Source organism: Enhydra lutris, unplaced genomic scaffold (assembly GCF_002288905.1).
Source record: "Enhydra lutris kenyoni isolate GAN:26980312 unplaced genomic scaffold, ASM228890v2 scaffoldscaffold3, whole genome shotgun sequence".
NCBI classification, from domain to species: domain Eukaryota; kingdom Metazoa; phylum Chordata; class Mammalia; order Carnivora; family Mustelidae; genus Enhydra; species Enhydra lutris.
Window position 1 is genome coordinate 8,182,885 of NW_019154087.1, and position 144,179 is coordinate 8,327,063.

The window sequence follows — 144,179 nt, forward strand, 5'->3', positions numbered from 1 at the left end:
TGAAAGTTCTTCACCCACTCGGGTTGAAACATGGTTCACGGAAAGGGCAAAACTCAGCCAAGACAAGATCAAGTATTTGTTCAGTTTAAACTCCCAAAATAATCTTTTGAAGTTCATTTTAAGTACAAAAATTGTGAAAGATATGCCTTTCATCTGTAAGAGTCAGATTGTGTTGAGAGGAAAAAATGATATACTGATTTATAGTGCTTTGAAATGTGGGTCCTTGCTGATCCCAATGAGATTGCATCTCCCCAGTGTTAGCTAATTCCTAGAGATAGCAAGTGACAACCCTGAGATGTGTCTTTTATGTCCAAACTGACCAATCCAGAGTTTTGATCCAGCTACACCTTCTTTATCAAACTCTCACGGTTGAGTCACTTTCCCTCTGCCCTAACATCACCTCCGGGCCAGGTACCAGGCAACTACAGCAATCCCTACACCTCAGAGCCTGTTGAAATTATTCAAGAAAGCCAATCCTAAACCTGTTTATCCTGCTTACCCTGCCTTGCCAGTCACCTCCCATGAAAACCACAATTAGCTAGTGCTTTCCCCTTGCTCCTCTGCCTCCTGACATTCCCCATGTGGCATGCCACATACCTCCTGTTTCTAAGGACCTATGGGTATAAAATTTTCCTTCATAGCAATCCTTTCCATGTCTCTGTGTCTCACCATTCCTGATTGAAATAAATCCTGGGTATATTTGAGAACAAGATTCCAGAGGTCAAACTTTGGGGACCTGAGCATAGAGTTTTTATTCTGTCTTACAAGGTAACAGGTTCCTTCCTCAAGTCCTACCTGAGCCTTTCCAGGCAGTTCTAACATCTCTCAAAACTACTTCCCAAGCAATAGGGAAGGAATAATAAGTACAGTTAATTGGGGAACCCTGCCTGCTTGGATGCTGCTTTGAGTGATTTGGAGCAATCAACTTTAACAAAAACAACAACAACAAAAACACTTGTTCTGTGGTTTTTTCAAGGTAAAGTAGATTTTCTCTTTCCCATACATATACATGTGGATTGCAGTGCCTTATTTTTCTTGGGGGCTTGTTCTGGCTCAGGAATCCCTCTCATAATTCTCTTTTGTTCATTTGATTAGTCTGCCTTCACACACACACACACACACACATACACACATACACACATGATTTATGGACATCAAGACAAAAACAAAACAAAATAACCTTGTGTTTGAGTTGTGGATCTTCTGAAGCATAGAACTTGGAGCTGAGTCCCTTTTATCTGGGACTCAGGCAGGTATTGAATCTATAAGATATTGAATCTTAAGACAAATCTATACCATTTAAGACAATACAGTGTTGCTAAAATAATTGACTGAAAAATAAGCAAAAATGGGTAAAAAATGTTTCAATAAATGGTCCTGGGACAATTGCTTTTTCTCACAGAAGAAACCACACAGTCCTAGACCTAACTTTTACAACTTGGTCAATGTTGAATTTGAATTTCAGAAGGAATGATTTCCATTTAGTATAAGTAGGTCCCAAATATTGTATAAGATATACATACACGAAAAAAAAATTCTTTGTTAATCTGTTCCGAATTTAACTGAGTGTCCTGTATTTTATCTTGTATCACTAATTACAGTCATTATTAAAATGTTTACCACAAACATGGGCTTTTAATTCATATAAAACAGTTATAGCTTAATTTAGGAAATCTCAGTCAGTAAATGTTGCTAAAAATATATGCACAAGGAAACATTTTAAAGTGTAGGAGTTTCAAGCTCTTTATAAATACTAACAGCTCACCAGTAAAGAAAGTGGCAAGGCCAGAAAGAGATTTCTATTAAGCTGTTTCATTATCTTTAGATGCATGATTCCTCCATTCATCAGTTGACTTCCTGTACAAGTCAGATTTACCAACTTATTCACCTTCATTTTCCTTCTCACATCTGGCCCCTATGCACTGAGAGAATGAAGAACTATCCATCCAGTCGTAAAGGTGATGATCCAGTTTTGCAATGATGAGTAGATAGTTCCCAGCACTCTCCCTGTTTATATCCAAAGACATCACCCCTCAGCTCTCCCCATCCAGGACCTGTTCTGATCTCCTGGCCCCGTGGAAGACTGCAGTGGTCTGACCAGAAGAGAGCTCCTCTGTGATTCATGCAGGAGAGGTTCAGAGGAGCACAACAGCTATCCAGGAATACATGATAGGTTTTATATTTTTTTAAAAAACCTTCATCTGGCAAGAATAGTACTACCTAATGTTTATTTTTATCTCTAATTTCTGTGCCTCTGACCTCTAGTCATGGTTTAATTGAATTCCTTCAGGGTGCATAACTGTGCACTGGGCTTGGGATACATGAGACCCTCGTTCTTAAGGAATAGTACTTAGTAGATGAGAAAGACATCATGAACAGGAATATAAATATATAAAAACAAAAGCTTAGAGGTCATTTTTCTAACAGCTGAAGAAAAGGGATGGCTAATATCCAAAAAGCTTTAGTGAAGTAGGAGTTTAATAAAGGGAGGGGATCTGTGACAGACTGAGCAGAAAGAAGAAAGCTGTGGCAGGTTGTTTGGCAGGATCCAGTGCCCCTTTTTTGCCCTTGGTTTGGAACCCTCAGAGTTGGACTGGGTTATGTGGGCGCCTGGAATAAAGACTACATTTCCCAGACTCCACTGCAGCCAGGTGTGGGTTTGTGATTAAGTTTTTAGGCAATAGAATGCAAATGAATACCTGTGTGTCATTTCCTGAAAACGTCCTGGGGGAGGGGGCCAGCGTGGCCCTGGGCGTGGGGTTGCTTTTCTACAGCCTCTTCTTGCTGGTTGAAAAGCTGACAAGGGCTGCCCCAAGACTAGACCTCTGGAAACAATACCAAAGGAGGTGGAGCAGGAAGACCCGCTGAAGAAGCCTTGGCCTCCAACTCCACATGGTGCCATACTACTCAAAGAGCTTACCCGCAGATTTCATTTCCATAATTGAGAAATGAACATTTCTCCTGTTGAAGTAAGTCCCACGTTGGTGATCTTCTACAAAATAAAAGAGTAACTACTCATAACAAACACCTAACTTAATGGCAAAATCAACTGCTTCATAAGAAATCAAAACTACGGATTCCAGAACATATTTCTAAAAAGAGTGATCTTGTAACACTTTTAGACGCTTGCTATCCCCTAGGGCCATTCAGGCAAGTTTCCAATTGAAGACCAAGGCAATGGGGAAAATATTTGAGACCAACTCAAAATGGGCCTGTCATTGAATAGATTTATTTTCAAGAAGAGATCACAGGGTCAAAAAAGAAAAATAAGGATCATTTGCATTGAAATAGCTCTAGCCAATTCCTACCAAATCAGGCTGAAAATAAGTGCAAGTTGACTTCCAGTGAAATTGAATATAACTTCTGGCCAATCTCTCTTAACCCTTAAAGATGGCTACAGTTGATTTGTAGAGGAGCCAGCAAAACATCTCACATCAGTACACTATTTTCTGGAAAATCAGTCTGCACAATAAAATGATAACTAGCTGAAGGTACTTTAAAAAAAAACAACCCTAATTTCCTAGAAATTTACTTGGCTTCCCACCCCAATTAACAAAGCACAAAATAAACACTGAAGATTGAGCATTACTTAACAATTTGAAAAAAAAATCGGTATTTATTTCAAGCACAATTAATCTAAAGAAATTTCTATTACCATTATCAAGCCATTAATAGAATTGCCCAAGTAATTCAATAAGGCACAGACTAAATATTCTTTACTTAATCTTTTTATTCTTTTTGATTTCTTGCTTTTGAAGTTGCATAATTTTACTAGACTGGTATTTAAAATTTCTTAGATGGTATTTTTTTTTTTAAGTTCTACCTATATCTTTTCACAAAGAATTTTACAGGCAGTTAGAAACTTTATGTTATAATTTCTATATTCAGGAAAAGTAGGTATTTCTATGGTTCACCTTTTGGAGACCTTCCAGGTGAGAGGCCAATGAGGGCTGTTGGGCACCACTGGAGTTGTGGGCAGACTGGGGTTGATAACGGCCTTCCCATTTTCCATGCTCGGTGAGCAATGTGGGCCACACCGACTCCATTTTGATCAGGACAGTGGCCACTCACACTTCTTTCCACAGAAGCAATAAAAGAAGAAGTTGAAAACAGATCCACAAAATAAACTCTGTTGTAGGTATACGATTCAAATATCCCCATCTTCGTATGAAGTCTTGTATTAAAATCTGTTCAGCCTAACATTTGTTTCAAAAGGCAATGAGACAGAGTAATAGACTAGATAGACAAACAGTGGACCCTGAAGAAGTTTAAATATTTATATATTGCTTATATATCCACTTATATAACAGCCAATACACATCCCTTCTGTTTTATAATTCAACTCACTCAGATCACTCTTGAATAAAGGTCATCAGTGATGGCTTAATCATGAAATCCACCAGAAGTTTATCAGCCTTTGTTTAATGTGACCTTTCTGTAACCTCTGTCAATGATGAATACTTCCCACTTCCAGAAAAATCTCTGCTGTTTTGGCTTCTATAGTACTATGTGCTCTTGGTTTCCTCTCACCTCTCTGAGCAAAGTCTACTTTGCCGGCAATACCTGAAGTGTTAACATTCCCTAGGATCTTGATCCTGGGTTTCCTTGCAGAGCACGTTCCCATGGTTCATGTACTAGTCATCTGTTCAAGGAGCCTGATCCTACAACATTATCAATGTCAGAACACTCCCAAGATTCATTGCTATAATATAGGCTATATTCTGGATTTGTTTTCACTTGAATACCCCCAAAGAAACCAAATCTGTACCAAGGTAGACTTATTTTCTAAATATTTTTCCTCTCTCACCCCATCTTCATCCAGCCACAAAATCTTATTTATTCTACAGTCTAAATATCCTTCATATTCATAGTTTTCTCTTAATCTCCATTCCCACTGACTCTTACTCAGTAGTCAGCTGGACCACTGCGAAAGTCAAAAGAGAAACAAGCAGAAACTACCTAAATAGCTTTCTTGCTTTTAATATCATCCCCTTTTCATTATATAATAATGAAAAGGGGATGATATTTTCATAATAATGATATTTTCATTATATAATAATTCATGAGATTCTACTAAAATAGCCACTTTCCTATTCAAACTCCTACAGTGGCCTTTCTTCATCTATTAGGTCAACTCCCATATCTTTAGCAGAGTAGAGAAGCCATTCATACCTGCGTACACCTTCACTTCTGGGTTCATGGATCACTCTCCACACATTCACCCATGCCTGTGTCTCTTTGAACACTTATGTTCATTACATGTGCTATGATTTTTCTTACCTCTGTGGCTTTGCTCATGCTGATGTTGTTAACTGAAAAATTCTCCCCTTCTTTTCATACTTGGAAAATTATCTTTTAAGTTTCACACAAAAATCCTTTCTCCTGTGGCCTTCTCCTGTGCAGTCTCCTGTATCCTCTTTCTTGAGTTCCTCTGTATTTTATACATGTTTTCATCACATAAATTTACACAATGGCCTGTAAGCATTTCTTTACACGTACACTTTTCCTTCACAGGGGAAAGGAACCATATCTTATTCATTTGTCCATGTCCAACACCAGGCACACTGCCTGGTGCTCAAAAGATGTTTGTTTTATTAATATTAAGCAGAAAGGAAGTATACGGATAAAAGACATATGGTCTTTGATTTCAGGGAAATACATTAAAAATCTAAAGATCTATCATGAAAAAAAAATATGGATTTGCTTTTATTCCACCAGAGGGTAGAACTAATAAAATTTACTAAGAAGAAAATTTTTGTTTAATAAAATAATGTACTCTCTAATTCTTGGAATTATTCAACAAACAAATAGGGACTCCCAAAAGTTGATGAGCTTCCCATTACTAGATTCAGGCTGAAACAGTATGGCCTACTCAAACAGAACGTGGGCTATATTCAGTACTTGTACTGGATGAGGGTTTAGACCTCCACAAGTCTGATGTTCCTCTGTGAGAAAAAGACAGGTTTTGAGTGATTTTAAAATAATCTTTTGAGGAAATAAGATGATTTGCTATCTCTGCCTTATTTTTGTATTTAAAATGCTAATTTTAAAATACAGTCAGCGATGATAAAGGAGTTCACAGAAATATTATAACTCCACAATATTCTGGGAATGCATAACTAGAGACACTGTAGTGGAGTTATTTGGGAGGAAAGTGATAAATATTTAACTGACGTGAGTACTTAGGAAAGATGGACATATGAGTCAGATAAATGGAAGGTCAAATAGCGCCTTTGTTACCAATAAAGATAAACTCTGTTGACTGATAAGCCACGTTCTTCTACAGGCGTAATAAATAACCCCTGCATTAAAAATACCCTCACCTGCCAGCAAGGATGCAAGCTTCCCGTGCTGCCAGAGAGTGGACAGCAGAGCAGCAGAAGTTTTGGGAGGACCCAGACAACAAGGAGCCGACTTTGTTTTGTTTCTTCTCTATTTGCAATAATCAATGAAGGGCAGTGAGCAAGCAGGTAGAAAGAAGCTAGAAGTACTTCTTTTACAAATTCTTCTGGAAAGCTAAGAGGAAGTTTCCTCTTCTTTATGAAGAGGAAATGAAGAATAGAACAGGTTTTTTAAAAATATTTTGTTTATTTATTTTGACAGAGAGTTCACAAGTAGGCAGAGGCAGGCTGAGAAAGAGGGGAAAGCAGGTTCCCTGCTGAGCAAAGAGCCCATGCGGGGCTCCATCCCAGGACCCTGAGCTCATGACCTGAGCTGAAGGCAGAGGCTTAACCCACTGAGCCACCCAGGTGCCCTGGAACAGAGCAGTTCTAATATACTTGTAAGAACAATGTCTTTCAATTGCCTCTTAATCTACAATTGGCTTTACTTGTTAGAAAACACAATCTTGTTCAATCCTAAAGACTAACCTCTTTCTTTAGAATGACTTGTTTTCCTTTTTACTCACGTGCCCATGCATTCAACGAACATTTATTAAATGCCTACTATGCTCCTGGTTCTTTTGTGCTAGTGATCAAAGACGAATAAGCGTCTAGGTCACAAAAGAGCTCTAGCTGGAGAAATGGCCTTTTAACTGATGATGATGATGATGATTGATGATAAGTGATGCACCAGAAAATAGAGGCAGGAATATTACACTGTGAACTCAAAAGTGAAAGAGAAATTAATTACTGGAAGAAAGGAAAAGGGACATGGTAATGAAAATGCCAAGAATGAAGTGAAGTCCTGATGCAGGCTTTGAAAGATGAAGAGATGCTCACTAACAGGAAGTAGGTAAGAACACAGGAACAAAGATATCCCTGGAAAAACAATGTCCATGGGCAAAGGTACAGATATTTGCATATGCAGAGCTCTGTAAAGCATTAAACTAAAAGGAAAGTATGGCACCACATTTGATATATAAAATAAATATATTTGATATATATATAAAATATATAAATATATATAATATAAATAAATAATATAATATAATATATAAATAATATAATATATAATGATATAATATATTATCATATATAATATAATAATAAATATATAAATAAATATATATATAAAAATCATATATATAAAATACATAAAAATACATATTTCCACAGTAAACTTAAGTTTATTGAAGCAAGGAACTTTTGTATAGTTTAATATGGTCACAAGGACCTAGAGGTGAGACATTTTGAACTAGTTAATAATAGCCAAATGATTTAGGGATTTATTCATTAACCATTATTAAATAAGCTCTGGAGCCCTCATCTTTGGTTGATTTCCAACAGTCATATCTCAGAGGTCTTGGCACTTGATGTCTGAATTTAAGAATTTATGTCTATAATATAAAGATTAAAAATATTTTGCTTCTGGGTCATTAAAATTTTTAGAATAATAAGCCATTCCCTTGCAGTCCGTCTACTTGGTAGAATGCCATTCAGGAATGTGTTCCCTATCTGAATTCATAGGGGAAATAAAGCAGTGCTCTTATTAAGGAAATCCATTTCCTCCAAAAGGATAAAGTATGACAAGGACTGTTTTTCCAACTTAACATAAATTTCATAACATCAGCAGGGTGCCACGCAAACTACTCGATGGTGGGACTCTCACATGCCACAGCCACAGAATATATGGGCTCAGAAGAAACAGAGATTCTATTCCTCTCAGCACAGGCATGTCCTCCACACAGCTCTTCAAGATCTCCCATGATGAATCTACTTCTAACTATAAGTCTTATTTAGGAGATAGCTTCTTTCAGAACAGCTAAAATGATGAGTTTTCTTCTTTCTTTCCTTCTCTCTCTTTCTCCCTCTCTCTCTGTGTCTCTATTTCTCTTCTCTTCTCTTCTCTTTTTTTTGTCTCTTTCTCTTCACAGATACAGCACCAGTGATTGAAAAGCCTGACTTGCAAATCTGACAATTCGACTTATCTAGGACTATCTCTAAGTACAAGGTCGACATTATCTCAGCCTGCATCCTGTGTAATTATAGTATTTGGCTGGCATTGCTGAACAGGGGCTGAAATCCATCAGGTTCTAGTTAATCTGCCTTGAGTAACCGCAGCTGGTTGGCCGGAAGAAAATGATTATGAAATAAAGTTGTTGTGTCTTAATAATAAAGATAACTGATATGCAGGGCAGGATGGCTCTAGGGTTAACCTTTTCCTATATATGAAGATTGTATAATGTGAGGAAAGAGGAGTTATTTCTGTAAAGTCTTTTTTATTTTGTATTTTGTGTCTTCTTTCTTTTCACCTTATCTAATTTCCCACCAGTCCTGAATTTTCATTACTCTTCAGTGAACCACATATATTAACCCTTTGGATGTTTTCCAAACAGACCAAACTAGAAATTTAATGGGCATGAGATCAGCTTCCTTCTTTTTAATTAGTCTTCAAACTTAATCTTGTCTTGTTTTATTAAGAATCAGTTTATCTTGCTAATGCTAAGGTTATGAGTTATTCACACTGCAGACAGGATGACGATGAATTTACATGGTGATATTAGATTAGATTAGTATGTCTAATGATATGTGACATGGTACAAGCTGTATATTCAACACTTAAAACAGGCTTATAGAGTTGGGGAAAACACCCCATCACCATTTATACAACATGAACAATTCAGCACACTTCCAATTCGAAATTCTGACTCCTTCCAACAAGAAAAGATTGTCATAAAATTATTTACCCAGTAATTGTGGAAAGGCACAGATGATGGGACGGTACTTAAGAGCACAGATTCCACAGTCATACCCAGCTCTGCCATCATTAGCCGTGTGACCCCAGGCAAATTACTTAACCTCTCTGTGCCTAAGTTTTCTCAAATTTAAAATGGATATGATAATAAATAAGTAGCTGCCTTATGTGATTATCATGAAGATTAAATGTGTTAACGTATCTAAAGCACTTAGAACCGTGCCTGGCATTTAATAAGCATGGTAAGTGTTCACGGTCGATAATATTCAAACAGCTGAAGAAACAGGTCTGGCTGGATTGAGATCCTGTTGTATAGTCAGTAACTACAACTTGCAACTATAGCAACTACAGCTCTTCAGCTCTAAATTCTTGTGTTTGATACTTGACTTCAGGCTATTAACATTTAACCAGAGGCTCATAAATAAGATGAACTATGGTTAAACCCATCATGTTAATGCGTTTACTTATAAGAAAATAAAATTGCACATAAAAATGGTATGCCATGGATTTCTTTTGGCAGGGTAGGATGAGAACAAGAGAGGACAAGGGAAGATAATTTGCTAGAGGCCAGTGCGTCTGGACATGGTTCTCATCTCTTCCTTATCCCACCACTGTCATGCCCTTACAGCACAGGACCAACATGACTGTGGACATTCCCCCCTGCAAAGGAACTCATTTCAGTTTCTGGGTTTCAAGTTCACTTTGGCATTCCTGCCTTGGCTACCGCACTGACTCTTCTTTTTTCATAATTACATCTCTAATGTAAACGCATCCAGCAATGATCCTTAATTACATCCTCTTAATTACATGCCTACTACAGATGCATGCCAACTCCTCTTTGTCAGTGTTTAGTCAACTGGTTAATACTCAACTAAACAAATACATAGACACATAAGAAAATCATCAGTGGGGGCTTTGGGATCAAAAGATAGGCTGAGGACTATGTATTTTAAATAACTTCTGATGATTTTTTTGTGGTCTTATAAATTTGGGGAATTGCTTTGAATCATGATAAAACACCTCTTCCATTTCTACAAATCTTATCTGAATTTCTAAAAGATAACAAAGGAAAAAGCTTGAGGACAGACTTGGGATGTTCATTATGTGTATGTTTGTAAGATTTCAAGACACCATACATACATTTATGTATTTTTGTCGATCTTGCAAATCCCCTTTTATTTTAGCTGAATAGAACATATAAAAGTCAAAACATGTCAAAACACATAGGTCCTCTTTAAATTTTTTAATTTTTTTTAAGATTTTATTTAGTTATTTGACAGAGAGAGATCACAAGTAGGCAGAGAGGCAGGCAGAGAGAGAGGAGGAAGCAGGCTCCCTGCTGAGCAGAGAGCCCGATGCGGGGCTCGATCCCAGGACCCTGAGATCATGACCTGAGCTGAAGGCAGAGGCTTTAACTCACTGAGCCACCCAGGCGCCCACATAGGTCCTCTTTAAATTAAAAAAAAATGTAAACCGGGGCGCCTGGGTGGCTCAGTGGATTAAGCTGCTGCCTTCAGCTCAGGTCATGATCCCAGAGTCCTGGGATCAAGTCCCACATCGGGCTCTCTCCTCTGTGAGGAGCCTGCTTCCTCCTCTCTCTCTGCCTGCCTCTCGCCGACTTGTGATCTCTGTCTGTCAAATAAATAAATAAAATAAATCTTAAAAAAAAAATGTAAACCATACATTCGAGAGTCATTTTGGCGTATTTTATAAACTAAACTAAATTTCTGCCCAGGTGCTTATTTCTTACCATATTAAATCTGCACAACTCTTATTAACACCAAGGAAACTTATTCAAGTTTCTTAATGGAAAGATAATTTAAGAACAAATGTATTTTGAAAAAGAACTACCATGGTTAATTAGAAGAAAAGAAAAACTTTCTTTGTTAAAGTCTGATGTTGGGCGGTGGGGAATGCCTGTATTTTGGGTTGTAAAGAAGAAACTGTGTCCCAGGCATCATCTTTTTAGATGTGGTTTATAATAGGGAATTTTAAGATCTTCTTTTGCTCCCAAATGTCTGCATATAGGGAGACTATACGGAATTAAATCACTTCAGTAAAGTATTAAGAAGTCTATCTCTTTTAAACATATTATTATGAAAATAGAATTTTCCTAAGATCTCACTTTCTGGTGTTTTTATTTTTTTAAAGCAGTGGTCTTTTTTTTTTTTTCTTTAATAATATTCAGTGCTGCTTGTGTTTCCATTCCTATAGTGAGCTTCCTAACATCTGTTTTTCATTTTTCTTTAATTTCCACTCATGACCTTTGGCCTATTCGCTGTGTTTAGAGAAAAACAGGAATTAAAGTTGACATTATCTCTATGCCTTCTCCAAACTGCATAAATTCACATTCTCAGCCTGCCTTCTGTTTACATACAGGCTTTCTGACCACAAAAGCAATTTGTCTACCTATTGTTTCAGAGGACGTTTCATAATGTTCAAAATAGAAATCAGCAACCCCAGAATCGTGTTCTGGGGTGCGGCCAAGGGCTTCAGAGCACCAGAATATTTGTTCTAGATCTGTCACCACTGGGGAACATTGCTCTGGCCCAGTCCACTGTTCTAGAAAATCCCCAAAGCATGATACAATGTGAACATTATTTATGATTCTAACAGTCTCTTGCATGAGACTAAAGAATGTAATACTAATACAGCTTGAAAATTATGTTTACACATTTAAAAACATTAGGCAGATGAGCGGGTACTGAATGGTAATGCTTAAGAAGCTAAACCATTCACCAAAAGCAATAATGAATTAAGCAAAGAATATTATACTAATGCAGACTATTCATTGGAGCGTAAAAAGCATGAGCGATAGAGAACCCACAGATAACAAATATTCCGAATAGGTGACTGAGTGGGTACGAGATCACCCAGGGAATCCTACATGTGTTAATGATGCTGAATGTAGTGCAATACACATTTTGATGCTTCTTTCTTTTAATTGAATTAAAATTTACATACAAAAAAGTATATAGATCTTCCATATACAATTTGGTGGAGTTTTCCATATGTATATACCTGTATTCCATGCCCTCCTAAGCAGAATATGCCTAAAGAAGATTAAGTTTTCTTGCTGTCCCAGCTCAGAAATGATTGTATTAAAATATTGTAATGCTCTCAAGATCTAATGATGTGACTAGACCTCTTTGCCCTTACATTAAAAGACGGTTGTGCTAATGGGCACCTGGGTGGCTCAGTCAGTTAAGCTTCTGACTCTTGATTTTAGCTCAGGTCATGATCTCAGGGTCATGAAATAGAGCCCTGCATTGGGCGCCACGTTTGGTGGGGAGTCTGCTTGAGATTCTCTCCCTCTCCCTCTGCCCCTTCCTCTACTTGTACTCTGTGTGTGTGTGTGTCTCTCAAATAAATAAATAAAACTTAAAAAAAAAAAAAGATGGCTGTGCTTTATCTTATTTTGGTCCTTTTTGTTTCCTCTGTATTTTCTTTTTTGTTTTAACTTAGTTATCTTTAAATGTCTGGGTCTAACACAAGGTCAAATAAAGATGTTCAACAAATGTTTATAGTAATGAATTGGATATCTGATGTCCATGCTTGTGGAACTACATGTGTAGTGAAAGTGAATAATATTGAGTTTTTGTCCTGACAAACAAATACTAGTAATGCTAATGAGTTTTTTGAAATTGCAAAGTACCTTACTTGTCCAAACTAGGCCAAAGCTTGCCATGTTAATACTTTATGAGTTCTATTGACTGTAGAAATACTTGGGCTACTGACTGACAACTTGAGCTGCAACAGTGCTAGAAGATCCTCACCGAGGCAGCAAGATGATCGGTTGAGAATACCTACAGTCACATTACAAAATGAGGCAAATCCTATGAAAGACTATTCAACAAGGCATCTGCCTCTGCAGTCCAGAGGTTACACACAGACTTCACTCTAGGTGTTTGAAAGCTTCAAAGTTATTTAACTTTACTATGTTCAGAACTAGCAAAGATTATGCCACTCAATCTGGAAGAGTTTCTTTGATTTTTACAACCCATATGCTCCATTAGAAAGGGTTGGAAGGAAAGCACCACAATTGTAAGGAAGGTTTGTTGCATAGGGCATGAAGTCCCAAGACTCTTAAGTTGCCCACATCACCCTCCCCTTCCCCCTAGTGTGTGTGGCTCACATGATTGTTATGGAGACAGAAAGGTGGTGAAGAACCCCCTGACTTCTGGTTTCCAGTTTGGTAAAGGTAATCCTACAGAGGATTTATAAGAAGTACAAGAAAAGCAACATTCCCTAAGAAGCTGAAAACACAAATAATTAGATCAATAATTGTTACCCAAAACTCACTACAGAGACAATCATGCCATAAACCAAGACAGAGGACTTTAGGCCACCACACATGCTCCACACTCACCCCAACCCTGCCTCAACCCGCAAGTCCATTTCACTAGAAACAGAACTAGCAAATATCTCAGCTTCTCTACTCCTTTTGGCATTAGCAACTAATGTTTTACAAGTTTTCTTTAAGAGTGAATTTTCTATTTATCGACATAAAATGCTTTTTATACAGATTGTGCTGCATATTTTATCATCAAGCAGCACACTACCCTTAGAGAAGCACTGTCTCTTAGACAGTAAAATACAAAATTTTCTGAGAAGAAAAAAGTGAGCTTAAAACAAAGACAAACCTTATGGTTTCTCTTACTTTTATTATTTAGGATCATTTATTTACTTATACTGTTGCCTGGGTCTCTGGATCTTTTTCTCCAGATGCCCTCTTATGCAGTTCTTTGAACTCACAATTAAAAAAAGAAAAAAGCTATTAATGCTTTTCTATCATTTTAGAACAATAAGAAAGAAACCAAAATGTTTTCCATGGGGTAGAGAAGTATATAAATAAATCAAAAATCTTTACAAAGGCTAGCTATTTCTGTCCACCATCATGCTTGAAAACTAGGAATTTATTTTTGGTTGATTTTATATTTTTCTCTGGTGTGTCATAAGAGTGATCATCAAAGTAATAAAAGAGGATTTTTTTCTTGATACCAGAACCACGAAATATAAGACATAAATCTGGTTAATCATTCCTACAAGTTTTTATTTAAATGTGATTGAATCCATTTTAGTATTCTGAATGTATGACCCTTTGCTCTTCCAAGTTTCTTAGTTGTTGCTTTTTTTTAAAATATGTCTTATTCTCCACTACGAAGTTTGTATATCCAGTGTTTATTCCCACTTTCTTAAAAAAAAAAAAAAATGGTCTTGGCATAGTACAGGCATACTTTTGATATTTGCTTCCTCCTCTTTCTTAAAATAAAGGTCCAAAAACAATTCCAAAAAGAGCCAGTGATCTCTTGATTCTTCAGCGGATCATCCAATCATAACTACTATTTGATTCAGGCCCAGTTTGTGCTCCTCCCCAGTTGGACCATTCTCATCAGCACTCCTCTTGCCTCCAACACTTGCTCTGCTTCCCCATAGTGGAAATCCCGGACCCATGTCTCACCATCACCCCATCTTCCAGCAGCATGGTCTTCTGTGCATCTGGGCAGCTGAGGTCACACAATCCCCAGCACCTAAGTCCTACCCAGAGGGGCTCATGGAGACCCAGCTGCTCTGGGAGCTACGCAGACAGGCACAAGAAGAGAACATAGAAATGCAAGGAATTCAAGAGAAAGAATGAGATGGAGAGGGGAGAGGAAAGGAGAAGAGCTAGCAAATAAATTCTTTCAGTTCTACCTTCCTTCACAACAATTCTAGTGCACAATGTTCCATATTGCTTCTCGAAGGCCACCCCGTCGATGCAGTCTTTTCTTGTGAAGCTCTGACCAGCACAGTAATGTAACATTTGTATTTATTTTCCCTCCTTCTCTGACTCACATCCGCTTTTCTCTCTTTCTTGCTTCCCTCAGAATTCTGTTCCTCCAAGAAAACATTAGCATGTTAGCTTCACCACAGGCTTTGTTTTCTGGGAAACTAGGGTTTAGACACATTTTTACTATATCTGATTATCCTTCACAGAACCTGACATAATACAAAATACCCAACAGATGCTAAATAAATACTTACATTCCTTCTGGAAGATCAACTAATTTTTAAAAAATTAGACAGTAATATATCTAAATACCTAATGGATACGTCAAAACAGAGGCTTGTCCTTTATCATTTATTTTTATAAAAGTCTAAATATTCGCATTAAAGCATTATTTAACAGGCAATCCCCATAAGATAGATTATATTTAAAAGCTATGTTTGGCCTATTTTCAGAGTGAAAGAAATAATATTTGCAGTTTCAAAGCAGAAATATCTATTTTTATCTTCTCCATTCTTAACCCTTGGCTGTTTCTAAATTTTTCATAGCACTTCCCCCCAACTAGGAAAATGTTGAACTAGAATTAAATGATTACAAGGCATTTGTGAATCTACATAAGTATCTTTTTATAGAGATTTTTTTTTCCAGTGGAGGCTGAATCGTCAACATCTGTCCTCATAGATGCCAAAATACAAATTCCTTCACCACATGTTAACTTCTCATTCCACCCATGTGACTTATGCTAGTTCTCAAAAAAATAGATATTGACAAAGTTCTTTTTTTATCCAAATATTTTCACTTAAACATTGCTTTAATCGTGGTTTTTATTTTACTCTTTCAAAGATGGAAACCGAAATTCAGAGATTGCTCAAGTTCACACAGCATAGTGTGGCAATATTAAAACACAAAGATTTTAAATTCTGAAAGTTGCCTTTTTATCAGGCCAGATAAGAACCCACTTAGATACTTGATAGCTCTTTCAGAAGTAACTGTTGCAGGTGTAATTCTGCCCAACCACCTCTTCTCTCAGCAGATAGTAGATTCCAGCTGTCTCTACAGAGTCCAAACACAAGTCAGACCCTTGGATATTAAAGATACCCTAAGACCATTCAACGCATGAGAAAGAAACAGGAGTCCAAGAGTTATCTGCTCTGCAATTAAACTGAATCTCCCAGGAGCTTTCACATAATGCTAACCAATCACAGCAGACAGTTAAAATAGAGGATCCTGCATTGTATGTGTAATGCCAACACAACTGGTACATGGAGATAGCACATGATAGAATCAATACTAATAATGCCATGCAGAACTTCACTAAAACCTTGAATGGAAATTCATTTTCACATAACCCCACACTTGTGTTACATCAATGGTAATTCCAATCATTATGTTAGTTAAGAATTTCTCTATCAACTCACTCTCTCCATGTGCCTAAAACACTGGCGAATACACAGCAAGGGCATGATAACTGGAAGAAGGAGAAAAAAATCTTATTACAGAAGCCTTAAATGTCAGGTCAATTTAATCATTTAAGTTAATTCCGTAAAACGTCAAGAGTCACTGAAGATCATTTTGGAACAGGAGAAAAATAATCTTGGAACTTCACTCAGGAAGAGTTTGGTGTTGTGTGTATTAGGAAGAGTAGGAGTCAGGAGATGATCTGAGATACTACTGAATTGGTCCGAACAACATAGACTAGACGCATGAGACAGACGCAAGGGACAGCAGAGTAAAGAAGCTCTGGGATTTGGTTCTTCCCTTTTTCCTCTCTCTACCTAAAGCTCAAGAGCTACAACTGGCTCCCACCTGGCCCCACATTGTTCTAAATTAAAGTGAGAGGAGGGAGCCACATGCAAACTGCTGGTGATGGTCCTCAGTCTTCCCAAGGTAAGAACCACATCCGCAGCCCCTTACGTGGAGTTCTCCTCAATCAGGTTTGACCAACAGTTGCTCTAGGCGAGTTTAAACATTCTGATTTTTTTTTTTTATTGGAAGAGCTAGTTGTAAATTCTAGATTTCAGAATTCTAAATGTGAGCCTTAATGCTAGGATTTTCTATAACGTAATAGTCATGTAGAGATATTTGCACTGAATTGGTTAGGGGTGTTGTTTCCTTGGAATGGGGGTATGCACATATGCACACTGCATCTGGGTGTACATGGGCTAAAATTCAATCTGCTCCTTCTTCTTTCCCATACTATTTCTTAATCAAAAGTGCTTCAATGGCATTTTTAAATACTTTTCAGATTTTACATTATTACCATTATTAACTAAGCTTACTAGGACTTTCTGTCGTCTTTTGTAATTCTCAGTAGCAATGAAGTCTCCATTACAATAATCTTTCCCCTCTGCTGCTTAAATCTTTATGTATTTAACAGATGCTGGCAACATCAAAGTGTAACTAATGGGCCATAAGACAATTTTAACACCTTCATGGGCTAATTACTAAAATGGCCTTTATTTAATTCTCTTAGAACTGATCTCTGAGAAAATAACAACCTGGTGACAGCATGAACTGAAAATTCAATGTTAAGTCTCATTGTAACAGACTAGCAAGTAGTGGTCGCTTGGCTGATCCTAGCAAATCTGAATCAAATTAATACTTATCCAGTTCAATTATTATAACATTTGTTTAAAAACTCCTTTCTTTCTATGAAATTGAATAGTTTAACTGAATTTTTCCAAACCAAAGAAAAGAATTTTATTATATTGGCCACTGATCAATTCCTTAAGAAAACCAGTTGGTACAGACTGACTTTTAGGGAAGAAAAAGACAAAACAAAAGTGATATGTTTAACAGTTCCTATATAATTGAAGAGAGCCTAATACGCCACTGAATTTTGTATCAAGATATAAAACCTCATTGAGATAACTAAATAGTAATAACACCTTCTCATCCTTCACATACAAATTGGGAAGAAAAAGGACTTCTAAGTGAAAATATGAACTTAAACTAAACTCAGCTAACACAGTATGATTACTACCCTTCAGAATTGAGTTGTATTTCTACTAATCAACTATTACTGAAACAAGAAACCTGGTTTCAGCTATATTACCACAAATATTTTGATTCGAAAGAATATTAATTTTCTCTTTTTAATTGAAGTCTAGCTGACATACAATGTTATATCAGTTTTCAAGTGTACAACAAGTATAACTACCCTTTGTCCCCATAGGGACAATGTAATACCATTGACTGTATTTTCTATTCTGTACCTTTCATTCCCATGACTGATTCACTTAGCAACTGCAACTCTATGTCACCCACTCCCTTTTCACCCATTTTGCCCTGTCCACTCCCCCAACCCCTCTGGCAGTCACCACTTTGTTCTCTGCATTCACAGATCTGTTTCTGCTTTTTTGTTTGTTCATTTGTTTTGTTTTCTTAGAGTCCACATATAAGTAAAATCCTATGGTATTTGCTTTTCTTTGTCTGAGTTATTTCACTTAGCGTAATATCCTTTGGATCCACCCATATTGTTGCAAATGGCAAGATCTCATTCTTGCTGAGTAATATTTATATAATATATATATAATACAAATATTATATGTAAATATATAAATATATATACATATGTATAAATATATAAATATTATATATATGTGTGTGTATACATATATTTTTTTTTTCTTTATCCACCATCCATTTATCAATGAACACTTAGGTTCTTTCCATAACTGATTTTCCATATCAGGAAAAACATCATCTTTCAGATCATCTACAACCACCATAAATAACTTTAAAATGAAGAAAAGTTGGGGCACTTGGGTGGCTCAGTTGGTTGAGTGACTGCCTTCGGCTCAAGTCGTGATCAGAGTACTGGAGTCAAGTCCTGCATAGGGTTCCTTGCTCGGCAGAGAATCTGCTTCTCCCTCTGACCCTCTGCCTTCTCATGCTCTCTCTCTCTCTCTCATTCTTTCTCTCAAATAAATAAATATAAATCTTCAAAAAAATTTTAAAAATTCATAAAATAAAGAAAAGTGAAGAGAAACCAAGTCACTTATTAGCGATGTTTGTGAAAACACAGTCAAAGTAGTCTGGTCTCTAATTTTGAATCCAAAATGTTATCAAAAGCCACATTTTTCTAAACTAGTTAAGTAGACAATGACCTCCTTGATCTGCAATTACTTTGAAAACATAACAATCTGTTGTTTATTTTTTAATATTTAAAACTTGAAACAAAGCCAAATATAGTTTTTAAATTGCTTTTACTTCTCTTACAATTACCATAGTATGCAATCCCTCAAGTGTACTTTAGATATATAACAAATATTTTTAGATATAGTTTTTCCTTGTACACAAAGCCCTCACCAATGTATTGGCATAACTAAACAGTTTACTTCACTTTCAGACTATAAACCAAGAATTTACAGATTCTCAACTGGAAAAACCAGCACATCTATTTGAAGTCTGTTTAGTCTGAGGTGCTAGAAAATTCTTTAAGACAATCACCTTAGGTCCACTGGAAATGTGAGGCAAAGGTGAGGTTCATCAAAGTAGCAAGTCATTCCTGACTATATTCAACAGTAGGAACACAAGTAAAGACATTCAACTCCTTCACACCTGTGGAGGACTGCATTTTGTGGGATTCTTAATATGGGTTTGCTGCATCATTTGGGAGTATTCAATTCAGCTATGGAAGTCAGGAAAAAAATGGAATGGACAAAACTGAGAATAAATGGCAAAGAATAAGTCAGTAAAGCATATTAAAGGTAGATTGAATAAATGGAATATATGGTGTCTGATATAGGTAAAAACAATGAGACAAGTAAGTTTTATGTTTAGATAGGAAGGGACGGACAAACTAAGAGACCCTTATATATTCATACGCTATGGCTTACCCCACCTTGAACTGACAACTGGTGGTATCTTGGGCACAGCTACTGATTCGTTCCCCAATTGTGCTCTGCTTGCAGAGCACAAAAAAAAAGCTAGAGCTGCACAATGAGGCCAGATGCTAGCCAGCATCCTTGGTCTTGCATGTCTCTGAGAGAAAAGTGTGCACTGGCTTAAGGCAACTTTCACCTGCCCAGCCCCTTTGTTTTACTTCCTATATTAGTTTCCGGTGGCCATAACAAATTGCTACAAATGTAGTGGCTCAAAACAGCACACACTTATTACCTTACAGTACTGTAGGCTAGAAATCTGGCATGAACTTCACTGGGGAAAAATCAAGACGTCAGCTGGGCTGCATTCCTTTCGAAGGCTGCAGAGGAAAATCCATCTCCATGCCTGTTCTAGCTTCTCAAGTCCACTTGCATTCCCTAACTAGTGGTTCCTTTCTTCATTTCTTCAAAGTCAGCCACAGATATCACATCTTTCTGACCCTAAATTCATCCTCACATGTGTCCCTGACTATAGCCAGGAAATGTCCTCCAATATTTAAGTGTACATGAGATTGGGTTAGTTTCATCTAGATAATCCAGAATGATCTCCCCACCTCAAGGCCCTTAACACAATCACATCTGCAAAATCTCTTTGGCCAAGTAAGGCAACATACTGGCAGGTCCCAGGGATCAGAGCATGAACATCTTTGGGGGGGTGTTCTGGCTGCCACACCTGGTTCTCATAACCGCACTATGAGCAGGGAAAACCAGAGCACGTGAAGATGGCATCACCCAGGACTTGGGTAGGATGGGCCTTCCATCTGCTTGCTCCCTGTCATAGCATGCCCATCTCTTCCATCCCCTTTCCTTTACTATTCCTATATATTTGAAATTTACTTAATGAAATTTGTGATTCCAACATCTTCATTTAGTCTGTTTCATGAGCTCTGCAATGATCTGTTTGAGAGTCTACTTAGAACCTACCCCTGAATCAAGGTAATTCCCCAAACAACAGGATTTTAGTCTCAGCTGGTCCCCAGAGGAAGCTTCCTAAACCCCACAACCTCATATATGTAGTATAACCAGGATTAACTGCAAATGAGAAAATAAATTATTGGTCATTTATCTCTCCTGGAATAAAACAAGTCTATTTCTGAAAGAATAAAAGACCAAAGTCTTTTAAAAGTCAAAAATAAACTTAGAGAGTTGAGGAAGAAGTAGTTATAAAAAGGGAAATGCTTTAATTCAGTAGAAACTGGAAACCAGAAGCAGAATGCTTCTTGGATTGCCAGGAATGATAACTTTAATTTACGCCCGGAGAAGAAACTGAAGTTCAAAGAGGGAGGTAGTTTGTGGTAGACAAGAAAGGCCAGGCTCAAAGCAGGAATAGTTTAGAATTAGAAAAATAATTCTGACTTTTTAGTAGTGCAGGCCAAAAAAAAAACCTGATTTAAGGCATATTCTGGGCCTGAATGATGAGATAAAGTTCTTTGTGTTCCAGGTTTTTCATCTTATTTTTTTTTAAGCTGGACCCTGTCTCTATTTTTGGCACCAATTCCTTGTCTATCTACATTAGTTCGACAAACATTTCCTTGGCACCTGTTACACGTAAGGCATTGTGTGCTAGGTTGCTTCAGCCAGGCTTTAAACCAACAACGGCAGCATTTAAAGTCTCACATGATAGGGCCCCTGCCAACCCCTCCACTTTTCACATCAGCCTCCCCCTTCCTCAACCATGGTGTCTCCTTCCTTCTATTCAAACACCCCAAGTTATTTCCACTCATCAAGTCTTTACTGTTGCTTCTTCCAGAATGTTCTTTTCAGATTATTTTCCAGTTAGCTATTCCCCAGGTTAGGTATCTACTCGTATATCACCTCAGAGATGTCCTTTCTGGTCACCTCATCTGGAGGACCATCCCCCCCTCTCAGCGAAACAATGCTCTGCGACATTACTTCTTCCTTAGTGCCTATCATGATTTGCAATTACCATGTTTGTTTACTTGGAATTTGAAATCTGTTTCTTTGTTTCTATTTTTTAGAGTGCAAACTCCACAAGACAGGGATTGTGCCTGTGTAGCCCTCTGTGTTTAGGACATTTTAGGTCAAATTTGAATGACTAAATGAATGGATAGATGAATGAGCATATAGGTGAATTATATATGCATTCTGATACCATGGTAGAATTTATAATTTGACTTATTTATGATATATGTACAAAACAAAAACTTGTCATTTCTAATAATCTACATTCGTGGTTCCCAAACTGTGTGCCAAAGCATACCGGGTAACCTCACTTAACACATAGAGGTGCTACTGGATATTTTAAATGTTTGAGGAAATTCTAGCACTACTCGACATGTAATAGACACCATGAGAACTGTTAGATCAAGGTGTTTCACAGTTTCAGTGTTAGATCACACTATATTTTAAGATGATGGCCTATCTTCTTGCAACTGGATTATCTACGGTTGCTGTGATGAAAAGCAAGTAGCATGCAAAAATTAGCATGGAATAGGAAATGAAATTGGCAGTATCCAATCTGATTCCAAGATCTGAGAAGTGGTGCAGTGCTCACCAGGAAAGTAATTCGGATTACTAAAATTTAATTCTCTAGTAGCTGCAGGTAAAAAGAAGCAGGTGAAATTCACTTTAATGATATATTTTATTTAACCCAGTATGTCTAAATTATTACTATTTTCACATGCAATCAATATAAAAGGTAATATCTTAAATTCTTTGCGACATCCCAAGTCTTTGATTTAGACCAGCCACACTTCAGGAGCCCCACATTCATCTCTGGCCAGCACTGGTCCACAGCCATAAAATATTCAAGCATGAGACTGTTCCATCACAAAATTCATATCAGTTATTTTTTTAATCTAAGGAAGAAGAAATTTAGTCAGCTCCTATGTCAAGTAACCAGTCACTGAACACAACTTATAAGGGAAGTTAAGAAGATAAAATACTGTTTGTATTTGTAACAAAATTATAGTCTGTCAGTGTTTTATATTTATTCATCTGATGTAATGGCATTCTTTTAATGAAATAATTTGTTTAGAGCATTTGCACAGTACCTGGCATGAAGTAAATTCTGGAAAAGTATTCTGGATAAATAATCAGTAACATTATTAATATCGAAGAGGACATACGAGCTTATCAATATCCATGACTGTGATGAAGAAAGGAAATGGAAGAATACAAAGTATCCATCAATTGCTTTTTAGACTCTTTCTGGTAGACACTGGCCAAACAATTACATCAGAATCAATTTGTAAATTCAATATAGAAGGTGAGTGGTAAATTAAGCATTTCTTAAGCATTTAAAAACCTTTCAAATTTCTGAGCCTTATTACATTATTCAGTTCTGAGCATCTCAAATACAAGTCTAAAATATATCTTTACTGTTATGGTCAAGACTAATTAGCATTTCAACCAGGCATTTTTAGGAGTTTGCAATTATCCATACGTCTCTCATTTCTGTTCACTTTAGGGAGAAAAAAAAAATCTGTGCTAATGTTTTATTTCTACATTCTCTCTTAGGAAATCCTTCTGCTCCCCTGTCCATGTTCCTTCCCACTTAAGGCAGGAATGTGGCAAATGTGACCATCCTTAGCCTGGTTTAAAGCAGAGTTAAGCATTCCCTTCAAGCATGAATTAAAGCTAACCTTTGTAAGGATGTATTTAACCTCTTAAAAATCCTGCTAGTTTCTGAAATATTCATTGTACTGAAATCAATAAATCACTGAAATCCCCACTGGGAGGGAAACTTCCTGAGGTCTCAAAGGCCAAGCCAGAGTGGAACCAGTAAACAGCAGTTTCTCACAGACATGCAATTAGAACATCTGTTTGTGTCTTCTATGCCTATTAAGATGTTTACTCTGTTAATTGTAGGCATAACATGGGTATCCATCCCTATTTTTGTTTTCACTCCCACTGTAGGAATTCAATAACAGAGTTTCAACCAGGGCCAGCTACCTTGCTGGTCAATTAGCAACTTGTCTTTTTAAAGAGAATAAAGAAATGAGCACTGTCAGAAGCAAATAATGAGTGATGAAAGACAATCATGAGAAAAAATTGTGAAAGTTGTAGTACAGACAAATGTATTTCACCAGTGAATATTTAAATGGTTCTGAAGTTTCACGTTGGGGTTGATTATATCAAAAAGAGCTACCTCTGGGACCCAGGGATAGACTTTGAACCTCTACAAGCATTTTTAAATGTTAAATTCGTTAGCCTTTCCACCTGTGCTATTAACTTTCCAGCTCAGTTTTTCTGCATGAATGGATAGAACCTTCTGCTTTCTTCAATCTCAGACTATTGGGAGAAATAGAAAAAATACATACCAAAAGAAGTTATTAAAATTATTAATTATTAGTAGAGTATCAAGATTTTAAAATTATACTAAATATAGCAATCATGAACTTGTAAAATAAAACCATCTGAAAATTTTGAAGTATTGGTGAAATTTAGTTATATAGTTCACAGACTATGTTCTAATGGTGTTGTAACCCTTAAGGTATATTTAGCACACCAAAATTTGGGTTTCAGTTGTCCATAATATTGCCTTAGACCCAGATGGATAAAATAGTTTAGCAGCATTTAATATAATTTTTATTTTGTATTTACCCAGTAATCTTAACTTCTTCCTATTCACAAAAATGCTTATATGATAGTAAATAAACATCTTTATAAAATCTTAAAAACATATTTGACATTTAATTTACACAATGTCTCTCTGTCAAATAATCATTCTAATACTCTAACAAGGAATAAAAATATAACATCAATTTCATCACCTCCATTAATTATTTCTGATGATTCTGAAGAATGACAATCACCACGAATAATAACAATAAAGTAGCAAGCAAGAAGTTGGGGATATTTAGCAACTAATTTGCTCACCGTGTCCAACCCTGTCCCTGACATGTATCAGGTGGTTAAGGAGTGTATTTCTATGCCACTCACAAAAGAGGAAATTAAAAAGAACCTAATACTCACCTAAAATTGAATTCAAGATGGACTTCATACTTCAACTTAAATAGTTGAAATCTCTGAACTCCCTCAAAGGTAAGCACGGCCAAAGTAAAAACTCATTTGCTGAGCATTCTGCCTACAAAGATGTTTTTCAAACATCTGGAAACACTCTATTGCCTCTCCTCTAAAGCCTTAAGAACTCCACATTGCTGAAGCTCGAGGAAGAAATTTTACTTCAGTGACTGTGGAACAGATATTTTCCCCATTGTAACTATATCTAGGCAGGGCTTTTCCAGCTCATAGAATGCCCTAGGATGTTCATGGCTAGGAGGTGTATTTTCAACAAGGTTTGTGGAAACCCCCCTTAGCATACCTACCTTAGCTCTCACCATCCATTGTCAGTAGCTTCTACACAGCTTCATAGTCCCTTTTTCTACCCATTGTCACTGAACTCAGGGGGCCTCGGTACCTTCAAGACTCACGTTAATCTTTTGTCCTTATTGATAGACATGTATTCTGGGTCTAAGTTAAACCAGGACGGTAACTCCAGTGGGGATTGGACCTATACTAGAGTGATTTCTACACTCCCTTGTTGTCCTCATCTCAAACACAGATGGGGATGAAAGAAAACCATTTGTATATATGGGTTTTGTTCATGTTATGGCATTTAACAATTAAGAAAACAGAAAAGGAGTACACACAGCCTATGATTCCAATACTCATAGTCTCAGCCACGATACCATCCAGCCTCTTCACCATAAAAAACTCAACACCTGATCTAAATACCCACGAAGGAGTGTTTTTTTGGAACTCTGAGTAGAAAAAAAGTGAGGTTTTTCTAAACAACGGATTCATCCCAAGAATGTTGTGAAAAAACTTCCACAACAATTCCTGTGGTTTTTCAAAACCTGGCATGTGGACTTTAGGAAAAATATATGCAGTGTTTTAGTGAAGTCTATAATTTGGTTTTATGTTAAAAACGAATATGCACACATTTATATGCTTCTGAGATATGAATCAGACTTAGTGAAGCAGATTTTTCTTGATGCGAATCTATGGGTAAAGCTGCATGCCTCAGAGAACACACCACGCTATATAGCTGTGCCACTGAGTTGTACGTTATATAACCAAGTCAGTTTATCATGACAATTGACCAGATTTCCTGCAGGCTAATCCAGTATGGTCTTGATAACTTAAGTAAAGATAAAACGTGTTATAATTCATGTTACTGTAACCTAGATTTAACCAAAACTCAGAAATCTTGAAAGCATTCATTTCTGCAATGATCATTACATCAGAGTTGAGTACCAAGGTAATCATTTATTAAATGAGTCACAAAATCTCTCTGTGTCTGACACGTGTGGGGCTAAGGTCTAAGAAATTCTAAGAAACAACAACAATAAAAAATGGGAGTGGGGAGGACAGTGTTATTCTCTAAACTTTATGCTTCTTACAAAACAAACAGCTAGACTGAATTTCTTTCATCACAGAATAACAAAATGTCAGGATTGAAAAAAAAATTGCATCTAGTCAGGGACATAACTTAAAACAACAACAATGTGGGCTTTGAAGGATTTTGTATAAATCTGATGATCATACACAAGAAGAAGCTGAAGTCAGAATGCAAACTTGTAGGTCGGATTTTCTCTCAAGTATTCTCTGCACATTTTTACACCCTCGAGAGCATTGTGTACACCTGTAGCGCACAGTGGCCTGGATATAGCTTTTCTGCTGCCTACCTGGTCACAAAATTATATTTTGTGACTGTTTATTTTCCAGTCTTCTAAATTACACCATAAGAACCTTAAGGACCAAATCTGTATATCTTATTTCCTCTCTGTTGCTAACATCTAGTACACAGCTGTTGTTCTATAAATAGTTCTTTTTAAGATTTTATTTATTTATTTGGGAGAGAGAGAGTGAGCAGGAGGAAGGGGCAGAGGGAGAGGGAGAAGCAGGCTCTCTGCTGAGCAGGAAGCCCGCCATGGAGCTCAATCCTGGGACTCCAGGATCATGACCTGAGCCAAAGGCAGACCTAAACCAACCGATCACCCACATGTCCCTAAACTGTTTTTGAATTATATGAAATCCAGCAAGGTATTTTTAAGCACATGGGAAATCTGTTTCACTTTGTTTCTTGTATTATACATTTATACACACGTGTGTGTGTGTGTGTAACATACCTATATACTTTGGTATACTGTATTCATTATATATAATAATATATAACTATATATATCATTATATATAAATTGTATATGTGTATATTAAACTGCTCTGTCATTAAACTCTCAAGTTTTCATTCTTAAATAGTGTGGTTTGGAGTGAAGACACTGTTCCAAATTATTGACAAACATTTTAGTATTGAATATGGCCAGACATAAAAGTTCATGATTTACATTCCAGAGCCAAAATCAAAAATTATTTCCCAGGACTCCTCTGCCTTCTCAGCTACCCTCCCGCCATATATGGGGAGGCCCCCAAGGCACTCAAGAACTGCCTGGGAAGGAGCTCTCGCTATATTTTTGCAGTGATGGAAGGTCAAGGAACAATTAAAAAAAAAAAAAGTAAACAGAATAGAAAGGCAAGCATGTAAGTTCTCCTTAAAAATAAAAACTGAATTATAGGGCCAAATGAACCATAGTTTGAATAGAATGTGAGATGGACAGTCAGCTCTTGTATTGACCCTCATTCAATTTTGAAGGACATGGAATAGTTATCATTTAAGATTACAAACTGGCTAAAGGGAAATCACTGCCTCCTTGTCCTGACTGAGCTGTATTTGCTAGAATTCAGGAGAGCAATCTGTGTTCTCACAACTTGATGACACAATGTAAAATGCTGTTTGATATAACTGATAATGAGTGTCTGCACTCAAAGTCTTCCAGAGTCACTTCCTTTTTGCAGTCTAAACAGAACTCAGCATAAATAGTTAACTAAAAATAATTAATTACATAGGTGATTTCATATTTTTTTCTCAGTGATGTCTTTATCTTTATCCTGTTTCTTTTGTTGATACACTGTACTAGCACATAACCAAGATGAGGCATACTACTTTACAACCAAAAGGCCTTACCCTCAGGGCTTCAAAGTACAGCACACCATCCACCGCCCATAACGATGAGCTCTCCGAAGTCGTCGAACATAAAGGAAGGCCAGGGCCATTTTCCTTTAGTCAAAAGTACCAGTTCCCCTTCTATATGTAATAGTGTCCTGTGGGAAAATAGAAAACAAGAACAAACACCGGCTATTTCAGTAAATATGTTAGAAAGAATATAAGAGATAGGGTTTTGTGCTATGCTAATTTAGAGCAGGAATAAAATTTAGTTGAAAATTACTCTTTTCCCCCCTGAAATACATATCTTCTTTGGTAGCATATATAGCCACTTACCACCATCCCCAAACATTTTTAATGGATTCAAGTCTTCTGATGGAATACTTATGACAAGGCCACACGCGTGTGTGCGCACACACACACACACACACACACACACAAAACATGATTTCATGCATACAAAAACTTGTTTTTTAACAATTTTAAACAATGATTTTTTTTTTAACTTAAATTCAAGTTAGGTAACAAATAGGGTAGCATTGGTTTCAGGAGCAGATTTTAGCAATTCATCACTTAATTTTACTCAAATAAAAATAGCCACGAGAGGTTTGGTTTTATAGTTAAAGAGGTATGCTTATGTAAAAGATAAAACCAATAAAGAAAACCCCCAAGTCTTTAATTACAGCCTTTTCATAACATTGCTGATCATTCTCAAGCATAGTTTCTACACTAGAAAGCCACTCTAAATGGCTAACTTTTGGCAGGATGAAGAAAGTAGCAGTTTTATTGCTCTTTCTCTGTCTAAATTCTCCTCTGACTACTGAGAGATTTCCTTGATGGATTCAAGTAGAAACATTTTTACTGATTCATTTTTATCTTATTTTGTTAGGGAAAGATTAAAACAAAATATGACTAGAGGCATCAAAATATTAATTATTTAAGCTATTGCTGTACCAATCACTTGTTCCAATTTTCTGGAGCATTCTTGATTTTAAACAGTCCGTTCTATAGTTCCCACAAAGATAGTCCTGATGTTTTACAATGTATATCCCAATTTTGGATTCTGAACAAATGGTCACACAATCGGTCGCTTCCTGATAGTGTTAAAAGCTTCTCTATCACATTTCCAAAACGATAAAGGTAACTTTTTCAATGGTTAAGTAGTTTGTGTACCTAGGTCCTAAAATCTCTAAAAAGAGATTTTAAATAGTTTTTAAAAGATCACTGTCAGGAGAAAAAAAATTCCCCACAGTAGTTTTGCGACCTATCAGAATTTCATTCTGAGAAGATTTGTGTTATCAAGTAGTATTTGCATGGCATCCCATCCAAGGAAATGCAGTTGTTGCAGAAAGCAGTATGGGTAATTCACTTGGCCACCCTCAACTCCACAGGAAGGACTGAATCCTCTGAGCACCAAACGCACAACAATACCTGAGCAAAAGGAAAAGCCAGTGGATGTCAGGAAAGCTCTGTCCCTGTTATACCATAGTTATCCAACAGAGACTGGATGTCTGGTTAAGGTAACCACGTGCTTCATTTCCTTAAGGGCCTCCAAGTTTGCTGTGTTAGAGGAACTCATGTGTCACTGAGGTACCTCTGATTAGGAACAGTCAATGATGCAGACCCTGAGAACTTCAGGGCAAACAAGGGGTTGTCACCTAAATGCTTATGATGTAAGGATTACCACAAATACCATCTCAACACCTACTCTGGTAGTCCTTCTTGTGACCTCCAGCAGGCAGAGAGGACCCACCTGGAAAATCTCTAGGTAACTAACACCTCAATCCTCAGGTTTAATCCATGCTAAACTAATCACACTTTTTTCCTTTAAAAAAAAAAGTGTGTGTGTGTGTGTGTGTGTGTGTGTATGTGAATTTATGTCTGTTTCACTCAATGTCTTTCCCCCAGATTTTATTTCATCATAAAATGGCCAAGTCTTTCTATGGGTACTATTTTAATACCTTTTTCTATAACTGGACAATAATTCTGACTATTCAATAGAATCAGATACTATATATAACTAAATAATGATGCATAGGAAATCATGGGAAATGCTCTATCTGGTTACACACTTTAAACTGGCTTATTTAATTTTATTTTGCTTATTTTATTTATATTCATCTACATGAATCAATGGAATTGTTGTCCACTACCCTTCAACACAAAAGCAGGAAGAGTGAAAAGAGAGTCTCTCGGCTCGCCGTCACATAGATTAGTACATGAAAACCGGATAGAATAAAACAAGGGTATGGTAAAAGCCAGTTAACTCAGAGGTTCATATCTGATCAAACCTTTAACCTCACTGTTTCCTTTCCTCCACTGAGTATTTATTTTAACTCTGAATTTTAGTCTTTGGCCTTCAGTGCCAGAAATATTCTTACAAGTTCAGATAAGGCACTTTCATCCAGTTCCAAAAATGCTGAGGGTGAGGGTCAGATCTGAATTCCTGCTTATCCTGAGTCAAACATCTGCAACTGGACAAGCAGGGAATGGACGTCTTGACTGACATCCCTGCCGCTGACAGGGGGCTGCTAGCTGTCTTGTTTTTTATCTTCACCATCCCCTTTTTCGGAATTTACATAGCAACAGAGATAATAAATGGCTTCTTGATTCTTCCCATTCCCTCCAAAACTAAGCTGAGGACAGAAGGCCCCCAGTGAATTTCTTCAGCTTGACCCTACCTGTGTTTGGTTTTTGCCACCGGACCATGTCAGCATTCCAGGACCATGAGAGAATGCCATGTTTGCAACCCAACAGGAAGAGGAGTAAGCCAGGCGTTGACATCACCTGACAGATGTGTTTCTCAAGTGGGAAATTTTATTCAAGCCTTTTTCATGGAAATCATTGACACAGAAAAGGAATAAAGAAAAGAGAGGGAGAAAGAAAGTCAGTGCCATGATGGGCATGTTTTGCACCCCATAAAAAAGGAATTAAAATGACGCAAGCTCACCTCCCTCTCTTTACACCCCCCCTCCCCTTCCTCACTCATCCTTTATGTCTGGAAGTAAATGTTTCTGAAATACTATAGCTACCGGCAGAGCAGCAACACATAATAACATGGTAGCAACACATAAAACTGTCAGTCTTCGGGGAAAATAGATGGTTAGGCTGAGGGGGTAAATGGACTAAATCAATTTGAACACGCATGTTAAGGACTGTGAAAGGGCAGAGTTTAGTGCTGCGAGGCTGGAAAACATTTGTCTCTGTCTTCTTGTATTTCCACAGCACTGGGCAGAATCCACCCACAGGCTTCTCACTTGGCTCCAGTCTGACTCTGTGGCTGATTAATGGCAGCTGGAGGTGTCCAGTAATTTCCTCACCTAATAATAAGCTACAAACCAAAATGGAGGTTCCCCTCGGGCCCACAGTTAACATACCTATACTTACGACCAGGAGGTAGCCAATTACCCTGCCTCTGTGCCCACTACTTAGGAAATACATGCTTGAGCAAGGCTAGGACCATTCTGTTTACCAGGGACCCAGCTTCTGCCGATAACCATACGGACTGCTCTTGTTACATTATAAATACATACTCCTTTCATTTAGAGAGGGATACGCTTAGGAAAATCTTCTAGCATTTCCACAAGATACATTTTAAAATAATTTTTCCTCCAAAAAATGTGGCAGAAAAAATTCAGATGGTGCACTTGGACTAGAGCCTTTTGGGACCTAAAATATCAAATGGCCGTTACCAAAATGCCGGGTTGTAATTGCAAAGCCTGAAGCCTAAGCAATCAGTCTAATTCCCTGCTTCCTGAGGCAACCAATAAAGCTGTTTGTGTTCGGACAGCTCTTCCCCTCAGAGGCAATGAGAATCAGTCCATGCCACATACTATACAGTGATTATGTGGATTAACTTTGTGATGTTAATTGAGTGGTTAGCCTCAACATTTACACTTATAGTAACACAATTAATTTAAGCTAAGGAATAATATATATTATATACCAAGATGAAAACATACAAGTGTGTGTGTGCATGTGTGTGTATCTGTGTGTGTATCTACACAAGCTCGTTAGTTCCATGTTGCAGTGAGCAAAAGTATGGTGTAATGGAGACATTACACAGAATGGATTCAGATTTCATTTCTGCTGCTTAATGGCATAACCTTATGAAATTATTTTAACTCTTGTGAGCTTCTGTTTTCCTACTTATAAAATGAGAATAATAATATTTATGAGGAATAATGTATGTGAAGTCAACATAAGGCACATAGTAGCAATCTATAATTACTTTCACATGTTAGAGGTGAAATCTAATTTGTTTAAATAGTGGTGAATACACATAAGGTAAAACTCACCACCTTAACCACATCTATGTGTGCAGTTAGGTGGCATTAAGCACATTTACATCATTGAGCTTTCATCTGCACCATGGATCCCAGAATTCTTCTCATCTTCCAAAACTGAAACTCTGTACCCATTAAACAGTAACTCCTCATTCCCCAGCTCTGCTCCTCCTGGAAACCAGAATTCTACTTTCTACTGCAAGGTTTTCTGACTACGTTAAGTACCTCATATAAGTGGACTCATAGTATTTTCCCTCTTGTGACTGGCTTATTTCAATCAGCATAATGTCCTCAAGGTTCATCCTTATGTTAGCATGTGTCAGGCTTTTCTTCCTTTACAATGCTGAGTGATATTCCATTGAATGTATATACCAGATTTGGGTTATCTATCTATCTGTCAGGAAACTGACAGAGAAGATAGGTAGATTATATGTGGATGGACGAGGACACTGAAGGAGAAAAGTATAAAGGAATCATGAAAAGACCACACAAGCAGAAACAGTAGCAGAATGAACTAAAGATACCAGAACAAAAATTTAAAGTTTTAGAATATATGTCTCAGACCTTCATCAGGAGGCCCTAGGATTGCACGGCCAGGTAAAGGAAGGGCAGATGAAGACATCTCCAAGTTGGTGACACAATGTGTCAGAGAGTCTCATATTGTTCATGTCTGGGTTCAAACTTAGAACAAGAATTTCCATAATGAATCAATGGTGTGTGATAACAAACACTAGCTAATATTACTGTTTCATGTGACTTAATATGTGTCATCACCCACTATGACAGTGGCAGGATTGTTTCTAAACCATATTCAGTTAACTAGATGTAATCCTTTGTAGACATCATGGAAGAGGAGAACATACGTGTGTCAGTTTTAATAGAAAACTCCTGGGTGCCTTGGTGGCTCAGTTGGTTAAACATCTGACTTTGGCTCAGGTCATGATCCCAGGCTCCTGGGTTCAAGTCTTGCATTGCGTTCCCTGATCAACAGGGAGTCTTCTCTTCCCTCTCCCTCTGCCCCTCCCCTGGCTTGTGTTTTCTCTCACTCACTCTCTTTCTCTCAAATAAATAAATAAATAAAATCTTTAAAAGAGAAGAAGAATGAGGAGGAGGAGGGGGAGGAGAAGAAGAGGAAGAGGAAAAATCCTAAGTCTTCTCAAGCAGTCCCTAAGCTCCCAAGAGTAGAAGAGCCTTTTGTCTAATTGAGAACCTTACTCTGAGCTGGGCCATGCACTGGGGATGACTTGAATGTACTCTCGAGTGAAACACAAGAACTGGGTTGGGAGATTTAAACATGTATACTGGGATTCAAGGGTCTGCCAATGCAGCTTTAAAATGAGGTCTTAGCTTTCCCCGTATCTCCCATTCCCTGACTGGCCTCATCGGATCATCTTGCCCATGGTCAGTTGCTCTCTACCCACGCCAATACTCATGCTTCCCTCACCCTTCTCAAACTGATTTCTTTTACCTAAACTGAGTCTTTGGGCAACCTATTGCTCCTTTTTTCTATTCACATCCCACCTCTCCCTTTTTATCATTATAAACCAACATATTATTCTTAAAGGTATAAGTCCGACACCACCCTACACGCACACCTATCTTTATCAGAAAACCTGAAAGAAGTTTTTGGGTTTTTTTTTTTTTTAATTTGATTGTTTTTAGTGTTAAGTGGAAATTTTATATAGAAATAAGATTAGGAAGTAGCTCCTATGAAAGAGAGTGAAAATCCTTACTAGAACTGTGTTAAAAATAAAAAGATATGGGGCACCTGGGTGGCTCAGTGGGTTAAAGCCTCTGCCTTCGGCTCAGGTCATGATCCCAGGGTCCTGGGATCGAGCCCCGAATCAGGCTCTCTGCTCGGCAGGGAGCCTGATTCCCCCTCTCTTTCTGCCTACCTCTCTGCCTACTTGTGATCTCTGTCTGTCAAATAAATAAATAAAATCTTTAAAAAAAATAAAAATTAAAAATAAAAAGACAGAGAAGGAAAATGTGCATGAATATATGTGCATGACTAAGCTACCTTGCCCTCCTGAGTACCAGTGATATCAAAAGGGCGTGTGTGCTGTAAAATGAGGCCTGCTTTTGTGCCATTCATGGATTGACAGGATATACTTTGTCCTCTGTTCTATTTTGCTTAAAAACATGCTGTTTATTCAAGCAAAGGAAAAATAGAATGAAACCTACAAAGAAAGACAGCCTCGGGAAATAAAGGCCTACTAAAATGATAGGGTTTGCAAAACACATGCAAACCCCGAAGCTTCACTGACAGTCAAGTCTGGAAACACCTTTGTGAAAACTGGAAAGAAAGTCTGACGAATTGAGGCACTAAAGAGGAGTAAGTTAGGTCTTGGTATACACAACCTCAAGGCAGAGAACCTCGTATAGACACATCCGGTGGGAATGTTTTCTGTTATCTCTCTGATTATTACCTGGTGATGTTACCATGGCCACAAATGGCCTGCCAGCTTCTTCCTCCCCAATTTTTCTCTCATCACTATCTTCAAGCCCGTGCAACAGATCCCTGCCTTTATCAAGGACTAAGACACTTCTATCCCATTTCTGTCAGCTCATTTACATCGGCTGCTGCCAGGTTCAGGTTTAGGGTTGTACCTGCATAGTCAGTGACTTCAGGTCTGCTTGCTGATTCTGTTGTGTGTACCAGATAATGTGCTAAGTGCTGTGGTGAGTAACATAAATAAACACTTCTAAAATAATAATAAATGTAAAAGAATAGAACTTAGTGACATTATACAAATTGAGCCACATTGATCACAACCAGAAGCGGAGGTCAATGTCCTTTCAGAGTGTGCAGGTCAAAGAAAGTCTGAGGGGTTTTCCTTGCCACTGACTGCAGAACACAGAGCTAAAGAAAGAATAGGAGTGATCCAGATTGTGAAGGGAAAGGAGATGTGTACATGCTGGGATTTTAGGGTGAGGAGGTGGCATTTTCCCAGAAAAGAATAACACGCATAGTACTGCACGGTTGAAGGAAGCACACCTTCTCTCTGGACATTGAAATAAAACCAGTATGGCCGAAGGCCAGGGAGCAATCAAGGAAGTGACTAAGTAAGAATTTGAGGTGAGAAAGATGTGCAGCACGAAGGCCACTCCAAATTGTGTGGAAAATATTAAGGATTTTGATCTTTCCCCTGAGCAGGGTGGGAAGTCTCTAAAACATCAGGTAAAGTATTAGTATATTTAAAGTACCTGTGCAGATGGGGTCACCATGAACCAGAGTGCTGGACGATTGGGATGGTGTGCAACCCTCAAGAAGTTTGCAAAGTAGGTTAGAGATTAAACTAAGGTCCAGAAAAATGACAACTTTAAATAAGAAGACTTGAGTTCAAATCCTATCCTCCCACTTATTATTACTTTTTTAAAATTGTTTTTATTTTAGAGACAGAGAGTGCAAGTGGGGGTGAGGAGGAGAGAGAGAGAAGGGGGAGGGACCAACTCCGTTCTGAATGTGGAGTCTGATTCAGGACTCCATCTTAGGACACTCAGATCACAACCTGAGCTGAAATCAAGAATCGGTCAATTAACCGACTGAGCCATGTAGGTGCCCCTTAGCACTTTGACCTTGGAGGAATTCATGCACATTTCTTAGTTTCAACTTACTCACTTACTCTTAATGAAGTTGTGAGTCACAAAGGAGGTTGTCTCTTTGATAGCAGTTTATAAACTCCAGTGTTGTAAAACTGTAGGTAACAATGACTGCTGTGAACGTTGGAAAAATAGTTATGGCAATAATATTAAAAACATGTATTAGACAGTTTTTGCTGTGATAACAACTACCCCCCAAATCACAGAGCTAACAATGACAAGCAGCAATTTCTTACTCACCTCGAAGGAGGAATATTGGCTGGCTGTGGCTCCCCAGCAGGCTGTGGGTCAGTGGGGTCTCTGCTTCTTTTGTCTTCTCAATCTGGAAGCCAGACTAAAGGAGCAGAGCCCAACTTGTATATGCATTTCTCACAGGAAGGACCAAAGTGAAAGAACCTCTCAAAGTTGGCCTCTTAAGCAAGTCACGTGGCCAAGCCTCAAATCAATGGGACAAAAATGCATTATCCTCTTAGGGGTAAGAAGTAAATGAATAGGGGCATCTGCGTTGCTCAATCATTAGGGGTCCACCTTCAGCTCAGGTTGTGATCCCAGGGTCCTGGGATGGAGCCCCACATCGGGCTCCCTGCTCAGTGGAAAGCCTGCTTTTCCCTCACACTCTCTCCCTACTTGTGTTCCCTCTCTACCTGTCTCTCTTTCTCTCTCTGTCAAATAAAGAAAATCTTAAAAAAAAAAAAAAAAAAAGTAGTAAATGAGTAATTGGGAGCAATAGAAAAATTTTCCATAAATATTTGTGTGTATGTGTGTCCAAAGCTCTCTAAATCCAAGGGGAAAAAAAAACAGTAGACATTGCATATTGCAGCCATCCTGGGAAGGGGAGATAGTGATGTGGCAAAGACAGATCATCTACATTGCCTTTTGTGGGACTTAGCACCAAAACCTTTTTTAAAATAAAATATATTTTAACTATTACATGCATTCTTAAACTTTTTTGTAAACTAAATAATGGGGGGATTATTTAAATAAGTAATTTTATGCCCTACTGTAAAGCAGGGCAAAATGAAATAACTATCCCTTATTTATTGTTTTAGTAAGTTGAATGCAAATCCAAAAGACACATACAGTGTGCCTCGAAAAAAAAAATGTGAGTAAAACCAGGTAGAATGTCACCAGACCTGTCAACTGCTAGGAAACTTGGTGCCATCAGGGCTGCTGGTGTGGTTGCACTAGCTGTTCACTGAGCAAGGGCACCAATCAAGGAGAAAGTAGGAAACAAGATCGGATCCATCCTATGCTCACCAAGTCATCTTCCCTCATGCAAGGCCATATCTAGTCAGAGAAAAGGGCAATATTTGTCACCTGGCACAAATGTGTCATTTAGCCCTAGAAGAGGCTTCGGAGGGTAATCATCACAATCCTGGGTCTAGCTCATCCTGTCACATCTAGTGATCATTCCACGGTCAAAGTTTATCTGACCAATGGATTAAACCCCAGAACAATATAATTCAAGAAACTGTATAATCTATACTCCTTAGTGTCATAACATACAGTAAAAAATAAACCTACAAAAAGACGATCTACTCATGTCTTCTGCAGTTTTTCTTTTTTAATTAACAAGTGCATGGATGTCAAATTACAATCTGAAGATGATTGGAGAACCCAAATAAGTAAAGTTAGTTATATGATTTTAATGTTAGTGGGAACAAGTATCTCTTTCCAGAACTATGGTATTCCCTGAGTGGACAAATCCCCTCATGCTCTGCCCACTCTTGGTAGATACTGCCAACCTATAACTCCCTCGAGTCCACCAATCCCACATGAGGGGCATACCCTCTCTTCAGGTAGATTAACATCTCAGAGCCTTTCCCTAAGTCATAAAGCAACTAAATGTTTAACTAGCAAACAAGGATCACTGCATTCTGAAGTTCTTGACACAATCCATCCCAGATGTAGGGTTTCTTCCCTGGGTCAACCGAGATGATTTCTAGTATCTGAGTTTTCCTGTAGGCTTCTACTTTTCACATTTGTAAGATTTCTCTCATATATGAATTCTCTGGTGTCTGTGGATCCCTAATATCTAGGAATTTTATACATTGAATATTTACAGCAGTGGTAAGCATGGGATATTTCTAATGACATCCTGTGCTTTACAATTACAAAATCTCTACATCCGAAAGATTTCCGTTTCTTAGTATCTCTCACATAGCTATTTCAAAGGAAATTCTCAGATACCAGAGCTTCTTTGTACCTTTGTTTCCCTTGGAAAATTCTGTGTACATATTCTTCCCTCAAGATTGAGATTCATTTGAGATTTTTTTGGTTTGCTATATTTTTTTTAAAGGTTCTGATTACTTGCTAACACTATGATGGACTTTTTCCTTAGAGAACTGTCTGAATGCCTACCACTCCTAGGGACTGCACTGGTAAATCTTGGTGTTTTAAGTCTTAGAACATTCCCCTCAATGTCATATGGGATCTCGAAGTATACATGAAGTTTTCCTGTCCTTGATAGTATTTCAAGTCCTGGTGGTCTAGAGCTCTGAGATGGTCTTCATATATGGTCCTAAACACCTGAGAGTTCATGAGAGTTCTTCATCTTCTAGAGATGAAATCACCTTCTTATAGTGTCTCCCATAAATTTTTTAGTGCTTCTTATTAGAAGTATTTCACTTTCTCTGCACTTCTCCATTCCCCAAAAATGTGGTGTGCTAAAATCTGAGAATTCAAATGCCATTAAGATAGAGAATATCCTAAAATCAGAGAAAATCTAAGAGACAAGATGATTAAAGCAAAAGAAATCTTCTTAGATTATTCTTCTAAAACTATGGGGTCCAATACAGCAGCCAGTTTTAGGATTCCTTCTGTCTTTTTGTAGGAGACTTAATTCTTTAACATAACCTGCTTTAATACATGGATATTCTGTAGTCCTGATAATTAATATCTTCCTCTCTCTCTTCCTTGGGAAGATACCACTTAAGATATTGTGAATTACTGACACTTCTATATAATAGACTTCTTTGGAATAAATTTCCCTTCATGGATGAACAATTCAAAGAGGTAATAAGCTATTCCATTAAATAAAGTTAGTTATACATATATATGACACCTACTAAGCTTTAAAATAAGCAGTACACACACACACACACACACACACACACATATATTTAAAATATTTTCTTTATTTGCCAGAGAGAGAAAGAGAGCACACAGGCAGGGGGAGCTATAGGCAGAGGGAGAAGCAGTCTTCCCATTCAGCAGGGAGCCCCATGTGGGGCTTGATTCCAGGACCCTGGGATCATGACCTGGGCCAAAAGACAGACACTTAACCAACTGAGCCACCCAGGCATCCCAGCAATAAATGTATTTTTAAAGCAAGAGAGAACAAAGAAAGAAGAAAACAAAACTGGTGGACAAGAAAGAAATGGAGAAGAAGCAAATGAAATATACAACTGTATTCACAAAATATTTTTCCCCTTTCCTTAATTGCATGGTATCAAGCCACACCTTCCCCACCCCTCCTCCTGTTTTTCTTATAAGCTTACTTGTATTAAAAGTAGCTTCTTAGAACCAACAAAATTGTGCTCAGTGGCCTACCTCTGGTACATGGCAAAAACCTAATTTAGTGCTATTGTATTTATCCCAAAAAGCTCAAAGCAGGTTCAAATTTACGTAAAAGCTATTTGCTAGACCTATAGATGAAAAACATATTTGAGTAACACAGGTTAATTTTTTAAAATAAGTTGGCCCCTAGTGCTCATTTTTAATAATTTTCACTATAAGAGCCATAAAACTAGAAAATTTGAAATAATCCCACTCAATAAAAGAAAGTTGAACTTAGTATCCCATTGGTACCGTCTGAACAACAACAGTTTTTAAATTCATAAAAAAATTCCCAAACCACATGTGATGGGTATAGTCACTCATTACAAGAGATCCAATTAACCTTTCAAAACTTAGGGGACACACGACTTTACCAGGATGTATTATAAAAGGGTATTGCAAAAATTTCACTGATTCTTCCTATAGTCCTTTAAAACTCAGGAGCAAGTTGATTTTCCAGACATTCATGCAAATGTATATTCCATCTTTGCAATGAAATCCTGATCCTTTCCCCTGGTATGAATCACACAAACCACCTTGACAGAGACACGAAATGCCCATCTTTGGGTACTGCAGGAGGGCAGCTGATGACAACTGGAGGTCAAGGTCCTCAAAAGCAGCTGTAATCACTTTTAGCAAACCCAAAACATCTCTGAGTTGGACTTTTAGGAAGAAGGAGCTCCTTTCGGGAGAAGACTGTTCCAAAGATCGTTACATGTAAAACTGTTTGAAGTTACAATTTGGTCTGACTAACCACAGTACCCGGTCTGCTGGAGTATAACCTACCACACTTGGTGACATTTAAATCAAATACAAGAACAACTTATTAAATCTCCCACTTCCCTTAGCAACTTAGGCAAATAGGAATTTTTTAAAATATGAATTCACACAGCAAAGGTTATTATACCAGGATTAAAAGAAAAAAACATGAAAAGAGCTCAATGTACATAGCCCATGGTCCGACCCCTGTCATTCTGTGGTTCCAGCCCACCCCCCACCCACAACACACAATTCCTACCAGCCATGGAGAACCTGACTTGCTCACAGCCTCGGCAACACTCCAGAATTTTCTTTTGTCCTGAAATTCCTCTAAAATGACTTCACCACCTTAAATCTCAACCCACGCCCCCCCACTCTCCAAACATATTCCCATATTTCTTTCTTTGGCTAATTTCTCTTTTTCCCTCCAAAATATACAATAGGCTCCCAAATGGCCAAGAATAGATGTGGCATTAAAACAACACCTTTTTAGCCTCTTTGATGGCACACTCATATCCTGCTTTATATCACAGGATTTGGCTTTGCACACTTTATTTGGGTAAATTAACCAATAAATGGGCCTGCTTGCTGGCAAAGACATCCATTAAACTCCCAAGACCCCTTCTAGGACATTTCATTTCATACTAAATATTCCACTCTGAGTACGATATTGACATTCTAGTACTCAAAATTATTGCACTTTTACCATCTGGATTATGTTTCATTTCCAAATAAGTCTCTAATTTCATGGCTTGTGGCATATTTGATTTGTTGCTTAAGCAAACAGTAATCAAAGCCCTCATCTCCCTATCTCATGAAATTGATAAAATGACATTAATCAAAATTCTTAGAGAAACTAAACAAAAAACCATGTGTAAAAAATCCTCATACATTTGTTTTCAGTAAGTAAACAAACGTAAGAAAGTATTGATAAACGACCAGTAATGTAAAAGATAAAATGAGTCATTTTTACCCCAGCTTTCCCCTAACAATGATCATTATCAAATTGCAATTTCAACGATAGTGTTGCCCTTTTATGTTAGATTCCCTAACAGCAATCATCATCATAATTTTTCCCCCATTAAAAAGATAGTCCCCTAGTTTAAAAGCCATACTTGGGAGCAGAACCTAGAAAACCGTGCGACAAGTGGTGTATCTTAAAGGTAAGAAAGGCGAGTATCGCTTGGGTCCTACCCAGAGAGAAAGACACTCTCGTTTCTTTTAAAACTTGTAACTTACTGAAACGGTGAGCCTGGTTTCATGACGTTGAACCCTTTCATGAACTTTCTTCACCTTTCAAGTTCTTACACCTCTGAGCATGTTCTAACTCCTGAACACTATTCCTCTGTTCCAGGATCATGTGTTTCCCATCCTAAAACACAAGAGAACAAAGTTGGAAAAGAAAGAAAAGAGCCTTTCCTCCCCGTCAGAACTCAGGCTTATCTCAGCAGCCTCCTATTTTTAACCAGATTGCAAATGGTATCCGTGATCAAAGGCCTGGAGCCCTGAAGGAACTGGAGCAAACAGCATGCAACAGAATGCTTCCGGATGATCTATAAGCAGGAAAGGACTTTTGACATGAAAGACAGCTACAACAGCCCAAGAATAGCAATAAACCAGCTGTAAAATGCGTAACGTTGCCCTTGAACGAATGCAAATTGTTCCAAATAATTTTTCCTTTTTTCTGCAGCCCTCTGGATGCCCCGCTGGGGCATTTAAACAGCCACATGCTCCGTGTACAAAAGCTTCTCTAAGTGGGAAAATACAGTGTACTAATGGGTTTAGAATGAGGGAACCGAACACATCCACAGTTCGGGGTTGATGCCTCCTTTGCTTTTTGTTGGAGAATGAGTTCATTAATGGCAGACTTGTTGTGGATACTAACTAAGCTTCCAGTCAGTCATGTTGAAGGGTAATTTATTGGCTTAGCAAGACTCAATTAACCGTTGAAGTGACTGTTAATTTAAAAGGTAAATGGGCTGTTGAGCCTTCACATGGGATTGCTCATGCAACTGGGATATATACTTACCTAAAGATGAAGAAGTACAGCCCTTACTTTTTAAAAATTATTTTCTATTAGACAAATATATATTATAGAAATGCTATGAATACTATGATGTTTATGTATATTTTCCACTCTAAGTCATGAGAATAATATTGTTATGTATTTCATATTTGCACAATTAAAAACACTCTCATATATATGGTCTCATTTAATTCACAGAAAAAGCTCTCCAATATATTAATATTCTCCCACATACTCTTTTGAATAAATTTGAATTAAACAAAACGTTTTCTCTCAATAAGGATACCTGTCTTAATCAATTATCTTAATTTTATATTTAAACTAAAAATAGTAGAATAAAAATAAATCTCTTACTACTTCATTATTTTCAAAATCTTAGTAGCAAATATATTGAGCAGTTTAGAAAACAATATGTTTACAATTAAAAGATATGTTTTATGTCACAAGTGAAAAATATAAAAATAATTTGGCAATTTACTAATAAAAATTAAGGCAGAAAGATTTATTTAAAAATCAAATAATCAAAAAAGTATTTAGTTATTTAGATACATATATGCTTTATTTGATAAGTAAATATTTTGTTTTGATATTAATATTAAATAAAATATTTATGACTCAAAAAGTACAAATTATATTCAAGTTATAACTAATCAATACGGTATGAAACCAAACTTATCTACAAAGAATATTTTCCAACAGTAAATTATTTCCTTATGTATTAAGTCTATATTTCCACATTTGTCTAAAAATAATATAATTAATACAGTTTTGCCTTGTTCTCCCTAGAATAAACATTCCAGCAAAACCATCTATATATATTATATAATCAAAGAGGCAAGATATCGCTCTGCCTACATATCAAAAATCACTTTTGAACTTAATGTTTTAAAGTTAACAAAGCACAGAAAAGAGAATTTTTCTGCGGTCGTACCCAGTATAAAAACATTTGTGTTTAGAAGCATCCCATTGGAGACTTCTCATAGGGTCAATTATTACATATTCGTTTCTAAGCGCTTTTCTGTAAAAATAGCCAAGTCATCAAAACTAATTCCTTTTCAAATCATAGAAAAATTGTACTTTTCAAAACCAGTACTTATTTGTGTAATGTCTTACAAATCTATAACACTGATTATAAGAGTACAGTATGTATTAAAAATCTAATTCCTTCCCCCCAGAGATTTATTTCATATTATACTCTGTTTTTACTTTTATAATAATAAATATGGACACAATGAGTACACAAAGCCTTACTGTGTTTCATCAGGGAACCAGCTAGACGACTAACACAATTGCCCTGATTTTAAACCATGTTTTACTTAAAACTAATTTTTCATCAGTGTTAGAGGTTAATAACACTGTTATTTCCTCTATTACCTGGATTTAATAAAAGCAGTGGGGCATAACATTCTGTAAAGCCAGGCAATAAGAGGAAATAACACAAATGTTAACCTCTAACATAAACGTAATGGTAATTACTCCAGTCTAGTTTTAATATTAATGTCTTTGGTAGTCTCCCAAGTGGCCACAAAAAAAAAAAAAAAAAAGGAAAAAAAGAAAAAACCTCTCTCCTCAGTCTTCCAGAAACTACCAAGATCCAAGGTCAAGAGCAAATTATGCCTTCACTTTATATGCTTAACACATTTTGTGCACCATATCACCCTTTAATATAGAGGCACATTATATTAGAAATAAAACACTGCAATAAAGTAGTAAAACTGTAATTATAAATTAGCTAAACTGAAATTACATGTTGCAAATTTAACAACAACAACAAAAAATATTGCAATACAGAAAAGCTGACCCACCTTCTTTTATGTCAAATGTAAAATCGAGGTACACAATAAGCTAAATAAACCTCCAAATTAAATACTTAAAAAAGAAAAGCATGCAAAACAGTTTTATCTATATCTTTTAAAGAGGCACTTGTGAAATTTCCATTGCTTGATTTGTTTCTATTCTTTGTAAAAATCCATGGTGGCTGTTTTTTTATACATACTTTAGTAATTGTTTCTATTTGATAAGCATCCTTTTCTAATGTTGGCAGGTGAAATTAACTTCAGTTTTATTACTTGTCAACTTTGTCTTCCCCGGCACCAAGAAATGTCAGCAGCCTCCTTGGAAACTCCTTGTCAGCAAGTTCAAGATTAATTTCTATTAATTATCGCAGATCCTGGAGCCCCTGCAGTGTGTCTCACTGAGAATCAAATGGCAGATTTGATTTTTGCGATTCCGCTAGGCCCCTCAGCATTTTGTAGGTTCACCAAAGTAAAAACGTTCCAAGCTTTCATCTTTCAAACACCACCACTCATTACAAATTTCAACTACTATTTCCTGTCATCTTTTCATATTCAGTTTACAAAAGCAAAAATGTGCCTCCTGACTGTTGGTGACCAGAGTTTGTCAGAATCCTTTCTTCATAATAAATTCCTGTGTACATGGATCTTGTCATTCATTTCTTGTATTCTTCAAAGCACGGGTTCCCAAAAATACTTACTGATTGATATTCATGCATAGTAGAATTAGAAAGGAAATTCTTTGTTCAATCTGACATAGCCCAGCCCTACCATATAGTTCTCATCGTGTACCAGGAATCTAATTCCTAATGGCCCCTTGTTAAATAGATTGTGAATATCAAAGCCTAAACACTGAATTTATCGGGTCCTCTGACGATTGGCAGGTAAGGTAGGAACAACAGCAATAAGAAGTTCTCTAAAAGAAAATTCCAGTTAGCACAACAAATATAATTATGATGACAGCGTCATCTAAAAAGTACGTATCAGCTTTGCTTTGAAGAGTTTGCAGTTTTTATCACTCCATAAAACACTGGGAAGGGAGTACTTCAAATGGGCCCAAAGGAAGTTTCAGAAAGGGAAATTTAGTATTTGACTGATGAGAAGAATCATCTGTGGCCCAGAGCCTTAAACTAGGTCACTTCAACAGACAGAAAACCTTCTTCAGGTGTGTTCCCGTTGTTGTGTACACTGGCTTCAGTGTTGAGTGGAGCCCTCCATGATCCTAAAAACTGCCAAAAACTCCTAGTTACCCGTAAGGATAAGCCCTGGTGCACTCTGTCCACACCAAGATCTTCTAAGACCTTTGATCCATGCTGCAACAGGTAGAATAACATTTGAGGTCAATACTTTGGGGGGTGCAGGGAGCAACAAGAGAAGCACAAATGGATAGTGGCTAAGGGAAGTGAAGCTGATTGTTCAAAAAGAATGGGCTGCATTGCCATCCATCCACTTACCAGTTGCATTACCAGCTAACTATTTAATCTCTCAAAGTTTCCCCACCCATAAAATTAGGATTAAAACAGTATCTAGCTCATAAAGTCAATAAAATAATCTCTGCAAAGCAATGATTGGGATCCAGTAATCACACTCGTGCCTTATTCCTGCTCATGCTCACTAAAAACTACCAAGGAAAAATATCACAATATAAAATGCACACACAAAGGTGCACATTAATCTTTTACTATCCAAACCAAGAATTCAAGATAAGTTACTTGATTTGGGAAGATTCTGAAGAGCACGTGCTGATATCAGAAAAGTATGAAAGAGAGTCTTCAGAGACCAAAGCCATTCCTCCCCTCACAAAGCAAATGCTAATTTTCCTAATGAACTATCAATAACTAGATGCGTGAAGAAAAAGTAACAACTTATAGGTTCCTCATAATTTTTTCTAGATGGAAAAAAAGTCAAGCTTTTTATATCTATTATAAAATATTCCACTCTGTATGTATATTTGACATTATAATGAAACCATCAAAATAAAACAAAGACAATCAATACATGGTCTGTACAGCTGAAGAATACAGAGTCTCAGGAAGAAAAAGCACCTGCATAAAGAATTGGAATGTTAACTGATGAATGCTATAACAAAGATGTTTTGAAACTTCTAGAGTACAGAGTCCAAGGTATGAAGAGAAATTCATAGTTGAGTGGAATATTCCCTGGATCCAGAAAGATGATTTGGGCCAGAAGAAAAAAAAAATACTTTTTTTTTTTTTTTTAATTCCCTGAATGAGAATTTGTATGTAGACTTTTGTATGCGGGTTCAAAAATTCTAGCAAATATTTGGCTGACAGCGCCATGACAATAATTACCCATATGATAGGGAAATACTGGCCTATACATTCCCCCACTGTCATGATTATTTAGGAATCTGGAAAGAATTTGCAAAGGAAAGATTAACGCTTTGCTGACTCCATACAGTTTAAAAACAGATTAGAGAAGGGATAGTTTATATTCAGCTTTGTATCTTTGGGACCTAAAACAAAAACTTAGACCACTTAAAGAGCTGCTCTCTTGGTGAGAAACTAGAATTCCCCCAGTCTTATGGCATGTCCTCTAAAATCCAGGAGTTAATCCTCGCCAGTCAGAACTACCTCTGGCCTTTGGAAAACAAACATTATTTTAGGACGACTTTCCTTCTCTGAGATCAAGGTATCCCAAACACAATTCATGGCTTTTTTTTTTTTTTAAGATTTTATTTATTCATTTGAGACAGAGAGAGAAAGAGAGAGAGCAAGCAGGGGGAGTGGCAGAGGGACCAGGAGAAGCAGACTCCCCACTGACCAAGGAGCCCAATGTGGGGCTCAATCCCAGGACCTGGAGATCATGACCTGAGGCAAGGCAGACACTTAACCATCTCAGCCACCCAGGTGCCTCATTTTATGGCTTTTTTATGAATAAAATAGTCCCTACCCCAGTTGGTCCCTCACTTTTTGGTAAAACTTAGTAATTTTGAGAAATGGGATTTTTTTCCCAAAATTGACATCCATTTTCTTAATGTCTTATGAGGATATGGTGATGGTTTATGCCACTAAATTACTTAAATTCAGTTCAGTTCTGAATCCAATGTTACAGAAACATTTTAATTTTTATTACTCAAGCTACAGAAATCACGAGGCATTGATACTAAGATGTTAGGATATGAAGATGTTACAGAGAAGAAGATAGGCAAGAGACAATACCAGCCGAGGGAGCCTGTAATCAGGATGCACTTGACTCTGGAGAGTTGTCTAATTAAAACAGTATAGGAGGTAATCATGGAGAAATCAATCCTCAATGGTGTGCTATGCATTTCAGGATAAGAGCCTATCTCACCCAGGGAAACTTCAAGTTCAGAAAGATCAAAGTCATTCTAGGATTCACTCATTGTTTTAAGTATTTGGTTGCATGCTTAGAAATCTGCTCTAGGACCTCAATCCTAGAGCCGGTTCATATGTCTAGAGTAAGCCAGACTTTTGCAGCCTAAAACAGTCCTGCAATCAGAGGCCAGTCTTTTTTCAAACCTCTATCTCCCAGTCTGGCTGGCAATCAACTGGAATCCAAAGGAAATAGACTAAAGGCTAATTAAGCCTACTAATAGCAGAAGGTGCTTATATGCTTAGCTTAAAAAGAGGAAGGGGCGACTGGAGACTAAAAATCAAGTGGAACATTTCCCTAAGAGTAATGTATAACCAAAAGTTGTATTAACTCTAGACAGAAGCTTTGGCAAATATTAACATCTAACTTAAAAAAAAAAAAAAATTAGCAGGGCACCTGGGTGGCTCAGTCAATTAAGCATCCGACTCTTGGTTTTGGCTCAGGTCATGATCTCTGGGGCCTGCGATGAGCCCCACATCAAGGTCCCAGCTCAAAGAGAGTCTCCTTGAGATTCTCTCCCTCTGGCCCTCCCCCAATTTGTGCACTCTCTCTGGCTCTCTCTCTCTCTGTCTCTCTAAAATAAATAAATCTTTTTAAAAAATTTAGCTACTTGAACTTAAAATCAATTTATCTTTCTAAAATGCATGCAAATTTTTGTTCTATCGAAATATTATCAACAAGAAACCTTTGTAAATCAATAATTTACTAGGAAGAATTAGAGAGGATATTGGCCCAATGGACTTAGAATTTCAAGTTAAAAGCAAAATGGGTACTTTTCGGAATCCAGAGAAATTGAACTGTTTTTATTACTATGGGTAGGGAAAAGAGATGATATTTTCATTTCCTACTTTTTATTCATTTGAAAAGTCTAATGTTTAGTAGCAATGCAACTGCCATTCTAAATATATCCATTAAATAGGGCTATCAAAAGTCCTTGCCACCACTGGTATAGGGTCCTTTAAAATGAAATTTAAAGAATGTAGAATTTAAATGAAATTTAAAGAATGTAGAATTTTCTGATAAATATTGCTCATGGAATAATAGTAGCTCCTCTTGATGTCACTGCCCTGGGTTTTCCCCATGTCACCCAACCAAAGCAGATAAGTGCTCCCAGGGCTGAACTCACAGCAAAAAAATATTATGAGACCTCAAATTTGTATTATTCTTTAACTTTAAAAAACAAAAATAAACAAAATGAAAAAGGAGATTTCCTTATTCACAATTTCTCAGGATGCCCTCAGTACCCCTATGAGGCAACGAGGATATCAGTTATTTTACAGAGGAGGGATAGAGAGCGCCACAAACTTGCACATCTTGTTTGAAGGTCCAAAACCTAACAAGTAGAAATCTTAGGACTAAAATTGACGTCCTTCAACCTGAAGTCAAAGTAATTTTTCTGCTATCACCAACCACATGCCATCTTGTTCATATTCTTAATTTCATGAGTAACTGAATTGATTGACCTTCTTGTTCCACAAAATTGCTCTGCTATTTCAAACCAATGTCTTGCAAACTTGGGTAAAGCAAGATAGAGGAAATCTGAAATTATTCTGCATCTGTCTTTGTTACATGTGATAACCAAGGAGAAGAAAACACCGCAGGCCCTACTTCTGCTACCAGTTGTTGAGTATTGGTATGTTATGTCCTTGATGGCCATATTTGATTTTTTTAAGAGACAGAAAATAAACAAAAACTCTATGTACTGTTTCCTCTGTTTGCAAGAACTGTGACCTTTCACTCTTATAAATCTACTCAAAGCCAAAGTCTGGAGATTGGGTGTTTGAGGAATGTTCAAAATATATCTTGAGATTTAGAGAGTCGCAAACTTTTCTTGGCTTTTCTCAGTCCATTTTATTTGATAAAACTTAACCCGTAAACAATGTGGCTGCACATTCTGTACAAAACATCCATTAGGTTATCTTGCTTTGTACCAAACCAGAGTTTGTTTGCACAAGGAACTAATGAGAGGGGTTACTGAAGGACTCCAGTCTTTACTTTTCTTCCCCTTAGACAAATTGTTTGCAATACTAGCACCAAAGGATGCAAATAAAATTGACATTCTAACACAAAATTCGCTTTCAGGGAATCTGACTCCACTGTTAAAATAGAAAAAGATGTTTTCTTTAAAGTGCTTTCTGAGGCTTGATATTAGAGCAGTGGACATTTCTATTAGTGAACTTGATCTCTGAAGCTTGAATAAGGCAATTTCCTTAAATAACCTTGCTCTTTAAAATGTGATCTTTTAATTAATGCAGTGTGTCATAGCTCTCATAACAAATGTATGGTTGGTATTTAAATTTGTTGGAGTTAACATAATGTATTTTTTGGTCTAGAAACATTTCAAGATTCAAAATCTAAGACTCAAAATATATTTTAAGTATTTCTCACTGAATGAGAACACCGAAGTAGTGTTGCCTACCGGCCCACGCAGTATGGATAATAGACAGGCCGACCTTTCTTGTTGCAATTGTGACTCCTCAAAACAGAGAGAGGGTATCTTACTCCCACCTTTGGAGAGTCATCCTAAAACCTCACTTGAGAGGCAGCCACTGAGATGTAACCAATGTGGAAAGATCTCTGATGTCCTGTTTCACCAGAACAACAGTTTCCAACATAGAGTTTTGCATTTCAGAGGCTAAGGAAGATGGTTCTTTTATATTAATTTTTAATTTAAAAAGAGAGCAACTGAATCTACTAATATTTAATATCCAGATCGAAACTGATTACAAAATTCTGATTATAGGTCAGAAAAGTTTAGGGATTATATTATAGTTAATTCCAGGATTGCATTACATGTAGAAAGTAGAAAAATATTTATAATAATTTGTACTGAAATGAGGAGTTGACATGAAAATCCTAAGTACCATAAAGAGAGGCTGGCTTTCTCAGAGAAAAGTCCTCAAAAAAGCTGGAGAATCTGAAGATGAGTTACATGTTTTTCTCTTAGAAAAAAAAAAAAAAAAACAAAACTGTTCCAAATTTCTGAACTTTTCTATGATTAAAAATGCCTGCTTAGCAGTATTTGAACTCACTACACCCCTTAATATGTCCCAATGTAAAAGAGGCATTTTTAATAAGAAGTGAGAAAATGATTGGTTTGGAAAATAATTCTTGCTATCAAGACAGAATTTTGAAAACAGATGTTTGGCAATGTTTTCATCATTATGCAACTTTGTTACTGAAAACAATTTAACTGTGTCAATTATAAAACACCCATCTGTGTATTTTGAAAATTAAATATAATGTATTTTAGAGAAATATATGACCTTTGTTAATTTTGTTAAGGCCTTAATTAGAATTTTTACATCTATGCTTATAAAAGAGATTGGCCTATATGGCACTCCTCTCTGTCTCCTCTTCCTCTCTCTCTCTCTCTCAGCCTTTGGTGAGTTGGGACTCTTCCTTATTCCTCAATTTTTTAAAGTGTGCTCCCCAAATAAGTGTTTGAAGGTTTAGGAAAACCTGTACTTAAAAATTGTAAGGTTTTGTGCCAGTTTTGTTGGTAAGTTCTTGACTGTTGATTAAGTGACTATAATGGCTTTAGATTAATTAGGTATTTAAAGTTTCCTCAAAATTAATTTTGATAATATACAGTTTTCTAGAAAATCAGCCAGTTCACCCAGGTATTGGTATAAAAGTTCCTTATAGAACTTACCACTTATTTGTAATATTTCTTTTCTACACGTAGTCGTTCTTTTTTTTTTTTTTTTCATATTTTTTATTGTCCTTTTTAAAATCAGTTTTGTCAAAGAAACTTCTTCTAAAGAAACAGATTTTAGGTCTGTGTTTCTTAGTTTTAGGCTTAATTTTTATTCTATCTTCTTTATTTTCTGAGTTCACTTTGCTGAGTTTACCTGGCTAGAAAGTTTCTCTTTATCTGAGTTTTTGATGAACTTATGGAACATGAATTTTTACTGTATCTTCTACACTATTATTTGAATTGCAGGTCAAACTCCCTACAAACCACTTCAACTGCCTCCCACCCGTTTTGACATGTAGCGTCTCATCGCTGCTAGTGTCTGACTTTGATTTTTCAGTCTTGCACTGTCATGGTTGAAATCACAGGGTTGGAGGTCAAACTGTCTGGCCTTTCAATCTTAGCTCCATCCTTCATCAGATCTGTGCTTGAGTTTCCTCATCACCAAAATAATAATAGCAGTGAAACTTGCCTCTAGGGTTTTATAAAGTACATATACCACACATGGCACACTACACCAACCATGCTAAGCATTCTACTGAAATTGGCTGATCATCTAAGCATCATCTAAACATTATCATTACGAAATCCATGAAATTACATTTGAGAGTATTGTTTTAAATTCAAAATATATGGATTATATTTATATATTCAAAATATATTGTTATATAACTTTATCGCCTATGACCAGACAATATCAGCTTCATTTGCTGATATTTGTTGTGATGGCCAATTTTTGTAGAATTTAATGAGTGTTTAAAAAATAATCTTTTTATTCTGTAATTGTTGGGTGAAGGATTTTGTATACACACATTAGACAAAACATGTTAATTGTATTATTTAATTTGTATATGTAATACAATTTATATGCTTGATACCAATACTTCACAAAATTATATTAAAATATTCTATGTGGATTTGTTAATTTCTTCTTGAAATTATTTTCATTTTTCCTCATGTGTTTGAGGTTATGTTACTGATTGCACAGGTTCACACTGCCATATATTCTTGGGAAATAGATTTAGTATTATAAAATGCTCTTCTTTCTCATTAGTAAAGGATTGTTGGCTTCAAATCTACTTGGTATGATAGTTATATACTATTTTTCTAATATATTTTTCTATCTGTTTTATATTGACCCTTTCTGTGTCATTGTTTTGCTCCATTTCTCACAAATAAGTACACAAATTTTAAAAAATAAACAATAGGGATGCCTGGGTGGCTCAGTGGGTTAAGCCGCTGCCTTCGGCTCAGGTCATGATCTCAGGGTCCTGGGATCGAGTCCCACATCGGGCTCTCTGCTCAGCAAGAAGCCTGCTTCCTCTTCTCTCTCTCTCTCTGCCTGCCTCTCCGTCTACTTGTGATCTCTCTCTGTCAAATAAATAAATAAAATCTTTAAAAAAATAAATAAATAAACAATAAAAATCTCTTTGCTTTAACTAGTCCTATGGTTAATTAATTTGCATCTATTGAGATATCTTTTATATTTGGATTCCTTTCAACCACTTTGTGTTGCATCATTTTCTTGACATTAAATGAATAGGTTGAATTATCTTTATTCTCTCTTTCCAGTATTGGAAGTTCTTTCAGTGGGGACCTTTATGTTTTATTTAGTTTTTAAAATTCTGGACATACAAATTTAATTATTTGCTTGACCATTCACATGGAAATATGTGGTAAGTGAATGGAGACAAGGGTCATAAACTTAAGAGAGAGGTAAACATTTTAAGCCAGCATTTTCTATTTAAACGAGTTTAGGTTTGGACAGTCACCAGATTGGACCATTTTTTTAGCATTTAAAATAAAAAACTGTGCCAAAATGAAAAAAAATGATTTATTAAAACTGGTTTCCAGAAATTGTCCATGTAATTTTTTAAAACATAATTCAAGTTTTTCTTTCACATTTTTTTAAATCTCAAGTTTTCTTTGGCAAATTTATCTAAAATATTACATTTTTCACTTTAGAGCTTATTCTTTATATTTATGTAACAAAGTACCCTGGATTGATGTTCAGAAAAATACCTTTCTCTAAATCCTGGTGGTTTATACCTTTTTTTAACATGTATAAATATCTTCTAATTAAGTTGTCATTCTAAAATATGTTTTTGAGAAAAATTCGTGAATTACACATTTATAAATTCTTATCCTTTCCTCTCTCTCTCCCCTTTGCACCATCTGGATGCAAAATTTAAGAAGTACAAAGGACAACAAGACCATCCAGTACAAAGACTTGGGGTCCTGACATAGTCTAGAAGACCTTGGTCCCTGAAACTACCTATGACGACCTCATCAACTTTTATGTGAGCAAGAAAACTTTGTATTGTGTTAAGCCATTTAAATTGTGAAGCCTATTTGCTACAGCAGCTACCGTGATCTTACTGATACAATTCCATATTTATCTTTTAATCCACTGATAATTTGTCTTTTAATTTGATATATATAAACAGTGATTATTAAACACAACTGAATTAATAAAGACCATGTTTAACTGTCCTAAATATTATATTTGTTCTCTGTTTCATCTCATTTCTCTCGTTTTCTGCCTTCTCCACTTTCAAGTGAGCATTTTATATGATTCCATTTATTTTCTCTTACCATAGCAATTATATTTCTTTAAAAATATTTTTAGTGTTGACTTGGAATTTCAAATATGCATTTTTAACAAATCTAAGTCCACCTTCAAATAACTACAACACTTCATATGTACATAATGCAGGTATCTTACTATAGAGTATTTCCTATTCCTCTTTCCTGTCCTTTTTTCACTCATTTATTTATTTTAATTTATCAATGCACTATAATAACCCAATATATTGTAACTAGTATTGCTTTCAACAGTTATCTTCAAAATGAAAAAAAAAAACTTCATTTTACCTTGATTTATTACTTCTCCAACACACTTCCTTTCTTCATGTAAGTCTGACTTTCTGACCTATAACATATTTATTCTTCCTGAAATACTTCTTTTAACATTTCTTTCAGGACATGTTTGTTGGTGATAATAAAGTCTCTCAAACTTCTGTTTGTCTGAGAAAGTGTTCATTTTTTCTTTACTTTTGAAGTATAATTTTACTGGCTATAGAATTATATGTTGGTGTTTTTTTACTTTCAAAACCTTAAATATTTCCCTCCTCTTTCTTTCTTTCTTTTTTTTTTTTTTTTTTTAGATTTTATTTATTTATTTGACAGACAGAGATCACAAGCAGGCAGAGAGGCAGGCAGAGAGACAGGAGGAAGCAGGCTCCCTGCTGAGCAGAAAGCCCGATGCGGGACTCGATCCCAGGACTCCGAGATCATGACCTGAGCCGAAGGCAGCGGCTTAACCCACTGAGCCACCCAGGTGCCCCTCTTTCTTTTTTTTAAGATTTTTTTTATTTACCTGTCAGAGAGAGAGAGAAAGAGAGAACGAGAGCAAGCAAGAGGAGCAGCAGGCAGAGGGAAATGCAGTTTCTTTACTGAGCAAGGAGCCTGAAGTCAGACTCAATCCCAGGACCCTGGGATCATGACCTGAGCCAAAAGCAGAGGCTTAACCTACTGAGCTACCCAGGCATCCCCCTCCACTCTCTTCTTATTTGCATGGTTTCTGATCAGAAGACCACTATAATTCTTATCCTGTTCATCTATAAGTAAAGTGTATTTTTTTTCTCTGCCTTTTTTCATGATTTTCTCTTTGTCTTTGATTTTCTGAAGCTTGAATATGATATACCTGAGTGTAGTTCTTAGTTGTTGTTGTTGTTGTTTAGAGGTTATAATTTAACTTTCTTGATGTTTTCTGAGTGTCCTAGATCTATGGTTTTGTGTCTGTGATTAATTTTGGGAAGTTCTCAACAGTTTTCACTTCATATATTCCTTCTGCACTGTTTTTGCTTTCTTCTCTTTCTAGTGTTCCAATCATGCATATGTTATTTTCTTTTCTTTTCAGTTATCTCAGTTCTCAGGTATTTCAGATATTCTGGGGAGTTCTTATTCTTTTTTTCCCCGGTAGCTTTCAATTCAGTAAGTTTCTTTTGACCCATATTTAACCTCACTAGCTCTATCCTTAGGCATGCCTAATCTACTGATGAGCCCCTGAAAGTCACTTTTCATTTTTGTCTTCAATTTCTAGCATTTCCTTTTGATTCTTTCTTAGAGCTTCCATCTCTCTGCTTACAGTACTTATCTGTTTTTACATGTTATCTATTTTTTTTTTCTTCAGGGTCTTTAACTTACTAATCATACTTATTTTAAATTATGTTATTTCCAATATCTGTGCCATATCCAAGTTTGATTCTGAGTCTCCCCTTAACTCTTCAGACTATTTTCTTGCTTTTTAGCATGCTTGCAATTTGCTTGTTTCTTTCAAGTTTCTTTAAATTCTAGTTAGTTAGCATACAGTATAGTATCAGTTTCAGGAGGAGAATTTAGTGATTCATCAATTCCATATAACACCCGCTGCTCATCAAAACAAGCACCTTCCTTAATACCCATAACCCGTAACCTTAATACCCATACCCATAACCTATTTAGCTTTGTAATTTTTCTAAAAGCCAGGTATGTTGTTCTAGTATTTGCTATAAATGTAGGGGCCACCATATACAGTTTTCTCTAGTCCTCTTGTTTTTATCTTACCTGGTGACTTTGAGCTTTCCTAAGTATTCTTCTTCAGAGATGGTCTTCATTTTACAGCTTTTCCCATTCTAATCCACTATCTTTACATTGGAGCCTTGTTGATATGATGAGAAAGTGTGGGAAAGGGGAAAGCATTATGTAATCTTATGATTACATTTCCATATTTGGTAAGCCTGGGTCCCTGCCTGGGCTGTGACCTTCACAAGTGCTTCTCCAAGGTATAACTTTTTCCCCCATAGGTGATACCAGAGAGCTAGCTGGAGTGACAATGCCCTTTGTTCAGTTGGGGTGAGGCTCTGGTATTCTTTTGTCTTCAAGCATGTCTCTTTGTTATGGAGAACTCTCTGGGACTATTTTGCAATGATTACTCTTTGCCTGTCTATGCCAAAACCACAAGAGGATCTTTCTTGGATCTTCACTATGAGAATCCGGTAGGATTCCTGGAGTTTAAAGCTCGTGGGGCCCCATAAAACTGAAACCTCTGCAAGTTTCCCACTCTCCTGCTAGTTTATAGTCAACCTGCAGCATTTCCTCAAAACTGCCATTTAACTATCCATACCATATTTTGGTACCAGCAGCTTTGGGCAAGTAGATCTCCATTGTGACTCCGAATTTGCCCATCTCACCAAAATTTGTGATGGGAGTTTGACCTGCAAATTTTGTTCTCTGCCAGGTCCAAGAAAGTCATCAGTCTTAAGTGTGTTTAGCTTCCTTGTTGTAAGGACAGGAGTGACAACTTCTAAGATTTTTCTATGTTGGAATGAAAGTCAGAGGTCCTATTTTTAATTTCTATTCAAATGATAATTCTTTCCATTCCAGGAACTAATTACTTTTATCCATTACCTATGTGCCAGCCTCACGTGTTTTTAATGTGCCAAAGAGTAAGAAGACATACAAGTCCTTTTCTCTTAATGTGGAACAAAATTACCCACAGAAGTCAAGACTTCGGAGATTCTCTAAAAAACAAACAAAAAGCTGTGTCTAGAAAGCGGGAATGACCATGAATAAAGCACTTGGCCATGCAAGCCAAAGAAAGAGTATTGTCTTTTTTTTTTTTTTAAGATTTTTTTTTTTCTAACTGAGCTTAAGATATTCACCTAGACTGATTTATGAGCGTATAAGTGGAAGCAAGAGCAGGGATTGGATTTCCTCAAGCATATTCCTTGTGCCCTTATGTGTTGCCCTTGCCACATTGATTCAGAGCTAAGGGTGTGTCTTACAAATGCTTAAGGCATGTTCCCATAATACTTCATTATGTGCCAAGGCAGTCATCATCCCTGCAAAGTAGCGGTGTCTGGGAACAAGTTATCATTCTGAAATAATAAAAGCTATTCATTTTATTGACAGTTAAAATGCATGAGAACATTTATGACCAAACTCATATACATTTCTCACCATGAATGTGTGGCATTAATTATCAGTCCTGCTCCAGGGAAGGATATGTTTGTATTATGAAGCAGATCTTTGTTTTCAGCTAGAGATGGTTACATTTGGTAGGAAGTTATTATGTTGGTTAATTTGGACTGAGCTCTGATGACATCTTTTGGCAACATCAACATTTTTCCCCATGAGTTATATTTCAGAATCGTTTGATATTGTACTCTATGCCAGGATGGTATAAAGTTATGTTTAATATTGTAAAATATTATAGTTTAGGCATTACTCGACTAGAATGGGATAGGTCAGATTTCATTTGAAAACAAATGTGGCAGATAGTAAAAGAAAAAATATATAACTTATAATAGTCACTACTACCTCATACAAGATAAAATGACCAAGTAATTGTATCAGTAGCATGCCTATAAAGACATATAATATTAGTAACAAAATGATATTTTCAGCCCTATGCTGGGGTGAAAGACCTTTGATTCCTCTTGTTTTCACAATAGTTTTTAATTGGATTTTTTTGTGAGAAGCATTATAATGGCCTTACAGAGTAAACTGATCCTTTCATACTGACTCCTTCCTGGATTAAAAAGGCAACAATCCTGTATTTATAGATCAGGTGAGGAACGAACCTACTTTGGAAAGATGCACTCTCAAATTCTCAATCCATACATTAGGATCAATTAAGAAAAAATTTCAACCTTCAGTGCTAGAGCTTGGAAAGTTTAAAATAAAAAAGAAGTTTCAAAGCATTACTTTACTTCATTAGAATCAGTGAAGTAGAAAATAGATATGAAACTATTAGAATTGGCTGAGGGCACTAATGTTTCCGATCATACATTTGGGCTTCTTATCCTAGTGCATCCACTTACTAATTCCATGTCCTAGACCAAGTGTCTCAACAATCTGGGCCTCCTCAGAGAAGACCTCTCCATGTTCTCCTCTTTGAAATGAGTTCTAACAGTATCTCTCACATGGGCAGTGGCAAGAATTATACGAGGTAATGTGCAAAAATAGTTCAGAATAATGTCCAGCATGAAACAAATCTTCAATAGCTATCTCAATACTCAAACTTACCTTTTTTTTTCTTCCTTCCTTTTAATCCAACTAATAAAACTATTTTCAATGTACTAGTTAAGAAATAGTATCAAGTTCCCATTGGGGCTGCATTTATTTTAAAATGCCCAGATAGGGGTGCTTGGGTGACACAGTCAGGTGGCAGATTCTTGGTTTGGGCTCAGGTTGTGATTTTAGGGTCATGAGATCTAGCCCCATATTGGGCTCTGCACAGAGCTGGAGCCTGCTTGGAACTCTGTCTCCCTCTCCTTCTACCCATCCCACACCTGTGTGTGTGTGCATGGGTACGGGCACTGTTCCCTCTTTCTCTCAGATAAATCTTTTTTTAAAAAAAAACTCAGATACATACTTTTTTTTTTTTTTTTTTTTTTTTTTAGTGTTTCAGGGAACACAGTCAGGACAAGACATGGTCTCAGCTGCACATACTCGAGACTCTATTTCTACCTGACAATTATTTAGAACTCCCAGTAGTCAACATGTGAATCTGCCTGGAGCTTGAAGTTATCAATGCTACAGCCTTTTTCATTTACTTTACTTCTTTCCATTCCATCAAGTTGTGCCTATCCTGTATTCAAATACAGCAATATTCTCTTCTTTGTTTTTAAAGTGGACTTTTAAACTTAGTCTACTTTACTGATGTGAGGTGAGTGTACTTATGAAGTACAAAATCCACATTGTCCAAAAAAAAATAGCACTAAAAATTTCAGTAAGTTTTCCTAGAACTATCTCAAGATCCACTAATCAGAATGAACACAATGTATAAACAAAAATTAAAAATTGAAAACTGACATTTTCCATTCCAAATAATGAATTAACACACACTTGAAATATATGATGATTACAAGATAATTGTACATATATTTATTTAAAACATTATTGAGGCACATGTCTGGCTCAGTTGGTAGAGCATGAGACTTCTGATCTCAGGGATATAGGCAAGCCTACACTGGATGTAGAGGTTACTTAAAAATAAAATCTCGGGAGGAGTCAAGATGGCGGAGAAGTAGCAGGCTGAGACTACTTCAGGTAGCAGGAGATCAGGTAGATAGCTTATCTAAAGATTGAAAACACCTACAAATCCAACAGGAGATCGAAGAGAAGAAGAACAGCATTCTAGAAACAGAAAATCAACCACTTTCTGAAAGGTAGAACTGGCAGAGAAGTGAATCCAAAGTGACGGGAAGATAGATTGCAGGGGAAGGGGCCGGCTCCCCGCAAGCGGCGGAGCAACTGAGCACAAAATCAGGACTTTTAAAAGTCTGTTCCACTGAGGGACATCGCTTCAGAGGCTTAACCGGGGTGAAGCCCACACGGGGTCAGCGTGGCCTCAGGTCCCGCAGGGTCACAGAAGGATGGGGGGTGTCTGAGTGTTGCAGAGCTTACAGGTATTAGAACAGGAAAGCCGGCTACAGAGACAGAGCCAAGGAGTGAGCTCTAAGCTCGGGGTTACCTTGAACCGGTCGCAGGCTCAGTCAGCTCGGAGCGTGGCCGGAGGCCAAGGAGATGAGAGTAATTGGGCGCTGTTCTCTGAGGGTGCACTGAGGAGTGGGGCCCTGGGCTCTCGGCTCCTCCGGGCCAGAGACTGGGAGGCCACCATTTTCATTCCCATCCTCTGGAACTCTACGGAAAGCGCTCAGGGAACAAAAGCTCCCGAAAGCAAACCCGAGCGGATTACTCAGCCCGGCCCCTGGTAAGGGCGGTGCAATTCCGCCTGGGGCAAAGACACTTGAGAATCACTACAACAGGCCCCTTCCCCAGAAGATCAACAAGAAACCCAGCCAGGACCAAGTTCACCTACCAAGGAGTGCAGTTTTAATACCAAGGAGAGCAGCAGAATTCCAGAGGAGGAGAAAGCAAGGCATGGAACTCATGGCTTTCTCCCCATGATTCTTTAGCCTTGCAGTTAATTTAATTTTTTTTGCTTTTTCAATTTTTTTTCTCTTCTTCTGCTAAATTTTTTTAACTTTTACCCTTTTCTTTTTTAATGTTTTTTTAACTAGTTTATCTAATATATATATATTTCTTTTTTATATTTTTTCTTTATTCGTTTTCTTTTTCTAATTGTTTCTTTTCTTTTCTTTTTTTTTTTTTTTCCTTTCTGAATCTCTTTTTATCCCCTTTCTCCCCCCTCACGATTTGGGATCTCTTCTGATTTGGTTAAAGCATATTTTCCTGCGGTTGTTGCCACCCTTTTAGTATTTTACTTGCTCCTTCATATACTCTTATCTGGACAAAATGACAAGGCAGAAAAATTCACCACAAAAAACAGAACAAGAAGCAGTACCGAAGGGTAGGGACCTAATCAATACAGACATTGGTAATATGTCAGATCTAGAGTTCAGAATGATGATTCTCAATGTTCTAGCTGGGCTCGAAAAAGGCATGGAAGATATTAGAGGAACCCTCTCGGGAGATATAAAAGCCCTTTCTGGAGAAATAAAAGAACTAAAACCTAACCAAGTTGAAATCAAAAAAGCTATTAATGAGGTGCAATAAAAAATGGAGGCTCTCACTGCTAGGATAAATGAGGCAGAAGAAAGAATTAGCGATATAGAAGACCAAATGACAGAGAATAATGAAGCTGAGCAAAAGAGGGACAAACAGCTACTGGACCACGAGGGGAGAATTCGAGAGATAAGTGACACCATAAGACGAAACAACATTAGAATAATTGGGATTCCAGAAAAGAAGAAAGAGAGAGGGGAGCAAAAGGTATATTGGAGAGAATTATTGGAGAGAATTTCCCCAATATGGCAAAGGCAACAAGCATCAAAATCCAGGAAGTTCAGAGAACCCCCCTCAAAATCAATAAGAATAGGTCCACACCCCATCACCTAATAGTAAAATTTACAAGTCTTAGTGACAAAGAGAAAATCCTGAAAGCAGCCCAGGAAAAGAAGTCTGTAACAGACAATGGCAAAAATATTAGATTGGCAGCAGACTTATCCACAGAGACCTGGCAGGCCAGAAAGAGCTGGCATGATATATTCAGAGCACTAAACGAGAAAAACATGCAGCCAAGAATACTATATCCAGCTAGGCTATCATTGAAAATAGAAGGAGAGATTAAAAGCTTCCAGGACAAACAAAACCTGAAAGAATTTGCAAACACCAAACCAGCTCTACAGGAAATATTGAAAGGGGTCCTCTTAGCAAAGAGAGACCCTAAAAGTAGTAGATCAGAAAGGAAGAGAGACAATATACAATAACAGTCACTTTACAGGCAATACAATGGCACTAAATTCATATCTCTCAATAGTTACCCTGAATGTTAATGGGCTAAATGCTCCAATCAAAAGACACAGGGTATCAGAATGGATAAAAAAACAAAACCCATCTATATGTTGCCTACAAGAAACTCATTTTAAACCCGAAGACACCTCCAGATTTAAAGTGAGGGGGTGGAAAAGAATTTACCAGGCTAATGGACATCAGAAGAAAGCAGGAGTTGCAATCCTTATATAAGATCAATTAGATTTTAAGCCAAAGACTATAATAAGAGATGAGGAAGGACACTATATCATACTCAAAGGAACTGTCCAACAAGAAGATCTAACAATTTTAAATATCTATGCCCCTAATGTGGGAGCAGCCAACTATATAAACCAATTAATAACAAAATCAAAGAAACACATCAACAATAATACAATAATCGTAGGGGACTTTAACACTCCCCTCACTGAAATGGATAGATCATCCAAGCAAAAGATCAACTAGGAAATAAAGTCCTTAAATGACACACTGGACCAGATGGACATCACAGATATATTCAGAACATTTCATCCCAAAGCAACAGAACATTCTTCTCTAGTGCACATGGAACATTCTCCAGAATAGATCACATCCTCGGTCCTAAATCAGGTCTCAACCGGTATCAAAGATTGGGATCATTCCCTGCATATTTTCAGACCACAATGCTCTGAAGCTAGAACTCAATCACAAGAGGAAATTTGGAAAGAACCCAAATACATGGAGACTAAACAGCATCTTTCTAAAGAATGAATGGGTCAACCAGGAAATTAAAGAAGAGTTTAAAAAATTCATGGAAACAAATGATAATGAAAACACAACGGTTCAAAATCTGTGGGACACAACAAAGGCAGTCCTGAGAGGAAAATATATAGCGGTACACGCCTTTCTCAAGAAACAAGAAAGGTCTCAGGTACACAACCTAACCCTACACCTAAAGGAGCTGGAGAAAGAACAAGAAAGAAACCCTAAACCCAGCAGGAGAAGAGAAATCATAAAGATCAGAGCAGAAATCAATGAAATAGAAACCAAAAAAAACAATAGAACAAATCAACGAAACTAGGAGCTGGTTCTTTGAAAGAATTAATAAGATTGATAAACCCCTGGCCAGACTTATCAAAAAGAAAAGAGAAAGGACCCAAATAAATAAAATCATGAATGAAAGAGGAGAGATCACAACTAACACCAAAGAAATACAGACAATTATAAGAACATACTATGAGCAACTCTACGCCAACAAATTTGACAATCTGGAAGAAATGGATGCATTCCTAGAGACATATAAACTACCACAACTGAACCAGGAAGAAATAGAAAGCCTGAACAGACCCATAACCAGTAAGGAGATTGAAACAGTCATCAGAAATCTCCAAACAAACAAAAGCCCAGGGCCAGACGGCTTCCCGGGGGAATTCTACCAAACATTTAAAGAAGAACTAATTTTTATTCTCCTGAAACTGTTCCAAAAAATAGAAATGGAAGGAAAACTTCCAAACTCATTTTATGAGGCCAGCATCACCTTGATCCCAAAACCAGACAAGGAGCCCACCAAGAAAGAGAACTACAGACCAATATCCTTGATGAGCACAGATGCGAAAATTCTCACCAAAATACTAGCCAATAGGATTCAACAGTACATTAAAAGGATTATTCACCACGACCAAGTGGGATTTATTCCAGGGCTGCAGGGTTTGTTCAACATCCGCAAATCAATCAATGTGATACAACACATTAATAAAAGAAAGAACAAGAACCATATGATACTCTCCATAGATGCTGAGAAAGCATTTGACAAAGTACAGCATCCCTTCCTGATCAAAACTCTTCAAAGTGTAGGGATAGAGGGCACATACCTCAATATTATCAAAGCCATCCATGAAAAACCCACCACAAATATCATTTTCAATGGAGAAAAACTGAAAGCTTTTCTGCTAAGGTCAGGAACAAAGCAGGGATGTCCGTTATCACCACTGCTATTCAACATAGTACTAGAAGTCCTAGCCTCAGCAATCAGACAACAAAAGGAAATTAAAGGCATCCAAATCAGCAAAGAAGAAGTCAAACTGTCACTCTTCACAGATGATATGATACTATATGTGGAAAACCCAAAAGACTGCACTCCAAAACTGCTAGAACTTGCACAGGAATTCAAAAGTGTCAGGATATAAAATAAATGCACAGAAATCAGTTGCATTTCTCTACACCAACAACAAGACAAAAGAAAGAGAAATTAAGGAGTCAATCCCATTTACAACTGCACCCAAAACTATAAGATATCTAGGAATAAACCTAACCAAAGAGGCTAAGAATCTATACACAGAAAACTATAAAGTACTCATGAAAGAAATTGAGGAAGACACAAAGAAATGGAGAATTGTTCCATGCTCTTGGATTGGAAGAATAAATATTGTGAAAATGTCTATGCTACCTAAAGCAATCTACACATTTAATGCAATTCCTATCAAAGTACCATCCATTTTTTTCAAAGAAATGGAACAAATAATCCTCAAATTTGTATGGAACCAGAAAAGACCTCGAATAGCCAAAGCAATATTGAAAAAGAAAGCCAAAGTTTGTGGCATCACAATTCCGGACTTCAAGCTCTATTACAAAGCTGTCATAATCAAGATAACATGGTACTGGCACAAAAACAGACACATAGATCAACGGAACAGAATAGAGAGCCCAGAAATGGACCCTCGACTCTATGGTCAACTAGTCTTTGACAAAGCAGGAAAGAATGTCCAATGCAAAAAAGACAGTCTCTTCAACAAATGGTGTTGGGAAAATTGGACAGCCACATGCAGAAAAATGAAATTGGATCATTTCCTTACACCACACACGAAAATAGACTCAAAATGGATGAGGGACCTCAATGTGAGAAAGGAATCCATCAAAATCCTTGAGGAGAACACAGGCAGCAACCTCTTCGACCTCAGCCGCAGCAACATCTTCCTAGGAACATCGCCAAAGGCAAGAGAAGCAAGGGCAAAAATGAACTATTGGGATTTTATCAAGGTCAAAATCTTTTGCACAGCAAAGGAAATAGTTAACAAAACCAAAAGACAACTGACAGAATGGGAGAAGATATTTGCAAACGACATATCAGATAAAGGACTAGTGTCTAAAATCTATAAAGAACTTAGCAAACTCAACACCCAAAGAACAAATAATCCAATCAAGAAATGGGCAGAAGACATGAACAGACATTTCTGCAAAGAAGACATCCAGATGGCCAACAGACACATGAAAAAGTGCTCCATATCACTCGGCATCAGGGAAATACAAATCAAAACCACAATGAGATATCACCTCACACCAGTCAGAATGGCTAAAATTAACAAGTCAGGAAATGACAGATGCTGGCGAGGATGCGGAGAAAGGGGAACCCTCCTACACTGTTGGTGGGAATGCAAGCTGGTGCAACCACTCTGGAAAACAGCATGGAGGTTCCTCAAAATGTTGAAAATAGAACTACCCTATGACCCAGCAATTGCACTGCTGGGTATTTACCCTAAAGATACAAGCGTAGTGATCCGAAGGGGCACGTGCACCCGAATGTTTATAGCAGCAATGTCTACAATAGCCAAACTATGGAAAGAACCTAGATGTCCATCAACAGACGAATGGATAAAGAAGATGTGGTATATATACACAATGGAATACTATGCAGCCATCAAAAGAAATGAAATCTTGCCATTTGCAACGACGTGGATGGAACTAGAGGGTATCATGCTTAGCGAAATAAGTCTATCGGAGAAAGACAACTATCATATGATCTCCCTGATATGAGGGAGAGGAGATGCAACATGGGGGGTTAAGGGGGTAGGAGAAGAGTAAATGAAACAAGATGGGATTGGGAGGGAGACAAACCATAAGTGACTCTTAATCTCACAAAACAAACTGAGGGTTGCTGGGGGGAGCGGGTTTGAGGGGGGGGTGGGGTTATAAACATTGGGGAGTGTATGTGCTATGGTGAGTGTTGTGAAGTGTGTAAACCTAGCAATTCACAGACCTGTACCCCTGGGGATAAAAATATATGATATGTTTGTAAAAAATAAAAATAATAATATAAAAATAAATAAGTAAATAAAATAAAATCTTAAATAAATGAAACATAATTAAATGGGTTGTAGTAAAATCCAAAATTATACGAACATTTTCTTAGATGACAAAACACTTAATTGTAAAAAAAATCTTACCTTTGGAGATGGTTTATAATAATTATGACATAAGCAATTCAAGTCACAGATGGTATTAAATAATCAAATGCAATAATATTTTCCTTTGAATTTTTAGATTGTTTCAGAGTTGAGGTATTATTAATTAATATAATTAATTTATATTTCTGAGTGTCTATGCTCACATATCATGTTTGAAACTGTCTACACCTATTATCATAAAGCACGATGTTTGAAACTAGCTGCAACTATTTTGTATCCTAGAAAACCAAAGAATATGTACTCTATAAGGCACCAGAACAGGAAAAGTTACAGTTGCAAAAAATAAAGATATGTGCATTTTTCTCTTTAAAAATATTTTTTATATTAGAATGTATAGTCTTACTTTTAAAAGATGCCTGCAAACCTTACTGAATTTAGTGTATTAATTATCACATCTAGCAGCTTTTAATGAGACAAATTTAAAAATAGTAACTATTACTTCTCATATTAATAAGTAATTATACACAGAAAGAAAACTTAAGTAGAAACATCACAATGTCCTCTAGTAGGTGACAATATTTGTTCTCTAACATCTCAAGACTTCCAAGTTCTTAGAGAACCATATACCCATTTTATGTCCATCCCATATTTGACAAGTAGGAGTCAGAGATCTCTGGGAAGGAGACATGAAGATGTGAGAATATCCATCTCTTGATGCCACTGCTAAATTTAGATTCATCATGCTTTTGCCCTGCAGGGATAGAAATGAAGCAACATCTATTTCAAACACTTAATACAATGTTCTTCAGGAAATAGAAGGCCTTCTGTGTGGATGCTAAGCCATGGTGACTCTATTTCTTGCATGAGAGGCTCCTTTTTATGGGTTTGTTTTTTAATAGATGTATTTATCCTTGTCAATTTGAAAATCCACAGCACTGAATATAAACTACGAATTTGAAAAAAATAATAAAAATTTTAAAACAACATAAACAAACTACAAATTTTGAAACCTAGGACAAAAAGTAAGTGTTGGTGGTAGGCGCACTGTGTATATTCTTTGATCCAGGATTCTTTGATGTATATTCTTTGATCCAGGAACTCCACATCTGAAAATTTAAGAAAATAATGAAAGATAAGCATCCAATTATGTGGCTCTTTATTGCAGAGTAATTACAATGAAGAAAACTTGTTTTCAAAGTGTCCAAAAATTAATGATAAATAAAATGTCCAAAAATATAAGAAATAAAAGACTGTTTTGCAGCCCCAATAAAAATGATATTCCAAACATATTTAGCACATGGAAAATGCCCATTTGATAGTGAAAAAAAGAAGTATAAATAGTAGTTTAAATGTGACTCCATTTTTAATGGCAAAGAAGATATGCATAATACAAATATATTTTATATATGCAATATGTTTTATATTTTATAATTTCATTGTATATTATATAATATAAAATTAAATTTTAATTTAATATGTTAAATTAATAAATATACATAATAAATATAAAAACAAAAATAAACATTATGTATATAAAATATAGGCTTTCTTTTTGAGGGTTGGATTATAGTTTAATTTAATTTTCACTTTTTCCTTATCTGTATTTTCTAGTTTTATTCAATTAACATCTATTACTTCTATAATAAAAAGTTCTAAGTTAGCACAAATAAAAAGTGAAAAAATTAAAGTGCAAGAGAATTCTTCCTCTTGCCCTCTCTCCTGTAACTTAAATAAATTACTTAAATAAATAACTGAAAATATACAATGCAGGGGCACCTGCGTGGCTCAGTCGGTTAAATGTCAGCTCAGGTCATGTTCTAAAGTCCTGCTCAGTGGGGAGCCTGCTTCTCCTTTTCCCTCTGCCCTTCCTCTCTGCTTATTCTCACTCTCTTTCAAACAAATAAATAAAATCTTAAAAATATATATATATGATGCAGAGAAAACCAAATTAAGCACATTTAGAATTAAAACAATCAACACTAAGCTAATAAAAGTAAAATTAAATTACATTTGACCTACTTAAATCAGAATATATATATTGATATATATTTATATATGATATATATACCCTATCATTTTTATATATTTCATATATATATTTCAATATATATTTATATATGATATATATACCCTATCATTTTTTTAAAATCACGAGGTTTAAAGGAAAGATAGCTATGTTAATATCTGACTTTCTGCTAAATTTCTGGGTGATCTTGAGCAAGTCACAATTATAATTGTATTCATAGAATAAGATTGGAGTAGTAGATGATTTCTGAAAGCCTTCTAGGTATACTATTCAACCAAATTCTGGAAAACCTTCTTAATTTGGATTATAATCTCAACTTCTTTCTGCTATAGCTGAAGGCCCCATGCCAGTTTTAGCAATTGTGCACAAGGTCTTCTGGGCGAAGACTACGTCTTGCCTACCTATCCTTTAGTCTCCCTCACATAATAACAGCTCAATAAATATTTGGGAATAAATCATTCTTCTTTCTATACTTATATTTTCATGACTTTAGGATACTAGTCCTAAGATAGTTCCAAAAATTCATTGACTCATCTGCATAAACTGATCTAAGATCCAGTACTGGGATAAAAACTAATGATAGCAAGACACAGGACACAGCCTTTGAGTAAAGTGTTCCCGTTAAATTCTCAACTTGAGAGAAGTTGGCCCGCAAAAAGCTACGGAACATCATCGTTCTTGTGCTCTGTTTTACCTCTAACACGTCTTCCACAGCGGCTCTGTTTGAGCCATCTTTCTGGTTTTGCCTTCCTTCTGTTCTTTGGAAGAGCATAGAATTGTTTTGGTCATTCCATCAGCTTCCGAAGAAACCTGCGGAAGTGTGCTGGTTAAAATGTTCAGCGTGCACATCTGTCAGCATGCTCAACATGAGAAACTCAGAACACTGTGGTTTAGCCTTAGGAGCCAGCAAGCAAAATGAGTAGGTAGAACATCCCAAGGTCACAAAACCAAGTGAGCACCATAAACCCTAAACAGGGAAAGCCCCACAGCAGACAAATCCTCAGCTGATGAGGGACAGAGCAAAGCCAAAATACAGGGGAAAGACTGGACAATGAAGATACACCACTGCTCTCAACTGATGCAAATCACATTCCTTGTGGCTCCCACAATAAATATACAAAAATTTAAAAAAAAATTTTGAATTTATTTCTTTAATTTTGGTTTGATAAATGGAAAATACAACATGGTTTAACAAAATTAATCAAAACTTTCAAGACAGTGTGGTGACCGTTTTGCAATACATGCAAATATCAAATCATTATGTTATACACCTGAAACTAATATAATGTTATATGTCAACTGTACCTCAATAAAAAAGAGAACTTCCAATTTTCTAGTTACTGCTTAGTACATAATGCATTGTTAAATGTTTAGTAAAACTAAAGATACTTATTTAACCAGCATTATATCTACACTTGAAAATAAGAATAAGGAAAGAGATCAGCTATTAAAATAGGTGCAGCAAATTATTTTAAGTTGAAAGATACCTTTCCATGGGGGGGAAACTTCTGTGAAAGCAGTTGGTATACAAATCATGGATTCAGCTCATGGGTCCCTTTAAATCTCCACACTACCTCATAGTGGACTTTTGTTTGGAAATGGTTTGTGTTTTAACCATAATCAGTTATGTGAGTGAATTAACAGTGTCCAAAAATCATCTGCTATTTAATGCTTAGCTATTTGTAGAGACTCCAAATACTGTACATGGGCACATGCAAGATACACATTTTTGTCTTTCAGTAGTATACTGTCATTTATAAACTCAAGTAAGTATTTGTAATTATGCTATGCAAAAAAAATTAATGCCTCTAATAAAAGCCTCTTTTGAGAAATAAACTGTTGCCTCAAGTTGCACACATATGTGTCTGTGATATGACATGCCTGAGAAGATAAAATGCCATGAAGTAAAACAGACCCTAAGTAATCAACTCTAAAATCTATTTCATCCGAGATGCATGGAATGTGAAGACGACAAGTGATCCATGAAAGTCTAGTTAAGATGCTGACTCTTCCATATACATCCCAACTCCCCCTTTGTAAGTGATTTTTTTTCCCTCCTCTAAGGTCCCTCAAAATGTTTTCATCTCCACTCTTCATTTCTAGCTATTGTGTTTTGCATTACAGGATTTATTTTGGATAATTTGTTTTTCAGCAATACTGTAAATTCCTTAAAGGAAAAGAATGGAACTTAAAAATACTTGTTAACTTCATACACACACAGTCACATTGCTTGTCATGTTACAATAAATGGTTGTCAGATGAACTGATACCTTCTTTTCCCCTGGACAACTCTGGAGTCAGAGAAGCAATAACCCATATAGCTTGTATTTGTATTTTTGTATTTGTTCTGATTTTCTCCCCAAGTGAAAGATTCCAGAGATCTCAAAATGCAGGGAAGGACTGCAAATAGCAGAGAAAAAAGGTGCATTACTGGTGGCCAAGGGACCTGGCTAAGAACAGCCCTCCCTGGCCTCTTGCAATTCTTAGTCACCCCTGTGTGGGGATTGTAAGGAGAGCTCATTTTCATCCAAAAAGAAATTCCATCACAGTGAGAAACCTGAAGGATAGCAATGACCAATCATCCACAGGTGATGAGAAGTTTGGAGTAAAACACAATGAAATAAATGCGGGATTCCACCTGGACTGAGGGCTGGCTGGTCTACTGAGGGGTGGAGAACTGTGTTGGTACCCAAATTAGAAGTCATTGGGGCACAGAAGAAAGAGCACCAGATTTGGGGTCCAGAGGCATCAAGGGCAGTTCTTATTTGGTACTAGGTCATTCTTGACTAAGAGACCATCGTGGAATATCACTGGGACTCAGGGTGTTTTAAGTTCTCTTAATGTTATAAATTGAAGAGGTAAACTCCGTATGCTCTGATGTACTGATAAGCTGTTAAATTTTATGATTAAGAATCAAATATATCTTAGACCTTGGTAACTATTCAAATTTAAACCATATTTTGAGGATTTTTTTTTTTCAGTATAGTATCTGAGTCTGAAGCAGATAATAATAGTAATGGTAATAATGGCTAACATTCATTTATTTAACAGATATTTGTAGGGACCTACCACGTGTCAGGCACTGTTCTAGGTAATGAAAACACAGCAGAGAGAAGAAAAAAAAAAAGAGGGGAAAAAATGGTATCTGGTTTCAGGGAACTTACATTCTAAGCTTAGGGAGACCACATTTTACAAATAGAATCTGGTCTGTCTGACTTCGAGGAGAACCTTGGAGAACTATAATACAAAGATTGCTGATGGAAAGTTCCAAGACATTTAGGTACATACTGTTGAATACTTATTAGGGGGCACACATTTACAGGTATTCTCTCATTTCCTTCTAGCAACAGTACAATAATTATTATTATTTCTTTATGCCTATTGTACAGATGGGGGGGAAATGAGTGCAGAGAAATCAATTAAATTTCCCAGGGTCACAGAGATAATAAGTCATGAAAATCCCAAGCCTGTGCCCCAACCGTGATGTGGTTCTGTCTTCTCCTAGATGATATCGTAGTACAAGTCTTTAACGATTTCATAAACAGAAATAAACACACATAATCTGTGCATTCACAACTTTTTTCTTTTTCCCACTGTGTTTATCAAATAAAAACTATTGAAAGAGTGTCAAAAAATTTTAGACACATTATTTTGGCTTAAATCCGTGTATCTTAGCCGTTAAGTTTCAAAAACAACAGGTAACAACCAAAGTCAGAAGATCAAACTTGAGTAACAGAGATAAGTTATTACCAAGGTTCCATGTCATGGTCTTCAACCTTCAACCTTTCCAAATGGATAGACCCTAGAACACCAGAATTGCCTTTTTACATTAAGCCTGTTCAAGAAGATATACTGGATCATCTTTCTATGGAACATCATATCTGAGGCGGAAATAGAATCAGATTTCTCAGAAAGCAGAGACACATGAGGGTAATACTGTGAAGGAACAGTTAAGTGCGTGGGTTTTGTACTCATATAGATGTGGCTTCACACTTGCTCCCTCACTAACTCCATCTTCTTAAGCAAGCCTACTTCCTTCTGCAAACCCTAGTTAGTTTCTCTTTAAAAGAGGAACAATAATAATATCAACATTATATGTTTTTGTGAGAATTAGAAGAGTTCATGTATGTTAAAGACAGCACAGTACGGGCATATAGCAAATATTGTAGCAAATCTACAATAATCTACAATAAATGATATCTATTGTTATTATCATGAGTAAATGTACCAACTTGAGAAAAGGATTCACATAGTCAGGGTAGTAAGAGGTCTGACACCTAACAGGATACTTAATGTTATTTTTCAGAGAACCCACTCTACACGGGAATGTTGAAGGAACTGCCTCTCTCCTCTTTTCCCTCAATTGTGGCTTCAGGACTATGCTTAGCACTCATAGTGATCAGAAACAGTATTTCCAAACAAACAACCCCAAAAAAGGCAATGACATAACTTTGACTTGTTTCTGTACATTCATGTAAATAGCTCAGCCAGTGAGTGTCTTACAAGAAGAAAGAATGATGATGACTCCACCAGCATGTAAAAATATCCTTACAGACTCAGCCCTCTGTGTCAGCTCACAATAGCCACTGATGATCGGATCATTTCCTCTCATCTGTGCTTGGATGCCTTGACGGCACTTCCCAGCAAGTAAACTCATAACATTAAAGCAATGTTCATTCCCAATTTATACCAGATTTCATCCCATCATTATCAACAGCCCATATAGCCAAAGAAAGGGCTTCCTTACACCGTTTCCATGGTGTTTATGTGTTTCTACCCTAAACAGACAGACGCAGATTAAGCAATGCATGTCAATCCCATTATGAGGCTGTGAAATGGGCAGAAGTTTTGTTACACACTCATGCAATCACACACATGGGGAACATCCTGTTTATTTGGCTCGTCTTCTGATGATTGGCTGTGGTGTATCAGCACATTACTGACAGCTGGGAATTTCTCCAGTGGAACATGCCTTTCCTATGACAAACATCCAAAGAGCAAGGGGAACACGTGTCTCCCCACCAGGTCCGTACACAGCACCACAGTTTGTTCAAACGTAGAGCATGTTGGCTGCCTGGGTTTTGCTGGAATGCCACCAAGGGGCCCCCGGTGACCTTTAGAGGCCGCATGAGATAATACGTTCTTGGACCCCATTTCCGGACTGCTTTGGGCAAGGTCAGGATGGCAAATATCCCACTTCCACAATATCAGATGTTACGGTAATTCCTTTTAGCTAATGTGTAAGAGCAAAGGAATGCCTTCAAACCTCATCTAGGCCCTGTGGAATCTGTTGAAAATGCATGACAGCTGTGGACTTTGGCGAGGCTGTCTGTGAATGTATGAGATTTGGAAACAATTCAAAGCTAGAAATAACTATACAAATCATACCCCTGCACCACTGCTCGCTTGCCCTCTCTCCTCCCATCACTCATTTCACACACACTGTAGCTGGGTCACAATCTCGTCCTTGGGACCTTCCTGCATTCTTCATGGCCAGGAACTGTGGGTAACGTCCTCCACACACAAACACAGATGTGAAGAGAAGAAAGAGGCAGAGGTGGGGGTCAGAGCAACAGAATGATTTTAATAAGGCACAAGAACAGGAAATTGAGAAAGAGCCTTTTTTTTTAGTATCCAACTGGGAGTTGAGAAGCAGCAGCAAACGCACACACTTGTTTAAAAGCCCATCTGCAGTTGGAATCATCGTCGAGTTTTCTAGTGATTTATAGAGGCCCTCCTTTTCTTAAACCTGCATTACTTTTAAAGGCTGTGGCTATTGACAACTTAGCCCTTGCAACTTTTACACGTATCCTAGGCCCCTCACCATTTAGTCTCTCCCAGTCTGGTTTGTGTGTGATGCTTTGGAGAAGAGCAGGCTGTTTGAGAAAAGGAGCGGAGACAAATGGGGTCTGCTCAAAGACACTGTTTTCTTAAACCAAACGACTTATATCCAAATACCTTCTTGATTCTGACCTCAGAATTCCGACTCCTAATACTTTAACTTTAATGTCATTCCAGGATTTCAAAGACGTTCTGCAACCTGAGTCAGAAACAATATGATATCCTGGAAAACACTGGCTCTCCTCCTGTGACTTCGGCTACCGCTCTATATATTTAAATATTACCTCTGGGCACAATCAGGTTGTTCTAGCAGTTTTCCCATCTTTGACACACACAATGGCTGTGTGTCGGTCAACACACACCCGCCTAAAATAAGCCTCACATTATCATTATCCAGAGTTTGGGCAGGGTAATTCCTCAAGATGGAGGCTTTAAAAGTGAAGCTAGTAGTATTCCATCATATGGCAAAATGAAACAAAAACACAGATATGATATTTAAAAATAACTTGGGGTGTGGAAAACAATGTAAATGGTGGGGGGGGGAACAATTCCTACTGAGAATTCGCTGGATGCTGTCAAGCACCTCATCAGCCAGCTGGCTCGAACAGAGTGTTCAGAAGCAAAGAAAAAATTATTCTGGCCATCCATGCACTAAAACTTGTAACACCTAACCCAAAGAATAAATTTCCAAGGAAACCCACTTGGGGGATGCAGATGCTCGCTTGGGGACATTTACTCGTAGAGTAAGATCAATCCTAACAAGCTGTGTTATTTGGATTCCCAGACCACAATGGATTAGAAACAGTGCATTAAGGAAAGACAGGGTTGTGGTAGAGGAGAGTGTGCCGGCAACAACTAAAAGCGCAGCTGGCCAGCTCAGAGCAAGAGAAAAGAGCAATGGTTCAGCAACGGGACTGGCCCGGGCACTTCGGAAAGAGGTCCCAGCACATCACTGTATCATCGCAAAGGACGGAAATGGGTGTGTATAATGTCGATCCTGAGTCATGAGGAAAATATAGTCTATGCACAAATTCGTGGAAGTATAGAATACATTGAAGATGAAGTCACATCAAAACGATATAGAACTAGAGGCACCTGGGTGGCTCAGTCATTAAGCATCTGACTTCTGCTCAGGTCATGATCCAGTATCCTGGGATTGAGCCCTGGGTCGGGCTCCCTGTTCTGTGGGAAGCCTGTTTCTCCCTCTCCCACTCCCCCTGCTTGTGTTCCATCTCTCACTGTGTCTCTCTGTCATATAAATAAATAAAATCTTAAAAAAAAAAAAAAACAATACAGAACTAGAAATTCTCGTACTTCAGAAGAGTATGGCTTCTTTTAGGTCTAAACTAAATAAACGTGCAATGCTTCAGTGTCCCCAAATGACATTTGACATTGTAAAAAATGACTGTATTTAAATATAGGAGACTTATAATGAGAATTTAAGATGACAGTGTCTCTTATTTTTCTCATGCTCTACTCCACAAGATACATATTACAAGCCACCAACTTCATTTGAATACTCCCTAAATTACTTCGGGAATATTGTACCATGAAAAGAAAATTAAAGAGACAGAGATTACACTGCTCTCAATATCTAAAAATAGAAAATTATGAATGTATCATTCTATATACACATGAGTGCACACACACACAGAACACCAGTGACCTGAAGGTCTGAAAGGAGTGTGTCTTCCATGTCCGTTTCTTGGAGGGAAAGGCAGAGAACTAGGCAAGCATGAGGGGATGGGGAATTTCAGACATACAGCATATAGTGCAGATTCGGGCAAGGGGTAGGAATGCTCAGGAATTTGTTGGTCCTCCTATGTCATTATCTCTACTCTCTTGTCTGGATTTCACACTGGTAACTCTGCCTAGCACTGCAATTCCCATGCCTCGTCATGACCATCAAGGCAATACACCAACCTGGCATTTATCCTGTATCTGCGACTCTACCTGCTTCTAAAATCCTTTTATAAAGCCTACAATGGACACCAGAGTTACACCCCCTGCTTCTGATAACTACTCTTTATCCCATTGTATTACTCTCCTAGTGCTGCCCTGATAAATAACCATAAACTGGGTGGCTTCATACAACTGAAGTGTATTCTCTTCAAGTTCTAGAACTAGAGGTCAGAAAGCAAGGTGTCCACAGGCCAGTCTCTCTCCGAAGTGCTGGAGGAGAGAATCCTCCTGTGCCTCCTTCAGGTCATAGTGACCCCAGGCCCCAGAACCGACTCTGGCTTGGCGGTAGATGAAGGCCAATCTCTGCCTCCACCTTCGCCTGGCCTCCTCCGTCCCTCTGTGTGGCTCTCCTCTTTTTATTAAGACATCAGTCATTGAATTTAGGACCCACCCTAACTCCAGTATGATTCATCTCAAGATCCTTAACTGATGACATCTGTGAAGACCCTGTTTCCTAATAAAGCCACATTCTGAGATTCTAAGTGGACAAAATTTGGAGGGCACACACTTCATCCCATCGAATCCATCCACCTAGTTCCTGCCAAATCAGCCACACTTTGCAGTATGATTCTGGTACCTATGGCTGTGTGTAAGCATTCCAATGATGGAATCTGTGGGAACCAATGGGTCCTCATTCAACGGCCAGTCTTCTCCTCTTTTTCTCTAATCTTAGACACCTATCTCCAAAGTTAGCTGCTAGCAGATTCAGATACTTGCATTTCCAAACACCTTGCAGGCAGGAGTGACCATCTGATTCCGTTCAGCCACTGAGACAGAGGAGGAAAACACAATACAGACTGGATGTACAAGGAAGCTCATAAAGCCTATTAAGCTTAGGGCCCCATACTAATAATGACCCAAGCCAAAGCCCTGAGCCTAATGTTGTATTTTTAATCTTCTTCTTTCTTCTTTTCTTCTTTCTTCTTTTCTTCTTTCTTCTTCCTTCTTTCTTCTTTCTTCTTTCTTCTTCTTCTTTTCGTTAAAAGGAATCCCTGGAACTGCTTGGGCTCCACTCAACCTGAAAGGCAGTACTTTCCCTCTTGACTGAACAAAAATGTCATACAGAGAATCTTCTTTTCTGCCACATTTGTTTTCTGCCTCAGATGTTGCCATAAGGATATGATTATTATAATAATAGCAACCGTCTTTCTATCATGAGTGAAGGGTTGAAAAAAATCCTGGATATTCTTCTCTTTGGCATCATTTAGCACTGAACCAGCCCTGGAGCCCTCTTTCTCCACATTTCTTGTTATGTGAGAAAATACCCAGTAAGGGTATATTTACGTTTTCTCTATCATACAGCAAAAAGTATCTTGACATAACATTTGACTAGCCTGGACCAATTAGAGTCTCACTCTGAATTTTTGGACTTAGGACTCAGAAAGTCTTGTCAGTGTCTCTCTGTTGGTTGAGTCATGAGCTATAAAACTCTGGAACATTTTGGCTACCTGCATTCTTGTCACATGGATGAAACCCCTCTATAGAAAGAGAGAGCTTGACTCGTGGAGAGAAGCATGGCCACAAATCAGAGGAGAAAGCCTGATCCTCTGGGGCCTGATTCCTGATGTTATGAGAGATCATGGCCTTTCTATAATTATGACTGTCCAGTTATGTCATAATTTATCCTTCTGTTAAAATCCCCCTTTTGGGGGCACCTGGGTGGCTCAGTGGGTTGAAGCCTCTGCCTTTGGCTCAGGTCGTGATCTCAGGGTCCTGGGATGGAGCCTTACATCAGGCTCTCTGCTCAGCAGGGAGCCTGCCTCTCTGCCTGCTTGTTATCTCTGTCTGTCAAATAAATAAATAAAATCTTTTTTTAAAATCCCCCTTTTGCTTAAATCAATTTGAGTAGGATTTCTCTCACTAGTAATTTAAATAGACTAATTAGTACAGCTTCCTTCCCTTCTCCCAGATGTCACCATGCCCTGTATCACCTTCTCTTATTTCTCTTTACTTTCTGCCAAGGAGCTGGAATTCAATCTATGGCTTCAAATGCCCTTGGTGATTAAGAGAAAGCTGTGCAGTTAGACATACCTGATTTACTTTCTGGTAAAAAAATATTGGCAAGTAACCATCACAAAATCTCATGTAAATTATTTCAAAGAGAAGGACCATGGTAATATCAATCTCATGTGATTCAAAGGAATAAACTGGTATGTATAGAGTATTTGATAGAATGCCTGACATGCAGTAAATTCTTATGAAATATATAGATTATCATCACACAAGCAAATATTATCACACAATTTCTGAACCACAAAAAAAGTCTTTCATTAACCGCACCCTCTCTCTTGCATTCTAACCCTACATCTCTTATTTCCTTCTGAGCCTTCCCATTAGTGTTTACCAAGTACACCTTAAACTAAACTGATTCCTGCTCTTTCCATCACTCCTTTCCCACCATCCTGCCATTAATATACATTAGTTTTTGACACTATTACTATTCTCTTAGTCACCCAGACTCAGACCATGGCCTACTATTGATTTTGTTAATTGCCCTGTCACACATATGTATAATTTATTCCTAGCTAAAGCTAAACAAACAAACAAAAACCCAAGGATTATAAATTAGAGTTATTTGTGTCTTTCCTTTAATTAATTAGCTAGCTATTCAATATTTTTCAAAGTAAATTTGAGACTCTATAATTTGAATCTATTGCGCAAGGCATAAGTGATAGTTTAAAAAACAAACAATGTATCTTTCATTAGTTGTAAAGAAGTTGTTTTCTCTATGAGGGCAAACTGTTGTTGTCTTTATCATATTTTTCCAGGTATTAGGGGGGAAAGTGCAAATTGTTTAGGGATTTAAGAACTATAGATCATTCCTATCCTAAGTCCACTTTCTTTTAGAGAATACTACATTTGGGTAAGAAGGATACCTTCCTTTGGGTCCCCTATTTTAGAAAGCCCTACACATTATAAACATACCAACCACATTTATGAAACAATACATGAATGCCCTGTCACCTGGAATCCAGTAGACAGAACTGATCCAGTCCAACCTGTAATTTTAAACACTGGCCTCCAGATCAAACCTCTCAGTTCCCAAATAATCATGTCTTCAATTCTTTCGCTGTTTTTCCCCAGAACGAAAGGTGACTACATCTGCATACCATGGACTGGTATAGAGTCAGTCACTGATACTCGTTTATTATGTGGGAAAGACATAGGCAGCAGAATTAGTTAGCTAAGAGAAAATACAAACTAATTAACTTGTCATGCATGTCCTTCTCAGCAGGGATGTGAAATATTGTTGCATAATAAAGTATCTTTCTTCAACTGTTGCTGAGCATCATCTTCTCTTCCCTACCTTCCAGGTATGGCATCTGGACATAGTTCTACTTGAGCAAATTAGCATGTTTGCAATAGATGGGCATGGAAGCTGAGGAAGAGCTTTCAATATTAAACATTTTGATTTTTAAAATTTAAATATGTGTAACTCTAGAGGTAATACACATGGCCTGTGACACTCATTATTTATATTGCCATATGGATTTAGATATTGCATCAAAAGGTGGCAAAACCAATATTCTATTCATAGTACTTTATTCAAGGAAGTTAAAAGACTTACAATAATTTCTGTGATGATGATATTTTGTCATAAATCTCCCTATTACAATAACTGAACATGATGTATAAAAGTTATGATAATTTAGATTCAAACACTGCTTTAAGAATTTTATCAATAGTTCTAGTTATGATAGCCTCAATAGGATCCTTCAGATTAGAAATTTAAAAAACCAAAAGTGTAGGGGCACTGGGTGGCACAGTCAGTTTAGTGACTGATTCTCAGTTTCAACTCAGGTCATGATCTCCGGGTTGTGGGACTGAGCCCCGCATTGGGCTCTGTGCTCAGCGTGGAGTCTGCTGGAGATTCTCTCTCCCTCTCCTTCTGTCCCTCCTGCTTTCTCTCTCTCTCTTTCTCTCTCTCTCTCTCAAAATAAAAAAATCTTAAAAAAAAAAAAAATCTAAGTACTATGGTGTCCAAGAAAGGCTATCAACTGCTCATGTAACACAATTATAAAATTATTGATTTTATAGTTTATAATTATTGATTATATAATTGTTATATATTATTATGGTTATTGATTATAACATTATTGATTTTGCTGAAATGAAGACAAGAAAAATAACAAATTAATAAATAATAATTTATTAGTTATGTTTTAATTTTATTAGTCCTCTAAGAAATGCCAGTTGATCAACACAGAATACCCAAATATGAACAATAATAGTAAATTTAGCAATATTGGATATTATGCCAACTTTCAGATCTATCAACACCATAATCTTACACATTTTTCAAAGTTGGTATTATGTAGTTCTCTAGGCTTTAGCTAGACTTATATCTTCTAAATATTTAGACAAATGGTTTGTGAATTTCATTCATACTTCAGCCCTTGGCCTTGCAAGTGTTAGCAGCAAATCTGTTTTTGAAGGCACTTTATGGGTTAAGGACAATATGAATTTAGCTTTGAAATATAGGTACCAGTTGATGAAATGTCAAACAAAGTTGAGATTGGGCAAATATATAAGGGGGTACCACCAAAGATGAACAAACATGCAAAGCCAAGGGTGCCCAGGATATGCTAGAATACAAGGCTTGTGAGAGGACAAAATGTGTCTGTTTTGTTTATTGATGTATCCTTGGAGACTTGAATAGTGCCCAGCACATAGAAGACATTTATAAATATTTGTTGAATGAAGTAATGAAGGAATGAATAAAAGCAAAGAGTCTAATTTGATTAAGGCATGAAGTATATAAAATAGAGAGGCACCTGCGTGGCTCAGTTGGGAGTTAATTGGCCAACTCTTGGTTTCAGCTTAGGTCATGATCTCAGAGTCTTAAGATTGAACCCCATTTAGGCTGTTTATGCAGTGCAAAGGCTGCTTGAGATTCTCTCTCCCTTTCCCTCTGCCCCTCCCAATCATGCTCTCTCTCTCTCTCTCTCTCTCTCAAATAAATAAAGAATAAATCTCTGCAAGATGAGGAAAATGTTCTAAGGCATGGAAGTTTTCACTGAATGAAGTAAAGAGATTACTGGGAAAAAGAGAAGAGGAAAAGAAAGAAGGAAATAGTACATATGGGATGTTTGGGGTAAGTCTAGACAAATCCCTGAAGGTTTTATTTGTGTAAGAGCTCAACACACTCCTCTGCTGAACTGTAAGAAACAGTGAGAAAATGCTCTGAAAATGAAGATAAGCTCCAAGACTGGGACGTCTAAACAAGGGGGAGATCAATAGGCCACCTCTTCTTCTCCTGGGATGAGTTTCCGTAGAACACAAGAAGTTCATCCTTCAGTGGGGGCGTGTCACCAAGCTGTGTACTTGCACAGAGTGGTGGTCAAAACAGTGTTTACAGGAAGAGTACCTTGGAGTACAAAATTGCTGGATCCATTCACCGAGCCCTCTGATTCAGTCCTCAGAGGAACTCTGGGAAGTTCCCAAGGAAAGAAGAGCTTTGGAGGAAAAAAAAAAAAAAAATGAGAGTGGTTCAAATGAGTCACGACATTGAAAGCAAAGGAAAAAATTTTTTAAAGTTCCTTTATAGAATCTATCAAAAAATTGTAAGACAGCATAGAAGAAGAACCTGTGTGGAATTTAATAGCTAGACTATGGAAAGAAGAGAAAATGTAAGAGCAAATTTCATGAAATGTTCACTTCGCCCATATTCTAAGTTTGTTGTTTAAGTTTCAAAGTTTTCTGTTCACCACCAAGTTTCTGTAGAATTCTCATAAATATTTTTCTTTTGGTTCATAAATATTTTTATTCCTAAAATTGAGGCTTCAATATATGCCTCTTGACCTGGGTTCACATTTTATAGCTGAAAAAATATATAAAACCTCAAAGGAAGTCATAGCCAAATTGTTGAGTTTTAGTTGGTTTTAGGTCAGAGGGCAAGAATCCATCGAATTTTATATACTTTTCACCTGAAAGAAATACCCACGTTTGCCTAAAGCTTGGCCCTAATTCTCCACTATATCTGAAGCCAATTTTTCAGTTAATCTGGCACAAATACAGAGTTTTTAATGACACCTAAGACTAGGTGAATTTTTTAATGGTTTTGATGCTAAAATTTCATAAGGCTATATAAATAAAAATTTCCCATTGCCCAGATATTGACTTGATGGTACTTAAGGACAGAAAATAGAGTTTCTTAGAGTAAGCTATCATACAACACAATTTCTTTATTCTTGAAACTGGTGGCTTCCCCAAAGTAGGCTTATAATAATTACATGCTTCCATGTGGCTGAGGTCTCTGTTAAGGCTTTGAAACATAGAATCAAAGTTCAAATATTCCTTTCCTAGTTAGTGATTTCTTCCATCCAAATTCTGTAAGCCAAGGTCAATAAGAATAAAATGTATGAGTGAATGGAGGTTTTGAAGCAACAGATTATTTATACTGTGGTTGTGATTAAGACATAAGGTGGGGAAGTCAAATGAAATTCTATAAACTGACTTCATGCAGGTTAAGTTTTTTTTTTTAAACCAGAAACTAGATATTCCAATAGGAACATAATTTATCTAAGTTCTAAAGCATTATTAAATTGCGGAGAAGTAGAGTTTGATTCCCTATCAGGGTGAAAATAGTAAAAAATGAATTTAAACTACGCTATCCTCCTCCTAAGATATACTTATATTCTAGATATTTAACAAATCTTTAGCATGCTATTTCCGTGTTCCCAACATATATAGCACAGGAGACATGAATTTCTGTCCTTCAAAGTTTATAGTTTAAGCTAACCAATACAGCCCAAGATAGATAAGAAACTACCAGAACATAAAATAATCTACAATTCAAATGCTAGATTTAACAGAATAGAATAAGATTTTAGATGACATGAAAAAAAAATGTTAGCTAAATTTTAGTAACAAATGGTCAGAGACTCATTGACTCATTTTCTAGTCTTAATGAATGACTACTATTTACAGGCCCTGTGTGAGTTTGTAGAAAATCAAAGATGACATAATCCAAACCCTGTACCTAAGATATGAGTGGGGGCACAGGCATATACTAAGGGAGAAAAGATAAGGGAACTCAGTAAGCAGCAGTAGATTGTTCAGGGTGCAATGAAGGCACAGAACAAAACCACCAGGATGGGAGTGGGTGGTGGGTCTGCTTGAAGGAAGCTTGGACACCAGCCACATAAAAAAAGAAAGGGAGGGTACTCTAGGAAGAGAAAGCATGTGAACAACAGAAACAATAAGTTGCAATGAACAGATTTAGTGGGATGGGGGTAAGGTAGAGATCAAGAAATAAACAGAAACATTGTTGAGAAGCAGTGGAAGGTAAGGATGGATAACTGAGCTGGAGAGGGATACAGACAGTGTAGTGGGTTGAGTAGTAGCCCCCTAAAGATATATGCATACCTTAATCCCCAGGACCCGTGAAGGCCATCTCTTTTGGAAAATGGTTTTTGCAAATAGAATTAACAGGATTATCTGGGTGGATCCCAAAGGCAATGACAAGTGTCCTTAGAAGGATGAGGCAGAAGGATATTTGACACAGAAGAGAAAGCACAGAGAAGAGAAGGTTAAGAAGATAGATACAGAAATTGGAATTTTGCAGCCTAGAGTTAAGAAATGCCAATAGCTACCAGAAGCTGGGAGAGACAAAGAGCAGATTCTCCACTAAAACCTTCAGAAAAAGCATGGCCTTACTAATACCTTGTTTTGGGAATCCTGTGTTCCAGAATTGTGAGAGTATAGAATTCTGTCATTTTAAGCCACCAATTTGTGGTAGTTACTTATGACACCCCTAGGAAATGAATACAAAGGGCGTTGTGCTCCACAATGAATCTAGTCTTGCTCTGATGGGTAAGTCTTTTGTTTTGCTGGAGTGGTGGTTTAAAAGTAGAATATAAGGTTGATAGGGAACTAGGGCAGAGATTATAAGGAAGGAAACCTGTTGGTAAGTTATTGTCATAATTGAAGAAAGAGGTCACAGGATTGTCGTCAGATAATTTTCAAAACATTAAACAGCAAAATTCTCATACAGATACATACTAAAGTTTTACTGAACTATTAACAAGGAAATAAACAGGAAGCAAAGCCAGTTTATCTTGTTAGTCCCCTATACTGAAACAGACTGCCCAACATATATAGAGTTAGTAAAAAAAAAAAAAAAAAATCTGAAATAAGATTGCCGAATTAGAGCAAAACAAGAACAACAGATTATTTTCCTTAATGGCCAGAAGCCATAAATTTGGATTATCCTCTTTACTGGGCTGAAATCATTTGCATTACAACCAGAAAAATAAATACGTGCACATTCTCAGTTTTCTGAGGTAAATTAACACCTATGGTTGCCAAGTTGTAAAATGTTCTCATGGATACCAGTAAACATCAAATCAAGAAGAGTTAATATTCTTAAAGCAGATGATCTTTAGGTGAACTTGTTAGAAAATCCCATAGCTTAACAAAGCAAGTCAAGCAATTCTCTTTTTGCCTTATTTTCAAGTTCTAAATAATTTTACCTTAATATTTGAGAAGCAAGTTAAGAAGAGAGGAAAGTTTAGATACCCATAGTTTAGAGACCATACAAAGAATTTATAAGATTAATCCTTTCCTGGTTGTTAAGGAGAATTGCATAAGTTAATACGTTCAGAGCCCTCGGAGAACAACCTCCTCCACTATTCTCCCATTATCTCACATCACGCAGATACAATCTGTATGGAAAATCTTCTAGGAGGACATATTTTAAGAAAACACATTAGTATTCTTGCATTCAATAATATCTGAGTAGCTATGTGTGTATGAACTTATATGAAACTTTCCTTCAAGGTCTTTATCATATTGCTAAGGTTTGAAAGTGTTAAAGGTTTAACACGTGAAATAACGAAAGAAGAAAATATCACATAATAAACGTGAATTTCATGTTAGCAAGCATAAAAATATATGATTCCCTTCTTATCTAGGTATTAAGTGTTTCTTGGAGAATTTTCCTGTACTGAGGGAAGTTAATGAGACAAGGTTATAAAGCTGACGAGATACTAGATTTCACAGATGACCAGGAATGTAGAATATAGAAAAAATAAAATTAGGGCTTGATGAATTCCATTCACATAATTTGTCCTCAAAACAAATTTAGTTACAACATGAAATTCTTTGGAAATATGATATAAGCAGAGGCCTTTGTTGGCAGCTGATAAGAAAGTATGATCATGGTTTTTTGTTGTTGTTGTTACATAAAATATTTCAACAATTTTAAAAGGAGCTGAAAATGTACTAGCGATTTCTATTTTAGTGGTTACACCAAAAAGAACTTTATGTCAACTCATATAATTAAATTTTGATTTTTTTTTTAAGATTTTATTTATTTATTTGTCAGAGAGAGTGAGCACAGGCAGACAGAGTGGCAGGCAGAGGCAGAGGGAGAAGCAGGCCCCCCGCCGAGCAGGGAGCCCGATGCGGGACTCGATCCCAGGACGCCGGGACCACGACCCGAGCCGAAGGCAGCTGCTTAACCAACTGAGCCACCCAGGCGTCCCTAAATTTTGATTTTTAACATTGGAATCTGTCCAGAGCTGTACGTATGATGGCTTAACAAGAAGAAGCTTGTTTCCAGGATGCCCATGAATTCAACGAAAGTGCTTAAATTTAGTTCCCGCAGTGCCTGGTTCACAACTATTAAAACATTTACTGTATTATATGATACTTTTTCGTACACTCTCCCACATGGAATGTTAGCTCCTCAGAAACTATGTTATTTTCAACACAAATTTCATAGCACAGTGCCTGACACAGCCTAGATTTTCAATTAATGTATGTTAAATTGTACTCAAATAAATTAAGGATTTAGGGACATTTTGCCACATAATGAAGTTAAGGTAAATTTGCCAATATTATATACATAATTATACCTCTGAAGGTGATTACCTCACTTTGTCTGATGACTATACAAAAATCTCCTCAGAAGGAAATACCATTGAGAATTTATGATCCAAAGCATCAGAGCATTAACATTTGTGTTGGGGGGTAGGGGAGTAGAGGAGAAGTGAGAAGAAAGGGGAAGAAGGGGAGAGATTGAGGGAACCAACAATATGGTACCCCAAAACATGCCACTTTGTCATGTTAATTATTTTGAAATAAAAAAAAGCAGTTTCGAGGACACTCTACCTCTCATTTCCATTGTGTCTTTCGCACATCCCCCCTACTGATAACTTCACATTACATCAACATGGTTCCAAGGCACATGACGTTGCAATATGCACTCTGTACTTAAAGAATAGGTGTGCAAGGATAGTGAATTAGGGCTCAAGACTAAGATATTTAAGCAAGAGTCCATAGTCCATAGTCAGGGTGAATAAGTCAAATCTTAGGGACCATAGAGTTTAAGGAAAGATAAGGAATTTGGGGAATCTCGATTAATCAAGTAGATGTTAGAGATCAAAGCAGAACTAGAAATCCACAGGGATATGCAGGAGGGCCAGAATTGGGAAATCCGGCTGGAGAACCATATATAATTATCGCCATTTTCTAAGGAGGTTGTTCTATGCAATGAAATTTTCTTAGAATTTAGGGAATTTGGGGAACCTTAGCATCTGTCCACCACAAGCAGGAAAAAGAGCAGTGTATATCTGTTGCAATGTATGTCTACACGAATATAGAAGGTTCAGTAAGAGAAGTCTAGGATTGGAGGTGAAATCGAACTGCTATTTTTGATTCAAGAATACCAAGGCAGAGCTCTACGGAGTTAGAATGAATTTTAAAAAGTAATTCTTTTGATTAGCTACATATGTCAAAGTCCAGGGAATATCTACTAAAAGACACACACATACACATGAATACTCTGAAGCTGGGTTAAACCACACATACGTTCACCTGAGGTAGCCAGATTGCCTGTCACATAAGCTCATCTTGAATTCTGCATTTCCTTTTACAAACCAATTCACTCAGCTCTGAAATTAAAGACAACATAACACAATACGAAAAGTTTGTTATTTAATCAGGAAAGAATCAAATCCCTTAATGGGATCAGCATATTATAGGAACTCTTAACTGAGGGACTCCTAATAAGGTGAAAGGAAATGGGCAGCTCAAACTTAAAGAGTTTAAGTTGACAGTACAAATTTAAGGAAATTCAATTCTGCTGACCATGTGGTAAATATACAACACTTTGAACATGGTATTTCCTCTACATAGAATGCAGTTCTTGACATACTTGCCCCTTTGTGCAATTAATTCATCTCACTTGCCCTTCAAATTTCAATTCAAGTGCCTTTCCTTTCCCCAAGGAGGCCTTATCTCATTCCAAATAAGTGTCCTTTTTCTGTACTCTCATACAACCTTGTCTCTTTCCTCAAAATCCCACGTTTCCATTTTTAACTATATAATCCTTTATACAACTATTTATTAACGTCTTTCTCCCCCCACAAGACTCTAGATACTATGTCTATCTTTTTTCAGTATTTTAACTCTACCTAGAGTCTGTATAGTATTTTTACTCCACCTAGAATGCAGCCTTTCACATACTAGGAATTGAGAAATATTTCCTGAGTACATGAATGAGTCAATGCCGTCACCAGCAAAAGACACTATACACTTTTAACTCCAATGAAAACAAGTAGAAAACAATCCATTTGTCTAAAAAGATTGGGCAATAGAAAAAATAGCACAGAAAAAAATCAGAGGAAAATGAAAAAGAGTCAAATACAGACTACTACTGAAATTTCCACTTTCAAGAGAAAAAAATATATACCCATTAAGATTGGTGACTTCCCTTTCTTCAGATCACATAGTAAACAGAGTCAGACACTACAGTAACTAGCTGTGCCAACAGAAGATGCTTTTAAAGGTGGTTTTAGTCATGCTCCCATTGCATACAGCAGTGGTGTACCCCTCTGGATCTCCCAGTTATTACTGTGATAAGGAGAGTTGGAGAAAACTCAGTGGAAAGGAATCAAGAGCCAGGAAACAGACACCATGATGAAAACCTGAAGGAATCAGGATTATTTCATTCCCAGAAAAAAGTTGGCAGATTAAATCATGCAATGGTATGGATGGTGAGCAGCTGTTCTTCATTCCAAAGGAGCATAGGTAAGGGAGGAAGGATTCCAGCTCAGCATAAGGAAGGACTTATTCTTCCTCCCATTCCATTCCAACCCACCATCCAGCCCACTGCCACATCTCAGGTGACCTCCCACTTCTCAGCGCTAAGCCTCTTCTATCTCTTTACTCATGGCTTTCCCTAAAAGTCCTTCTCGTAAAAAATGTCTTCCGACTACAAGAGTTGGTGAAGACTTCCATGCCACTACTCTCATTCTCTACACAATTATTTGAACCTATTGTCTCTGAAACCTTCTCCAAATACTTACTTAAGACAAAAAGCCTCGAAGGTCTCAGATTTCTTCAAGGTCTTAGGTCAAACCCAAAAAAATGGATTGGCGTAGATGAAACACATCTATTCTCCATAATGCTGGGTACATACTCAAGAAGACAAGATTTTTAAGGGGACAGATGCCAGGCAGTGGTGTTGCCTATTGTCTCAAATCTAAATCCCCTTTCCTATCTTTTTAAGCCCTCCATCAGTCGCAATCCTGATTAGAGGCAGGTGAGTGAAGTTGGGGAGGATGAGGTTACAACATCCCTTACAGACTTAGGATAGTACATCCTTGAAATAATAGAGGGTCATCAGTGTTTACTGAGCGGCATCTGATAACCAACTTACTGCACAAATTTCTCCCCAACACTGGGCTTCTTTTCCCCTTGCTGGTACTGGCAAGTACCGAAATAACTACAGAGGAGCTCAAAGCAAATGAGGATGAATGATAGGCAGAACATCTTATCTAGCTTCAGTATTTGTAGCCACTGAAAGACCTGAGGGATATTTTCATGCAGAATGATTCTTTTCCTTTGCTGATTCAATATCCCAAAGTATCACTAAGAATCAGTAATTTGGGCCTCTATTCACAGAGCATACTAAAGGATGATGAATAAACTGCATTAAATTCATGGTCTTGCATGATTTTTCGTATTAAATAATACTACCAGTCTAATCCTTAGTTAGATACAGAATTACCATTAATTTAATCAATTACTATTAATTTAAAGTGATTAAAAATCTTAAAGCCTATGGCGAAGATGCGGAGAAAGGGGAACCCTCCTACACTGTTGGTGGGAATGCAAGCTGGTGCAACCATTCTGGAAAGCAGCATGGAGGTTCCTCAAAAAGTTGAAAATAGAGCTACCTTATGACCCAGCAATTGCTCTACTGGGTATTTACCCTAAAGATACAAACATAGTGATCTGAAGGGGCACGTGCACCCGAATGTTTATAGCAGCAATGTCCACAATAGCCAAACTACGGAAAGAACCTAGGTGTCCTTCAACAGATGAATGGATAAAGAAGATGTGGTATATATATACAATGGAATACTATGCAGCCATCAAAAGAAATGAAATCTTGCCATTTGCGACAACGTGGATGGAACTAGAGGGTATTATGCTTAGCGAAATAAGTCAATTGGAGAAAGACAACTATCATATGATCTCCCTGATATGAGGAAGTAGAGATGCAACGTGGTGGGTTTGGGGGAAAGGAAAAGAATAAATGAAACAAGATGGGATTGGTGGGGAGACAAACCATAAGAGACTCTTAATGTCACAAAACAAACTGAAGGGGGCTGGGGGGAGAGGGGTAGGGAGGGGGGGTGGGGTTATGGACATTGGGGAGGGTAAGTGCTATGGTGAGTGCTGTGAAGTGTGTAAACCTGGAGATTCACAGACCTGTACCCCTGGAGCTAATAATACATTATATGTTTATAAAAAAATTTTAAAAATTATAAAAAAAAATCTTAAAGCCTAGTGCAACAATTTATGCAAAGTCCAGCAACATGACAAGAACTCAAGTAAATTTATTTTCACATCAATAAATAAGTAACACATGAAACTAGCAGAGACTCAAACTCTGGCTACTTTTATCTAAGAAATGTAAAAATGAAACCCTTAGCAGAGGCACAATTCTTTATGAGGACAAGCTAGAGGCATCCCATGTTGTAAAATTTTAAGAAGATTTAGGTCTTGAATTTTAATTGCATGAGTACTTATGTATGTATATACAGGTGTGTTTTATGTGTTTCCAAATGAGTCAAATTAAGTTTTGAACATACATAAGATCTATCTTTGCACTCAAAAATTAGAATCCAAAGGAGAAAATATGAAAAAATATCCGTAAGAGGGGGTTATAGTAAGACCTGATTTACAACCTTAACTGAACTGTTCAAATATTCTAATTAGCCACATACTTGCTTTGTGTGATTTTAATTTCTTTTTTTTAATATTTTATTTATTTATTTGACAGAGAGATCACAAGTAGGCAGAGAGGCAGGCAGGGGGGCAGGGGGATGCAGGCTCCACACCAAGCAGAGAGCCCAATGTGGGGCTCCATCCCAGAACCTTGAGATCATGACCTGAGCCAAAGGCAGAGTTTTAATCCACTAAGCCACCCAGGGACCCCAGTGTGTGATTTTAATTTTGTCACACAAAACCGAGTAGAACAAAAGTTTTGAATAAAAAAACACCTTACCACTGCTCAAGTGAAAATAGACACCAAAAAATAAATACATACATACATACATAAACAAACAATTGAAGCAACTTTGAGACTCTGTGCTAACAATTTTATTTCATGGGACCAATTTTATAGCATTTCTTTCTAGAACCAGTGAACTTAGGGCTGCCACAATATTTCATCTTTGGTCTACGTTTATAGAGCAGATTGGGGGGAAAGTGTCTATGTAAGAGTCCAACTAGAAAGAATTTGTGCAATCTTTCCAAGTTTCTAATTGTATAAATATTCATGTTTCCATACTGCATGTAATAATTAAAGTGGTGTGTTCTACTGCAAGAAAGCCCATTTTTCATATCGGACGTTACCCATGGTAACATGGACCAGAAGTGCAGTTCTGTGCTCTGTTACACATGCTTTTCATTTGGTGTCTAAAAATGATGTAGCCATGTGATAGGCAACCAAAAAAAGCAAGCTGATGGAAAAGATCCTTGGAAGTAGAGTATCTTTTTTAATAGATGTTTTTGATTTATCGAAGTAGATTCACTTTAACCAGGTCAAGGCTCCTTCCTCAAAGCAGCATAGAAAAGTTTCACCCAAACTCGTGATAATCATGGTGACCCCTTATCCATGTGATCAGAATAATAAATGTATGAGGAACACAAGTGTTTGCTGGGTTAGATTAAACATACTTCCCTATGTGAAAAGCCTTCGAAAAGTCTCTCTTAACGAATACACCGCTAAGAGTCTGCTACTATCCCATTGTCCTCCACAGTTTTTCTCACCCTTTTCATTGTCCATTCATTCTCCCACAGCCACAGTCAAATGAGGGAAATGAGAAATAATCAAGCCACTTACAACTTCTGAATGAATGGAGCTAAAACTGCAAAATCAGGGAGGTGAAATGGGAGAAATGGGACTATTTTTCATAATAGCTACCTCCTATTGGGCTTCTACCTCATGCTAAAAAAAAGTTGCCGGACACATCACACATCATCACTAATTCTACTCATCACTAACACTCTTGTGATATACCTAGCAGAGACAACATCAAAAACCAGGTCTTCCCATCTTCAAAACCCACGTTTTTCTCCACCCTGCCAAATTTCCTTCCTTTGAGATCTGTGCCAGAGCTCCAAAAAGATAGAGTTCCAATGTTCCAACAGAATTCAATGAGTGAGCAAAACAGGTGTGCACAGTCAACAGAGCCAAAAGCAGAAGACAGTTTCTTGTCTCTTCGGAAACATTTCTCCTGAAGGTCAGTTGTACTCAACATAAATAGGATCCAATGATTTTACAGAGCGGACTTCCTTCCACACAGATGACAGAAGCTAATTGGTGTCAAGGGTCATCTGGAAAGAGATCACCCCCATTGCAGTTAGACACACAATAGAAAAGCAGAACTCTAAGTCTCAGGATGCTTAAACGCAGAGAGAACAGAGGATGGACCAGCAGCCCCACGTGAAGCCATTACCTGAATCTTGTCTCTCAAGTAGCCAGCCTAGGATAGAGGAAGGGCACAATGTCAGCTTTACCTATTCTAGGGGCTAAAGAGTGTCAGCTGAATGTGGAAGGTGCTGGTGTTATGCAATCCCACCTTTACAATCAGGTGCCTTCCTGATCAGACCCACCTGTCTGTTAACATCAACCACAGGCCCAACTGTCTATGGCTCTTTCCCTCCAGTGCACCAAGATTTCTCCCTGTGCCCTACATATACCATCTGACAGTCACCCAGCTTAATAGATCAAATAAATGGTTCTTGCTTTTCAAAAACTTCTGTTTATATGTAAAAGGAGAGTTTTCTCATATCTTATTGAGCCGAACACAGACACTGTTATTAATTTTCCAAACACTAGAATAGTATCGCAATTTTTGCTAAAACAAATACTCGCAAAAGATATTAAGGCAAGAGGCAACCTTTTGGTTTGATTTATAAGACAATCTAGGAAAATAAGTATGCTTTAGTACCACTCTAACCATGTGGATTTTCAAATTACAGCAAATTGGCCCAATACAATTTTTGAGGTTTATTAATGAAATTCTCCAGGAACTGGGCCTTAGTATTATATAATACATACAATAATCCTAAAAATGAGGCTTTTCTTGATTTATCTCATTGTATTTTTTTAAATCATCCACTATGTTTCACTGTGTTTAATAGCAACATTAAGATGTTATGAGGACTGGCTGTGTAAATACACTCATTATTATCGTATACACACACACACATTGAGAGATATTTAGAGTTAACAGTGCAATCCTCTCACATGGAACAAGAATCTGTCGTCAATTTTTTATAAGTGACAATAAAGAAAATAAGTCATTTTGCCATTGAATTCATTCTAGCTACATGTAATATTAATTTCATGGGTAGAAAATATCTGCACAAAAATAAACCAGACACAAAGAAATGGAAAATATTTAAAACTCCATAATATAAAATGCTATGGAAATACTTTTCTTGGACATTGACTTTTATATGAGTATTTTCAAACACTTGTGTCAAGTATATTTCTATTAATCATATTGTTTGAAAGAAGTCCTATCTTAAACTCTGAGAAATTTTGAAAAAGATTAAAAAGTTCTCAAGTGACTTAGGAAAACTAATATCACTTCTGCTGTCTCCAGTTTTAACAGCCAGATTCACAGGCTTCATCTAATCTTCAACAACTACTTTCTTAGGTTTAAAAAAATATATATAGTCCTTATAATAGCAAAGGTTTCCAATAAGCTGTTCTTTAGAGTTCTGGTTTGAGAATTACTCCAAGTTCTGTAAGAAATACTATATTTCCAACACATATCAAACAACGCACCTGTGTCCTCTGCACAGCCTGGCCTCCTCTAATCTCCATGCAAGTGTTTCCAACCCCGTTATGTCTTTTGGGTCTCCTCCATTCATAGAGAGACACAAATGGAAACGTTTTGATGTATGTTAATTGATGTTTGTCCAAGCTTTATGAAGTAATAATCCACGGGAGCCACGGAAGCTTTTACAAGGCAAAGTCAAGGGAACAATCAAAGTTCTGAGTGGATTATTTCAAGTCCACACCCAGGCAAAGCTGACTTACAGCTTTTCATCCTTCCACAATGATACTATAAATAAAGCAAAGAAATTTTTGTTCTCATCTAATCCCCTCTATTATGTGGTCTTTGCATGCTGTCTCACGCAACTGGTGCGGTCTACACTGCAAGCTCGCCATGAGGCAGGGGTAGGTGACAGGGCTGTCCACCAACCTCACAACATAACTCAATGGGACCTTGAAGGCCTGGCGTGTCTCTGTTAGATAAATCTCTTCAGGATAAGAAAAGAACTCATAAATCCAAAGGAAAACCAGGGTTTGGAAAGTTGTGATGAAAAATGCACCAAATGCATTCTCGGGGAAAAAACAGAAACAACTAAATTTAAGTTGGGGTTCAGTGGAACACTTGAGTTTGTGCTTCCATTTAGCAAAAATAAAAATAAAGAACACTCCTATGTATTACATGCAACCCAACGCTTCTCCTTCAAACTATATAAAACACAAGCTCTAGCTGTCCATAGATGAGGAATGAGCAGACTCTGATCATCAGCGCAACTGGTGTAAATTGCTGGGTAATCAATCATCCCAGCCGCAATGATCAGTATATCTGAATGTCAAGAAAAGGCATAAATTGACTCCCTACTAGGTAGTTCCTTGTTTATACGAAAGACCTCAAGGCCTTTGTGTCTTCACTTAATTTCTTGGAATTACATAAATATACATATGATTTAAGAAAAATAAATTAAGCAACACCTCGAGGATATGCTCATTTCAACTGGCTTCAATCACTGCTATTTTGTCCTTTAAAAAGATCAGAGTGTGAATGTAGAGTGAGTGCATGTGTGTGTGAGTGTGTGTTGCACACATCCCTTCTACCTGGCAGAAAGCCCACTTCACCATTTATTTGGTCATGATACAAAGCTAACAAATCATGCCTGGTTTAAAACAGATAATAGGGAATCAACATATTAATAACAGGGTAAATGAATTTGATATGGGAAGTATTTAACCTGTTCTCGTGCCACTACCCTGAAAAAATGGGTACACAGATCTTGTAAAAGTTTTTTAGAAATTACTCACACCGGGGCACCTGGGTGGCTCAGTGGGCTGAGGCCTCTGCCTTCAGCTCAGGTCATGATCCCAGGGTCCTCGGATCAAGCCCCACATCGGGCTCTCTGCTCAGTGGGGGGCCTGCTTCCTCCTCTTTCTCTGCCTGCCTCTCTGCCTACTTGTGATCTCTTTCTGTCAAATAAATAAATAAAATCTTAAAAAAAAGAAAGAAAGAAAGAAAGAAATTACTCACACCATGCCACAAAGGATTAAGGCTTATGACAATAAATTCAACACAATGCACACTGGAAATGTAAAATCAGTATCTGTTAAATCAATACATGGACATCAGAGAGACACATCAGTGTGTGTGTGTGTGTGTGTGTGTGTGTGTGTGTGTGTTCTCACTCAGTTGAGTCTAAAAGAGCTAGGATGGAGGATATTTTAAAAAGATTATTTCAGTGTAAGAAAGGACAGGAAGAATCGTAGTCTAAATTACTATCTACAGACTCTGGCTCTTCTAATTTTAAAAACAATCTGAAAAAAGAGATTTTGCTTTATCGCTTATCAGCAAAAGGATTGGTTGTCCTTGGGTCAGATGTTCATCCAATGACTGGGAAGCTGGAGGGGTCAGGGGGTCATGTTGCTTTCCCAGGGCTGCGGTATGACAAGTTTTCCTAAAAAAGGATGTGAGTAGAGCAGGCAATGAGATGGATTTATAAAGACATTATCAAGACCAAGTTTGAGAAAGTGGCAGAAATATTTACACATAAATTTGGAAAGAAAATGATTAACCTTTCCAGGAAATGTACAAAGCTAGGAGCAGTTTCATACCCAGGCAGACATTTGATGACTGGGATTATTCCAGCAACTCAGACACTCATGAAGTGGACTGTATCCAACTGTCACCTAGAGACGCCTTCACTTAGAAAAAGTCTTTAATTGGGGTGCCCAGGTGGATCAGTTGGTTAAGCAACCAGTTTGATTTCGGCTTGAGTTGAGATCTCAGGGTCATGGGATTGCCCCTGAGATCAACCCACATCAAGCTCTGCACTCAGTGGACAGTCTGCTTCTCTCCCTGTGTCTCCCATTCCCCCTTTGCCCCTCCACCCACTCACATGTGCACGCTCTCTCTCTCTAAAATGAATAAATAAAAAATGAAAAGAAAAAAATCTTTAATTAATAAGCCCTTATCTTCACCAAATCAGTATTCCATGAATGAAAGTCATACTGATTCTGAAAACTATGGAGTAAAATGGGTAGAAATACTCATCCTGCCTGACAAACGTTACCACAACCACTACTGGTGTGTTTGGTAAGGGCTGAGGAATTTTCTAGCATTGAAAGGGAACCAAATTTTTTTTCTTAAAATCGGAAGTCGCTTTGGTTGCTGAGCCTGTCCAGTTTCAACTCCCAGTTTCATTCCTGAGCAGGGGTTAAGGGAGGATCTGCAAGAGATGACGGTATTGGTACAAAGAGTGAACATGGAACAGCAGACAGGGGCCCCACCATCTGCAGACTTCAACCCGAACTCTTTAGCATGGTATTTAAAGCTTGTCAATAGTCTCTTCCTTCCATTCTCCTATATACATTCTGTGCTTTCTGCCTATCAGACATCAATTGTTTCCTCTAATGCACCATGTACACCTCCACACATTTATGTATACAGTTCACTCTGCCTGGTGTGCCCGTTGCTTTTTTTTTTTTCTTCTTTTTTTAATTAACATATAGCGTATTATTTGTTTCAGGGGTACAGGTCTGTGATTCATCAGTCTTATACAATTCACAGCTCACCATAGCACATACCCTCCCCAATGCCCATCACCCAGCCACCCCATCTCTTTCACCCCTTCCTTTTCCAACCAGTGAATTCCTGCTCATCACCCAAAGCCACAGATCAAATACCATGTCCTTTCTCTAGCCCTTCCTTCTTCCCTAGGTACCTTTAACATTCTTTTAGCATTACACTTCTCATATTGATTAGTTATTCATTTGTATACATCTGTCCTTGGAGACACTGAACACCTAATGACCAGGACATTTTCTTATTTATTTATGTTACTAGCATGGTGCCTAGCTTATAGTAGGAGTTCAATAGACCTTGGTATTATGTGGGAAAGATAGGATGAAATTTAGAGAATTGGGAAACTATTCATAATAAAGTTATTAACAGACATTTTTAAGATTTTATGTATTTGAGAGAGAGAGAGAGATGGAGCAAGCGAGAGTGAAGGGAGGAGCAGAGGGAGAGGGAGAAGCAGACTCCCCGCTGATCAGGGAGTCTAACATGAGGCTCCATCCCAGGACTCCGAGGTCATTACCTGAGCCAAAAGCAGGCACTTAACCAACTAAGCCACCCAGGAGCCCCGAGAAGGGATTTTACATGATTTTAAATGTCTACAAAATCCTCCACTCCCAATAGGACACATTTAAGTTTCTCAACAGAGGAAAGAGAATATCTTTTTTAAAAATGTAATAGCATGGCACTGTTGAAAAATTTTAAAGGGGGGAAAAAGCCAAAGCGTCATAACACTATAAGGGAGGACACTCGCTCATACCTACAATGGTGCTGACCAAGAAAGGAGTCCTGAAGACAGGCCGTCATTGAATGAAGGACATTAAAGTTAAATACCATGAAAATAGAAGGAAAAAAAAAGAGTCCAGATGAAGATGGGAGTGACAGCAGAAATAGCCTCATGAAATTTCTTTTCTTTTCCTCCTCCTCCTCCTCCTCCTCCTCCTCCTTCTTCTTCTTCTTCTTATCAGAGAGAGATAGTTTCAGCACAAGCAGGAGGAGCCCTGGCAGAGGGAAAAGCAGGCTCCCTGCGGAGCAAGAAGCCCCATGAGGGACTCCATCCCATGACCTTAGGATCATGACCTGATGCCAAAGACAACCACTCCAAGGGCTGAGCCACCCAGGTGTCCCACCTCATAGGATTTCTAAGAGGCAGAGAAAGTAACAGCTGCAGCAATGCACTGTGGCAAGGAGACGGAGTCAGAACAGACCCCAGTGTTGTTGTGTGATTTTCATGGCGATCACCTTGATGAGTAAGAGTTAAAAATATGGAATCTAAAGTCTGAGCCCCAGGTTTGAGCTCTACCATTTATTAATTATATGAACTTAGGAAAATTACTTATCCTCTTGTTAGTTAAAAAAATGAGGATACTTACAGTATTATCCCATTATCCCTCATCCCATTGCTGTGAGGAGAAATGAGGACCTATATGTCAGGACGTGTGTGGCATGATCTGGAACACCTTTCTTTCCGAGGGCCTGCCCCAGCAAAGTATAGGTCATGCATGTTATAACACCATAGCCTTTGGGACATAATACAAAGACGCACAACCAGAGTAACCTCTGCTTTAAGCAAACCAACCAGGGATTTGATACACAGTAAATCCCTTAAAACGTGTACTGATTTCTTTGGTATGGAGGATTTAGAAAAGTAAGCTGAGCCACAGGGGCACTTTGACACCCAAGCTATGAAGCAGAGGAAGTCAAGGTCTTCAGTAGCCCTGGATAGGGAACAGCAGCAGGCAGTGGGGTTCTAATGGCTTCACCATTCTTCTATCAGCACACAAAATCAACAGATAGAGAGGGAAAATTGGGGCTTTGAAACAAGATAGACCTAGATTTAAATCTTAGCCCCACCAGTTACTGTGTTTAAGAATGGACTTCAGTGGGGTGCCTGGGTGGCTCAGTGGGTTAAAGCCTCTGCCTTCTGCTCAGGTCATGGTCTCAGGGTCCTGGGATTGAGCCCCGCGTTGGGCTCTCTGCTCAGCAGGGAGCCTGCTTCCCTCTCTCTCTCTGCCTGGCTATCTGCCTACTTGTGATCTCTGTCTGTCAAATGGATGAATAAAATCTTTAAGAAAAAAAAAAAAGAATGGACTTCAGTAAGCCTAAAGCCTACTTTAAGAGATGCTATTCTTGGAAAATTAACCTTTGATTCACCTGGTTCCTCAATAAGCACTCAAGAATCTGCTGGAGTTACTTCGTAACAGTGACTTGCAGATGGTCACATAGATTTAAAAAAAAAAAAAAAAGGAAACGCATCTGGCAGAATCATCACATTATGAAGCATATATTGCCCACACCTGTCCCTCCATCTGGGAGTGCACCACATTGCCTCCCGCTCTGTGTAATTGGTACCATAAGCTTCTACGTCCTTTGTGATTAAAGGAACTTCATATCCTTTCACTTATGTCTTTGGTGTCTCTCCATTAATCATTTCACTATACTGTGATTGCACTATTGTGACAACCACATATTATCTATATGACCCTAGACAAATTACTTAAACTTCCGAGTCCCGGTCTTTCATCTGCACTACCTGCCATGTAATAGCAGCTTGACAAATAATAGCAATGATTATAAAATGATTTTTTACAATCTCTCAACTTTAACATCTTTTATCTTTGTTTGCACTCTTTTTTACTTCACATATTTAATCAGTCACTGAGTTGCATTGATTTAACCCTCAAGATATGTATTCTATGAGCCTTCCTTTTTACTTCCATGGGTTTATAAAAATTATATACTATATTCCTCACTTTCTTGGAAATCTACAATGCATATTAATATATTAAAGCTATTACGTTCTAAAGAAAAAAATTAATTTAGCTCAATATTTGCCAAATGAAATTGCCTCTGGAATTTTTTTTAAATTTTCAGTGGTACATCTCTTCAAAACTTTCAAAATTTATGTTCTATGAAACACAATTTGAAGAGAAAAAAAAAAAAAGGTGTACCTATTAAAGCCAAAACTACTTAAACTGCAGCCCAATATTGTTTGCCTCAACCCTCTAATCTGACCAAAACATCCGTTAGTGTATCATCTTATCTACTTTCCTCCACCTCTAACAAATTTTATTATGTTCTGAATAGATTCTACATTTCCTACAGCATTTCCAATTTTTCTGCAAAGCCCTTGGCCCCCTCCCCAGCCAATCCTGAAAATCCAACACCCCTCTCCCCACCCATTCAAATACTGCCCAGCCCCTGAGAGTCAGCTAAAATCTGACCACCCTTAACCAATGGAGTCTGAAGGACCTTCTCCTATGCTTGTAGAACATTTACTTTGACTTTTAAGTAAGTATTCCTTTCTGTGACTTAAGCAATTTGATATATTCTATCTCTTCACCCAGATTATTAACTCCTTGATCATACCTTCATCTCTTCACGCACATTACAGTATCTGACATAGTTTGTAATATATATTAACTCAAAAAATTATCTGCCGATTTGCTTTAATGAAATTGTCTTCTCTCTAATAGTGCAGATATGTGTGTACAAGTGTTTGCTATTACATGAACTCACGTATTTTTAACACTCTGTGGTAGCTGTAGTAAGACAACACAAAGATTCGAAAACTGGGTTGGAAAGCTTTGAAAAGAAATTGAATTACTGTTTTGGCTGAAAGAAAAGATTCGGGATGAATGAAGATGGTTTTTTACTTAACTTTACAATGACAAATAATAATACCAAATATTGATGTTAGTAAGAATAGTAACAATATACACCTAAATGAATTTATTTCTTTAAATTGGATTCATTTTTATCTTGATTTAGACTAGAAACAACATACTATAGTCAAAATTTACACTCTTGTTTTTTTTTAAAAAGGCTTTTATTTATTCATGCATGAGAAACAGAGAGAGAGGCAGAGGCAGAGGTTCCCTGATGAGCAGAGAGCCAGATGCAGGACTCAATCCCAGGACCCCAGGATCAAGACCTGAGCTGAAGTCAGATGCTTAACCAACTGAGTCACCCAGGTGACGTACTCTCTTATTTATACTGTAAATTTTAAAACTCTGCCTCCGTAGAATAGAAATATTACCTACTGTCGGTGTCATTCTTGCTTTCCCCCCCAAATAAGGCAAAGTTCCAAAGGTGGAAAAGCAAAAACCCTTCAGCAATACACTAACGAAGAAAGATTAGATATCATCTTTTTTCCAGAAGAAGAAAGGTTGAATATTGTCCCCAATGCAGCAAACTAGAAATTGTGCGGAAGTCTACATGTCACATCATCTACATGATACATTAAAATATCTTTCATCTCATACATTTTGGGGTGATTCATTCATATAATGAACTTCCACTGAATATATTTTTTATGAGAGATACTATTTTGCAGATATGTGGTCTGAATAAGTATGGTGGAGAACCTCAGTTTAACAGCAACTGTGGCCAACAGAACAAGTTGATTAAAGCAGGGAATCATAAAAAATAAGGCATACATACCTTGAATATTTTGTTCTAACTCAAAACATATAAATGTATATTCATTTTCCAATCTTCTGATGTTGGGCCAATTTTTTTTCTTTTTTTTAGTTTGAACCCATCCTTTTTCTTTCCAGCATGAACCATACTCAAAAGTACATCATCAAAGATTTCCATTTGTGCTCTTTAAAGTGAAAACCTAAAAATATTTGAGAAGCAGCATAAATATATATTTTTCCCTAGATTTTTACAACAACTTCCAGTATTTCACAGTTGTCTTGGTTACAATGAGTTTGGCAGAAATTTTTTGTTATCTGTATTGCATCAAAGCAAAACGTTTTTGTTTGTTTTACATTCGTAGCCCATTAATTTCTTTAATCACTGATTAAATTCCAAAAGAAAATATAGCTGATAAACATTAATCTTCAAAGACACTATCAAAGTTAGACTTAGATATGTAGAGTGTCATCATAGAGCAGAAACAAGATCCTTTCCCGTGTCCACAAAGCCTTTATGTAGATAGCAGATCTATCTCCCATTTCATGTTTCTTCCTTCCGTAACTGTAAAATTTCTGGAACACTGGGATTTAGTAAATAACTGTTGACTGAATGAGCACACATAAGTAAGTATCCATTCTTTACTGTACACGTGTGAAGGTATGTGTCTCTTGCTGATCCTTTTGGGAGGCAACATGATATACTGAAAAAAGAGCACAGATACTGTAAATGTGGATGCCAATGTGTGTGATTTCCGGCCAGTCATTTAGCCTAAGTCTGAATCTCTCACCTATATAATAAAGCCCAAAATACCAACCTCAGGGAGTTATTATGAAAATTACATAACATACTGAGAAGGTGTCGTAGACGGCTTTTCAAGAAGCAGAACCTGAGATAGAGTTAGGAGTATAGAACGTTTGTTAGAATGCTCTTAGGATCAGCCTCTGTGGGAGAGTAGGAAAAAAGCAAGATTGGCCACAGGAAAACTGACCTTTGATGTAGGCCTCATAACTGCTTCAGCTGATTCTGCAGGGAGCTTTTGACCTAAAACAGGCCATCAGAATTCCTCCAGGTAAGGCCAAAGTGTCTGGACTTTTACACCTGCCCCTTGATCCGTCACTGGAGGTGGGCCACCCTGAGAAGGGTGTGACCTTAAGCAAGGTGGCTCTGTGCAGCTGAGGAAATTCCTGAAGGGGCTGACATTAGTGGAAGGCTGCCTGTAGACACCTCTCTGCCAGCTGGCCAACGGACTTGGACCTGCAGAGGATCTAAGCATCCAACTCCATAGTCATCACAATGGGCTTGACCAACCACAGAAAAACCAAAAGTAATTCCCTTTCTTCCACTTCCCTCTCGTCGTCAGTACCCCCTCAATCTAGACAGACTACCCACTCTTTAGAGCCTTGTCCCAAGTCACAGTCCATGCCACTGTACCCTCCGTTCTCAGACAAGTTTATCTACTTCTTGGCTTTTTAGCACAGGAAGCACAGTCCTCCCTGGACATTTACTACTTTCCCTACTTCAGCTAAACATGCACTTTCTCCCTCTGCACTCACCAACTCACTGAAAGTACTTACATCTTTTCTTGGATGTAAGATCAATCATTTTCCAAATGTTTGTATTTTTGCTCATCCAAATGACCTTAATGTCTCTATTTGTATTACCCCTGAGGATCTTAAAGAGTGATAATGCCTCTAACGCTTGATAACATCTTAAAATATCAGCATATGCACCAAGAGGCCCGCACCAGCACTGTGGCCCCCATCCAACAGTTGGTACCCATGCCTTGAAGACCTAAGAGAAATCTACACATGGACCAACAACTTCCAACTAGAGTTCACATTGCCATCAGTTTCAGAAAATGGAGAATAAATTGAGCTCTTCGGAGCTACAGAGTTTTCTAAGAACTAAATATCAGAGTTTTGTGAACTCAGAATATATCAGGGATTTTAAAAGCCCTGGAGAAGTTAAGGTTGCTTAGTCCCAAGGGTGCTTGGGATCTGTTGCCATTTCAGATGTGGGTTCACTGGACACCCATAAATGAGAACCCAGTACGTGAGCTTGCTCCCCATCTTTATGTGGGGCTTTCTCCTTTAATGACCTCACACTAACCCTGTAATCTCCCTCATGGTTTAGTTTTGGGGTTTGAAAAGGAGGGTGTTTGTTTTGTAATAAAACATTAAATAAAGGAATGAGAATAAGATCATGGAAGTCTTCAGAATAATCAGAGGATAAGAATATTTCAGAAAACTTGCCTCATTCCCCAAAAAGTGAGACTATGACATGTGGAAAAATAAATGTGGAAGCTATGTGGAAAAATAATATAAAAACCTGATCAAAGTATTCAACTACCATGCTGTTTCTGAAAATAGTTCAGTATGCAGCCATACAAGAGGTGGTTTGGGTCCTCCCTCAGATATCAATGACATGACATTATCCTCCACTGAATGAGGTTGGAAAGGAAGAGAATTCTGTTTGCTCCTGTGTTGCTTCTAGTAGGTGGTCTGGTTTAGGACTGACTATGTTTGCTTCTAATGCAGCATTAGACAGATTTTATAGTGAAGAAAGATCGGAGTTTTCAAACAATGCAGTTAAGCATTGAGTTGTAATCTTAGTTGCCTGTGTGTGTGTGTGTGTGTGTGAGAGAGAGAGAGAGAGAGAGAGAGAGATAACATTTCCCATCCTATCCTAGGAAGAAGTATAGGAGGAAGAAGGGAGGAAGAGAGAAGGGAGAAGGAAAGTGTCTGGGAGGAGAAAGAGGGGAGAGGAAGAGAAAGGAAGAAGGAGGAGAAAAGGAAGTTACTGGCAAAGGGAGGAGAAAGGAAGGAAGAGGAAGAGAAAAAGGTTTCAGAGAAAAATCAGAAATGGAATGGAAAGTCCACGCATGGCCAAAGCCTGGGAAGTTGGCGACAGGTGCACATACATGTGTCGGGATACACATGAAGCTATTGGGGCTCCTAATATGATAGTGAGCTAGAATTGGGTAGAGAAATGAACAAATAAGGGGCTCTCATCTGTTCTCATTATGTGCCATGTGCTGGCCTCAGCACTTTATTCTCAACCCACAAAACAATCCTATGAAATTATCTCCAATTTACAAGCAGAGAAACTGGGGCTCAGATGAGTAAGTAACTTGCTCAAGGTCACAAAGATAGCAAATGGCAGAAATAAGATAAAACTCGTTGTTTTTGACCCAAAAGTCTTTGCTCACAGTAGAATGACTAAGGCTAATTAAAGATTTCATCATTTCTCTTGTCAGTTCATTATAGTTTATATTCTTGGTCATGAAATAAAATATGTGGCAGCAAAGATGAAACATGGGTAGCTATCTTGAGTCAAATTCCTAAGACAGTGACAGCTGCGCCCAGGACAGTCTTGCTATAGAGTAAGTACCCCTTTTCTTAGATGGTTACTGTGTTACGGTTGCTTATGTCTGAGTTTTAGGAGTTTTCCTAGCTTTTTGTGCCTAACCACAACGCTTCACGTTGTGGGGAGAGATTTCTCTTTTGTACACAAAAATAAGCACTCTCTCTCTCTGTGCCTCTCACTCAGTGTTTCCATCAGATCCTCTGTCTACAGTGAGACCAGCAGAGTGGACACTACCCCGGGGCTATGCTTTAAGGCCCTCAAAATTTCCTGTGCCAAAATATATATCTGACTCACCTGGTAGTTAAAATCTTAAGTACCATAATTAGCATCTTGATCCAAGGAGGAAACAAATTTTTTGTAAGAGAGCACAATAAAGTTATGAATTCCAATTTATATGGTTCCAAAACTTCCTCGCCTCCCACTGTGTACAGTGATGTAGATGCTAGAAGGACATTCCTAAAACTAGCAATATTGTCAATCATGAGGACCTCATTTACTAATGTTTGTCCTCTAGAAAGAATATTTTTTAATATTGTCTAAAGTTTCCTCATATAACTCATATCTTAAACTTTTTATCTTTTATCTGTATTCAGTTCTTTTAGTTTTTTAAGGAGTTTGGAATGTCACATAAAAAAAAACTAGAGTAAAGAAACCTAAAATGTCTGGGGCACCTGGGCAACTCAGTGGGTTAAGCCTCTGCCTTCAGCTCAGGTCATGATCTCAGGGTACTGGGATCGAGCCCCACATCGGGCTCTCTGCTCAGCGGGGCGCCTGCTTCCCTCCCTCTCTCTGCCTGTCTCTCTGCCTACTTGTGATCTCTCTGTCAAATAAATAAATAAAATCTTTAAAAAAAAAAAAAGAAATCTAAAATGTCGCAAATGTTTAGCTGACATAATCCAGGTTTGAAGTAAAAACATTTACAGGTATTTCTACAAGACTTTGTCATTACATCCATGGAAGCTATTGCTGTGTTTAGTTAGTGTGATTGGTAAATATTCTCTATTAATGGATGACAGAAAAACTGAAAGAAAATTCCAAGGATGTTAAACTGTTATATTGTGTTCAAAACATGTAATACGTTTCTTATTTTGAAGATAAGGACAAAGCATACAATGTGGGGGCTAGGAGGTTTGTTTTGTTTTGTCTTGTTTTTTTACTATTTTATTTTAGTTTGGGATAATTCTAGACATCCAGAAAAGTTGCAAAAAAGTACAGAGAATTCTTTCATAGCCTTCACCCAATTTCCCCTAATGTTACCATTGACAGAACCGTGGTGCGTTTGTCAAAACCAAGAGACAGACATTCGGATACCTCTATTAACTAAACTACGGACTATTTGAATCACCAGTTTTTCCACTAATGCCCTTTTAATATTCCAAGATCTCCAGGATTTCACATACCATTTAGTACAATTTTTATTAAAACAGAATCTGGATCTTCTCAACCCACGAAGTCCATGGTGGACAGATAATTGGTGTAAGTGGCATCAGACTATTAGTCTGCCTGGATGCTTGTGATTCTTGGTCTCGTCCTCTTGAGGAAAAAGCTATGGGAAAAAATTGAAAGAAGAGTTTCAGACATCTCACAGAGACACAGAGAGAGCACATAGTGCTACCCCACTTTTATGGGTGGAGGTGTAGCGCACAGCACTTAGCCCCTAGCTATACTCTCCAGTAGGACCCAGGCTTCAGACACCAACACTGTCACCAAGTTCATGCAGAACTGGCATCTAGCTGCCTTCCTGTTGGATCCATTCTGAGTTTTCATGCCGGCTTGTGAGTTGTCTAAACATTCATGATCTTCTATGGATATTTGAGTCATTTCCAGGTCAATTCTATTATAAATAATGCTGCTATGAACTCATACATGTCTTTCAGTGAGGACATAATTCCATTTAATATATACTCAGGAGTAGAATTGCTGGTTCATGAGTAATGCACATAATTCAACTTCAAGAGGTCCTACCAAGTTTTTTTCAAAGCGATTATACCAGTTCACATTCTCATTAATAGTATATGAAACTTCCACCTGCTCCATCTTTACCAATATTTGACATTGTCTTTTAATTTTTGTCATTCTAGTGGAGGTGTAGTAGCACTGCATTGTGGTTTTAATTTAAATTCCCTGATGAACAGTGATGTTGAGTACACTTTTACATGATTTGTTAGCTATTTGGATACTTGCTTTTGTTAATTAGCTGTTCAAGTCTTTTGTATGTTGGACCGAACCTATTGGACTGTCCTTTGAAATTTTTAACAGTTCTCTACACATTCTGGAAAAATGTCCTCAGTCAGAAAGATGCATTTTCTCCTAGTCTGTAGCTTGTCTTCATCATAATGTATTTGAAAGAATGGGTCTTAATTTTAATGAACTAATTACTTTTTTTTCTTTAATTCTGACTTAACAGATATTTACCTAGCCTAAGGTCAAGAAGATATCATCCTGCTTTATTCTAAAGCTTTATTGTCTCATCTTTCATATTTAGATCTGCAATATGAGACTACACTTATGTATAGCGTGAAATAAAGCTTAAATTTTCCTCCCTTTTTAAAAACACGGCATCCAATTGATCAACCTCATTTTTTGAAAGGAACATTTTCCCCCCATTAAACTTGGTTTATTATCGCTGTAATAAACCAAGTGATCATATACATGGGAGTCTATTCCAAGTGCATATTCTTCAGCTGTCCTGTGTGTCAATCCTTGAGCCAGTACTACCTTCTCTTAATCATTCTAGCTTTATAATAAACCTTGACACTAATAAGTCCTTTGTTTTGCTCTTCTTTTTTAATATGACTTTGGCTATTCTTGGATTCTTGTATTTCTATTTAAATTTTAGGGTTAGTTAGCATCCTCCTCCCCGCCCCCCACCACCATTCTGGGATTTTAGTTAGCATTAAACTTCATCAAGATATCACTGCGGGAAAAAAATGACATTTTATAATATTGGATTTTCCAACCCACAAATATGGCATATCCCTTCTTACTATTTTGTTTTGTTTCTGCTTTTTTAAAGATATAATTTACATAAAATAAATTTCATACTTCTTAATTGATGGTTCTGAGTTTTGACAAGTGCGTATAGTCATGGTAGCACCAGCTCAAATAAGATATGGAATATTTTCATCATCCAAAACTCCCTTTGTTGCACCTTTGTGATAAATCCTTTTCCCTCCCATGAACCCTGAAAACTACTGATTGTTGTTCTGTCCCTGTGGTTTTGTCTATTCAAAAATGTCATATAAATGGTATCATAGAATATTCAACCTTTTCAGTCTGGCTTCTTCTACTTAGCATAATATATTTGAGATTCACCCATACTGACATATGTTCTTCTTTTTACTTTTGAGTAGTATTCCACTGCATGGATATATTACAGTTTATCCTTTAGGTGGTTGAAAGATATTTAGGCTATTTCCATGTTTCAGCTATTATAAGTATTGCTACTATAAACATTCCAGTACAAATTTTTATTTGAAAATAGTTTTCATTCCACTTTCAATACCTAAGAATATATTTACAGAATTTTATAGTAAGTATACATTTAACTTCATAAAGAACTAGCAAACTATTTTCCAAAGTGGTTGTAGCATTTTTCATTCTTATCAGCAGTATGAAAGTATGCTGGTGGCTCTATATCCTCACAAAAACTTGATGCTGATGTTTTCATTTTTCTAATGACTAATGTTATTGAGTATCTTTTCATGGGGCTATTTGCCATCCATGTCTTCTGTGGTGTTTAAATATCTTCTTGCTGTTTAAATTTTTTTACCCATTTTAGAAGACATGAACAGATATTTCTCCAAAGAAGAAATCCAGATGGCCAATGGACATATGAAAAGGTGCTCAACATCACTCACCATGAGGGAAATGTAAATCAAAACTACAATGAGATATCACATCATGCCTGTCATAATGGCTAAAATTAAAAACACAAAAAAACAACTAAATGCTGGCGAGGATAAGGAGAAAGGGGAACCCTCTCACACTGTTAGTAGGAACGCAAACTTATGCAGCCACTGTGGAAAACAGTATGGAGGTTCTTCAAAAAGTTAAAAACAGAACTACCCTATGATCTGATAATCACACTACTGGGTATTTTCCTAAATAATATAAGAATGCTAATTTGAAAAAATATTTGCAAAATGTATATGCACCCTTAGTTTATGGCATCATTATTTATAATAACCAAGTTATGGAAGCAGTCCAAGTGTCCATACACAAATGAATAGATAAAATTATGTGAGATATATCTCACATATTATAAAAATATGTGAGATATGCCTCACATATTATAAAATATATCTCACATATTATAAAAATATGTGAGGTATATCTCACATATTTTATCTATATATATGATACATATATGTGAGATACATATATATTTATATATTTATATAATTACTGAGCCATAAAAAAGAATGAAATCTTGCCATTTGTAGCAGCATGGATGGATCTAGAGAGTATAATGCTAAGCTAAATGAGTCGGTCAGAGAAAGACAAGTACCATATGATTTCACTTACATGCAAAATTTAAAAAACAAAACAAACAAAGGGGGGAAAAATACAAACCAGAAAATAAACTCAACTACAGAGAACTGATGGTTATCAGAGGGCAGGTTGGGGGGGGAGGGGTGAAATAGGTGAAGGGATTAAGAGGACACCATCATGATGAGCACTGAGTAATATATAGAATTGTTAAACCACTGTACTGTACACCTGAAACTAATATAACCCTCTATATTAATAACACTGAAGGGTGCCTGAGTGGCTCAGTCAGTTAAGTGTCTGACTCTTGGTTTCAGTTCAGGTAATGATCTCATGGGTTGTGGGATCAGGCCCTGCATCTGGCTCCACACTCAGCTTGAAGATTCTCTCCCTCTGCCCCTCTCCCCCAAATAAATAAATAAATCTAAAAAAAAAAAAAAAGGAACTACAATGAAATTAAAATATAAATACATAAATAAGTTGCTCATTTTATGTAATTGGATTGTTTCTTCCTTATTAGTGAGTTTGAGAGTACTTTATGCATTCTGGATACAAGTTCTTCATAAGATATGTGTTTGCAATATTTTTCCCCAATTTTTTTATTCTTTATTCTTTGCATTGTTTTTGAGGAACAGAATTATTTAATTTTGATGAAGGCAATTACCAATTTTTTTTTTACGGATCATGCTTTTGATGTTATAGCAAAGAAATCTTTGTGTAACCCAAGGTCACAAAGATTTTCTTGTATGTTCTCTAAAATTTGTATAGTTTTCAATTTCACTTTAAGTTTTATAATTCATTTTTATTTTTTTTATATATGGTACAAAATATGGATAGCAAGCTGGCCATGGGTCCAAGAGATGTTCAACCATTTTTCTGTACATCCAGTGGTCCTCAGCCACTGCCAAATACAGAAACACACCTACATGCACACATGTATTTATTGGCTGATCACAAATTCTTCTCCCCACCTTCATTCTGGTATTCTTCACTCAAATTTCTTTTCTATAAAATCCTCATCACCAGGGGAACCTGGGTGGCTCAGTCAGTTAAGTATCTGCCTTCAGCTCAGGTCATGATCTCGGCATCCTGGGTCTGACCCTCTTGTTGAGCCCCTCATGGGCTCCCTACTCAGTGGGGAGTCTGCTCCCTCTCCCTGTGCTCCTCGTCTGCTTGTGCTCCCTTATCTCTCTCTCTTCCAAATAAATAAATTCTTTTAAAATAAACAAACAAATAAATAAATAAAATCCTTCTCATCTTAAAAATTCTCTGTCCTATCATTAATCCCTAGCTCAATTCTTAGTTCACCTATCTTTTCTATTAATATATATAAAAGGGGAAAAAAGACACTGAAGTTAAATACATAAAGCCTATGTTAATTTTTCAGATTTATTGTTAAGTGACATTGATGGAGAATAAAGTATAATAAAAGGGATGCCATAACACTTCAGAACAAGAAAATAAAAATAAAAAATATTCTAGGAAAGGTGGGTCTCTGTCAAACACCAGAACCAAAGGTACAAGTACAGTGAACAGTACACAGTTGAACTGAACACAAATGTCGTCAAAGGTGTAATGGAAAGGGACCATCTGGAATCCCATTTTTAATTACATGATAATGAAAAGACCCTGCAATGTGATCGCCCTGAGGTTTCTGGATAGGCTGTTCCCTAAGATAGCCCCAACAAAGGTAATGGGCAGGAGTTTGGGTGGCATCTTGAATAGGATCAAAGGAAGAAGTGTATGTATATGTATTATGTATAAATGTATATATATGTATTATGTATAAATATTGTATAAATATGTAAATTGAACCTTCAAAATCTATCCATGTCTGAGAGCTTCTGGGATACCTCAGAACTCTTACTTTCCCTGTGGCCCTGATCAGGTGCACATAGCAATAAATCATGTAGCTGCCTATCCAAATTGCCTCATCTATTCTAATAAGTGGTTGACATTAGAGACACCAAGGACCAGAATGATGGCACACACTTATCCAGTGTCCTGTTCAAGTTGGCCTGTTAAAGAAGAAATCAGGACACACTGCATCTTGAATTGGCTTCCTTGTCAACAAAGTGCCTCTCCAGAGACCTCCTGAACTGCCCAGAGTGGGGAATACACATGATGTTATTTTCCTCTTCATATCACCATAACAGTATCCATCTTGTTTTGTTTTGGAGAAAATAAAAGTTTAAGAAAATAAAATATAGGGGGAGGAGTCAAGATGGCGGAGAAGTAGCAGGCTGAGACTACTTCAGGTAGCGGGAGATCAGCTAGATAGCTTATCTAAAGATTGCAAACACCTACAAATCCAACGGGAGATCGAACAGAAGAAGAACAGCAATTCTAGAAACAGAAAATCAACCACTTTCTGAAAGGTAGGACTGGCGGAGAAGTGAATCCAAAGCGACGGGAAGATAGACTGCGGGGGAAGGGGCCGGCTCCCAGCAAGCGGCGGAGCAACTGAGCACAAAATCAGGACTTTTAAAAGTCTGTTCCGCTGAGGGACATCGCTCCAGTGGTTTAACTGGGATGAAGCCCACGCGGGGTCAGCGTGGCCTCAGGTCCCGCAGGGTCACAGAAGGATCGGGAGTGTCTGAGTGTTGCAGAGCTTACAGGTATTAGAACGGGGAAGCCGGCTACAGAGACAGAGCCGAGGAGTGAGCTCTAAGCTCGGGGTTACCTTGAACCGGTCGCAGGCTCGGTCAGCTTGGAGCGCGGCCGGAGGCAGGGTGACAGGAGTAATTGAGCGCTGTTCTCTGAGGGCGCACTGAGGAGTGGGGCCCCGGGCTCTCGGCTCCTCCAGGCCAGAGACTGGGAGGCCGCCATCTCCATTCCCGTCCTCCGGAACTCTACGGAAAGTGCTCAGGGAACAAAAGCTCCCGAAAGCAAACCCGAGCGGATTACTCAGCCCGGCCCCGGGTTAAGGGTGGTGCAATTCCGCCTGGGGCAAAGACACTTGAGAATCACTACAACAGGCCCCTCCCCCAGAAGATCAACAAGAAACCCAGCCAGGACCAAGTTCACCTACCAAGGAGTGCAGTTTTAATACCAAGGAGAGCAGCAGAATTCCAGAGGAGGAGAAAGCAAAGCACGGAACTCATGGCTTTCTCCCCATGATTCTTTAGCCTTGCAGTTAATTTAATTTTTTTTTCCTTTTCAATTTTTTTTTCTTTTCTTCTGCTAATTTTTTTTTAACTTTTACCCTTTTCTTTTTTAACGTTTTTTAACTAGTTTATCTAATATATATATATTTTTTTTTCCTTTTTATATTTTTTCTTTATTGGTTTTCTTTTTTTAATTGTTTCTTTTTTTTTTTTTCTTTCTGAACCTTTTTATCCCCTTTCTCCCCCCTCACGATTTGGGATCTCTTCTGATTTGGTTAAAGCATATTTTCCTGCGGTTGTTGCCACCCTTTTAGTATTTTACTTGCTCCTTCATATACTCTTATCTGGACAATATGACAAGGCAGAAAAATTCACCACAAAAAAAAGAACAAGAGGCAGTACCAAAGGCTAGGGACCTAATCAATACAGACATAAGTAATATGTCAGATCTAGAGTTCAGAATGACGATTCTCAAGGTTCTAGCCGGGCTCGAAAAAGGCATGGAAGATATTAGAGAAACCCTCTCGGGAGATATAAAAGCCCTTTTTGGAGAAATAAAAGAACTAAAATCGAACCAAGTTGAAATCAAAAAAGCTATTAATGAGGTGCAATCAAAAATGGAGGCTCTCACTGCTAGGATAAATGAGGCAGAAGAAAGGATTAGCGATATAGAAGACCAAATGACAGAGAATAAAGAAGCTGAGCAAAAGAGGGACAAACAGCTACTGGACCACGAGGGGAGAATTCGAGAGATAAGTGACACCATAAGACGAAACAACATTAGAATAATTGGGATTCCAGAAGAAGAAGAAAGAGAGAGGGGAGCAGAAGGTATATTGGAGAGAATTATTGGAAAGAATTTCCCCAATATGGCAAAGGGAACAAGCATCAAAATCCAGGAAGTTCAGAGAACCCCCCTCAAAATCAATAAGAATAGGTCCACACCCCGTCACCTAATAGTAAAATTTACAAGTCTTAGTGACAAAGAGAAAATCCTGAAAGCAGCCCGGGAAAAGAAGTCTGTAACATACAATGGTAAAAATATTAGATTAGCAGCAGACTTATCCACAGACACCTCGCAAGCCAGAAAGAGCTGGCATGATATATTCAGAGCACTAAATGAGAAAAACATGCAGCCAAGAATACTATATCCAGCTAGGCTACCATTGAAAATAGAAGGAGAGATTAAAAGCTTCCAGGACAAACAAAAACTGAAAGAATTTGCAAACACCAAACCAGCTCTACAGGAAATATTGAAAGGGGTCCTCTAAGCAAAGAGAGACCCTAAAAGTAGTAGATCAGAAAGGAACAGAGACAATATACAGTAACAGTCACCTTACAGGCAATACAATGGCACTAAATTCATATCTCTGAATACTTACCCTGAATGTTAATGGGCTAAAAGCCCCAATCAAAAGACACAGGGTATCAGAATGGATAAAAAAACAAAACCCATCTATATGTTGCCTACAAGAAACTCATTTTAAACCCGAAGACACCTCCAGATTTAAAGTGAGGGGGTGGAAAAGAATTTACCATGCTAATGGACATCAGAAGAAAGCAGGAGTGGCAATCCTTATATAAGATCAATTAGATTTTAAGCCAAAGACTATAATAAGAGATGAGGGAGGACACTATATCATACTCAAAGGAACTGTCCAGCAAGAAGATCTAACAATTTTAAATATCTATGCCCCTAACGTGGGAGCAGCCAACTATATAAACCAATTAATAACAAAATCAAAGAAACACATCAACAATAATACAATAATAGTAGGGGACTTTAACACTCCACTCATTGAAATGGACAGATCATCCAAGCAAAAGATCAACTAGGAAATAAAGGCCTTAAATGAAACACTGGACCAGATGGACATCACAGATATATTCAGAACATTTCATCCCAAAGCAACAGAACATTCTTCTCTAGTGCACATGGAACATTCTCCAGAATAGATCACATCCTCGGTCCTAAATCAGGTCTCAACCGGTATCAAAGATTGGGATCATTCCCTGCATATTTTCAGACCACAATGCTCTGAAGCTAGAACTCAATCACAAGAGGAAATTTGGAAAGAACCCAAATACATGGAGACTAAACAGCATCCTTCTAAAGAATGAATGGGTCAACCAGGAAATTAAAGAAGAGTTTAAAAAATTCATGGAAACAAATGATAATGAAAACACAACGGTTCAAAATCTGTGGGACACAACAAAGGCAGTCCTGAGAGGAAAATATATAGCGGTACAAGCCTTTCTCAAGAAACAAGAAAGGTCCCAGGTACACAACCTAACCCTACACCTAAAGGAGCTGGAGAAAGAACAAGAAAGAAACCCTAAACCCAGCAGGAGAAGAGAAATCATAAAGATCAGAGCAGAAATCAATGAAATAGAAACCAAAAAAACAATAGAACAAGTCAACGAAACTAGGAGCTGGTTCTTTGAAAGAATTAATAAGATTGATAAACCCCTGGCCAGACTTATCAAAAAGAAAAGAGAAAGGACCCAAATAAATAAAATCATGAATGAAAGAGGAGAGATCACAACTAACACCAAAGAAATACAGACAATTATAAGAACATACTATGAGCAACTCTACGCCAACAAATTTGACAATCTGGAAGAAATGGATGCATTCCTAGAGACATATAAACTACCACAACTGAACCAGGAAGAAATAGAAAGCCTGAACAGACCCATAACCAGTAAGGAGATTGAAACAGTCATCAAATCTCCAAACAAACAAAAGCCCAGGGCCAGACGGCTTCCCGGGGGAATTCTACCAAACATTTAAAGAAGAACTAATTTTTATTCTCCTGAAACTGTTCCAAAAAATAGAAATGGAAGGAAAACTTCCAAACTCATTTTATGAGGCCAGCATCACCTTGATCCCAAAACCAGACTAGGAGCCCACCAAGAAAGAGAACTACAGACCAATATCCTTGATGAGCACAGATGCGAAAATTCTCACCAAAATACTAGCCAATAGGATTCAACAGTACATTAAAAGGATTATTCACCACGACCAAGTGGGATTTATTCCAGGGCTGCAGGGTTTGTTCAACATCCGCAAATCAATCAATGTGATACAACACATTAATAAAAGAAAGAACAAGAACCATATGATACTCTCCATAGATGCTGAGAAAGCATTTGACAAAGTACAGCATCCCTTCCTGATCAAAACTCTTCAAAGGGTAGGGATAGAGGGCTCATACCTCAATATTATCAAAGCCATCTATGAAAAACCCACCGCAAATATCATTCTCAATGGAGAAAAACTGAAAGCTTTTCCGCTAAGGTCAGGAACAAAGCAGGGATGTCCGTTATCACCACTGCTATTCAACATAGTACTAGAAGTCCTAGCCTCAGCAATCAGACAACAAAAGGAAATTAAAGGCATCCAAATCAGCAAAGAAGAAGTCAAACTATCACTCTTTGCAGATGATATGATACTATATGTGGAAAACCCAAAAGACTGCACTCCAAAACTGCTAGAACTTGTACAGGAATTCAGTAAAGTGTCAGGATATAAAATAAATGCACAGAAATCAGTTGCATTTCTCTATACCAACAACAAGACAGAAGAAAGAGAAATTAAGGAGTCCATCCCATTTACAATTGCACCCAAAACTATAAGATACCTAGGAATAAACCTAACCAAAGAGACTAAGAATCTATACACAGAAAACTATAAAGTACTCAAGAAAGAAATTGAGGAAGACACAAAGAAATGGAAAAATGTTCCATGCTCCTGGATTGGAAGAATAAATATTGTGAAAATGTCTATGCTACCTAAAGCAATCTACACATTTAATGCAATTCCTATCAAAGTACCATCCATTTTTTTCAAAGAAATGGAACAAATAATCCTCAAATTTATATGGAACCAGAAAAGACCTCGAATAGCCAAAGCAATATTGAAAAAGAAAGCCAAAGTTGGTGGCATCACAATTCCGGACTTCAAGCTCTATTACAAAGCTGTCATCATCAAGACAGCATGGTACTGGCATAAAAACAGACACGTAGATCAATGGAACAGAATAGAGAGCCCAGAAATGGACCCTCGACTCTATGGTCAACTAATCTTCGACAAAGCAGGAAAGAATGTCCAATGGAAAAAAGACAGCCTCTTCAATAAATAGTGTTGGGAAAATTGGACAGCCACATGCAGAAAAATGAAATTGGATCATTTCCTTACACCACACACAAAAATAGACTCAAAATGGATGAAGGACCTCAATGTGAGAAAGGAATCCATCAAAATCCTTGAGGAGAACACAGGCAGCAACCTCTTCGACCTCAGCCGCAGCAACATCTTCCTAGGAACATCGCCAAAGGCAAGAAAAGCAAGGGCAAAAATGAACTATTGGGATTTTATCAAGGTCAAAATCTTTTGCACAGCAAAGGAAACAGTTAACAAAACCAAAAGACAACTGACAGAATGGGAGAAGATATTTGCAAACGACATATCAGATAAAGGACTAGTGTCTAAAATCTATAAAGAACTTAGCAAACTGAACACCCAAAGAACAAATAATCCAATCAAGAAATGGGCAGAAGACATGAACAGACATTTCTGCAAAGAAGACATCCAGATGGCCAACAGACACATGAAAAAGTGCTCCATATCACTCGGCATCAGGGAAATACAAATCAAAACCACAATGAGATATCACCTCACACCAGTCAGAATGGCTAAAATTAACAAGTCAGGAAATGACAGATGCTGGCGAGGATGCGGAGAAAGGGGAACCCTCCTACACTGTTGGTGGGAATGCAAGCTGGTGCAACCACTCTGGAAAACAGCATGGAGGTTCCTCAAAATGTTGAAAATAGAACTACCCTATGACCCAGCAATTGCACTGCTGGGTATTTACCCTAAAGATACGAACGTAGTGATCCGAAGGGGCACGTGCACCCGAATGTTTATAGCAGCAATGTCTACAATAGCCAAACTATGGAAAGAACCTAGATGTCCATCAACAGACGAATGGATAAAGAAGATGTGGTATATATACACAATGGAATACTATGCAGCCATCAAAAGAAATGAAATCTTGCCATTTGCAACGACGTGGATGGAACTGGAGGGTATCATGCTTAGCGAAATAAGTCAATCGGAGAAAGACAACTATCATATGATCTCCCTGATATGAGGGAGAGGAGATGCAACATGGGGGGTTAAGGGGGTAGGAGAAGAGTAAATGAAACAAGATGGGATTGGGAGGGAGACAAACCATAAGTGACTCTTAATCTCACAAAACAAACTGAGGTTTGATGGGGGGAGGGGGATTGGGAGAGGGGGGGTGGGATTATGGACATTGGGGAGGGTATGTGCTATGGTGAGTGCTGTGAAGTGTATAAACCTGGTGATTCACAGACCTGTACCCCTGGGGATAAAAATATATTATATGTTTATAAAAAATAAAATTAAAAAAAAAGAAAATATAATGAATGATAACCACTGTGAACACAGGAGCATTTCTTTTCTTTAATTCTTGCCCACACCTAAACATCATCTATGCAGGCAGATTTAAAGTGGTTACTCATTTAATATTTTAATAAAAACAGTGATATTTTCCTGTAACAAATAGAAAAGTAAGCAGAGTGATTTAGTAAAGGAGATACCTTTACTCTGGGGAATCCCATCCTAAGATGATAGGATGAGGGGGTATACAGGTAATATAAAATATACCTTAGAGTTAAAAAAAATGGGCCAATATAGCTCAGATCCTATTTGAAAGCCATCTGGTTCAATATAGCTCTAAAAACCATTTTAATAAATAAGCAGATGGCCCTAAGAAACTGTTTGGCCAATATGATTATAGATAATGTTATTAAATTCTCAATAACAGATATCTACCAGGCCTACTTATGTCAATCATGCTACCATTAATCATCTAAGTTGTAACTGCATTTGTCTTTGGTATTAGAAGAGTTTTTAAGTGCTGGCCAAAGTCAGTGTTAAGAATATGTCAACTAGGGGCACCTGGGTGGCTTAGTGGGTTAAGCCTCTGCCTTTGGCTCAGGTCATGATCTCAGGGTCCTGGGATCAAGCCCCGCATGGGGCTCTCTGCTCAGCAGGGAGCCTGCTTCCCCCTCTCTCTCTGCTTCCCCCTCTCTCTCTGCCTGCCCCTCTGCCTACTTGTGATCTCTCTCTCTCTCTCTGTCAAATTAAAAAAAAAAAAAAAGAATATGTCAACTACTGGAAGATCTAAACCAACATGACTTGAACAAATTTAAAAGAATGAAAGAACAAAATATAATATGGAGGGGAAAAACTTAAGTCTATAGGCAAAATAGAAATGGGAAAAATGTTGAAGGAAACCCAGGCACCTGGTTTGTATGGCCAGTGCTGCTGATGAGAATCTTTAGCCCCACACAGACACCTCTGTCTCACTCTTCACAGTTGTAATTTGAGAGAAAGGAAAGACAATGCTATCTTCACTTTCCTCTCCACCCCACAAATAAAGAAGTTTTGATTCACAGTCAAGATACTCCATACTCCCAGGGACATCAGGGTGGCTCAGTTGGTTAAGTGTCTGCCTTTGGCTAGGGTCATGGTCTCAGAGATCTGGGATCAAGCCCCACATTGTCATCAGGCTCCCTGCTCAGTGGGGAGTCTGCTTCTCCCTCTCCCCTCTCTCTCTGCCCTCCTCCACCCCTCAACCCCACTTGTGCTCACACTCTCTCTCTCCAATAAAAAAATAAAATCTTAAAAAAAAAAAAAAAAAAAAAAAAAACAACCACTCCATGGTATCTCAACAAAAATCCATATCAGGAAATTAGAATTACTTAAAGAACTAACTAGGCTAACAATAAAATATATAGAAGATACCTCATAAATATGAAGCACTATATATACATAGGCTATAACAAGTGACTGTTATTATAATCATTTTACAGGGAAAGGCTATTTGGAACATCATAAATGAGTTAAGATTGCAATTAGGTATATAATTTATCTTCAATACTAGGGATCATGGACTATGTTCACCAAATATTAGGTAGTTTGTGATATATCTGATGCAATTAAATGGTAGAAATTCAAATAGTAATCAGGGTCTTGATTTCCTAATTCTTATTTTGTTAGATCATCTAGCCTTTAATCCTAAGAAAGTTGAGCACTAACATAATTATAATGATTAAACATAATAAATTATAATAAGTAAGCACATAGCACCTATCATTTTGTCACTGTCCCTTCCAAGTTTCTCATTCTCACAATCTACTACTGAAAAACTCAACTTGGTTGAAGTGGAAGATTATGGTGTAGTTGGAAAAATTCAATGCCCATTATGTGCCCCAGATCCACTGAGGCAGAAGATTCCAGCCACTCAATGGTAAAAAATATTTTTTTAATGTTTTCTTCTAAAAGTTTCTAGGAAACTGCATCCTTTTTTAGAATCCAAAACACCTGTATACCAATAAAATAAAAGGAGCATAAATGTACAAAGTCTGAGAATTGATCTCTGTTTTTCAAAAGAGGGTGCTGCATCCCAGATTTGTAAAGAAAACTGATCCGGACACTGAGATTTCTGGAATTCCCAATTTTCCAGCAGGTATAAACACTGAAATAAATATTTTCTTGGTTGCCAAACCAAGAGGAATCCACTTAAAAAGAAAGGAGGGGAATGTTTTCATCAGAGTTTTTTTTTTTTTAATTATGCTGTTTCTCATAAAAAAAGATGATACAGCTGGTTCATGATCAATGGAATGTGCATTTTGAGCTGATCATTAGTGATGTCATCCACTTGGGCTAGGACTAACCATCCCAGCTGGGCCACCTGGATTCTTCAATCCCCATCAGATCAATCAGCACATACTCTAATCTCTCCTGAACTCTTCATTGCCCCTTGCAGACCAACTGTTCTCTGAAATGCCACATATCCCCCAAATTACCTTTCCTCATTCTCTCTAGTTCTGTGAAGTGTAGTAGTTGTGGGAGAGTAAAGGAAACACGCAGGATTGTTTTCCCTATATAAGTTCCCGAATGCTTATTCTTGCCCCAGTCTTTCCTCAATAACCCACCTCACCCACCACCAGTTTCTAGTTAGGAGTAGACCAGCTAGTGAAACTGATTGAAACTAAGATCTAACATTTTAAAGGGACTATTTGTTGATACAAATGGCTCTCTAACCAGTAGGGCTTACAAAATTATGGGAGTATGAAGGTTCATCCCAGTATGAGATGATTCCATATACCCTCTAGCCCTTGTCCTGTCATTCCTCAATCAACACCTCCTCTATCAACACCTCCTCTTGACCAACAACAAATATTAAAAAGGAGGTAAAGTTAAGATTCCCAATGCAGTTGATTCCATGGATCGGAGATAAACTTGGTGATACTGTTATTAGACCTGACATCTAGACCAATTGAACATAATGCTGTAGTTTCATGTTATCCAAGTGTGGTCCCCAGACCAGCAAATATCAACATCTCCTGGGAGCTTGTTAAATGTGCAGAATCTCTGGACTCCATCTTAGGCCACTAAATCTCCAAGTATTTGCAGATACAGTAACGTTTGAGAAGCTGCTGTAATTTAGAGAGCTGAACATCATCAGCAAGTTTTTAAACAGGGGATACATGGTTGCACTCAATGGGTAAACTGATCTCCTGCTCTTTCTGTGAGTAGGAATCATGGAGATATCTGCAGAGCACCTTTGTTCCTATCTAGTCCATATGAAGTAATGGGAGAAGAATGTCCTGGCAGTAGAAATAGCCAAGGCTGGAAGCAAGCTTTGCTCTGTTACCCTCATCTGATCTCAGCTGCTTTCAGACTTCAGAAAATGAACTTTCTGGTTTCAACATTCTCACCATGTTATAGTCATTATGGCAGAATGATATCTGGACTCCACATACATACTGCATTGACACCACCACTATGCATTCTGTTGCAAAGCGAAAACCAAAACTAAACGACATTCAACATAATCGTTCCAAATGACAAAAATACCTAGACACAATTCTTTGATGGACCTTTCTTTTGCAAAGATAGAAAGAATCTTGTTATGCATAGCAACTGCCAGATAATTTTGTCATGTTCATTTTATATTATGGGCATTAGAAAAGTGAAGATGAGAAGTGCAAAGTGAACATATTGGTAATGCATATAAGTCAGCCACATCACCTAGAATAAAAAAACCATCAAGTGTTCCCCAAATAAGGAATAAAACAAAGTCTCATGTTTGATTCATGTGCCTTTGAAAAAGCATTTCTTTCATTTCTAGGGACGATGTAAGCCATGAAGAGTGGGGACATGACAACAGTCAGGGTTCTAGCCTCCAGACCCACATTTAGGGACAAGGAAAAACACTTTCTGTGACTTCAACAGCTAGGTCTAGTGGAAGAACTGCATGTTCTCCCTGAAAGTCTCCAAGCTAGCCTAATGTGAATATAGAATAGCGTGTAGTACATATTTCTGCATAAGTTTTCAATGAGTAGGAAAGGGCCCATAATGAAGAATGTGTAAGGGAGATCAAAAAATGATTTAAAAAGTAAAACAAAACACATTCTATCCCAGCAGAAATAGTAATCTGATCAAAACCACATCCTAGTAAAATATTTTGCCAGCATCCTCTGTGTATTGAGTACCTTTATTCCGTTTGGGTTTTCTCATTAGAAATGAAAATATTATATGTGGGTTTTCTCCCCAAGAATTCCCTCATTGGCCTTTTCCCACTAGTTTTGGTGTCCTCATGAAATTAAGAGAAAACAACAGTGGTAAAGAAAGAAGTGTGTATAGCCACCCCAAGAGCATACATCAACGTAAAGCTGGCAATAATATTAGAAAAGATGTATTTTTTAAAATCAGGCACCAGAGTCCATGAAAACTTGGTCTGTATAATACTTGGTTTTCCTGAAAACTGATCTTCCTAATTTCTCTAACTCTAGCTCTACTGCAATTACTTCTTGCACAGCTCTTAAACTACTACACACACCTTGATGTTACTGTGTATGTCAGGACATCCACTGGGGAAGGATAACGTCTTTTAAATTCTTCCCACTGCACAATTCAGAGTCTGGGGCAGTGCACACAAAAGCACTCAATGAGTACTCATTTTCTAAAAACAAATGAAACTCATAATCTTTTGAGGCAAAAAGGAAAGTTAAATGGCTCTTTGGGTGAAGACAGAGGGTTAAGTATGGTGAAGCAATTAAAATGTTGTTTCCCAAAGAACAGCATGCTTGGTGCATATAAATTAACTATATGCAGGGACATGAGGTGTGCTGTGAGGAAATTCTTGGCCCAGGCTACCTCAGGCCCTGGATCCTACTGGCAGTCATGGAGAGGGGATAAATGGCCTTAGTCCTAACCCTTTTTGGCTTTCACTTGGCCAGAGGAGATGCTGAAAGTCAGGTCTGGATTGCTAATCCTTTCCTCGGGCCCCCCAGAACCATAGGGCAAGCTTCCTCCCATATTTACTATATTCATTTGTCAATAACCCTGAAAATTTTGGATAAAGGCAGGTGGCAGTAGGGAAAAGATGAAAAACATAGAGATTAAGATAGAGAGAGAAGGGATTGGACCTACCTCATCCACCAACACACATACAATGTAGCCCAGATCTACCAATTTGGTTGAAGAGATTTAGTTGAAGCTGCACTGTCCCCATTAATGTCATCAAGAAATTTCAGTCTTATGCAGCCTAATCTTCATGGTTTTTTCCTTAACTACAATATCCTGTTACTATTTTATTTTATATGCCAATTCTACATAACTTACTGAACTGTCTCAGGAAAATGCTATGTTACAATACCACAGAAGACATTAAACTTAATAGAAAGTAGTCCAACATTTTGGACCTTCACTTTCACTATGAAGCTTTCTTATTCAATCCCAAAAGAAGCAGTGGGTAAGGTAACAATGTTTCCTTTAGCCATTTCTTCGAATTTTGAAAATGATTTAAAATTATCCTCTGTCTATATAGGGGGAAATTTTTAAGTACAGTGCTAAAATAACCTCATTTGGCAGTGAATTTTCAAAATAAGCAATGATCGTACAGTCACGACCAACTTCAGATAGATGTGTGTAAGTTCTTCCCAGAAGGTTGACTACCTCCGGCCTTGCTAAATCAGGAGGGGACGGCCCACAAATCTCCCTTTGGCAATGAGCAGCCACATGTAGTCAGAAGTACATAAAAGGAAAAAGTGAAAACATCCTGTTTCTTGCCAGAAGCTTGTCTCAGTGTCTAGCCGGTGCTGGTACCACCATGTTTTCTAGAGCCTGGACCCCACTTATTTTGCTGTCTCCAGAATGAAAATGTCTTGCTATTCACACCTACTCTCTAGACTTCACCATTTTGCAGTCTAACCTATGACATCCAGTACTACCTTACTATATGAATTCAAGCTCCTCCCCTTAGTGTGTCTGAAAACAAAGCAAACCAGTGCCCTCCTCCCGATTCACACTCTTTGCCCTACTTGCCTTCACTATTTCTGGCCCACTGCTGTCCCAGAGTGACAATCTGGCCTTAGTTGGCATGCTGTAAGGACTGGTGCTCTCCAAATGAAAGACATGGCATGCTTTATGAGTCCATATGTATACGCCCTCCAATATTAATAAAAATATGGTATCACTGCTAGAATTTCTTCAAAGAGAAATTTGTGGTGAAATGCCTCAGAGGGCAAGAAAGACAAAGGCATGGCCTTTCACTACATTAGGCACAGCTACTTGACCGAAGAGAGGATGCAACTCAGCCATGCAGCAGGCTTAGAGGCAGTGAATTGTCCACTCTGTTCAGCTCATCTTCGTGACCACCAACAACCAGCGGAATTCCTTGAGAGGCTAACCCCCATCACCAGCTGAGCTTGGCACAGAGCCCGTTTTCGGCTCCACTTGCAAATACCTTCTTAAACCACCTTATATGAACAGTTCGTTTCTCAGGCTACTCTAGCACAGCTGTGGCCAGCTGCACACAGCCTCCAGCCCAGTCATGGATTATGCACCAGATGATTCTTGTCCACGGAAAATACTAGAAACAACAAGGAATACATCATACTGCTGAGAAACTGGATCCACCAAGAGAGACCAAAGGAAAGCTATGACATTTGAGGAACAGGCAAACACTTCCCCTGCAACTATGTGCCGAAACAGGTATATTATGAGGAAATTAATCCCTAGATTCCCAGACACACATTTATTTTCTGGTTCCTTTGTTTTTAATTTTGTTTCTTTCTGGTGGGAGGAAGTTTCAGAGAAGGAGGAACTCTCTCATACTTTACCCAATACATTTTCTTTTCTTCTCTGTCAGACTGCAAAAACAACTTTGGATACTCTGCTGGAATGCTGTCACAGTTCTGAATTTGGAAACCAATGTAGCTATGGGCAGAAAGGACAAAGAACAGAGGCTCCACATGGTATAATGAGTAACACCTTTCAAAGCTCAGAAAACTGACTAACATTTGAAAACGAACTTGGTCCAACCAAATATTTCCGTATATAAGGGTAGGCAATTATAATTGGAATCATTATTATTAGATAAATCATTTAAACGCCACAGGGTGGCTGGATGTTTTCAACGTAAAGACAACTTAGGAGCATTACCATGTGAGCATTATTAACCTCTTCAAAACGCTTCTTGGCAGAGCTTTCTGGTGGCCTTCACGGAGTTCCTGCCGTTCTTTCCCTCCTGCTGCTCTGTGTCTTCCCACACTCAGCGAGTGAACATTTGGATCATTTTTAAAGTAGGTGAGGGAAGAGACTGAGAAAAAGAAATAACCGAAGAACAGGATCACTCTCCAGCAGTAATAAATATTTGACTTGAGAAGCACCTAACAATAAGTCTCAGCTATCCAGACAGACACGAAACTATAGCGCTGCTATTTCGTTCACATATAAGATCTTTGAAAAATACGTGCTGACCTCAACTATGAAAAGCTGAATGTGCCTCAGTTCGATTCACTCTTTCCCAGTGTTCCCACGTCTAATAAAGTTTTCCTTTTCAGAGAGCTAAGTGCTCTCTGAAATGCCTGCATCTTGCCTCTCTACTTGCTAATTATTTAAAGAGATGATTCAATGCCATGGTTAAAAATGTAAGAAGTTTTTATTACCAAGGGTCAATATTCAGACCATGGCAAAACAGTTTACTTCATGATACTTCTTAAAATTCTTTTCCCACTGACAAATTTGGCCCTTTCACAGAGGCAGGATCAGTGAGCTTCTGGAAGGAGAAAGCTTCGGATTTGCCAAGAGTCTCCCCTACTAGGCTGATGACACCCATTAAAACTCCAGAAAGGAAAATCCTCCGGAGGTCAGGCAGCAGGAGTTGCCGTCCCGGGTCCCAACTGTTTCTCAATTTAAAGTGAGTCAGGCAATGGCGCAATAGCATTCCAGGTGCCTGAAGGAGCCTGAATTGTTTTGCAACTTTAAAGGCATCTTTATGAAGGCATCGGGTCATGCAGAGATGATGCTACTGCTTCCGTGAGATTTTAGTGGGACCCAGAGCAAACTGCAAATCCATTCAGCATTCCTCTTTTTCTAATACCAGCCTCTGCCCACCATGTGTCTCTAGGCATTAAGGGACGTGCATCTCAGAAACAAGTTGGATGGGCACCTGGTCGGGTTAAAGCCTCTGTCTTTGGCTCAGGTCATGGTCCCAGGGTCCTGGGATCGAGCCCCACATTGGGCTCTCTGCTCAGCAGGGAACCTGCTTCCCTTCCTCTCTCTCTGCCTGTTTCTCTGCCTACTTGTGATCTCTGTCTGTCAAATAAATAAATAAAATCTTTAAGAAAAAAAAAAGAAAGAAAAAGATAAAGAAACGAGTAGAAAAGAACAGGTTTTGCTGAAGCCACACTCATTCTGGATTTAAAATTAGCGACACGAAGCCCTTAAGGCTGAGAAGAGAGTGAGAGTCCTCTGTAGCAGAAACTGCTATAGTTGTCCCTCAGTATTTTTGGCTTCCTATGGTCATAGAATTCTTGAGTTAGTTAAGTATTTGACCACCTGGAATAAATAAAGACTCTTTTTCCCATCCAGCCTCTTTTCATTTAGGTGTAGCCATTTGCCTAAATTCTGTCCTGAGGTATACAAATAGAAGTGATATCTATATGGGCAACTTATGGTAAATAATCTTAAAGGGAGAGAGTAGAATTATCTTCCTCTTACTCCTTCTTCCTGCTACCTGAAAAGTAACATGATGGCTGGAGCTAAAGCAACCTTCTTGGACCAAGGGGGAACCTTGAGAAAAGAGGTCACCAAGCTAGGGGGCACTAGATCCCTGAGGGCTTTGTGGAACACAGCCTGGCTAATGGCCATGGACTTTTTCCTCCAGACATACAATGGAGACATAAGCTATCTCATTTTGAGTTTTTGTGTTACTTTAAACCAACTCTTTTCCCAATATATCATCCAACACAATTTTACAGTGCCTTGGCTCAAAACATTTCCAGATGCAGTTTGATTTTTTTTTTAATACCTCCATAGATTTAAAAAGGAAAAAGGGAAAAGAAAAGGAAGGACAGAACGCTAAGGCTACCATTGTAAGAGTTTCCTGCACATTTATTTCCAAGCAGAAGAAAACTCAGGAGTTATTTTCCTCTCCCTTTTTAGGCCATTTATTCTCTACCACATCCTATTTCACTTTTCTCACCCATTGTATACCCTGGAGATTTTAAGCCATCTACAGGATGAATTCTTCAGCAGACAGTTACAACGTGTAAAAAATGAAGTGTTTATAGAGCTTTAGAGATCTTTGAAAACACTTTTCTGAGAACAGCCATTTTAGTACTACAAGGTCTTTGATCAATTTCTGGGATCAAACTCTCCTCAGCTTCTGAACTTAGTGGAACTTATTGAATTAAAAAAAATCTAAATTGTAATCAGTATTCTTCAAATGTGTTCATTCATGTGCGAAGCTATTGCTGTGGAAAGTTATTTACAGTCAAATAAAGTTCCTTGTCTATTTGCATCCTACACACACACACACACACACACACACACACACACATGAATATGAGCTTCATGAGGTCAGGAATAGAGTGTTTTACTCAATAACTAACTGCAAATCAGTGCAAAACATTTTTTTTTAAACCAGTGCAAAGTTTCCTGGACTTTTATTTTTATTCATTTCCATGTCTCGTCCATCTTCCTTCTAAATCTGGATTGATGGCAGGAAGGAAAAGGAGAAAGACTCTGAAGACAAAAAGTCTTGGGATAATTAGAATAGAGAGGTCCACTTAACAAAGCATGAGATCTCCATCTTCCATTCAAGGGAACTCCACCAGATACGGGACCATCTCTTCCCTGCTAGAATCACAGACCTAACTTTATTATTCCACCAATAATTCTGCATTGATCTTGTCACAAACTTTCTGTAAACTTGCCCTATTTGGCAACTGGTTCACCATGGCACCATTTTTTAATGATGAATAGTTGAAAACAGACTGGGTTTTGTAGTCAAGGAGGTACGGGGGTCAATGTTCTTTCAACACTTAGCTGAAGAGTGAATTCCCCTGTAATTCTCTCCCTCTTTTTTCTTCTTGATCAATAGAGATGATAATGTTAGGTACCCACAGATTATTGCAAGGATTAAATAAAATACTAGGACAGTGTGTGGCACATGGCCACACCCAGCATAGCGATGATGATGGTGGTTGTGGTTATGAGTTCTTGTGTGGACAATCACAGGGCTTCTCTGGGATATGCCTGGCTGACACCCCTGGGTGGATGAATAGGTACGTAGCAGGTCAACTCTCGAGGTCTTCCTCCTTCATCTGAAAACTAAAGACTTGGACTAGATAATTTCTAGGAACTAACTCTAATATGTGATTAGCCTGCTATTACAACTCTTTGTTAAAATAATTGGGGAAAATATTAAACACATATTTCTTTTTTCTTAATACAAATTCAGGGGAATAGCATATTTGTATTGGATATTTCTCACTGTGACTCACATGTTGGATAACTTTTGTCAAGTCTAAATATATTAAACTTTATACTCCACATTTATCAAATAATTGGGAATCCTATGATTCACATAACCAACAGGGGTATTGAGAAAGCCACTGAACAAATGCAGAAGGAATTCATGCAAAAAACATTGAGCTTATTGTCAAAATTATATTATTCTCTGAAGTCATTTTATAAATTTAACATGTAAAACAATTCTCTTGTGGAAATTATTTTTGACTTAAGGTTGCTCACTATGTATGTCAACGATTTTAATCCATGGGGCTGTATGAAGTAGGTGTGAGATCAAAAAAATATATATATGTTAATCTCTGTCCCCCATTCATGGCATAAAGCTACTAAAACCTTGTAACTTCCTAAGTGACAAGTGACAAGGAGCACCTTTTGTTCTAATATTTGGTCTTTAACCCTGGTTCCTGACACAGGGCTCCTGAAACCCAAGTAATTTCCTAGGTAGTAAGAGTATCTTTTGTTCTAATGAGGCATCTCTGGGTGGGCTCCCAGATGCCTCCCGGATGAGGGCTGCTCTCCAGAAAGACCAAGCCATGATTAGAAGCTTGGAAATTTCAGCCCCCAAACCCCAATCTCTTGATATAGGAGAAAAACTGAAAATGGAGTTAATTACACATAAAGCCTCTACAAAATCCCAAAAGTACAAGGCTCAGAGAGCTTCCAAGTTGGTGGAAACATGCACACCAAGAAGGTGCCACATCCCAACTCCACAGGGACAGAATCTCCTACACTTGAGACCCTTCCACACACTGCCTTATACATCTCTTCATCTGACTATTCATCTGTACCCGTTGTCATATCCTTTAATAAAGAGGTAAATGTAAGTCTTCCCCCAAATTTCCTATGCTACTCTAGCAGATTAATCAAACCCAAGGAGGGGTCATTGGAATCTCTGATTTATAGCTGGTTGGTCTGAAGCAAAGGTGATAGCACTGTCTCCAGGTAGATCATGTTAGAGTTGTGTTAAATTGTAGGATACCCAGCTGGTGTCACAGAAAATTGCTCACTGGTGTGGGGGAAAGCTGCTATACATTCAGTGACCAGAAAGGTCAGAAGTGAAGTTTTCTGTGTAAGTAATAAAGGAGACACATAGGGAAGAGAATCACAGTAGGAAAGAACTGGGTTGTTTTTCCACTCAATAAGTATATAACCTGAGATAATAAAAGTATTGTGTTCTTAAATGAAGCATGAGATTATTGGAAGTATAGACAATAAACAAGAAACATTTTGCTCAAAGTAGGGCATATAGAAACTTCAGTGACTTTCCTATCATCTGTGTCAGAAAACAAATTACATTGCACATGGTTCCATAAGAGCAGGATACTTTATCCTTTGAAACATCTGGCATCCAACTTGCCACCACTAAAACCGCCTAAAATAGCATGGCTTGCTTCTTGACTATAAAAGTTGTGAGTCAAACCCAAATCCCTAGGGTGCCGGTTGTCCCTGAGTGCTCAGAGTAAGTGAAAAAAAAAAAAAAAAAAAAAAGATTAGTTCTGAAACTTTTGGACAAATAAGGAGAATCATTCTGAAAAGAGACTAAATTGGATTGGAACATATGTTTGGTCTATGCAGCCAAAGTACAGAATCAAGTATAACAAAACAAAAGCCTGATACCAAACTTGCCAGGGAAACTTGTTTTGTCCTTCTGAAATCTGCTCTACTTTAAGCAAATCTTCCTAAATCAAAAACAAAGATCTAATCACATACAATGTTACTGGTCTTGGTTCGCTGCACTGATTGTCTAGGTAAAGAATCAGTCCACCATTTAGAGAAAATCCTCATTAATTTAATTTAGTTTGTAGTTGATAATCAATTAAATGTATCTGGGCTAAGTACATATCTACTATATCCTATAAGACATATTTGTCAAATTATAGAAATCAATCAATAAGATGATCTTTTTACATACCCAACACTGAGGCAGCCATACTGAAAGACAAAAAAATGCAAGGTTTTTGTCCTCATGTCTGCTACCTAATTAATTGAACAGTTATTAATATTTCCAAAACCCAAGTCAAAAAGCTTAGTAAGAATGCAACAATTTAAAATCATTGACCATCAATTTCAGTTTCAAGTTCAATTGATTCAAATAACATAATTCTGAAATTAATTTATATACTTAGAAATACCCTCAAGGCTTGGTGATAACACTCAAAATTTCTACCACATGTAGAACCGCTTTTTCTGTTCCTAGAACTACCTCTTCCTGGAAGTGGCTTCAATTTCCAGTTTAAAGCTGAATCATTATCTTCAGCCCATTTTTTCTAGTCCCCATCTTGGTCTAGCTCTTGTCCTTCGCATTTTACCAAACTTCTAGTCCATTCTTTGAGCCTTCCTCCAATTTCCTTCAAAGGTCAGACACTAGTATCAAAGCTACATTTCTAACATCTTTAACAATAGATACAACATTACAAAGTTTATATACAAATATATTTTATAAAATCTACAGAAATTCACATATATTTCTTTTAAATACACATATATAAACCTTTCAAAACTTTTAAGAAAGTTACATCTTCTACATTTAGAGAAGAAGAAAAACAATGAGGTGTACAGTTTTCTTAGTTTGAAAACATTCTAAAAGAACTCTTAGGGGCTTCTTTTTTAGGGGCACCTGGGTGGCTCATGGTCTTTGCCTTGGGATCAGGTCATGATCGAGGTCCTGGGATCCCAGGTCCTGGGATCGAGTCCCACATTGGACTCTCTTCTCAGCAGGGAGCGTGCTTCCCCCTCTCTCTGCCTGCTGCTCTGCCTACTTGTGCCTACTTGTGCCTACTATGCCTACTTGTGATCTCTCTCTCTGTCAGATAAGAAAAGAAAATCTTTAAAAAAAAAAAAACCTTTTTAATTTTGCCTACAGGGCAGCACATGAAATACAAGATCATCACTCTTTCGGCCCAGCCTGCCTCTCCAGACTTCCTTTTTCACCCTTTCCCACTCTACCAAGCCAACACCATAATCTACTTGAAGAATAACCATTTATGTTATAAAGCCAAGCTTAAATATCACCTTTTCCCTGTAAGAGTCAATTAATTTCCCCAGGTGGAGAAAGCCCTATTTTATGCCTTCACTGGTGTCTATTCAGACTTCTATCACGGCACCTATTACAGCAGTTTATATATTGTATGGCAATCTGGAACTCTTCCAGAATTGTTCTTCCCATCTCTATTGATGTAGCTATTCCAAGAGGAGCCAAATTCTTACATGACCCTCTCCCAATGGCCACACTTGCCTGATCTAGAATTGGACCTCTGGTCTAAGCCAAGATGATCAGAGAACATCTCAAGAATTTTTTAAACTGAACCTTTAAGGGGCACCTGGGTGGCTCAGTTGGTTGAGCGACCAACTCTTGATCTCAGCTCAGGTCTCAATCTTAGGGTTGTGAGTTCAAACCTCACATTGGTAACTGAAGGTTTGAAAGTTAATGAATCCTTCTCCTTTGTGGAAATCATAGACTTGATAGCTAAGAGTTGCAAAAGTGAGTTCACCGCCACTGAGAATAAATCTGACCTAGAATGAGGGACAAGGAAGGTATCACTCTAAAGAAACCACAGAGGTGAAGGAGAGAAATTCAATCCTAGGATAAATTACTGCTGCCAGCTGTCCCCAAGGCTCAGCTGCAACCCTGTCTTTTCATGCTTTTGTTGTTAAATTCATTGGATTCTGTAGGCTAGTAAATTTCTCATTTTTCTTAAAAGCGTTTGAGTCTCTGTCACATGCAACCCAAAGAGTTTTAGCTATATGTTTACCCCTCCCTTTTTTTTTTTTTTCCCCATACACCTGTTTCCCTTCAAGACATTGCAAGCTTCTGGAATGCATGGGACATGTGTTATTCATCCCCAGTTTAAGCATGACTCATGGTACAGAGTAGCCACCAGAGGAATAAATAAATGAGAGAATGAATGAGTTGAGTGAGTATACCAGGAATTAATGAATCTAGACTAATAGCTAATTATTCAAAAGCAACCTACAGTTTTACTCTGGCTATAACAGGTGCATTTCACTGTTTTAGGTCCTAAGGTAACAAATTTAAGCACATAATCAATCTAAAAAGGAAGATGGAATAGAAGACATATACAAAGATAAACACATAAACATAACTAGCCATGGAAATAGCTACTTATCTTGTTTATTACTGTTTAAATAACAATTTATATTAGGTAAAAGAAAAAGTCAACATCCTTTCTAAGCTTACCACAATTTTAAACTTAGGGGTCATCAACCTATGAAACATATATAAAGTAAAAAATTCTCTCTCTTTTTTCCTGTTTGGAATTTAATATTTATGTCAACACATTTTCACAGAGATCTTTAGAGTCACAGTAATCACAATACCAACGAAAGCTTTAAAATATGATACAAATGTCCTTGTAAAGACATTTCACGAAATCATTCCTTTCAAACGTAACAAAATGTTTCCTACACAAAGATAAATTTTTTAAGAGAACAAAAAGGATATTGAACAAAGATAGTCCTGTTGGCTTCTGTTTTTTTCCCACCAAAAAACAACAACAACAACAACAAAACAACCCACATATCATTAGTAATAGGAGTGGCCTGGGTCTCACAATGTAGCAAAATGACTAATAATATATAAACCGCATAAACCACCCACCATGAGCTGTTCATCCATTCACTTTAATGTGGGTGAAAAACAAAGATGGTTTTAGGTCTCCAAACTTCACAAGGACATATAGTACTCTGAGATTTTCACTTTGCTTCTGCTTTTGTCTTACATTCCTGAATTTTAGCCTCCGCCAACACCAGATGGATTTTTCAAGTTTCCTGAGGTCTACACTTGAAGCCCACAGGAAATACTGTGAGCAGCTTCGGGGTTTGAGATGCTGAAAGAGCTCTCAGGGGCTTACAAACAGCCATTTTGTGTCAAATCAGCTTGATTTAGTTGGCAAGAGGCTCACCACGCAGCTGTAGGGAGGTACATGGACAGTCCCTTAGCTACTTACCATAGCCATCAGCAAACTATTCTCTCTCAGAAAAGATTAATCAAATTCACCAATGTTTACTCCTCAAGGTCTTATTTCAAAACTATTAATGTTAAGTTTCTGAGACCTCTAAGAAGAGATTTTATAGAAACTTCTGCAACTTGCTTAAACATTCAATCACAGTGTCAGGAAATCTTGATTTCTAGATTAAATCCCTCATGTTTCAACCAAAGTCTTTTTCCACATTCTCTTTTGAGGGGTGAAAAAAGTATAAATAGTCACCCTCTTCTGAGTAATAACACTCCTCATACTTGAAGATACTTCTCCCACTTAATATCTTCAAAAGCTTACATTATGATCCAATAACCATCTGTGTGATTCTCCTCAAAACCATTTCCAAATTCTTCATAAATTGTGAAGTCCTAATCTAGATGTAATAATCAACAGAAGTACTTTATAATTTCCTTAATCAAGGTTATTTGAGTCACGATTTAGCTGTGAAACCTTTGAAGAGTGCTTTGTCTTCAACATCTATAACCTCACACTACACAGTCAATTCCAAATAGCACACAAATAAGCATCCAGAAAGTCATCCATGCTCACTCTTTCCTCTCCCGGCCTTACATCTCAACCCAGGATAATCTGACCTTGCTTACAACAACTAAAATTGTTCCTACCAGGATCTGAGCTGATAAATATAATGAAGGTTTTTTTCGTTCATACTTTAGACTTCTTGGCAGTGTTTGACAACATGCTTCCTTCTGCCTTGGTAACATCACTTCTTGTTCTACTTCTCAAGAAGCACCTAAGTTTCCTTCAAAGTTCCTTCTTGTCTATCTTTTTTAAATGTTGATTATCCCCATGGTTCTAGTCTAGGCACCCCAGCCTTTTCTCACCACACCTGCTGTCCCTGGGCCAGCCCTCTTTATTCTCACAACTTCAGTAACACCTACATACCAGCGGGCATTAGACCAGTGTCTGTTTGTATTTTAGTTACTAGCATCATTTCCCATCTCTCTCTATCAATCCTAAGACCCTATCTGTAAATCTTGTCTATTTTGAGGAAGTTAAGTGGCTTGCCTTAAATAATATACTAATATTATTCACATATACACCATATATATATATATATATGTATATATATATCTCCATACACACACACACACACATATGTACATATGCCCATATAAATGTATGTATAAAATCTTAGATTTCCTTATGATTACATTAGTAGTATATGCTCATTGCAAAAACTCCAAAAGTTTGAATCACTTAAAAATTAAATATTTCTCCAGAATTTTTTGATTAAAAAAAAAAAAGAAGTATAAGTCCTTTTATCCTTTAAAATCTACTCTCCAGAGGAGCCTGGTGGTCAGTCGTTAAGTGTCTGCTTTGGCATGATCCCAGGGTCTTGGATCCCTGCTCAGTGGGAGGCCTGCTTCTCCCTCTCCCACTCCCCCTACTTGTGTTCCCTCTCTCCCTGTGTCTCTCTCTGTCAAATACATAAATAAATAATAACTTTTAAAAAATAAAAAGTTAAATTAAAACTACTCTCCAGACAAAACTAATATTAATAGTGTAATACTAATAGTGCAATGTTTCCCCAGTTTTTACCTATTTTGATATCTTCATAATCATATGTATACTTCCCATATAGATTTCTTTTTTTTTAACAAAAAGAAATGGGATTATTCTATACCCATAGGACTTCAACATGGTTTGTTTTTTTTAAGATTTTTATTCATTTATTTGACAGACAGAGATCATAAGTAGGCAGAGAGAAAGGAAGGGAAGCACGATCCCCGCTGAGCAGAGAACCTGATGCGGGGCTCAATCCCAGGACCCTGGGATCATGACCTGAGCCGAAGGCAGAGGCTTTAACACTCTGAGCCACCCAGGCGCCCCAACATGGTTTTTTATTTAAAATATAATGCATGTATTTCCAGGGCAGTATTTACAAACTTGATTCATCTTTTTTTTTTTTAAGGTTTATTTATTTATTTTGGAGAAAGGAAGGGGGCAAGGAGCAGAGAGAGAGAGAATCCTCAAGCAGACTCCCTGCTGTGTACAGAGCCCCAAGCAGGGCTCCATCTTACCACCCTGAGATCATGACCTGAACCTGAAATCAAGAGTTGGACTGAGCCACCCAGACTTTTTAAGGCAAACATAATAAGTTTCTATATTATGAATGTATTACATATTTAAACATTCTTTATTTATGACCTTTAGTTTATAGACACATTTTCCATAGAGTTGTAGATGGTAAAAGAAGGAGAGCTCATAGACCAGGGAACAGAAGCCCCAATGCTGCCATGTTCCTGCATGAAATTTTAAGGATTCTAAGAATTTTAAATTCAAATGTACTTTCCTGGCCATTATGAAAGTACATATGTCAGAGTAGGAGAACAGAACACATTTTACTTAACATTTTGTTAGTTTATAAAAGATAATTTTAAAATACTTACACATATGATATGTGAGCCTCCATTCATATTTTTACACTGAGACCCACAAATGTTAGGGGAGCTCTGAAATATACAAATCATCTGATAATACTAAACAAAGTAAAAGAGAGAGAAAGAAAGCAAAAAAAAAAAAAAAGAAAGAAAGAAAAAAAAAGAAAGAAAGACAATCACAAACAACATTATGAATGAAAAGCGGACAATATTATTAAATAGAACAGAAAATAAAGAGTATACTAAGAAAAAGCCTGTTATTTAGACAAAATAGCTTAACGTCATAGAAAATCATACTTTATCAAAACTGTCTTATATTTAAGAAGAAACCCCAAATAGTCCTATATCATTAAATAAATTGAGCAAAAATTCAAAAAGTAAGTAAAAATTAACCATGAAGTAAAAATAAAACAATAGGGATCAAATAGTTTTACAAGTTCTACTAAAACATTCAAGAAACAGATGATGCCAGTATTATACAAACTTTTTCAGAAAAAATAAAAAACAGAAATTTTCAATTCATTTTATGACATTGTTACACTCTTGTTTCCAAAACTAAAGAAGGACATATAAAGAAGAAACATTATAGACTAATCTAATGTCTAAATATGTATGCACAATGCTGAACCAAATATTGGCAAGCCAAACTCAGTAATTAATAAAAATGATGTGTTACACCAAGTGTAGTTTACCCCAGAAGTGCTAGAATGACTTAACATTAAAAATTCTATCAGTGAAACTCATTACTTTAATAGATTTACTTTAATGGGGGAAAGGGTATGACTGTCACAACAGATACAAGAAAAGTGTTCAATAAAATGCAAATTTGATTCATAATAGAAACTGAGAATGGAAGGATATCTCCTTAAAGAGGTGATGATGGAAAGAAGAGAAAAGAAAAAATTTCAGCAGAAGTTATATTTAACGGTGAAACATTAGACATATTCTCACTCAAATCAGGAACAAGTGAAGGAAAAAAATAAAGAGTTAATTCCTAGAAGGGGAATAACTGAGCCATAGGGAATGAGTATTTTTGAATAGATATGACTAAATAACCTCCCAAAAGTTGTTTGTTTGTTTGTTTGTTTGTTTTTTCTCCCAAAAGTTTTTGCTATCACAACCCCCACTATCAACATAGGCATGCCCACTTTCCCACACTTCTATAAGCATTGAGTGTTACTGTCAACTGATAAAAAAGAAAAATTTCATTTTAGCTTTGTAAAGTGCCTATCCATGTCCTTTGCAGACATGGATAGGCACTTAATTTACTTATAGGCACTTAAATTACTTATAATTTAAGTTGGGTTTTTAAGGGTGGAGGGTTGTAGTTTTTTACTTTAGGTTGTTTTAGCATACTGTTATTGCCAAACTTGTGTGTGTTTGGGGGTGGGGTGGTAACTGAGAGAGGTGGTTAGTAGTCTTAACTGAATCCCATGGTTTCAGTCAAAAAACTAAAGTGTCTTGATAAAAATTTGACCAAAAGGAAAAAACAAACCTGTGTAGTACAACACAGTTGTCTGCCCCAGACACTGAGCCAGGAAATGCTTATCTCTGACTAATGCCCTCTTCCAGCCACCAAGCCCTTTGAGAGATTTCACAGTTGAAGACACAGTGAGATAGCTCTGGTGTTCCCAACCATGGAACTCTCACAACCACAGAGGAAGTCTTCTAAGATCCTGAACTGAGATGCTGCCCTCCAGCAATGGCCCTCAGGTAAATGCGTATAGTACAACTTCTAATATCTCAAGTCTAGAGGTTTACTCACCGACATACACACTCTCCATGCTGCCGAATCTATGAAAACCCAGTGATAAGAAAATCAGAGTCAAATTCTCTTAGCATGCTGTTCTAAAATTTTCTCCCAGCAAAGACCCCTTCTCTGAGGTTGCATAGAAACCCATTCTGTGACCACAGACTCAGCCTGAAAGTTTGTAACCTATACCTTTTCTCAAATTACCAGGAAGAGTAGGGCTCAAATACATTCCAGAGTTGCATGACTTGTGAAACCCTTCTCAGCCCCCAGGCTGCTGTTACTTGTTGCTCTCCTCCCTCTCTGAATATAGGTGTAAGGTTTAAGAACGCAAGTGAATAGGTCTTTAGGTTCAGATAGTGCTGAACTAAACACCAGCTCCTCCATGTAGAGGCTGTATGAGCCTGGGCAGGTTCCTTTTTTTTTTTTTTTTTTTAAGACTTTATTTATTTATTTGACAGATAGAGATCACAAGTAGGCAGAGAAGCAGGCAGAGAGAGAGGAGGAAGCAGGCTCCCCACTGAGCAGAGAGCCCGATGCGGGACTCAGTCCCCGGACACTGGGATCATGACCTGAGCCGAAGGCAGAGGCTTTAACCCACTGAGCCACCCAGGCGCCCCTGGGTAGGTTCCTTTAAGTCTCCATGTCCTCCGTGTCCTCATTTGTCATTTGAAGACAATAATAAAGTCCTTCATGAAGTGACTATAAGAATTGAAGGAGATAAGTGCACTTGAATCATACCCACCTCTTAGTAAGTGCTCAATAAATGGTAGCTTTGATCATTTTTATTTCTCTCAAAGAATTCTCCATTCTCAGTTCCCCAGTCATCCTGTTTTTCAGTTGTTCTCCCACTTCCTCAGAAAGTTTCCAAATCCAGCTTTCCATAACCTAAGAGTCAGTCACAGAGCCTGAGTGCAATTCATAGTTCTGTCCATACTGTGCCCTCTAGTGGCCTCTCAGGGAGGATCTGACTCTGCAGAGGGAGTCACTCAGCGCCTTTTTTTTTTTTTTTTTTTTTTTTAAGATTTTTTTTTTTTGACAGAGAGAAATCACAAGCAGGCAGAGAGGCAAGCAGAGAGAGAGAGAGAGGAGGAAGCAGGCTCTCTGCAGAGCAGAGAGTCCGATGTGGGGCTCGATCCCAGGACCCTGAGATCATGACCCGAGCCGAAGGCAGAGGCTTAACCCACTGAGCCACCCAGGACTCAGCACCTTTCTAAGGTTGACACTAGGGCTGTGGGTCTAACTTACAATGTCAGATACATGCTCTCCACTCCCAACTTGACCTACACCACGGCTTGGTTGTGGTGGTGCTCACAGGGCACCTATACCCCCCTCAGGTGTGAATGAGGCTCAAACTTCTTAAGGCAGGACAGAGCAAATCACTTATTACTTCTGCCAGGCATCTTTCAAGTTCCCCAAACCAGGAGACTCAGCTACATCAACACATTCATCTTCATATGCCCACCCAGGACTGCTGGGTACATCGATGGAAATATTACCTTGAAATAACCCTCAGTATCTCATAATTCTGCAACACAGACAACAGATGATTAACAAAAGCCTATTGATTAATAGCTTAGGAGTGTATCTGCTCTTGGACCTGGTTGCTCCAAGGCAGTAAAACCAAAACATCAGTGAAATTATAGAAGAGCCATGACAAATTTGTTGACCCAAAGTTCCAGCAGGGCTTTTCAGTTCAGTCTGAGGAAAAATGAGGGCTAATACCTATGCAACACTTGTTATGTGCTAGGCGCTAAAGACGTTGCATATATTTGCTCATGTGATCCTCAAAACAACATACCAGGACATCTACGTCCCTGCTGTTCCAGAGGAGAAAGCTGAGGCACAAAGAGGTTAGTTAATAAACTGCCCAAGGTTAAGTTACAAAATGACAGAACTAGGTGACTGACAAGTGGCATAAGGAAGGCTATGCTACAATTTTGCAAAGCTCCTTGCTGAAAGATACCTGACGTGTTTCAAAACAAAGCGCCCCCCCGCCCCCCACCCCTCGATGTAATAGGGTGGGGCGGCAGGAGGGTAAAAGGCGCAGCCTGGGGAAAGGCTTCGGACACGGCCCAAACAGTCTAGTCAGATTCTCCGTGAATAAACGATGCTCCCATCTGAGCTGAACAACCTTCTGAACTCTTGCTCTGGGTCACACTTTCTCAAGCCAAGCCAACTCTCCGGACCTAAGACTCGAACCGAAACCTTCCACGAGGAAACAAGGCACGCAGCAGCCCTCCCTAAGGGGCGGCTTCTCCGTGCACGTGGATGAAAACACCGACAGATAACGGATGTGGATCACGCTTCGAGAAGTTCCTAGGGGGCGATCCTTGCTGAGAAGTGACTGAAACAGGCTAAAGGCACTAACCCTGAGATGTGCGGGGGAGTAGAGCTGATTCTACGGTGCAGGCAGTGACAGGGACGCCCCTGATGCCTCTCCGGACCCTCCGTTATGGAACTGCTTACTCCCGGCTTGCGGGCTTGCGCGGGCAGTAGCGGCAGTGGTCTCCTGGCCCGGGACTTCAAGTGTGGTTTTCAACTCCGGCCCCCAACTGAATCTGCATCAGTGAAACTTTCCTTGGCTCTTACAACTTCTAGGAAGTGGGACATGCCTCCTTTTTGAAGTCAAGTTCCTAATAATCCTATTCTCGAGAATAGGGAGAGGAGCCTCGGGCAAATTCAAAGACTCTAATAGAGCCTTGCAGCATCCACAGCCAAGAGGACTTTCCAGCCCTCTCACACCAACTCATCATCTGTCCCCCCACAGGAGGTTTCATGGCATAGACACTCTTGACCTACTTAAAGAACTCTAAGCTCCTGCAGCAAAAATAAATGCATAAATATGTACCAGATGCACAGATCAAGTTTAAGAAGAATAGATTATGGATACAGAACTGTCAACATGACCCTCACAATCACATTTTTTTCAGCCTCCCATGTGGCGTCCACCTGCGGTGCAGTCAATGGGTTTAGTTGAAACTCAGTAGGTTCCCACTTTCAAAACTGGCTTTATGCCTATGGGATTTTTATTTAGCTTTGCTTTCAGCAATGTGCCTGACCTTAAAACTAAAAGCCATCTTTTAAAATATATACTTCTCCTTCAAAACTATGTCTAAAAAGGAGAGTTATTTTAGTAGGAAGATTTGGGTTAGCCTCTTTTTTTTTTTTTTTACCATTTATAACATAATAAAAAATTACATTAGAACAACTACAGGAACCCAGTATTTTATTTTAAAAACTACTCTCCTTAATGAAATTGCTTCTTGTAAAACATGTACTAAACTTTTCTGAATAGAGTCTCAAAACACTTTTTAATATAGATAAAAGAGAACAAAGGAGTAGAGCTACTGAGCTAAGCATTAAGAGCGTGGGTCGATTCCTCATTCATCTTGGACAAATGAATAAATTCTCCTTGTACAAATCAAGCTTCCTGCCTCTTCCCCATCCAGTAAGGCTGGGGCGCAATTCTAACAACCTGCTCAGCTATTTATGAAAGGAACATAGATAAGAGATATTCCGACAGCTCTTCCAGGTTCGGTGCTTCTCCAAAACAAATTCTGATCTTGCTTTTACTCACATAAAGAGCTTTACAAAATAGAATCTGAGTTCTCTGAAGTTCTGAAAACCAGACCGTCTCTTGCTGCAATTGAGTGGAAATGGGATTATTCCCAAAGAAAGTCTAGCATGTGATAAGGACGTTGGACTCTTCTACCTCTTCAGCTGCAGAGCTAACATTTACAAAAAGGGTACATCAAGATAATGTACTAAGCTCTTTTAACTACATTGCCGTTAGAGACTTAGAACCTGAATCTTCTGTTATTTAACCATGAATGAAAGAACAGAAACAAAATGGCCACTCTGAATGCATCAAACAAATGGAAAGTTTCCTTTGTTAGTAATAATCAGTCACTAGAATCCCTCTATTCTGCCTATATAATCTAATATCCTTCCTCTTCCCTCTATTCCCAACTGGAGCAGCCTCAGTTCAGGCCCTCAATACCTCTTGTCTGGATAATTATAACAGCCTCATACTTGTTCTTCCTGCCATCACACTTGACCCCACCAATCCATCCTTCCTACAATGATCTTTATGTAGCATAAATGTAAAAATGTTTCTCCTGGAATGAAAATACTTTAGTGGCTCCCAGAACCTCGTGAATAAACTTCAAATACTTTGTCAGGGTATCTAAGGGACTTAATGAACCATATGGTGACTGTTTCTCCAGCCTTGCCCCCCTGGAACTTCCTAGGCAGGCCACTCTTTGAGTCAAGACCCCTGTGCTGAGTTGGTTAGCAAGTACATGGAGCCAAAGGGCAAGCAGTAAAACAAAGCCAAGGACAAAAGGTGTTAAGGGTCAGAGACATCCCCCCCACCCACCCCACAACCAGCACTTCAAAACAAAGGATGGATGAGGTGGTTATGGGTACCTATGCATGGAAACTTGGAGATATTGGGGAGTGAAGAATTGAGGTTAAAAATAGAAAGCAGACTCAATTATGTGTGTTGAACGAGTTCTGAAAACCTGTCGCACAGCATTGCCCTTCTAACTAACAAAACTGTATCATACACTTAAAATTTTGTGGAGAGGATAGACTTCACATTACGTGTTCCTACCACAACAAAATATACTTAAAGTATAATAATAAAGAGCAGAAGGGTAGTAAGTCTGAGAGACAGTGGCCACACTGGTTCCTTTAACTAAAGCACTGTCCTTCCTCTCTTCCCTTTATGTGGTTAACTTCAATACTCAACACATATATTAAGGCCTCTGATAAAAATGTCCCAGACTCTTAGCTGAGTTGGACCACCTGCATGTTCTCCCTTAATATTCTGCTTCTCTTTATTTCAATAATGCTATATGCACCATTTTGGATATATATATGTATATATATATATATATAATATATGTATACAGGGGGGTCTTTTATGAAGTTTCTGTTAAAGTCTTTTGGCCATTTTTAATGGAATTGTCTGATTACTATTTATTATATTATTTATGTGATGATTTCATAAATACTGATTATAAATCCTTTGTAAAAAAGATAGAGGGTCAGTCTGTCACTTGACTTTTCATATAATTAGGATTTTTCTTAATCAACAATTTTTTTAAGATTACCTATTTGAGAGAGAGAGAGAGAATGAGAGTGGGCAGGCCAGAGGGAGAGGGTAAGAGTGTCTTTAAGCAGACTCCATGCTGAATGCAGTGCCTACTGTAGGGATTGATCTAAAGACCTTGTGATCATGACCTGAGCCCAAACCAAGAATCAGTTGCCTAACTGACTGCACCACCCAGGCGCCCTTTAACATAAGTTTTTAATGTTGGCAAAGTGTGCTGTTTAGTGTATTGTGAGATTCTACAGTTTGCACATGTATAGTTCCTGAAGATAACTCTGTAGTATTTTCTTCTCTATAGGTTTTATAGTTTTAATATTTACATCTATGATCTATATTGAATAAATATTAATGTTTGACTTAAGTTTAGGATCAAGGTTTTTTTTAAAATACATTTTTAATGTTGTGATTTCCTTAAATCATTCTCCATTTGTTTGCTACCAAGAAATGTCATTGATTTTTTTTTTAAATATATGGCAACCTTGACAAATTCACTTCTTACCTCATGATTTTGCAGATTTCTTTGAATTACCTGTGTAAATGGCTTGTTACCTGCAAATAAACACAGTGGTACTTCCCTTCCTATCAGTTTGCCATTTTTTTTTTTTTTTTTTGCCTTTTTGCAAGCTACGCTTCTAGAGCAATATTAAATTGAAGTGCTAACAATGATTTCTTTGCCCTATTCTCACTCTTGGGAGAGAGGCATTCCAAATATACATATGATGTTAAATGAGATACTATTTATAGACTTTTTATAGATGTTCATTATCAAATTGAGGAAGTCCCCTTCTATTGGCTAGTTCTTAAAAGATTTTATCATAAATGGAGGTTGAATTTTGACAAATGCTTTTGCTGTATTTATTGAGGTGGTCATATTTTTTTCCTCCTTTATTTTGTCAAGTTAGTGAGTTACATTGATTTTTTCTGAATGTTAAACCAACCTTCCATGACAGGGATAAATAAACCCCAATTGATCATGATGCCTTGAACTTTTTATTTATTGCTGGATTTAATTTGCTAATATTTTATTGAGAATATTTTTATTTATGTTCAAGACAGATCTTAACCTGTAACTTTGCTGTAGTCTTTTTCTGTTTGCTTTATCAGGCTAATATTGGGCTCATAAAATGAGTTGAAGAATCTTTCTTCCTTTTTTCTGAAAATTTTCATAAAATTGGTACTATTTTTTTCTTACATGTCCGATGGAATTTATCAGTGAAGCCATCTTGGCCTTATTTTTATTGGCTAGAAAGTCTTAAATGAATATTTCAATTCCTACAATAAGTATAGGGCTACTTGGCTTTTCCATTTCTCTTTCTAAAATCAAATTTACTTGTAATTTTCAAGGAATTTGTCATTTCATTTTACTTTAAATTATTTCCAATATTCCTTTATTCTTCTTATGATATCTATGGATACCACAGTTATATACCCTCTTTTAATGCCTCTACTAGTAATTTATGTGTTCTTTCTTTCTTACTCAGTCTTACTAGGGAGTTGTGTTAGTTCCATCGCTGCTATAACAAATTGCCACAAGTGCAATGGCTTAAAACAACAGACATTTATTCTCTAATTTCTGGAAGCCATAAATCTGAAATGAGTCCTACAAGCCTAAAATCAGTGTGTTGGTGGGGATGGCTGTTTCTGGAAGCTCCAGAGGGGGATCCATTCCTTGCCTCTTCCAGTTCTTGCTGGGTGCTGCCATTCTTCTGTTTATGGTCACATCACTACCATCTCCCCCATCACTTTGTCTCTTCATCCCCTGAAGTTAAACACTCTCTGCTTCCCTCTTACAAGGACACTTGTGATTACATTTAGGATTCATCCTGATAATCCAGGAGAATCTCCTCATCTCAAAATCCTTAATTTAACCACATCTGCCAAGTTTCTTTGCTATTCTCTTCTATATTTTACTGGTCTCTAGTCTTATCTTCCTTGTTTCCTTTCTTCTAAGTACTTTGGCTTTAATTTGATCTTTTTTTTAGCTTAAAGTGGAAACATGGATAATTGATTTTAACCTTTTTTTTCCTTTCTAATGTAAGCATAAGAACTATCAATTTCCCTCTATACAATGTTTAGACTCTCTCCCCAAACATTTTGACATATATTCATTAGCTAAGCACATTCTCTAATTTACCTTGTGACTTCTTCAACCCATGAGTTATTTAGCACTGCTTTGTTTTGTTTTTAAGTTCCAAGTATTCAGAAATCCTTCTGGTTATATTATTGTTATTGAATCTGGTTTAATTCTATTGTGGTCAGAGAACTGTCACACTGTTAAGAGTCTGAGAAGTTACCCCACTTGAAAGCTAACAAGTTAACCTGCCCCAAATTTATGGATGCTGGCAGAACACACAAGACTCTTAGGTCAGAGGAAAAGAACTTCATTAGTCACAACAATAACAGTAGCCAGAATTCAGCATTTACAACAGTTCCCTAAAGTCCTTACTCTGCCAGAGTGATATTAAGTAGGCCAGGTGAGGCCTGCACATATGGCAGGTTGTGATAAAACCCCAAATTTAGGGAATCAGAATCTTTTCTAATCAGCAGGAAGCCTACCTAACCTTTGTCCTATATGTCATTGAGGTTCCATTCCATTCATTTATTTTTCAGTACCTTTTCCTGTGTTCTTTAAAATTAATTGTTTCCAGTGATCAATATCAAAGCCATTGACCCAACCCTTTTTTCTGCTATCTTCAATCTGCTGTTAAGCCCAATCATTGAAAACTTCTTTTCAGTTATTGTATTTCTCCACTTTCGAATTTACATTTGGTTCTCTTTAATAGCTTCCATTTTCCATTTGCTCCCTCATTATGAACATAATCTTTATTTTTTTATTTAAATTCTAGTTAATTAGCATACAGTGCCATATTGGTTTCGGGAGTAGAATTCAGTAGTTCATCACTTTCATACAACACCCAGCGCTCATCATAACAAGTGCCCTTCTTAATACTCATCACCCATCCAGCCCATCCCTCACCAACCTCCCCCCATCCACCCTCAGTTTGTTCTCTATTGTTAAGAGTCTCTTTTTTTTCAGTGTTCAATGATTCATTAGTTAAGTATAACACCTAGTG